The 144,179-nt window shown below is 34.2% G+C and overlaps 1 pseudogene; it reads right to left on the reverse strand.

Moving 5' to 3' along the window:
- Positions 1 to 35,207: 35,207 nt before the first annotated feature.
- On the reverse strand, positions 35,208 to 38,539 carry LOC120147296 (annotated as a pseudogene).
- Positions 38,540 to 144,179: the final 105,640 nt, after the last annotated feature.

Below are 144,179 nucleotides of genomic sequence, written 5' to 3' on the forward strand. Positions count from 1 at the left end.
CAATCTATAGGTATTGGGGTTACAATAAGGCTAATATTATCATATTGGACCAAAATTAGATATGCCAAAATCATGTGAAAGATGTATGAAACCACCGAAGAATAAAATAAATATGTAAAAGGACTAAAATGAGAATTAGAAAATCACTACGTCAAATATAGAAGCCACATAATTTAAATAAGCTAACGTTTGGGACCGAAATAAAACGTGCTTAAACTTTAGAGACAAAATCAGAAACATAAAAAACCTTGATTTGAGGACTGAGATGCAATGCAATGAAATTGGGCGGAGCCCTTACAGAAAATAACTCATTCACCCTTAAAAGCACGTGGACCTCCATTAGCATAATCTGATCCATTTGTGCGTGAACCTAACCCCACTTGACTCCAAAACGTAGGTAACTTAAGCTTTTGGTAGTTTAGTGGGTGATTTATAAACTAAATTAGTGTTTAATAAAGAAAGGATCCATCTTTTATGCTATCTTCCTTCGCCGCTCCTCTCTCTCTCACTTGACAAAACCAGGGGCCAAAGCCATGGCCATCATACTTTCCAACTTCGATGAAGAGCCAACTAGATCCCAAACACAACTATTTCCTAAACGTGAAGAAATCCCCATGAAACCACCTCTTGAACCCTTTTCTTAAAGAACCCCATATATACCGAACCCCAAACACAAAAGAAAAAGTGAAGGCTTACCTTCGGCGTTCAACGATTCCACTTCCCTGCATAAAGAAGATGAAGAATCTCTCCCTTCTGAATCATGTATCTTCTCTCTTTGTATTTCGAATGGCTCTCTCCCTTTTTTGGATTTTATTCGAAAAATCGCTCATTCTCAGTTTTTTTCCCGAATGGTTTCTGATTATCACTTTTTTAGTTTCGAGAATGTTTTTTTTGTGGGTTTGGTTACCTTTCTCTCTGGGTTTTTCCCCTTGAAATCTCTTTGGTTTTTTCTTTGGTTGTTCGATCTCTTTTTTTCCTCGAGTTGTTGCTTGTTTGCTGTAAAAGTGGGGAAAATGTTCGACGGGTTCCCCTCCCTTTTTTCTCGGCCTCGATATATATCTGTTGCTCGATGAGAATGGTCCCCTATTTTTTATTTTTTTCTTATATGTTTTTGTTTCCATGCGTCGAGGAGGTTCTACCATTGTCGAGGGATTTTTGCTCCTTGACAGACTGCTCCTAGCAGGGGTATTTGGACTGTTACAGCATGAACGACGTCAGCTATCCGAATAAGACCCACGGGTGCGTGAAGCATTCGGGAATACGAGTGTATCATACGCACCAATGGATTTGACGGTTGCACTTCATTTGCGACATTGGGGCTCTCTTCCAAAACCCTAGCTCCATTGGGTTCCAATACGTGGGCTCATCACTGATTGGACTATTTCAGTTGGGCCATTTGCTTCGGCTTTGTAAAATGTGGACCTTATGTTGGACCTAAAAAAAATTTATAATAAAAGTTAGAATATTATTTTAACCCATATATGTATTTATATGAATAAAGCTCAAACAAAAACTCCAGACGAAAATACGTATCTATAATCATGTTTTCGGTTTATGCTCATTTACCTTCAATTGCTTAATATATTTTCTAATTCTTCATTAATTAATCATTAATCCTTGTACTGCTATGATATGAAGAGATATTGTCATCTTCAATTATGGGTATAGCTTAAATATATATTGCTTAGGTGATTAAAATTTATTTTAATATAGATTGTTGAAAACATGATTCAATATAACCTATTCATGATTAACTCCTTTTTTTATATTACACCATTTTATTCTTTATATATAGATCAAACACAAGCCATAGAACAATCACACTTGTATAGTTCATCTACTGTTTATTAATATTTAGAAAAAATTATTACAAACAAATAACCTATGATATCTCATATCAAATTATTTGAGCATGTTCATGCATTTATAGTCTCGTTCAATCAATTGTCCTGTTATACAACTCCTATTATGTATGAGGGATAAATCACTAGTTGATCAACCATATCTCACTATATAAATTGTGACATTTCTAATATCAGTCTTTATAGTGTAACCTGTAACACCCCAAACAACGGGCTAGTGACTAAAGTGTAAGATTTTATAACTTAGTGATTAATTTTGATAAATTGAAAAGTTCAAGGATTTCATTGGAAATTATTGGTGTAGGTTTGAATAGAAAAGATTGAAAGATGGAAGGGCATAATGGTCTTTAGACAAGAAATGGATTTAAAATTCATTAGTGGTGTATTATATACACGTGATGGAAGAAGAAAAGAAAATCTAGAACTCTTTTCATCATTTCTTCCTTCTCTCCACCATGAGTTCATAACTAAGGTAAAAAATATTTCAATTAGTTATTTCTTGTAATTATTGATTGGTTTTGATTCTTGGGGTATTAGGGAAGCTTGAGAAAGCTTAAAGAGAAGTAGAAACTAAAATATGGATAACTTATTGGTGATTTAGTAAAAAGGGTTTTTGAGAGAATTTATTAGAAATGATGCGTAAATGGATTTTGAAGCTATATTTGACTTATCATAAGTTAGAATAAGAAGTTTAAGGTGTTGGAAATAAATTTGGGATATGTTGATTACTTGGGAAGATTCTTAGTTTCAAGGGATTTAGGAGGATTTTGGATGTTAAGGAATGTTAAATTGATATAAGTTGGTTTTAATAAGCGTAGTTGAGTTTAAAGGCCTGCAAGAAGTTAAAAGTGGGAGATTTAAGTAAGTTTTGGTAAATTTTTGAGTTGAAATAAGTAAATTATGGGTAAAGGTATCGGTACTGGATGAACAATACCGATACTTCAAAGCAAAAATAGGTGAAATTTGGGTTTAAGTATCGATACTGGAAGAACAATATCGATACCATAAGGTGAAATGGTATGAATCAGTAGAGCAGTATCGATATTGAATGAGTAGCATCGATACTGAGGGTATCGATACTAACGGAAAGACATCGATACCTTTTTTAGAAATGAATTCCAGAATGTAGATAGGTATCAATACTGAAGTATAGTATCAACACCATAGTAAGGAAGTATCGGTACTGGGCATAGGGTACCAATACTATTCAAATTGAAATTTTGAATAAGGTGTTTCGTTTAACTTAAGTTATTGATGATTGATTAATAGTAATATGCACTTCGATATTCATCTCAATCGTATTATTTGTGTAGATATTGAACGAATGCAAGTTCCGAACGATTCAACATTATAAGATCGACCAAGAGTGATAAGGGTTTTGTTTTGACAAAGTAAGGCAAGGTGAGTGCATACTACTAGAATATATTATTATATGGAAAGATGACTTGTGATGAGTCTATTTCCAATGTTTTGAATAAAACAATATTTTGAAAGTTTATTGAATAATATGATTACATGTTTACATGATTATAAGAATAATTTTGATTTTTTGTTGTTACTTGTACATGCACTGTTTATATTTCATACTATGTGTTATTGATCTATGTGTTTATATGAATATGTGAAATAAGCTATGTGAAATATATAAATGGTAAAGCCCAAAAGTATGTAATATGAGAGCTAAAGGTATAATTGTCATGCCAAGAGTCGAGGGTTCCATGCGGTCCTTCGGGATAATTCTATGTGGTCCTCCGAACATTTCTATGTGGTCCTTCGGGACATTTCTATGTGGCACTTCAGTGCATATTCTATGTGACACTTCGGTGTAATTCTATGTTGTAGTTTCGACTGCAAACCAGTGCACAACCTCAACTTACTCACATACCTTGAGTTCTCAGTGATGTACTATAGGCTATTAAAATGAATGACATGAATGAACAGTGCATGATAATATATGTTTTTGTCTTGTGAAATGTACTATGGTTTCTTTATTCTATGATTCCTTATAAAAGTTAAGTATAATATTAAATGTTTTAAATGTTTTATTTGCATTTTATGCCTCACTAAGTCAAAGACTTAGTGTGTGAGTGTTTCACTCGTAGGTTCCAAGAAGTCGAAAGAGCAAAGGTAAGACAAGTTAAGACAACATATCTCTATTGAAGATCATATCATAAGCGATTTGAATAGTATGTTATTTTTTTTAATGAATTTTGTTGGCATGTAGTTAGATGTTTAAATCACATATGCTCTGATTGGTTTTTGTAAACTTATTTGTTTCATTTATGTAAATTATTAAGTATTTATTTCCAATTTAAGTTTAAGTTTTTAATATTTACTTTAATTGAAGGGTTTCATCACTAATATATTAATGGAGGTTTAAATTTTCAACAGGTTTTCAAAGAGTCAAAGTTTTGAAAAGTTAATGTGACACCTCGGATTCATATCCAGGTCAAATACGGGTTGGGTCATACATTTAATAATATCAGAGCCAAGGTTTAACCGATTCTAGGCTTAAATCGAAGTCAATTGTGTTTTAAAAAGCTTACATGCCAACAAAAAGTGAAAAAAGATTTATATTATGATAGCGAGAGAAAAAGGACATGAAGGTAGTAGCAATTCACCTGCCCTGGCCAGGCAAGGTGAGGAATAGGTGCCTCAAGGAGTGCCTGTACAAGATCAGGGAGTGTTTTTCAGGACGTTGGATGCTATTCTGACGTGTTTCCAACTGTTTGATCCCTTAACTCCTAGGATGAATGTAGAGAAAGAGTTGAAAGGGTTAGGAGCACCTGAGTTCAAGGGTAAAGTTGAGAAAGGTCCTGTTGCTGTGGACTTTTGGTTGAATGACGTTAAGATCATGTTGGAGGGTTTCCATAATTTGAAAGTAGAGAAGTTAGATGGAGCAGTCTCGTTGCTACAAGGGCAAGCTCGGGTATGGTGGACTAATGTCACCATGAGAATGTCAAGTGACCAAGTGACGTGGTAGTTGTTTCTAGAAGAGTTCAAGAACAAGTACGTTGGTGATCAGTTTATTAGGCAAATGAAGTAAGAATTTATGAGTCTGAAGCAATGGAATCGCACCCTGTATGAGTACGAGTGCGAGTTTAATAAGCTAAGTAGATTTACTGCTGAGCTAGTTTCGAGTGAAAATGATACATGTGATTGATTTGTAGAGGGCTTATATTTCAGATTAAAAGAGTTATTAATAGTTTTGAATATGTCCTCGTTTGAAAAAGTAGTCAATCATGCTAAAGCTCTAGAAAGAGCTCAGAATGAGAGGTTTGGAGAGTAAAAATCTCAGATGACTAAGAGAGCTGGTGTTTCATTGAGTTAAGCACCATCAAAGAGAGGTAGAGATTCTAATTTTCGATCTCATACTAGATCCGAAACAATTGAATCCTCTGTTAGAGGATCAAATCTGATGAGAGTGAGATAGACTTAATATATAGGGTCTAGAACTGGAATATCAAATTAAGGTCAATCGAAGCAGTGTCAACATTATAGGAAGAATCATACCGGAGTATGTCAAGTGGTCTCCGGAGCATGCTTTAGATGTGGGGACACTGGACATTTTATTCAGGACTATCCTTTGATGACCGAAGAAACTGCACAGTCTGAGCAATCAACTACAATATCTTAGAGAGGTAAAGAAAGTGATAGAGGAAGAAATCATTATGAGTTAGCTACTCAACCTGAAATGCGTTCAATAGCTCGAGTATAAAATATTAAGACTAATGAAGATCGCGATGATCCAGAGATCATTGCAGGTACTTTTCAGTTATTTGATAAATTTATTTTGGTTTTGATTGATCCAGGATCAACTTATTCTTATAGTAGTAGTAAATTGGTGAGATAATTAAAAATCCAATTAAAAGCTATAAGTAACTATATGATAATGACTAACTCATTAGGGCATAGTGCTCAGGTGAATCAGTTGTGTCGAGGGTGTCTCATAAGGATTCATGGAATTGAATTCCCTGCTAATATGATGAAATTACCCTTTGATGAGTTTGAAGTCATTTTGGGAATGGATTGGTTTTATCATTATCATGCCAATGTAGACTGTAGATTGAACAGAGTAACTTTGATAAGTCCTGATGGATTAGAAGTGATTGTTATCAGTGAAAGATTTAATCTATTAGTTAACATTATATCGGTGATGTCGGCTAAGAAGTTAATGTTACAAGGATGCCTAGCTTTTGTTGCCAATGTGATTGACACTCGAGTCAAGGAGAGAGGACTATAGGACATTCTGACGGTAAAAGAATTTTCATATAAATTTCCAGTTGAATTATCGGGATTACCTCCGAAAAGAAAGGTCAAGTTTCAAATTGAGGTAATTCCCAGAATGACACTGATTTCAATGGCTCCTTATCGAATGGCTCCAAAGGAATTGAGTGAGTTAAAGATTCAGTTCTAAGAGTTATTGGATAAAGGATTCATTAGACCTAGTGTGTCACCTTGGGGTGCCCCAGTGTTATTTGTAAATAAGAAAGATGGTTCAATGCGTCTCTGTATTGACTATCGACAACTTAACAAGGTGACAATAAAGAACAAGTATCTTCTTCCAAGAATCGGCGATTTGTTTGATCAACTTAAGAGAACTTCGGTGTTTTCCACGATTGATTTGTGCTTGGCTATCATCAGTTGAAGATTCAAGAAAGGGACATTCCAAAGACGTCTTTTAAGACTAGATATGGTCATTATGAATTCGTAGTTATGTCGTTTGGGTTAACTAATGCACTTGTTGCGTTTATGGACCTCATGAATAGAGTGTTTCAACCCTATCTTGATTAGTTCGTGGTCATCTTCATTGACGATATTTTGGTGTATTCGAAGTCGAATAAGAGCATTATGTGAACCTTAGAGTAGTTCTTTAAACTCTTCGACATAAGAAGCTTTATGCTAAAATGTCTAAGTGTGAATTTTGGTTAACTGAAGTGGCATTCTTGGGACATGTAGTATCGAAAGAGGGGATTCGTGTATACCCTCAAAAGATAAAAGTTATATTAGAATGAGAAATTCTAAAGAATGTGTAAGAAGTTTGGAGTTTCTTAGGTCTTGCAGGTTATTATCGAAGGTTCGTTAAGAACTTTTCGATGATATCTTTGCCTTTGACCAAGTTGTTACGGAAAAATGTGTTTTTTTGCTTGCACCACTGAATGTTAAAAGAGTTTTGAAGCGTTGAAACAAATTTTGATAGAAGCTCCGATATTGGTTCAACCAGAATTTGGCAAGGATTATGTCGTAACCGTTTTTCGGCGGGACAATCATTTATTGTTTAAAAAACAATTATGATTTTTAATTTTTGGAAAATGGGTGATTTTGGATTAATTAGAATTAAATTATAAAGGATTCGCCATCAACCTTTTGGTTAGGTAGGTTGAATACCTAAAAACGTCTTTTAAAAATAATTTTAAGAAAAATCATTTTTTAAACAAAAGTTGTTATGCGTTTACCAAGATTCGATTAAAATGAGTTCGGGAGTCGGTTACGCATAGGGAAAGATTAGCACCCCACAGTGCCCAAAATTTGTACTGTGTCACTTACATATCGTCATAAATAATGGAAAATATGAATCGAATATAAAGTTAAAATATGATCCTTTTATCGAAGTTTAATTTGTTTTGAATTATTAATTAAAAGAGAAAATTCTTTAATATGAAAAGAAATCTCGGCATTAGCAATCATTTGTCGGAAAAACTATTTCATTTATTTCTTATTCATAAAGAAAATTTCACTCTCATTAAAAAAATCCAAATCAAATATAAATTGACCATTGCACTTTACATAAAATAATAAAAATATATTGAATAATAAAATAATAAATATATTCACATGCACCAAAAAGATTACCAATCTTTATTAGAAAGATGAAAAATATTCAATTATGTGCTAGGAGTCAAGTTATGCTCGTGAAGTTCATACATTTCTTTCGAATTGAAAAGTATATATAAAAAATTAAGTCTACAGGTTCTTAATCAAATAAATTCACATGGACTTACAAATATTAAATTGGTAAATGTAATTACAAGATATAAACACATTGTACGAATGACTATTACTATTATATATATGGCATACGTATCTATAATTATACATTATATATATAATATAGAAAGATTTCCAAATGAAACGTAAATTTACACAATAATTAATAAGCACGAAATAAACTAATTGCACTATATGTTTGTAAATTGATCTTATAAACTTTTTAAGTTACATGAAAACTAAAAAAAAAATAAGTCATAACACAACAAAATGCAAAGGATTGCTCTGTAAAATGCTCCTAAATCGTGAGGACTAAACATAATTTACCCTTAAATTTTTATATATATTCTAATATAAAAAGCCTAACCCTAAACTTATTCTAAACCTAACATTTAGCCGTTTCTCATCTCCCTCTCTACTCTTCTTCTTCAATCAAAACCACCCTCAGAGCTTCCATCTCCGCCTTGATTTTTATTTGTTTACCTCTCAAGATCTCTCTCCTAGGCCTACAAACGGTTGCCATGCTTGAAGGAGATCATTGTTTTCCAACACTCGGCGATACCCTTTACTCCGACTGCCACAGATCTCAAACAACCAAGGTAACAGAATCTCATCACTCTCCTTCTTTTCTTTATTTTGTTTCAAAATTTTTGGTTTTCCTGGAACTAATCTCAACCCACTATCTAGCCACCTAAAAGTTCAAAACTTCCTAACACCATTCATTAACGATCCGTTCTCTTTGGTCACCGTTCATGGTGGCCGATTGAACTTTAAGCCAGCCTAAAACATAAACACACCTTCCTCTCCATTCTACACCCAAAATACTCTATATAACGACCCTAAAAACTAACACCAGACAATATTATTTTCTCAATTTACAAATCTGGTGAAATGGGTAAACTACCAAGGTTAACCACTTAAGCTAATTTCTTTGGTTATTTAATAATTCAATAATGGTTGTTGGATGAATTCCTCTGCCTTTTTTATGATTTTAGCTTATTCGTGTATTTTGAAATGCATCACACACACACACTCAATGCACAAAAATATAAATGGAATACCTCATAAAATTATCAATATTGATTTTGAAAAACATAGGAAGACCCTGCTATACATCTCGACACTTGAACACAGGGTAAGGAAGAATCCTTTTTACACACTCTTTTTCGTATTTATTGCTCCTCTCTAAACAACAGTGAAGATTTTTCTATTTGAATCCGTTTTTTCTTATCGAGACCCCAAGCTGAATTTTTCACCCCGAATCTTGATGAAATTTCTGCTCCCCTTCCCCCTTTTTATTGATGAACACCCTATTTTATCTCCATTATCTTCACCCAATCTCCTTTTATCTTCTTGATTTTTCTTTGTTATTTGGTGAAATATTGACAGGATTAGGTATTGACTTTGGCTCAATTTTTTGCTGATTTTGCTTTTGTTTGTTGTTGGATTGATAACAAAAGCTTTGGTGGTTGCTTGATTAGCGGTGACTCATACGCGTGGAAGGGAACAACAGTGAAGCACACATGCATCTCTAGTGACTGGTGGGTCGGATCCGAACTTTGTTAGGGTCTGGGCCGATTCAAGTTGATTTTCTGGGCTCCGAGATTTGTTGTAATCTGAGTTTGTAAATTGGACCTGCAAATGTAAATTAATAAATAATAATAATAATATATTTTAATATTTATAATATTTTTTGAAGTCCGATCAAAAATGGGTGTCTACAGCTGCCCCTCTTTGCGCATTCTTATGTTAACAAGAATAGGAAAAAGATGAAAAAGACAACTAGTTTTTGTCCGGTCTCTTTTTTAGCAATTGATTTGGATATCCTTTGTTGTAAAGCATTAGATTGAACAAGTTCTTCTCATTATGAACTTCTTTTCTCTTGTTGGATGAGTTCTTCTCATTATGAACTTTCTCCTTTAGAACAAGTTATTCTCATTATGAACTCTCCTCTCTTACGAACGAGTTCTTCTCATTATGAACTCTTCACTGAAAATGTTGATCCCTCAAGCGAGGAATCACTGATTTGAAAAACCGTGAATCGAGTGATAGGTCAAACAAGCTCTTCTCATTATGAACTTCTTCTCCCTCTGTCGGATGAGTTCTTCTCATTATGAACTCTCAATTGGAAATGTCAATCCCTCAAGCGAGGTGTCACTGATTCAAAATGTCGTGAATGGAGTGATAGGTCAAACAAGTTCTTCTCCCTCTGTTAGATGAGTTCTTCTCATTATGAACTCTCCACTGGAAATGTTGATCTGATTATCTTTTCTTTGAAGATTTTCAAACCTGCAAAAGATTATCATGTGTCAGTAATAAATGTGTTTGAAGCACCTGAAGGTATTTACCTAAAGGTTCTCGAATCTTTGTTGAGATCCATTTCTTTCAATGGTGAAAAATATGGATTGATTCTTTGTTGAATTCGTGAAACGAAATCTTTGTTGGCTTTTTGAATTCCTGTCAGAAATTTAACACTTGATGAAAATTAATAAGAAACTTGTTTTAAGAGAAGCTCTCTCGAGTGAGATAAATTTTGTTTCGAATGAAAATTGTCTCAAGCAAGACGAAGTAAGTTTTAAGAAAAACCATATCAATTGAGATAAATTTTGTTTCAAATGAAAACTGTCTCAAGCCAGACGAAGTAGGTTTTAAGAAAAACCATTTTAAGGGAGACAAAACTTTGTTTCAAGAGAAATTGTCTCAAAAACTTGTTTCAAGAAAAACTGTCAAGGGAGACAAAATTTGTTTCAAGGGAAACGTTTTTAAAGTTCTGTGTTTCAAGATAAACTATCTCAAGGGACACAAAATTTGTTTCAAGGGAAACTGTCTCAAGAGAGACAAAATTTATTTTAAGGGAAACGTTTTCAAAGTTTATATCTCAAGAGAAACTATCTCAAGCGAAATAAAATCTTTTGTTTCAAGGAAAAACAATCTTAAGTGAGATAAAATCTTCTGTTTCAAGGAAAAACAATCTTGAATGAGATAAAATCTTCTGTTTCAAGGAAAAATAATCTTGAATGAGATAGAATCTTCTGTTTCAAGGAAAAACAATCTTGAGTGAGATAAAATCTTCTGTTTCAAGGAAAAACAATCTTGAGTGAGATAAAATATTCTGTTTCAAGGAAAAACAATCTTGAGTGAGATAAAATCTTCCGTTTCAAGGAAAAACAATCTTTAATGGGATAAAAGCTTTTGTTTCAAGGAAAAACAATCTTAAGTCAAATGAAATGTCTTCTTTCAAGTAAAACAGTCTCAAGTGAGACAAAGTATGTTTTAAGAAAAACAATCTCCAGTGATAAATCCTCCGTATTAAATGAGACTGTCTCAAGCGAGACAAAATTTGTCTGGAAATGTTGAATCTGAAGATGATTGTTCCCTCTTGCAGAAGATATCTTGTTGTCTTTTACTCTTCCTAAAAGATTTGCAAAAATGTAGCTGAATGCAACTATCATGAATGAATGTTTGATGCAAAGATGCAAATTTATGTAGGTGTAATGCATGACTTTTTTATATGCAAATGATGTTCTTATGAATGCAAACAAATGTTGATGCAATCTTCATTTAACTTTAAAGTGGTCATCTCAGTCTTCCTCTACTTGATCACTTCTTCCCAAAGTTTACTCAAATATTCATGTAGCAACTCATAATTTCCAACTTGCATTTTTGAAGAACCATCTAATCTTCTTCTCTCTTCTTGTCATCTTCGTTTTCTATCTTCATTTTGGAGAAAACATTTTCTTTCTCAACTTTTTGCTATGATCAGAAATATGACAGTGTTGCCCTATTTTCAGAGTCTATGCGTGTGACTATGCCAAACTCCATAAAGATCAAAGGGAGAGTTACATCAATTCTGATTTGACTCTTAAAACTCGACATCAGGAGGACCTATCCAAATTTTATGTCACCATATCTAGTCACACATCAAATGAGGCTCGTTTTTAACAACAACCCATCTTTCACCCTTAGTTGATACCAATAGTCTCTCGTTGTTAAGATTTTATCACCTCTTTCGTGGAAAGAAATCTTCATCATATCTTACTTCTAACCTTGGGGTTGAAGAAGACAAACTTCATAAATAGAAACACCATATGATCAAAATATTCGTTTAGCTCCATAATCACTGGTTCGTAAAGCATTTGACACACATTCATCATTTCCTGTAGCTTCTGCTCAGATTTCTCACTCAGTGATGCTCTTTGAATTGTGTTTGAAGCTTTTGTAGGACATCACTTAAGAACAAAGCTCAGTGAGACCACAAGTGGGACACTCTAACTGCCAACATCAAATCACCAGAATAATACAACTTCCTAATGAACAAAGCAATTATGTATAGTTAGTTCCACTGTTACTGATTTATCATTTTCATTCGTCATATCTTTTTATCTCATTGGAAATATTTGTTCAAATCAATGATCTTGACACATGATGATATGAGACTTCAGCATACCCAACCATTTGCTGATGCGTTCAACATGTATCATTTCTGTCTTTTTCATGCTGATGTGAACCTTCATGATGCCCCCACATGGATCATTTCTGTCTTTTTCATGCTGATGTGAACCTTCATGATGCCCCACATGGATCATATGAACCTCTAACCTTCAAGTCAACTTTGATAATGCCCCATTTGTGGATCATTGTGGCTTTATTCGTGCTCAAATGTGTTTATCTTGAATACTCTCATTACGATGTTACTAAACATCAGTGTTTTCAAGTAGCCTGAGGGAATGTCTTCAAGTGATCAATATTTCTTATAGAATGTCTGAGACATGTGCCTCTTCTGAATAAGGTGGTCATGTTCTACTTGACTGGTTGCATTCTTGCCTTTTTGTTATGCACTGAGATTTGTGACCTTTTTTCGAATGAGACAATCATCCTCTTCTTATCAAGTAGCTGATAATGTCACAAGAGAGTGTTACAAGTTCTCTCCTCCAGTCCTCCTGATCTTCCGAACCACTGGATTTTAAGAATATGAAGTGCTTCCTCATTTCGGCATCGCTCATTCTTTTTCTCAAATAGAGGCATAACAGTCCTCAACTTGCTTCAAGAACCTTTCTCATTTGAGACTATCCTGTTTGAAAATGTTTTCCTCCTTTCTTTATCAAAGAATAAAATAATTTTGTGAAGTATTGTTTCTTACAGGTTCACAATAGAATCAAATCATAAGCATGAGTTTAAAGAATATCAAAATAATCAACAACTCTTTAATGTTTTAAAGTTATAGTTCTTTGACAAGTATCAAGATTTATGGGTAAATTTCAGGTTGGCTTTCCTATTTTCTATGGTTACATCTTGAAGATGTTACTCCTCTCTCATTCTTTGTGAACATTGCCATATGCCTCACTTTTATGACTTGGTATTTTAACTGGATGTGGACAAAATGACGCAACTAGCATAGCCAATTACTAGACCATCTAAAATACCTCTATTTCACTTCTCTGAAATCTTCCCTTTAACCAAAGCAATGCGAAAATATCAATCTAAAAATGAAATTTCCGTGTGCTCGTGTGTAGTTGACTATAACAGGTGCTCCTTAACTCCCTTAATCCAACTTTACCGAAACTCTTTATTTATACAATTTACCATGGTCTGGCTAGCTGAGATCAGCTTTATTGTAATTTGCCTTTATCAGGCTAGCTAAAGAGTTCATCTCATCACAAAGTCTTCGACTTAACAATCGCAGTGGAGCATACACCGAATTTTTAAGTACCCGATCAAGGTCATGGTTTGAATATAATCTATTCATAAAGCCAGTGCTTTCGAGTTTCCTCTATAACCAATTGCCTTAGCGGAATAGCTCACCTTTATTGCATACATATAATATAATAAGCTAGCTGAATATTATCCATAAAGTCGGGCCTATTAACCAATTGCTCTAGAGGGACAACTCAAGCTTTATTGTATATATAGTAATATAACATGGATATATAACTCTTAAGAAAAACCTGTTATAGCCTAGGTGGTTTGGTGGAAATCAAAAAATCTTATTGTTAGAGTTCAATTCCCAAGCAACTGACTTTACCTAATTGTGAAGATTTCATCATCGAACGCCATCAATAGAAAGTAATCTAGACAATTTCTCAAAGTCACACAAAAGATGCCCCATATTGTACGCTCCTATATGTAAATACCAAACCTTTTATCTAATTCCTTGCACTGGAGAAGGCTATCTCATATTTGTAGAATGGTATAATGTTTGGGGATATTTCATCTGAATTTAGGTCAAGGTCCTTGTTTTACCAGTTTTCAATCTTGATAATTTGTCAAAGATGTGTAACTCTAATCATAAAGAGTTTTTAATCTTGTTGATATTCAAAGAACTGCAAGATTGAAAAATTGATTCAATGCTCATAACCTTAAAAGCATCAAAAATTTATTTATTACACAAAAGATAGAGAAGTGAACAAAAACAAGTTCAAACAAGATGATGAAAATAGAAAGTACTACAGTGGTAGATAACAACTTCCACTTATTTATCTATCATGCCCCATTACTCCTATAATGTTGGGTGTATAATCGGCCCAGGGTCTTTATCCTCATTTACCCCACATTTCTTGATCATTTCTCTAGTCAGGACTCCATGGTCAACGATCCTTTCTATCTCTTCCATCAATGGTATACACTTGTCAGTATGATGGCCCAATGCCCGTAGATCAAAATCGCAAGCACTATTCGGATCATAGCCATAAGCAGATGGACTAGTCTTCACTCTTAAAGGCCTCAAAGTGAGGTACTGATTCTTGATTAAAGGGGATAGCAAGTTGGAAATGGGCACTTGAAAAACCTTGAGGGTCATATTTTCCCAAGACATCTTTTGCAGCCAGTCTCGGATTACCTCTCCTTTAGCTTTTTTCTTGTCATTTCCCACACTTATCTCATTTTTCAGTGTCAGAGAGGTCTCAAAAGTTGGATCATTTATCTCTGCCTCACATATCTTGCTTTCCTTGATTTTGCTCATTCCTCTTTTTACACCCTCTTCCGTTTGTACTTCATTTCTTACCTCATCAACACCATTCGGGGAGCTAAATCCCAATTGTCTGACCAAAACAGAATGATTATTAACATCCTCCTCTATAACTCCATGAGTTACAATTCTTGATAAAGTGTCATCGGGCTCCGACATGATATTCAAAAAAAAACTTTCTCCTTGCCATTATTATGACTATATTGAAGGCCTTATGACTGATCATTGAGATGTTTATTTTGAAGGTTCAACATTTGACCAATGTCTTGGGAGAGACATTGGTTTGCAGATATCCCTTCATCGAAAAGTTTTGAGCTTCCCTGGAGCTTAGGTTTTCCATTTTCAAAGAATAACAATCCTTTCGTGATGAGGTTTTGAACTTTTAATCTCAGTGTTGCATAATTTTCCGTGGAGTGGCTAAACTCTCCAGAATGATAGCCGCATGAATTTTTGACACCTTGCCAATCTGGACGTAAATAAGTATTAGGCCTGGAGGAATATACATTAGGAGCCCACTTTCAAAGAGAAAGGGTAACAAGTCTGAATATGAGATCAGAATCGGAATCAGAGGTATCATCATCTTCTTCTTTCTATTCTTTTTGTCATTCTTTACTGGAATTTGAACCTCCTCTATACCTCTATTCTTTGAGTTCGGCTTCACTTTCGTATTAGATGTTTCACCCTTAACTTCTGCTATTCCCAATATGATATCTGTAGCATTTTTTGGAATCATACTTGATTTTTGGAGTTGATTTGAATTACCTATCCCCTAACAGGTTCTTGATCATTTTCTGCCATCGTATTCGTTGCACCAGTATCATTAAGATTATCATTCAAAGTCTTCATCTTTTCTTACATAATAGGATCCTCTGATGATTTATCCCCATATATTACAGTAACCATCATGCTCATCAACTTGGATATTTGTTCCCTAGATTCAACTTGGAATTTCCTTGCTTCATCAATCATTTCTTGTTGAATCTTGATAAGTTTCTCTTGGTGTTTTTCGATTCCACCAACCCTTGCTACAATCTCATTCATGGTTCTTATTTTTCTCTAGGAAGACCAAGTTAACCCCAATTTGATTTCAAAAATTCTATCATAGAATCCTCCATGAATTATTCTCATATTTTCATGATTTAATGCATGTAAAATAGTTTGAAACAAAATGCAAATGCATGATGTAAGATGTAAGATTGAAACTATAAATATAATTGTGCAAAGATGCAAATGCAAAAATGAAAATGTAAATACAAACGTACAAATGCAAAGATGCAAATGCAAAAGGTATCGATTTTCAAAAGTAATCATTCTTAGAAAGAGTTCCATTCTTCCAAAAGAACTTTCATCTTTACAAGAAAGATCAATTCTACAAATATAGTTTAGCATTTTCATTTAACTTCATGATCTCAGTCATGATCACAATAACTTTCTCCTTTTTCCAGAAATGACTGAATCCAGACGGTGAGTATTTGAGTGCAATATCTGAATCTCCTTTCCTCCAATCTATGGAAATCATTTAGGGATAAAAAAGTCTCTACCAATATAGCCAGTGTAGGACTTATACCTTTCTCCAATCTGTCCAAGAAATCTGCAACATCAGCCTAACAATCTTTGGAAATATCACTAGACAATTCATGGCAAGAGAAAATATGTCCAATCTCTTATCTTCATCTATATGTTCGAGTATCACCTTCTTGAGACAATGCCATGGAAAACATTTATTTTCTACCATTTGATGGATGTGTTCTACTATCAGTAATCTTGTAATCTTCACAAGCTTGTTTTTGAAGGATTGGACTTTCAGAAGTCTATAATGAATTTTATCCACCTAAAGACTTTCAAAGTTAAATAGAGTAGTACTCTTCTATTGTTGGTGTCAAATCTTATCTTTTGAAAGTGAAGCATTTGTATGTGGAATTCTGGCATCAGACCATAGCTTTAAGCAACGACTCATCTATCTTTACGCAGAGGAAATAGACCATGTCACCATATTTCTTGTGAAATTTCTTCTTGGTAACTATTCTCTAAATATCCCAAATCTCTATCAGCTCTTGTAGATAATTCATGCTAGAGATTGACATTGACATTTGTGATCATTTGTGATACGTAATCCCCAGACAAGCCCTTTTTGTTTCTTCAGACTAAGCTTGAACCGCTAGATTGAGTTCTTCCTTGTTATGAAAACTCTTTTCTATTTCAGTGATCGATCTTCTAATCTGATGAAAACTTGGTTAATCAACACCTTTCTTTTATTTATGATGATTATGCAAATATAGATGCAAAAGTGATGATACTTTGAAATGCAATGCAATGAGGATAAAAAATGACACAAACAAAATAAGTTACTATCACAAAAAAAAGAGAAAAACGAATTAGTACCAACAAGATAATCAATAGAGTTAAAAGATGCTATATACAGATAAATATAACACATACCCAATCATGATATCTACCTGAACATGCTTTTAAATAGATAACAATCCTACCCGAACATGCTTTCTACCCAAAAATGATTAATTTCAATGAAATGATCCTAACTGCATGGTATTTAGTTCGCATGATGTTATTCAACAGAAAATAAAAAAGGTTCAGAAACGCTCCTCCTTTGTGTACACTTAATTTGGGTACCTACTAACGGTCAGAGGTTCTGTATGTCTATACCTAGGGTGACCAATCTACAGTTCACTATATGCATGGTTTTGGTTCTAACGAGTAAATGTACTCGAATTGTCCTTAATGTTGGTAACCCCTTGGGCTACCAAACCCTCAATCCTGGCCCATTACAGGCTCGTACGGATCAAGTTCAATTCGAGAGGATTCATTCCCATATATCCTTGCGGAGAAACAATTTATCTCACGTAGACATAAGGTATATGAACCCCAAAGATTACTTGCTAAAACGCGTGCGGAGAAACAAATTATCTCACGCAGGTTAAGTTTTCATCTCAACTTAAAAGGGACAAAGCTCGTAAGTGAACTTATGGTATGCAAATGAACGTGATGTGTGTGAGGAGAAACATTAAACCCTTTAACTCAAAAGAAAAACAAAACCACTCGACAAAAATTTGATAGATCTGAAAGCAAAAAAATTCAAATGTTAGTATAACAATAATAAAAATAATGAAGCAATTAAAAACTTCAATAAAAGAATCATAAGTTAACTAAAACTTGAACTCATAATTTTCACCACAACAACAATGAGTAAGCGACTTACAGCCTGACTCTCTAAAAAAAAGTCACCAGCAGAGTTGCCAAGCTGTCGTAACCGTTTTTCGGCGGGACAATCGTTTATTGTTTTAAAAACAGTTATGATTTTTATTTTTGGAAAATGGGTGATTTTGGATTAATTAGAATTAAATTAAAAAGGAGTAGCCATCAACCTTTGGGTTAGGTAGGTTGAATACCTAAAAACGTCTTTTAAAAACAATTTTAAGAAAAATCATTTTTTTAAAAAAAAAAGTTGGTATGCGTTTACCAAGATTCGATTAAAATGGGTTCGGGAGTCGGTTACGCATGGGGAAGGGTTAGCACCCCCACAACGCCCAAAATTGGTACTGTGTCGCTTACATATCGTCATAAATAATGGAAAATATGAATCGAATATAAAGTTAAAATATGATCCTTTTATCGAAGTTTAATTTGTTTTGAATTATTAATTAAAAGAGAAAATTCTTTAATATGAAAAGAAATCTCGACATTAGTAATCCTTTGTCGGGAAAACTATTTCATCTATTTCTTATTCATAAAGAAAATTTCACTATCATTAAAAAAATCAAATCAAATATAAATTTACTATTGTACTTTACATAAAATAATAAAAATATATTGAATAATAAAATAATAAATAAATATATTCACATGCACCAAAATATTACCAATCTTTATTAGAAAGATGAAAAGTATTCAATTATGTGATAGGAGTTAAGTTACGCTCGTGAAGTTCATACATTTCTTTTGAATTGAAAAGTATATATAAAAAAATTAAGTCTACAGGTTCTTAATCAAATAAATTTACATGGACTTACACATATTAAATTGGTAAATGAAATTACAAGATATAAACACATTATACGAATGACTATTACTATTATATATATGGCATACGTATCTATAATTATACATTATATATATAATATAGAAAGATTTCCAAATGAAACGTAAATTTACACAATAATTAATAAGCACGAAATAAACTAATTGCACTATATGTTTGTAAATTGATCTTATAAACTTTTTAAGTTACATGAAAACTAAAAAAAATAAGTCCTAACACAACAAAATGCAAAGAGCTGCTCTGTAAAAATGCTCCTAAATCGTGAGGACTAAACATAATTTACCCCAAAACTTTTTTTATATATTCTAATGTAAAAAGCCTAACCCTAAACTTATTCTACACCTAACATTCAACCGTTTCTCATCTCCCTCTCTACTCTTCTTTTTCAATCAAAACCACCCTCATAGCTTCCATCTCTGCCTTGATTTTTATTTGTTTACCTCTCAAGATCTCTCTCCTAGGCCTACAAACGGTTGTCATGCTTGAAGGAGACCATTGTTTACCGACACTCGGCAATACCCTTTACTCCGACTGCCACAGAACTCAAACAACCAAGGTAATAGAATCTCATCACTCTCCTTACTTCTTTTCTTTATTTTGTTTCGAATTTTTTGGTTTTCCTGGAACTAATCTCAACCCCCTAACTATCTAGCCACCTAAACATTCAAAACTCCCTAACACCATTCATTAACGATCCCTTCTCTTTGGTCACCGTTCATGGTGGCTGATTGAACTTTAAGCTAACCTAAAACATAAACACACCTTCCTCTCTACTCTACACCCAAAATACTCTATTTAACGACCCTAAAAACTAACACCTGTCAATGCTATTTTCTCAATTTACAAATCTGGTGAAATGGGTAAACTACTAAGGTTAACCACTTAAGCTAATTTCTTTGGTTATTTAATAATTCAATAATGGTTGGTGGGTGAATTCCTTTGCCTTTTTTATGATTTTCTCTTATTCGTGTATTTTTGAAATGCATCACACACACACACACTCAATGCACAAAAATATAAATGGAATACCTCATAAAATTATCAATATTGATTTCGAAAAAGATGGGAAGACCCTGCTACACATCTCGACACTTGAACACGGGGTAAGGGAGAATTCTTTTTACATACTCTTTTTCGTATGTATTGCTCCTCTCTAAACAACAGTGAAGATTTTTCTCTTTGAATCCGTTTTTCTTGTAGAGACCCCAAGCTGAATTTTTCGCCCCGAATCTTGATGAAATTTCTGCTCCCCTTCCCCCTATTTATTGATGAACACCCCATTTTATCTCCATTGTCTTCACCCAATCTCCTTGTCATCTTCTTGATTTTTCTTTGTTATTTGGTGAAATATTGACAAGTTTAGGTATTGAATTTGGCTCAATTTTCTGCTAATTTTGCTTTTGTTTGTTGTTGGATTGATAACAAAAGCTTTGGTGGTTGCTTGATTAGCGGCGACTCATACGCGCGGAAGGGAACAACAGTGAAGCACACATGCATCTCTAGTGACTGGTGGGTCGGATCCGGACTTGGTTAGGGTCTGGGCCGATTCAAGTTGATTTTCTAGGCTTCTAGATTTGTTGTAATCTGAGTTTGTAAATTAGACCTGCAAATGTAAATTAATAAATATTAATAATATATTTTAATATTTATAATATTTTTTTAAGTACGGTCAAAAACAGGTGTCTATAGATTATTTGGTTTACAGTGATGCATCCCATAATGGCTTGTGATGTATATTGATGCAAGAAGGTAATGTGGTGGCATATGTATCGGGGTAATTGAAACCGCCAGAGAAGAACTATTCGATGCATGATTTGGAGTTGACTGCAGTAGTGTTCGCTCTAAAGATATGACATCACTACTTATATGGTGAGCGTTGCTACATCTTCACGGATCACAAGAGTTCTGAAGTATCTGAGATTCAGAAAGAGTTAACTTTGAGACAATGAAGATGGATTGAGCTTCTCAAAGATTATGATGTGGTAATCGATTTTCATCCCAGGAAAGCAAATGTGGTACCTGATCCTCTGAGTCGGAAGAAATTCTCAGCTTTGCAAGCCTTAGATGCGAGATTGTCATTAAGTAAAGATGGTGCATTACTTGTGGAGTTAAAGCTTAAGCCAATGTTATTGGATCGAATTAAAGATTTACAAAGTAAAGATGATAAATATTTAAAAGGAATAGAGTAAGAGAAAAATGAAGGGAATAAGGATTTTGAAATTAAGCTCGATGGCAATCTGTATTATCGTGTGAGGCTTGTTATTCCAGATAATGAGGAATTGAAGAAGACTTGTTGTCGGAAGCTCATTATAGTCTGTTGACTATGCACCCATGAGGAAACAATATGTATATGGATCTTAAAAGTTGTTATTGGTGATCAGGAATGAAAAGAAGGATTACGTAATTTGTGTCCAAATGTTTGATGTGTCAACAAGTAAAAAATGAACATCAGGCTCCTTCAGGACTGCTGCAACTAATCTCCATTCCTCAGTGGAAATGGGAGAATGTTACAAAGGATTTCGTAACGTGGTTACCTTTGACTCCGAATAAAAGATACTCAATTTGGGTGATAGTTAACCAATTGACCATGACATCACATTTCATTCCCGTTCGAGCTGATTTCTCTATGGACAAGTATGTGAATTGTATGTCAAAGAAGATGAACATATGTAAGAGTTAAACTCCTCTTAAATAAACAAGAACACCGTAAAAAGTTTGAGACCTTTGTAGGGAATATATATGGGCTTTAGGATAACATTGTCCAAGTAAATTCCATTAAAACAAAATATACAAGAAAAAGAATTGAGTATACTCTACAACAAACATATGATAGAGTTTAAACCCTCGTAAAAAGATTTGTGTGAACCTATAGATGCTTCCAAGATTAAGGGTGAATATTCGATTGAGTCAAGTTGAGTAAAAAAAATTAAGTTATTCGAGTTGACAAGTTGTATTTTACAACTCAAACTTAACTTGAAATTTTTTCGAGTCGAATTTAAGAAATTCGAGTTGAGTTATTCAAATTTCTATACTAATTTTATTATAATTATTTAGTTTATTATTTTAATAATTTGTTCTAATTTTTTGACTTTCTCTAATCATATATATATATATATATATTATTTTCACATTATAATGTTATTTAATGTATCAAATACAATTTAAAATTATGGCATATATTCATAATATTATATTCTAAAGAAATTATTTTGAGGGTAAAATATTGACGAGAGTATAAAGGAGTCAAGGAATTGATGGGAAGAAAGAATTTGCAAATAATTGTAGTTTAAAGACCAAATTAAGTAAAATGCAAAGTTAATGGACTAAATAAAAAAGAGAGTGCATTTTAATAAAAAATAAGTAAGAACTGGAGTCACATGGATATTCTATTATGGTATATGAGAATGTGGTTCAAATTTGATAAAAAAAATACTTAAAGTAAAAGATGAATTGAAGAAATAAGGAAAATATGAAAAAATTAGGGACTAAATAAAAAAATAAAAAGTGTTATCAAAAATAGGAATTAAAAGTACATATGTATTCTATGATTTTTAGGAGCATGTAATTCAAATTTGATAAAAACAAATGGACTTAAAATGAAGGAGGACTTGAAGGAATAATGTAATCAGGGACTAAATCGTAAAATTATCAAAATACTTATTCAAATTTTTAGTTTTTATAGCAACTCGAAATTTCAAAATTTTAACTTGACTCAAGCTCGAAAACCAAATTTATAATTCAAGTTAACTCGAATAATTCGACTTGAATAACTCGAAATTAAAAAAATATTGATTTTTCGAGTCGAGTTTTGGTCACTCTTATCCAAGATAACTCCAGAAAATATATAAATTCACATTTAAACAAATAATATGCTCAAACTAGAAATTTGTAAATGATATCAAGCTTCTCCAGCACACGGCCAATGATTTAAACACCCTAAGAGAGTTGACCATCCTCTGTAGATAAGGCACGAAAGATTTGGTTCAATTTTATCCAAAATAATTTCATTAACTCTCAATGCATTGAACTTAAAAAAAAAAACTCTAAATGCACTAACTAAATCACATTCGTGCCTATCACCCTCATCCTCCAAATTGTAAGATATTATCAAGGTCTCAACATACGATCCTCTGAAACCAATTTAGCAATAAGATTGCCTTAGAAATATTTGTCAAACGCTAGTCATACATGAATCTCACATCGAGCCACTTTATAAGACTCTCTCAATTGCGGAGCAGGGATAATTTGCTATACCTTCGAAAATATTATTTCTCTGTCAAATTACTAAATAATGATAAAAAATCAACAACAAAACCTTTGATAAATATATGAGATTTGTCAGAACCAAATCAATACAGCTACATTTGGTCTATACGTGCAATTCTAGACCTCATACCAACATGTAATAAGAGACCATATATAAAATTCAATTACAAAAAGAGGACACTTCTTAAACTTTAAGTTTTCTGATACCAATAAATGTAACACCCATAACCCGTATAATTATACCTATGCAGACTATAGGTGTCAACTGAATTTTTAAAACCATTTTTTTCAATTAATAATCGATTTAAAATTTATTTTCTTAAAATGGTAAATGATATTATACAAATATCATATCATATAAATCATGTTTTGTGAACAGTAACATGAACAATGTACCGATGCGCTACAGTAACATGAACAGTGCACCGATGCATAAAACATCGAATTATAATTGTGTATCGATGCACTGCTACAGTAACTGCTACAGTAATTTCAGCATTATACAAAACTCATAAAATTATTATTTAGTTTCCAAATTTATTCAACAAAACAAATAAAACATTAATAATTACATGCCACTAATTAAGTCTACATTACATCTTAGGATGTCTTACTGATATTGAAAATATACACCTCGATGCTTGATGTCGCTTTAAACTCTTTATTCCACTGCTGGCTTTTTACTTACGCGTGAAAATCATCACACGCTAAGTATATACTTAGTGAGGCAATTAAAACAATAAACAGTGCAATACAATTCATGCATGTTTTTCAAAGTAAAAAACAAATCCCATTAGATCATGTTACAAACATATCTAATATTTTTCCTTTATCAAAATAAGATAAAATCTCTTACCATTTATCCCATAAGCTCGTAAGCTTATTTTACCAATATACTTGCCATTATTCCATAAGCTCGTAAGCTTATTTGCCAGTTTATCATTTATTAACCAATAAACCATAAATCATAATCATAAATCTTAGCCCATAGTATAACTGTATGAGAAACCCGGTATAGGAGTCAATTATTGCACCGAAGTGTTGAGGTCGAGCATTACTCACCTAATAATTCACCATAGTGCTGAGGTCGGGTTTTACCCACCTAACTTGTACTATGTATCTTCTTTGACACTATAGTACAACTTAATTCTGCAGCTGCTAGACTCTATGGCATGTCATTAATACCACTGATCCTCAATAACATACTTGGGCATATAGTCAATTTTATTTGATCCATTCATGGCAAAGTATATTATCATAATTTAACAATGGGCAGTTCATACCCGAAATAACATTCATGATCAATGCATTAAAATTTCATACTATGACATATCAATGTCATATCAAAGTTATAAAAATTACATATTATCATGCTCATATAAATAAGGTCGACTTATCGCAAGTCTTCCTGATGATGTATAAAACATCCATGTATAGTTTCATGCATGTATTGCACTCACCTTGACACTTTATAATTTTCCAAATATATGTGTCTCACTATTGTCCACAATAAGCCCTTTTTACACTTGACTTGCTTCACTTGCAAATCAATCATAATCTGTATAATTCACAAATTTCATAACGATATATATGTTAGTATTTTACTAACATAAACATATCCCAAAATAACTCCATAATATATTTGATACTCATCATCTATCAAATACTTAACTCTTAATAATTCCTTTTAACATTGGAACCAACCTTTCCAATTTACACAAAATGGTCATTCACCATTTTATCACATAAATTCTTAATACCAAAATTCCAACATTGTAATTACTATCATACAAATGCTTTACAAAGGCATAATTATATTTAAGAACTCCAACTATGCAATTGTTGTACTTAAATCACTAATCTTTTCAAACTTCCAAAATAGTCATTTTTCACATATAACACTCATTTAAATTTCCAAACACAATTTCCAGTGTAGTACATCAACTATACAACACTTATATAACAACCCATCAATTTTCCAGAATTTATGAATTTATCCTCAACTTTTCAAAAACTTACGAAATGGTCCCCATTTTTCCTAAAGCTTGTAGAATACTTCCTTCATCATTTCCAACCAATATATAATTTTCCATAATTTTTCTCACTCAAACCATTCATGGCCAAAATTTAAAGAACAAGTTCTAAAAAGATTAAACATGTTCTAATCATCTTTCATGTTTGAATATTAATCTACAACTTCAAAAACATCAAGATTCATCATCAATTTCATGAATCATATCATGAACATAAACCCTTAGATTTGGGATCTTTTAAATCCAGCAAAATTGGAAAACAATATTGGTACCAAATGATAGCGTTTCTCGCTTAGATCACTTTCCTATCTCACGACATAACTCCAATTCCAAAGGAATTAGCTCAAAATTTTAAAATAAAATATTTTTCTTACCTTGAGAGCTTTCTCACGTCCATGGAGAAGAGAAGAACATTTTGGCATGATATGTTTGATTGATATCATGCTTATCATCCTTTAAAAAGAATTATTTAAATCATTAACTTGAAAAATACCAAATTACCTTAATAAAACTTTATAATCACCATTAAACGAAGATACACATCCTTATCATCTTCAAAATCAATTAAATATCAGCCTTATCATCTTTTAATAGTCAAAGATGAACAAATTAGTTTTTCACTTTACCATTTTACCCTTGTAATTTCCAAAAATTGCAATTCAGTCACTTTAATCAAACAATTCAAATTAAACATGAAATTAAACTATTAAATATTATTTTCCAATATTTTAAAAATGTGAAAATAATATTTTTATTTCTTATTTTCGTGACCCGTTTTTAATTTTTCCAAAATTACATTTTGGTTCCTAAACTTTCCAAAGTTTATATTTTGCTCACCAAACTTTACCAAATTTATAATTTGGTCATTAAATAAATCCATTTATGGAATAAAATTATTTTTGGGAAAATTACCACTTAATTCCTTAAATGTTTCCCAAATTTCCTACTTTGACCATCAAACTTTCAAAATTTGCATTTTGGTCATTATTTGAATTTTGGGGTATTACAATTTTTCCATCCATATTCATATCTTAAACACTATTGACCGAACATCAACTGTGATTTTCCGTCTAAATCAAAAGAGATGAATCACATATAATTAATATAATTGTTTCATCAATAGCTTTGATATTTTCTTGTCTCATTTTATTTAGATCTTAAAGTTTATTATTTATCATTTTAATTATTTGTTACTTTTATTAATATCTTTCTCTCTTTTCTAGTTTTTCGTTAGTCGCCTCTTCAAAAAATAGTTTTATTTGAGTTCTACCTTTCTTATTTAGATGTATGAATCTATATGTTAATCTAGGAGTGACGTCTATTATACGATTACACGCTAAAACTACTTCTAAATAATGATTTACCACGGCACAATAATATTTTTGTTATTCACTTTTATTTATTTTAATAATAATTCCTTAACAAATCTATTTTGCAACATCATTATTCCTAACACTTTGTCGTTATGTATTTGTCGGAACCGTCTTTCGGGTGGGCTCGGAATTGGGCTTCGATTTGAATAATTGGGTTAGAGTCGTCATCGATCATTTATTTTAAAACAAATGGATAGATCGGATACCTTATTATTTCTTTGTTTTCGAACGCTTACAAGCCTTGTTCTTCGTATTTGTTTTTCTGTTTTCTTGTGTATTTATATGTAAATCGTGTGTAAAAAAAACGGTGGTGATTACATCCTTTTATAGCTTTGACATTAGCTATTTTTAGAGTCCGATTTGGACTCAACTACTACGATTTTCAGTGTTTCATTCACACTAGAACACTTCTTGATGACTTGTTTGTTGGTGATGGTCTAACGAGCGCCGGACGGGTTAGGATTGGTGGCGTGTGCCGCAAAACTCGGACACGGGTTGTTAACTCCATGCGACGCTGAGAGATGGGCAAACTAGGGTTCGAAAACCCTAGCTGATTCGGGCTGCTTGGAGGCTGGTCTAGGTTCGTAGTCGGTTCGAGTGCTCCAGGCATGTTCGGGTCGCGTGTTTGGACTGTTGCACTGGATCCGAGTTGTTGCAGCTGGAATGCGCGTTGGGTTTTGGTCTTGGGCTGCTGTTGTAATGTTTTATTGTATTGGGTCATGTTGTTTTGGGCATGAAAATGTATAACATAAATAATGTATATATATATATATATTATATAATATAATTTGAAATAACGTAACTATATTATATAATATAATAATTTTAATCGAATGGAAAGAGACGAAATTATGTGTCTTCAGTATATATATATATATATATATTATATAATTTGAAATAACGTAACTATATTATATAATATAATAATTTTAATCGAATGGAAAGGGACGAAATTAGGTGTCTTCAGTATGTAACAAATATTTTCCAAAAATTATAATTGAATGATTAGATTATTATAATTGATAAATAAAATAATTTAATTATTATAATTGATTAATAGAGCATCTTGATTTTAACTAAAAGTTTAAAGCCTATTATTGGCTTAAAATAGAGTGATATATTTATTATAATTGTTAAATAAAGTGATTTATATTTATTATAATTTAGATGAGTTTGTCACGTTCTACGAGTACTGTTAAGCATCATTAACGATGAGTATTATTGAGCACTATTAATTTAATTTATAAAAAAATTAAAATTTTAAAGTACTCAACATATAATTATAAATTAGTTAAAAATTTAAAAATAAATTATTTAAAATAAAATATTAATTACATTATTTTCTATAATTTTTTAATAATAAAAAAATTATAATTTACTTTTTAAAAATTATTAAAAAATTATGAAAATAATGTAATTAATTTACCTTTAAAATTTTAATTAATTTATAATTATATATTAAACCTTTTAAAATACTAAAATTTTATAAATTAAATTAATGATATTCAGCGATGCTCATCATTAATAATGCTTAACGATATTCATCGAATGTTGTAAATTTTTTTATTATTAATGTGCTTAACGGTTATAGTCGAACGTTGTAAAATTTTCCTTATAATTTTATGACTTGCCCGTATAAAATCCCTTAAAAGACAATCTTCTAAGTCTGGTAAGCCCTTATCAATGGATGTTTGACAAAAGAATTGTCGCCTTGATTTTTTAAGGTGTAATTAATTACTATGAAACACAAACCAATATATTAATAATTAAACTATTTTATTTTAAATTAAATTATTTTTAAATAGAATATATATATAATAGAAAATAATAAAATAAATTTATATTCATAACGCACAGTAATACATATGATGAATTTATTTGATATAATATTAAATTATATTTACTTGAATAACTCATTTAATTTCGTTCAAGTTTTCTTTAAAAAACTAATAAACTTTTTTTTTTTGATAAATGTTGTGCAATCTACCAATAACTAACCGAAGAACGAACACGGAATGAGAATCCAGAAAACAAACCAAAAAATCAGAAAATCAAGAACACCAAAGTTTTACGTGGTTCAGTCAAAGTGACTACATCCACGGGGAGGGAAAGAATTTATTAAAGCAATCAACAGAGTTACACAGCTTCAAAGCAAGAGATAAACTGAGTTAAACCTCTCTCAGGAATAACCTAAACAATATGTTATTTTTCTCTCTATGAACCCTCTCAACTCACATCATTATTTATAACTAATGATTCTTCCCCAAGTTGACTAACAAACTAGGCTTTCCTCTCTTTTCACCAACTGTCAAAGCCAATAGTTTTAACCAAGTTAGTTACGATAGTTTTGGCCCCTAACTGTCATAGCCATTCTGACTCAAGGCATTGGCTTGGATCAATAATTGCGAGGCATTACAACAATTCTCCACCTTGACTCTCAATTACAAACCTTTTAAAAAAATTCCCTCCACTCAGCTCCAAAGGCTTTTATTTTTCAATTGAGTTCACTAAGTCCAGACAGTGTCTGAACTTAGCTGTGGGTAGTGCCTTAGTGAGCATGTCAACTGGATTTTCTTCAGTGGATATCTTCTCTACTATTATCGAACCCTTAGCAACCACATCCATCACAAAATAAAGTTTCACGTCTATATGCTTAGATCTCTCGTGAAAGACCTGGTTCTTTGTCAAGTGGATTGTGCTTTGATTATCACAAAACACGGTTACAACCTTCTGCTGTATACCAAGTTCTTCAACCATGCCCTTTAGCCACATAGCCTCCTTAATTGCTTCTGTCACAGCAATATATTCAGCCTCAGTTGTTGAAAGAGCTGCAACAGATTAGAGATTGGATTTCCAGCTTACTGCAGTACCAAAGACTGTGAAAACGATTCCGGTTAGTGACTTCATAATGTCAATGCTCCCTGCATAATCAGAGTCCACATAGCCAACCACTTTCTCCCTTTCATTTTTTTGTTTCTTAAACAATAGTCCTAACTCAATAGAATCCCTTAAGTATCTCAGGGTCTACTTCAAAGCTTCCCAGTGAGCTTGTCCAGGATTTGCCATAAATCTGTTTATGACACTGACAACGTAAGCCAAGTCTAGTATGCAACAAACCATTCCATACATAATGCGACCAAACCCACTAGCATAAGGGACACTCTCCATGTATTTTTTCTCATCTTCACTCTCAGGTGCTTGAGAGTTTGACAATCTAAAGTGTTGGCCAATTGGTGTTGTAACCTGCTTGGCCTTATTCATATTGAACCTTATTAATACTTTCTGAATATATGACTTCTGGGACAAGAACAAGCTGCTTTTCTTTCTATCTCTTGTGATTTTCATCCCTAAGATATTCGTACCAGGCCCTAAATCCTTCATACCAAAATTTTGAATTGAGCATATCTTTAATTTCCTGGACTTCCTCGTTGCTCTTGCTTGCTACTAGCATATCATCCACATATAGGAGCAAATTAGTACTTTTTTTTCATCTTGCTTCCTCATGTATACACAACTCTCGTAGCTGCTTCTAGCAAAACCAATCCTTAATATAAATTCATCAAATCTTTTATACCATTGTCTTGGGCTTTGTTTAAGTCCATACAGTGATTTCTTTAGCAAGCAGGCTTTGTCCTTGGTTTCAAGAGTGCAATACCCATCTGGCTGGTCCATATAGATAGTTTCTTCCAACTCTCCATGTAAGAAGGCAGTTTAAACATCTAATTGCTCCAGTTCCAAGTCATATTGAGCAACTAGTGCTAAAATCAACCTGATTAAGCAATGTTTTACAACCGGTGAAAAAATTTCACTAAAGTCAATTCCTTCGACCTGTGTAAATCCCTTTGCAACAAGCCTGGCTTTATACCTATCCTTTTCAACACTTGGTATGCCCTCATTCTTTTTGAATATCCATTTGCAACCTACTACTCGTTGGTTCTTTGGTCTATCCACAAGCTCCTAGGTTTTATTTTTCATCAGAGAAGCTATTTCCTCATCCATTGCTTCAATCCACTTATGCCTATCCTTACTTTTCAGTGCTTCTTTGAAGTAGTTTGGTTCAGCCTCTTCAATCTCTTCTGCAACGTTCAATGCGTAAGAGATCAGGTCTGCTTGGCCATATCTGTCTGGTGGTCTGATGGTTCTTCTTTGTCTATCTCTAACCAGATTGTAGTCATCTAATCTAGTTTCCGGTTCAGCTTCTTGTTAGTTTTCTCCATCTTAATCATGCACTTCAGTTCTTTGATCAACCATTGTTTGTTGTTGATGCAACTCCACCTCAATTGGAATGCCCTCCTTAGTAACACTATTCTTAGTAACATAACTTTACAGGTTCGCCATTTTGGACTTATCAAATATCACATCTCTACTAACGATACATTTCTGTTGGCCAGGCTTCATACACCACAGTTTATAACCCTTGGTTCCGAGAGGATAGCCAATGAAAATACACTTCAAAGCTCTTACCTCCAATTTATCTTGTTGGATGTGAGCATATGCTAAACATCCAAAGACTTTGAGGTTGTTGTAGTTAACTGGTTTCCCATACCACATTTCCAAAGGGGTCTTTATTCCAATAGCTGTCGATGGGCATCTATTAATAAGATAACAAGCTGTTGACACTGCTTCACCCCAAAAACTTTTGGGTAAACCAACATTCAGTAGCATGCATCTCACTCTCTCTAGGAGAGTTATATTCATCCTCTCGGCTAATCCATTCTGCTGAGGGGTATTTCAAACTGTCTTGTGCCTTGTAATACCATTTTTTCTGCACAACTCATTAATCTGCTCTGAAAAATATTCCAGGCCATTGTCAGTTCTCAAATGCTTCAATTTTGTTTCCATCTTGTTTTCAGTGAGAGTTAACCAGTCCTTGAACCGTTCAAAAGCTTTATCTTTTGTTTTTAGAATGAAAACCCATACTCTCCTAGTGTAATCATCTATAATAGACAAAAAATACCTCCCGCCTCCATGTGTTTGAGTTATAGCAGGACCCCATAGATCACTGTGTACATAGTCTAATGCTTTCTTTGTTGTATGAATTCCAATGGAGAACTTTACTCTAGTTGCCTTCCCCAACACACATTGTTCACGAAACTCCAATTTATTAATTTTGTCATCACCAAACAAGTTCTGTTTAGATAGTTCTTGTAGGCCCCTCTCGCTTACATGTCCCAATCTCATATGCCATAGTCTAGCTTTGTCAGTTTCAGATTGAACTACATTTGACGAGTTACCAATCACAGTTCTTCCAATTAGTGAATATAGACCATTACTTCTAACTCCTTTCATGGCAATTAAAGAGCCTTTAGTTACTCTTATACAACCATTTTCTGCCTTAAAAGAATAGCCACTTGATTCTAACATTCCTAAGGAAATCAAATTCCTTTTAAGTTCTGGTATGTACCTGACATGTTGCAGTATTCTTTCAGCTCCATCAAACATCCTTATCCTGATTGTCCCACTACCAACCACCTTGCATGCTTTATTGTCTCCAAGCAGTACAGTTCCACCATTTACCAGTTGGAGTGTCTCAAACCAATCTTTATGAGGACACATATGGAAGGAGTAACCTGAGTCAAGAATCCATTATTTGCTTGGTTCTGATTCAGTAATTGCCAAAGCTTCAGCCGAATCATAGCCATCAGAGACTACACTTACTTCTCCTGAATCTTTTGGCTTTTCTTGATAATTTTTCTTTCTGTCAGGACAATTCCTTTTGAAGTGGCCTTCTTTATGGTAGTGGTAACACTTGAACGGTCCCTTTGATGGTTGATTTTCATTTTTCTTTCCTTTTCTCGATCTTGATATGTTCTGATTGTTCCTCGAGTCTCTTCTATCTGATCTTCCTCTAACAGTAAGACCATCTCCACTGTTCTCCTCATTCATATCATGTTTCTTTTGAAGCTCTTTAGCTCTAATCAGCGATTGAACCTCATCTAGTGAAATTGTCTGCACTCTTCCATAAAGCATTGCATCTTTGAAATGCTCATAACTCTTGGATATAGAGTTTAACAACAGTAAAGCCTTATCCTCGTCCTCCATCTTGACATCAATGTTTTCAAGATCATCTATGATCTTAGTAAACTCATCAATCTGCTCTAAGATTGATTTCTCTTCATGCATCTTGAAGGAGTACATGCGTTGTTTTAAGAAGAGTTTGTTGGTTAGAGATTTAGTCATATAGAGCAATTCAAGTTTAGCCCAGAGTTCCTGAGCCGTTGTCTCTCTTGACACTTCCCTCAGAGCTTTATCACCTAGGCTCAGAATTATCGCGCTGTGAACCTTTTCCAAGATACTGTTTCTTTCTTTTTCGGGCATCTCAGTAGGCAACGTTGTTGGTCCTTGCAGTGCTTCCACAATTCCCTGTTGTACTAGAAGGGCTCTCATCTTCACTCTCCATAGGCCAAAGTCATTCTTTCCGGTGAATTTCTTGATATCAAACTTGGCAGATCCCATCATCGTTGATTTGTTCCCACAGACGGCGCCACTTGTTGTGCAATCTACCAATAACTAACCGAAGAACGAGCACATAACAAGAATCCAGAAAACAAACCAGAAAATCAAGAACACCAAAGTTTTATGTGCTTCAGTCAAAGTGACCTACATCCACGGGGAGGGAAAGAATTTATGAAAGCAATCAACAGAGTTACACAGCTTCAAAGCAAGAGATAAACTGAGTTAAACCTCTCTTAGGAATAACCTAAACAATTTGTTATTTTTCCCTCTATGAACCCTCTCAACTCACATCATTATTTATAACTAATGATTCTTCCCCAAGTTGACTGGTACATCAATAACAAACTAGGCTTTCCTCTCTTTTCACCAACTGTCAAAGCCAAGAGTTTTAACCAAGTTAGCTACGATAGTTTTAGCCCCTAACTGTCATAACCACTTTCTGACTCAAGGCATTGGCTTGGATAGTAATTGCGAGGCATTACAACAATAAAAAAGTAATAAAAACTTTAAAAATTTGAACGACCTTAACAACTTTATTTTTATTATAGGCACAATCAGAAGCTATGATGATTAAGAAAGTTGTGTACCACTTACCCATGATAAAACACCGTACAGTTGCTCAAATTTTACTGTCTTCGTACTTTATGACTCAATTTGTTTGCAAAAGAAATCAACACAACAGTTAAACCTAACATCGTTAAAGATATCAAAATGATGTAAATTTATAATTTAAATTAAATATTATTATTTTTTATTTTAAATGAAACCAATAGTTCTACGTGTCTCAGATTTCAACCATTATATTTAAATCAAAGTCTCACTATTTTTAATCGTATTATCATTATTTTCGGTACAGTTCTGAAGACAAGGGGACAATGGAAAACCATGATCTTGACCTCCGGTATTCTATTAAATAGTCATATTTTTCATTAAAATAATCTAAATTTAATTAAAATTTATAATCAATATTTTTTTTTCGCAGTAAAATAAAATTTTTTCTGCTTAAAATAAAACTCATATTTTTCATTGTTTCTCTTTTTCATTTCTCAATGAGCATAATCAATTTAAGTTTATGTTAAAATACATATTTAAATTATTCAAAAATTTTCATTTAAATTTTTTAAAGTTGATTTTGGGATTGATCGATGAAGCTTGATTGACAACCAAATGATTTGTCAATAGGAGTCGAAGTGGATTTGAGTTTAGGGAGTAAGGAGATTAAAAAGATAGACAATTGATACAAGGATTTATAGTAGTTCGATTTCTCAACAAAGTCTGTATTCACTACCTTAGCTCCTCACTAAAGATTTCTCTAACAAATTCACTAATTTGTTCTTTCTTTTTGGAGAGAAAAAAATAATATTTCGTCAGCCAGACGAAAAACGGTGTCGACACAGGGCAACATCATCAAAAGACGGATAAAAATATATTCCACAGTATGAGTGTCGGGTTAAGCAAAACGTACCTATGAACAATGGCTATGTCCCCATGCCTGGTGTATACTATAAATAGAGTTAGCGGGTAATGTAGTGTGAAGATTACGAACCATAGCATCAATGCGAGTTAAAATTTCCTTGAGCTCAGTTGAAATATTGTATTTGACTCCTTTTTGTTTGGCTGGTTTCTTATCACATGTAACGAATGATATCATCTCCGCAAGCTTCCCATTCAAATTTACTTCGTCTTCGGTTTGTTTTCTGAAATAGGAGTTGAGTTCAGAAAACTGTGTACAGACGAAGTGTAAACGATCGTTCTTGACCAAGCAGAATGCATAATTTAAGAAGTTGATAAGCCAGCTGGAACAGATGAAGGTATACCAGAAAAGCAACAACAAAGCCTTACCTCTTTTCTAGCCTTTAAAAGAGTCTCATCTTCAGAGCAAACCGGGATCGCATGGGATGACTCAGAAGCATATCGCTTGACTATGGAAATATCATCAATGAAAGAGGAGGTCTTGCCACACTCACCCAAAAGGGTAAGGAACTTTCTGCGCATAAAGGATGGCGGCGAACCAAAATCAGGTCCCAACACAAGAAGAAAAGACATTGTAAGAAGTTACATACATATAAGTATATACATCAAGAAACAAAAGTAATTGTATTATAACCCTTCAGCTACAAGCTATATTCTAGTTCTTGATGTAAAAGGATGTAAACTGTGCAAATTTCTATCATGTGATGTCGAAATGTGCGAATGCATAGAAAAGAATTACTTGCCATTTCTAATCTTTAACAGAACCAAATCCATAGCAGCTTTTGCATCTTCGATGCTATCATGTCCGGTCCCAGACTTCTGTATTTCCCTATAAAGAAATCTCTTGGCAAGAACTCGAAGAGCGCTTTTGTAAGATCCACCACGAGGGTGTTTGTATAATACAGAGGTATCAATTATCAAATCATGAGAAATCTTCGAAGCTAATAAGTCACTCTTCAAGGAATGTCCAACTAAGACGGTATCTTTGTGAACCAGCTTTAGAAAATCTTCCAGAAGACGCGAAGCAACTATCAATAATTTACGTATGAAATATCTTTTAATGGAACATTGATTTAACAATATTGCAGTAAAATTATTGATTGGTGATGATTAACGAAGGGAATGAACCTGAACATCTTGAAGAGTCGTAGTAACTCCACTCAACATCTGTATGTAGTTCCACTAAACCTGCTGAAGCAATAAAGAAAATCATGAATTGGCTTAAAGAGAGGAGATAATAACTTGGGTATGTGTATAGGGAGAGGGAGAAAGATCTCCGAGTTGGATGACCAAAGATATCAAATCTGTCAATCCAAATTCGGATAAAAAAATTGAAACATGGGAAAATTTTAAACAAAAGATAACCTGCATAGTCTCGACCAATGCTTTTCTATAAAAACCACATGGCACTAAGAGATCATAGACAAAAGAAACATAATTTTCATGTATCTGGAAAGTAAAATGTGTAAAATAAAATGCCTTTGTCAGGATCCAACTAAAGCTTCTCATCAAGTCTGCAGTTGAAGAACAAAATCTATTAAGAGCTAACTTCAACGTTTCAATTAACATTTACCTTGTATTGTTGTAATCAGTGATAGGATTTGATGGTTTAACCAATTTATCCAGTACAACCTGTCAACAAAACAGTCATTGCAGCTTTAGCCATTTTATCTAGTAAATGAGTTGTAACATTTACATGCTGCGGCAATAAAAAGATGGGTTGCTTCTTTTTTTTCAGTCTCTTTAACGGGAATGTGTAACATGTTCTGGAAAAAAAGTCGATAAAAAGTGATATGATGGATGATCTGTATTTGATACAATAAATGCCAATCATAGGTCACAAGCAAAATTATCTAAAAGAAATAAACGTAAATTAAATCCACAAACACAACATGCACATAATACAAGAAAATAGTTGACTACAAAATGTACGTGAAATCATAAAAATGAAAGAAAAGAGGAGAAACTCTGTACAACATGCCTGTCCTTCAATATCAACCAAGGTCACTCTTGTAAGATCGAAACCGTCACTTGTTATACACTACATGAACATAAGAAGACAAAAATATGAGAAATAAATGAAGTCCGTCACGATGAGCACATAAGATCAACTACACAAATACAAGTAAAATCAATAGCCACATCCAAAGGTAAGAAGCACAGTCATTCAAGATTATATAAAAGTTATTTTCAACTTAAGAAAACAATAACATAAATTCACACCAGATATGAACATTTGTAAGTTTAGTATAAGATTAGTGATACAAGATAACAAGACTATCAATCAAATAGACTACTTCCAAACCACTGGTGGGAACAGAGACAAATTAGCCAGCCAAAGCAATTCTAGGAAAAGATCTCGAGCTCTTGTAGGATTTTAGCTAATTTCTTCTTAAGAAAGAAACGTTACCTTGTCACTGTACATTCTCTAACAGTTTACATGATTTTATCTCATTCCACAAATAAGTAAAACGTCATTATGATTAAGTCATAAACTGACACAGGAATTTACCATTTCACAGTCAAGTGCCAGTATTTCGTAAGGAGAAGATCCATCAGGAGCAGGAATAGTAGAAAGAAAACCTGTGTTGAGCAAATACAATAATGAACCTGAGACATTTGAACAATGAAACAGCAAGATCAACATGGTAAGAAAAGGATGTCCATAAATTCATTTTTAAGGATTCGAGAGTCAATTATAGGTGGAGAAAGGTAAGCACCCCACAACACCCAAAATTAGTACCTCCTGCTCCTGATTATATGTTGCCTAAAATAATGGAATTTTACATATTTGAGTCCAAAATTTAAATTAAGGGTGAATTTCCTTGTAAAAATAATTGACCTTAGAAATCATTTAATTCACTCGATTTTATTTGAAAAGGATATCCCTTTACCTAAAAAATTAACATAGATTGTGATCCATTTATGTTGGACATTATTCCATTAACCCTTGATATAAAGTAACATTGCTTCATTTTACCAAAACCACAATCAAATGCATGGATGTAAAGATAATAAATGATAAATTAATGAATGATACGTTAGAAATATACAAATTTATAGACATTTACACACAAATTATTTATATTCATTAAGTTTGGATTTTTTTTTGAAATCTGGTAAAAAAAAAACCTCCCTAGAACCTAATTTGGAGGAAAAAGAGTATACCTTGAAGCGGTGGCAGTCCGAGGACGATAAAAGGAATAGTAAAATATATACAACACTGATACAAGCTTCCTCAAAGCAATCACAAAATCTGCTTAAAAACAACCACTACTGGAAAGCAAATTCCAGTACGTAAAACCAGAAAGGAGCTGCTATTCAACCGATCCTCCACCATAAGCTGGAGAAGAAGAAGACCGAATCAGGGTAGCCAACAACAATGATCTGTAACAAATATTAAGTAACCATTCAACAACAACCAAGCACAAAGGATTCGGGGCATCGGACAAAATCTTGAACACTCGGGATCAACATAAGCCAATTCGATTTAGCCCAAATACCTATTTGAACAATAGCTTGATGAAACATCTGATCCACCGAGAAAGGACTACCCTCAAACCTGATTTTGTTTCTAAACAACCAAATTTGCCAGATAAATCCAAAGAACCCGATGTACCATAATGCACGTAATTTCTTTTTGATTTTATGTGAAACCCATAGCTATAGTAATACTTTAACATTAAAAGGGAAAACAATACTAATGTTCCACACAGAACACCATCTTTGCCAAACCTGCCAGACCCATTTGCAATGACACAGTACATGGTTGATAGTTTCAGGATTATAATTGCAGAAAGAACAAAGAATATTCTCGGAACAACAAACACCTCTATTTTCTAGCTCTGAGGTAACCGACAATCTTTGGTGCACAACTTTCCAAACAAAAACAGAAACTTTAGGAGGGACAAAATTACACCATACAACTTTCCAGATAGAATCTTCCACTTTGCCGACTGCAGCGAGCTTTGAACAAAACGACTTAGGTGTGTACCACCATTAGGGGCATCACCCCAATATAATCTGTCAGGAGCAGGAGCTGAGCTAACAGCCCTTCTAAGAACCATTAAGAAATCCGCCCAAAGAGAAGTCTCCCAAGCAAAACAATTTCTCCTCAACTCTATCCTCCAAACCCATGCCCCATTCTCCCAAGACCCAAACTCAATAATCTTCCCAGATTATTTCAAAGCCAAGCTAAAAATCTAGGGAAATAAGCTTTAAGAAAAAACATTTCAGTCCAATGATCATTCCAAAAATCTATTTTAGCACCATTACCCATAATGCACCTAATATCAGGAAACAAATTACCTTCATTGGAAAGTATCGAGTTGACGATAGAACGCCAAACCCAAGATGATTTTCTCAGGTTAACCACTCCTGGGAAAACATAATCTAGAACATAATTATACTTAGCCTAAACAATTCTTTTCCAAAGACTTTCATTCTCCTCACCGAAACGCCAAAACCACTTGTTAAGCAATGTTCTGTTCCTAGTTTTGACATCGAATAAACCTAAATACCCAAAGGACTTTGGCCCACAAATAGTCTCCCACTTTACCCAATGTATTCCCCTATCTAAATTACCCTTCCATAGAAATGAAGCTATACATTTGTTTAAAGAATCTGCTACAGTCTTTGGAATAGGGAATAATGACATAAAGTAAACGGGTAAATTGTTTAATACTAATTTAATCAGAGTAAGCCTGACCGCGAATGATAAACATTTACCTTTCCAGCTCTGCAAACGAGCCTTAACCTTGTCCATCACTGGTTACCACAAAGCTTTGGAATTTTTATTATGGCCTAAAGGAAGACCTAGATAAGTCGTAGGCAGGGAAGCACTTCCACAATTCAATGATTCCGCCCAATTACTAAGTCTATTTTCTTCAACATTAATGCAAAATATCTTGGACTTCTGCATGTTTAATTTCAAGCCTGCTGCCAACTCAAATATTTTAAGAACACGATTAAAGTTCTTCAAACTCCTTTCATTAGATGCTGAAAACAACAGGAGATCATCTGCATATTGGATATGCGAAATTTCTAACCTTCCAGCCCCAACTACTCCACCACATAACCCAATTGCAGTAGCTTTCTTTAACAAACCACTAAGAGCCTCCCCAACTACATTAAAAAGCAGAGGCGATAACGGGCAGCCCTGCCTGAGGCCCCTCTTAATTGAAAAACTGTTTGAAGGGCAGCCATTAACAAGAACAGTAATGGATGGAGTCTAGATACAAAAATGGACCCATTTTCTCCATCTTTTTCCAAAACCCATCTTCTTAAGAATCAGATTGAGAAAGTGCCAATCAACAGTATCATACGCTTTACTAAAATCTGCCTTAAAAATTACTGCTTCTTTCTTTCTTTTGGAAATATCATCAATGACTTCATTAGCAATCATGATGCAGTCCGCAATCTGCTTACCCGAAATAAAGGCAAACTGATTCTCCCCCAATACTTCTTTAAGACAGCTAGCCATTCTCTTAGTCGAAACCCAAGACACAATTTTGTATAAACTTCCCACCAGTGAAATTGGTCTATAGTCCTCTAGATAGGAAGAATCTCTTTTTTTTGAGATTAGGGCGATAAAAGATTTATTAAAAGAGATATCCTCAATCCTTCCCCAGAAAAAATCGGTCATGAACTGCATGACATCAAACTTTATAACCATCCAATTTTTTTTGAGATAATCCATGCTGAAACCATCCGGACCTGGCACTCTCGAATCATCGGACGAATTAATTACGAACCATACTTCTTCGAAAAATGGCCTCTCAATAAACCTTCTAGTGGCAACACCCAATCTCTTGAGCGGAATATCCATGTTTTTTACTGGAATAGAACTCGCGTCATTATAAATAGCTCGAAAGGGGCTTACAAAGGCTTGTTGAATCCTTGCTTGGTGCTTCAATACCGAATTATGAACCTTCAGCTTGGAAATTTGATTTAATTTTGCTCTTTTGGAAGCAATTAAATGAAAAAACCTCGTGTTTATATCCCCTTCTTTAAACCACCTAAGTCTGGACTTTTGGAGCCACTATCTTCCTTCCTTCCTTAGTACTTCCCACAACCGTGCTTTCAATTTCACAAGTTCAGATTGAGCAGCAACTGAACTAGGATTAGATATACACTTTTTTTTCCAAATCATCAATTAATTTCCAAATTATTTCAGCAGATTCTGGGTTGGATTCTCGAATCGATATTTCCCTTTCTTTTGTCATACCCTTAGTAAGCAACAACGACTGCATAATGCTATTACCTCTATTCGACACCCACACATGCTTAATTCGATCAAACAGAATTGGGTCGTCAGCCCAATGGTTAAACCATTTGAAAGGCCTTATGAGTTTCCTTTGCTTCTTTGCTTTCAACACCATCGGGTTGTGATCCGATAATCTTCTTGGTAGAGTAAACTGCATCAGCCCAGGAAATACACAAGCAATGTCCGTAGAGATCAAAATCCTATCCAATCTACTAGCCGCCATATTTGGCCGACCAATAAACCAAGTGAATATACTACCCAAGATAGTAGGCCTGTAAACGAACCGAACGCACACGAACGGAGGTATGTTCATGTTCGTTCATTTAATAAATAGACGAACATAAACGAACACGAACATAAACGAACAAAATTTTTTTTGTTCATGTTTGTTTATTAAGGAATATAATATGTTCATGTTCGTTCATTTAATAAATAAACGAACATAAACGAACACGAACATAAACGAACACGAACATAAATGAACACGAACATAAACGAACATAAACGTTGGAGACCCTACCTTCCATTGTTCTTTCATGAAAAATAGTCGACAATGCAAATCAACCAAATCTACAGTGATAAATAGCGTAAGAGTTTTATTAGCAGTGATGAAATGTTTGAAGATATCAAATATTTTGATCGATCTTTTAAAGATATTAAATGATTCACACAACTTTAATTTAACGCTATAACATTTATCTTAGTGGTCCATGATTACATATAAACAATCATTTTTCGCTATTACACTCTTTTCAGAAATTGCATAGAAACCTTTGTTTTGTTTTCTGGCAAATTCTATATATTTTTCTCTTTATTGATGCTCATATACTTCCGATTGTTACCTTTATCTTCCCATCTATTTCTAGAAAGAAGTATGATGTTTTCTTGAGTTTTAGATGTGAAGATACCTGCAATAACTTTACATATCAACTATTAAGCCAAATAAAATAGAGAAAGAGATGAAAACAGACCTGTAAAACTTCATATTGCACTATAATATAACTTGTTTTGAAGCTTTCAGCGATCGTCTCCACTCTCTAGTGGACACTAGGGTTTGGGAAAAAAGGGGGAAATGAATATAGGTGCGATGTGCCTCACAGGTTAACATATTGGATTTAATCTCCAAATAAAATTGGGTTAATTATGGAGTTGGTCATCAGAATATCAGATTAATTAATATTTTTAAGATACTTACAAATTGGTCACCAAAATTGATTTAAGAAGATTGAGTTAAACATAAATGAATGAACATAAACGAACATAATCGAACGAACATAAACAAACATAACCGAACAAACATAATCGAACGTAAATGAACGAACGAGACCTATGTTCATGTTCGTTCATTTAATTAAACGAACAAAAAATATTGTTCATGTTCGTTCATTTAATAAATAAACGCACATAAACGAACTTCCCGCCGCACGGTTCACGAACGGTTCGCTGAACGTTCAGTTCATTTACAGGCCTACAAGATAGGAACTTCAAACAACTCCCATTTTGAAATGAAATCTTCAAACAAATTACTCCCTGTAGTCTGCTCAGAGGTCTCAATTCTTTCTGCAACAGACCTTACTACATTAAAATCCCCTCATACTATCACTGGACAGTTAAGATTAGCAATGACATTACTTAGAAGATCGAAGAACTCAGTTCTTTCGCTTTGATGATTTGGCCCATAAACTCTAACCAACCCTATCTCAGAATTATTCAAAGTCATTCTGCCTTTTTGATCTACAATTCTCCTTAAAATCACATAACTATTCATTTCAAAAACAGTAGGATCCCATAATGTGATTAGTCCACCAGAAGCTCCTTTTGCCGGAGCAAAAATCAGTTCACTACAGACTACTTTCAACTTTTACTCAACAAAAATCGAAACAACATCCACTTTTGATTCTTGTAAGAACACTACACTTGGCTTATTTGACTCTAAAACCCGACTAATCCCTCTTAATTTAAAACTTTTTCCAAGCCCTCTAACATTCCAACTGAAAATCGAAAAACCCAAATCCATAACAAAACATGCTCACAATAGAAAGTAATCTAACAAGCCACGAACCATGATCATCATTTACCCGAGAGTTCATTCTGCTCCACTCTTTGAATCACCACCTCTCTCGATGATGCAAAAACTACACCCAGTGCCTCGCCAACTTCGAATGTTGCCACTGCTTCCTTTCATTGCCCTAATAGATCAACCATGCTCTCCCCCTCAGAAATTGCTCGATTAACCACACCTTTATTGATATTTTTAAGAAGCCATTGCCTTCTTGAAGTCTTTTTTTTTCTCTTTACTACTTTGCTCTTCAGAACTTTTCTACTCTCTCCCCCCATCGCCTCTTTTCCAGTTCTAGGAGAAAAACATTATTTTGAGGTGTGGCGATTTCCTGGGAAGGCTTTTGGGATTGCAAAAAATCTCTCACTTAAGAATTGACTAAATTATCCTCGTCCAAAACTCTAAAAGAAGACACCTCATCTATGGAAATATCCACTAGCTTTGAGCTGTTGGATAAGTCCTGGGTCTGCCTGATATGATCCGCTTCTCTATCCATTACCATAAGCCCAACGCTATCATCCATCAGCTGGTTCATTGGCCCATCTTTAAAATAAGTTGGGACCTCGTGCAAAATTCCATCACCTGCGTCACTCCTTTCCACCTTAATATCCACATGCCCCATAGTAATTCCCACTGCTCCATTAACGGTATGGCTCCTCTGACAGGGATATGCATGTGTGTCTGCCACTTTACAATCTGCTACGGGGAATCCCTCCGAATATTCATCTTCGATCAATAACGCTTTACCCGCCTCCTCAGCGTCTGAGCACCACGCTACACCACCGGCCAGCGAGCCATCTAAGAACACTCGGGTTTCTTTATGTTCTTCAACTGAAATTTTAATGGCATATATTCTTCCATTAAAGACAATGGAAGCTTTTTCTGGAATGTCCGAAGCATATTGAACTTCCATCAAGATCCTTGCTACATCAAGACATGATCGATTACAGGTATTCTCATCAACCTGTAACACTTTACCCCAATGACTACCCAAATCCGAGAAACATATCTCGCTCCATACTGCTAGAGGAACATCCTTCAAAAGCATCCAGACTTTAAATCTCACTTTATTCTCATAGCCCTCCAGCATCTCAAGCTCATCAAACCAACGAAGAATCCATTTAGCTCTGTTAGACCAGCACCCCTGCTGGGCAGCTCCATTTTCAAATTGGATAACAACCAAGAACTCATGCCAAGTGCTAATATTCACATCAAACCCTTCTGCAGTAAATGCTGTTTTGATAATGTCTTCATTATACATATTTTTTATCTTCCCAACCAGACAGCTATTAATCCACGATACCTCCTTCTCCGAAATGAGAATAGGGCTATTATTCTCATCGGATATAGGCTGATACCTTGAACCTTTTTCTTTCTCAACCATAACATGAATCACATTATCCCGACCTGGTAAATAAGATTGTTGAAACTTATCAGCATGTACTGCATTCCTACGATCAACATTCTGAAATCCTCCCAGTGCTTCCTTAAAAGACCTAGAATCCCTTAACGTTGACTTCCAAACTTTTTTGACAGATCTTCCTGCCTCAGCCCTCTTGTACACTCCAACTCCCTTATTGTCGTGGAAAACCCTAATCTTAAACCCATCCATAACCCTACCATCAGCTCTATGAACCGCTGTATCTGCTTCCGACTTACTTATGAATCTTACAAAGGCAAAAGTAGAGCCACCAGTTTGTCTACTTCTATTGTATACGCAATAAAAACATTAGCCACCTTTCCATAATTCTGGAACGATTTCTTAAGGGTTTCAGGATGAATCCTTTTGCTCACATTGTTGACAAAAACAAAATACCATTTTGACACCCGATGGCGCTACTCTTCTGCTGTAGCAATCCTCATTTCTTGAATGAAGTTTCCGTTGTAGCCCATATTTTAGTAGAGTGAAAATACCTGGTTTCTATGTATAAGAGGACTTGCTCCCGCTCCTACAGTAGAAACTCCGTATTGTTCCTTCAACTTTTTTAAATATCCATCAAGCTCAGTACGAACACTATCTCTTGGTGAGCCGTTTTCAAAAGAAAAAAGTTGCTCTTCACCTGAGCCCCGATAGGGATATTCCTTCAGTCGCACGCCTAAAAGAATCGAACATTAGATATTTTGGAGGTTTCCTCATAAATCATCCCTTGTTCAAGATTTCTCTTGAAAAATAAATATAATTCAATTTCTTTATTAAAAATAATTTATTTTATTTAGTCAAAGATACAATGGATACCCTCTTGATAAATGTTTAATATTGTATATATTTTTTGTTATTTACTCTTCATTTGTCATTTGAATATTACTAATTTATTTCCTTTTGGATTTATTTTGGATAGAAGTTTCATTGGATTAATTAACCAAAAAATCAACATATTTCGATGGTCCAGTCAACATCTTCTAGAAGATGGACATAATTATCTTAAATATTTAATTTAGGATTTACTTGACGCAAGGTTATCCACAAGATAAAGCATAATTAAACTAGGGCTATAAGACTTAAATATTTATTTTTATCTTTTTGATAAACTTTTTAAATTTAGGATTTTTAGTTTGATTATTTTATTATTATTATTATTTATTTAAGAATTAGTTATTTACTTAGAACTCTCGGTAGAATTTTTAGTTTGATTATATTATTATCTTTTATTTAGGAAATAATTATTTTATTTACTTAGAACTGTATGGTTATAAATACCCCTTAGATTCAACAGTTGAAAAAAATTTTGAAATTTATTTTTCTTTGGTTTATCATTGAAGTTCTATTTTTATTTCTTTATTTTCTTTCATTATTTTCTTTTCACAATGCTAAGCATGATCCAATCCATGCTTAGCTAAACTTCCACTTAGCCAACGGTTTTTGCGAAACTCAATTCTAATAATGAGAATTGAGTTTTGATCTTCATACCTTAAGTTTGTATTATTTGATTCTCTGAAAACTAGGAGTGGCAATCGACCATTCCCTTAAAATTTATTACATCTTCAATTCAAAAGGTGGGTGTTGATTTGAAGATTGTTTTGCTTGGGATCAGTTGGTTGTAATTCGGCTTCCTGTGAAAAAAATTAGCAGCGGTCTGTCAAGGGAATAAAGATCGAGTTTGATTTTCAGTGAGACACTCTAACTCGAGTCGAGCTTTTCCAGAACTTATAGATATTTTGGATCTAATTACGATAGACGTGACTAGACCAAGAAGGACCGAATTTCAGAGATAGACTTGGAAATTTTGGTTAACCGAAGAGAAGCATTAGTTGCATGGGTTGTACCCTATTGACTGTAACCAGCATACATCACAGAGGGAGAATTTTATTTCGATCATTGATCAAAATTGAGGCTAAACAAAACCTACGGCTATATCATCTCTATTGAATTCTCATACTTTATTTATTTTCTCAATATTTTTTATTCAGTATTTATTTTTTATTATTCACTTTCATTATATTTAAATTTCTTTTTTTTCCACTTGATTCAATCCGATAAACGAAATTATCAAACTTCCTTAGTATATGTGGATCGACCCTACTTCTCTATACTACTTTATTTATTTATTTAAGAATTAGGAATTATTTTTATTTGACAAATTCGACGCTTGTCACCTCTTACTTGAGTTACCATCGGAATGACACTCCTGATATTTGGAGACGTTTCATGGGTTAATCTTACTATAAAAAAGGGTAGTGTTTTAATTTAAACAAAATAAAATATATTTATAATTAAAATATAAAAATATATAGTGAAGATTAATGAAAATGTTAACTTTTATAAAATGTGTATAGTACTGTAATATATATTTAATATATATTATTTATATAAAAGTTGAAATATGTTTAAAAAATAAAACATTAACATTTATAAAAAAATATAGGGACCAAAATGATTAGATAATAAATAGAAGGGATAAAGATATAAATAGACCATAAAAATCTGTATTAACTAAAAAAGTAACTAGAATGAACAAGGATCTAAATCTAAGGCCTAAAGTGTAACCGAAATTAGGGGAGCAAAAATAATAATAATATTATTAATAATAATAGCATAGCAAAGAACAATGATAAAAATGTAAATATAAAATAAAGGCAAATACATATATACAAGGGATTGAAATGAAATGGAATGAAATGAAAAAGGAAGAGAGTACATAAATAAATAAAAATATAAAAACTTAAAGGACTGATGTGTAAAGACTGAAAAATTAAAGAACTAAAATTGAAACATTGAAAAATTAAAAGATAGGAATTAAAATATCAGAAATTTAAATGGGCGGAAAAGTAAAAGCAGAAATTAGAATCGAATAAAAATAAAGCTTACTAGTCAATTTTAATTTTTACCAGGACAGTAGTAACGCGAGTTATATTCTGGGATGGGTCATCGTGAGGTCGTAAAATTAATTCGGAATATTTTTTAAAGGTTAGTAGTTAGTAATTAGAGGTTTAATAATTAAATTTTACCTGAACTATAATAATACGAATCATACCCTGAGATAGATCATTACAAGGTCGTAAAATTAATTTGGAATATTTTTTTATTAAAAAGTTAAGGTTAGTGATTAAAAATTAAATATTTACCCGAACAATAATAGTACAGATTGTATACCGAAACGAGTCATTGCAAGATCGAATCGAGCGTTGATACAAAATAAATTAAACAAACAACGATCAAAATAAAAATAATTGTAAAATCAATATCAGATTCGGAATAATATGAAAAAAGAAATCAGTGACCATACTATGAAAACACACTAATAATAGGATGACCTTAGAGCGATTTACCCATTAAACCGATATACACTGCCTAACTTTTACCAATTCAAGTAAATTCCAAACCCTAGCCTAGAAAGCATTACTCTATGCTTTCCGCTTCTGTCAAAAACTATTCCCCCACACGCGACCGAGCTTCCCACAAGGAATTCATAGCCACTTGTCACGAAATTGAGCTTTTCCCCATACCTTGGGCTATTTTGGGCCACATTTAGTCTTGGAGGTTTAATAAAATAATGTAGATTACTCTAGAACCTTCAAGGCTTGTGCATATACAGAGTATTCTAGAACATACTTGTACATATTGGAGCATGTAGGAGTATTCTAGAGATTATCTAGAGTATTCCGTTGTAGGTAGAGAATTGTGGAGAATTCTAGAGAATCTCTCCCAATCGTAGGATCAAGTCAATCACCACCGTCCATTGAGGAGGTGGGATAGTATAAATAGGTGTAGGTTCCTCATTTGCAAATCATCCAAGAACTTTGTAAGCCTTCAAGCATAAACAAGCTTTCCCACAAAGTGTCTTTACTTGTCTTATTCGTTTCCTTGCTAATCCTTTCACTCTCTAGCACGAGTTTGAGTGAGGCTGACTTAGCTATCGCGAGGGGAGAAAAGGAGCTAAGGCCGCACGAGGCTTATTAAGAGATTAAGTCCGTGACACACCGCTCATCTCTGCCACATATTAGTTCTGTTTTTCACTCCGACGGTCGTCATACGAAGCAAATCGCTTCGACTTCCTCTCCTTAACCCCTTTTTACCCTTTGGCTAAAGCTCTCAAAAACCCCTCTTCCACTATTTTTATTCGAACGTTGGCATCGCTCCCTATCCGGACAACCACCAGTGGTGGTCGGACAACATAACTCTAGCAAAAATTAATGAAACCCTTTCATTTCCCATAAAATCCTTTACAACTAAAATGATACAACACCTCTAAACCTCTTAAAACTAATGATGACTCCTAGACTTCCAACTCTAAAGACTCTAGGCCTGCTCTGACGACGATCTCCAAAAAAATGGTAAGATGAACCAAATTTCCCTTTATATTGTGTTTCAAAAACCAGAAAAAAAAAAAGGCTATTGGAGTAATTAGTGGTTGAATTCCTTTGGAAATGGAAATGTTTGTTTATATTTTTCGATTGCATAGAATTTTCTTGAGGGAATGCTCTATTTTTTTGCTTTGGAAATTATTTTGGTTTCTTGTTTATTGTTTGATTCAAAAAACGGGGAAGAAGAACCCTTTGGATGAAAACTCTTTTGGGGTTTTATAATACCATTGTTACATTTAGAAAAATCTAAAAAGAATAATTACAATTCCTTTATCTTTTGTTTGCATGTGATTTTCATGAAGAGGTTATTTGGACGTCACTGTTATTGTTGTTTTCATTGAGTGTTCGGTTGACGGAGGGGACCATGATTAGGCGCATCTGGAGCTGGTGACTCGGTTGCTGGTGTGGACGGCTGGAGAATACAAAGGGCCACTGTTTGAGGCAGCGGCTGTAGTAAGGTGACCCTAGGGTTTCTCCAAAATTGTGAATGTTTGGGCTCGTTGGGCTCCGATTTAGGGATTTTAGTAGTAAATGGGTTAAGTTAGTTTTGGTCAGTTGGTATTTTGGATTTTAGGTAATGTTTGGGTTATTTGGTTTTGTTTTATTTTTTGTGTAGTGGACAATAAGTTATGAATTTGGATTTATTTTTGGGTATTTAATTCTTCCTTTTTTGTTTCTTTTGAATGATAATGAAAAATAAAAAGGTTAATCAAATGGGTTATATCAAGAACATGTACCAAAAAATGGGATTCCCAAACGTCGTAGGTCCAATTAATACCCAACCATAAAACCCTTGGGATTCGAATGAGGTTCAGTTCGAAATCCATTAATCTTGAATAATTATGAGTCCCCAAAAAATCACCTGCCAATATCTCAAGCAATATGAATGCCCCCAACCCGATTCTCAATTTTCCACATTCAATTCAAAATGATTAGATAAAAGGAATTATAGCTGTACTCTTTGCTTCTTGTTGTGAAACAATAATGGATCACAATAACAATGAAGTTAAGATGAAAGATAACCTAATTTTTTATGGTTATTCTCAACAACACTGAAGCTAAAAATGAAAGATAACCTAATTTTGTATGGTTCGATTGCAACTTCATACTACTAAAAATTTCTTCTTCAGTATTTTGTTTATTAGTTCATCGACTTTCAAAGACTTATCAACCCAGTTGTATTTTGAAATCTTCTCACTTGGTTTTGCCCTAATCTCATAAATGTTGCACCTACAAAAGACACAATTTCCATTGATTAGCACATTTGCGAATGCATTTTCTTTTTTCATCTCTTTATTCATTTGTTCTCTTTAGAAACGATGTTTTATCACGTGAGACTAAAAAAATCTATATTTTTTTTATCTCAAAGGGGATGGAATTCAATTTTTTTTTAAAAGGAAGTGATTTCAAGAAAAAAAACTCAGAAGAATTGTTATGAGTAAGGCAAATATCTTGTTTCAAGAGAAATAATCTTCAAGTTTATGTTTCAAGCAAAACTATCTTAAGTAAGACTTAATTTATTTCAAGAGGTATAATTTCAAGGTTTGTTTTTTGAGCTCAAATGAGATGAAATTTTATTTCAATGGAAATAATCTCAAATGAGATATTTATTTTAGGAAAAACAATCTCAAAGTTTGTGTTTCAAGGGAAATAATGCAAGTGAGACAAAATTTGTAAAAAAAATATCAATTGAGATAAGGTTTCTTTTGAGTGATATGCTCTTAAAGTTTATGTTTCAAGGAAATCTGTCTCAAATGATATGAAATTTGTTTTCAAGGAAAACAATCTCATGTGAGATAAAATTTTGTTTCGAGTGGAAATATTAAAGTTTGTATTTCAAGACAAAATGAGATTTCCAAACATCGTAGGTCTAGTTAATACCCAACCAAAAACCCTTGGGATTTGAATGAGGTTCAATTCACAATTGCCCATATTCGATTCAGAATGATTAGAAAAAAATAAGATATTACAGCTGCCCCTCTTTGCTCGTTGTTGTGAAAGAATAATGAAACTTCACAACAACAATGGAACAAAGATGAAAGATAGTCTAATTTTTTTGGGTTCGATTGCAACTCCATATGATACCAACATCCTTCTTCAATATTCTTTTAGTTAGTTCCTCGACTTTGAAATGACTGATCAACCCAATTGTATTTGGATATCTTCTCACTTGGTTTTGCCCCAATCTCATAAATGTTGCACATGCAAAGACACAATTGCCATTGATTAACACGTTTGGGAATGCATTTTCTTTTTTCATCTTTTTCTTTATATTTTCTTTTTAGAAATGATGTTATCTCATGTGAGACTAAAAATGATCTATATATATTTTTATCTCAAAGGGATGTATTTCTATTTTTTTAAAAGGAAGTGATTTTAATAAAAACTCAAAAGAATTGTTCTGAGTGAGGAAAATATCTTGTTTCAAGAGAAACAATCTTCAAGTTTATGTTTCAAGGGAAATAGTCTCACATGATACGAAATTTGTTTCAAGAGGAATAATCTCAAGGTTTGTGTTTCAAGGAAAACTATCTCAAGCGAGATGAAATTTTATTCCAAGGGAAAAAATCTAAAGTGAGACGAGATTTATTTTAGGAAAAACAATCTTAAAATTTGTGTTTCAAGGGAAATAACCTTAAGTGAGACGAAATGTATTTTTAAGAAAAATATTTTCAAGTGACATAAGGTTTCTTTTGAGTGAAATGCTCTTATAGTTTATGTTTTAAGGGAAACTATCTCAAGTGAGATGAAAGTTGTTTTCAACAACAAAAATATCTAGTGAGATAAAATTTTATGTCAAGTGAAATATTAAAGTTTGTGTTTCAAGAGAAACTATCTCAAGTGAGACGAAATTTGTTTTTAAGAAAAATAATTTCAAGTGAGACGGGTTTTGTTTTTAAGAAAGACAATCTTAAGTGAGATACTTTTTTGAGTGAAATGATCTTAAAATTAGGTTTCAAGGGAAATTGTCTAAAGTGAGACGAATTTTTTTAAGAAAAAAAATCTCAAGTGAAACGAAATTTGTTTAAAAAAACAATCTTAAGGGAGATACAATTTTCCTTTCATTTTTTAAAATATTAAAATGAGAAACTTTGAAAAATCATTTTCTATTTTTTCAAAAATATCATATAAAAAATCTTGCTTGAACGTCTTATAAATGGCACGAAAGACTTAATCACCATGTTCAAAAGACTTACTGATGTTCCAAAGGATTTACTATTTCAGAAATAGTCTACTAGGTAAGGAACTTTGAAAATCACTTTCTTACTTTTCAAAAATTGTATTTTTTGGAAAAGATTAAATGTGAAACTTTAAAAATCACTTTCTTATTTTTCACAAATATCATATAAAAACATCTTGCCCGAAGATCTTATATATAGCCCGAATGACTTATCATCCTGCTCGAAAGACTGACAGATGACCCAAAAGATTTAATCATCATGATCAAAAGACTTATTGATGGCTTGAAGGACTTACTAAAGCAAGAAATCATTGGAAATCAATTTTTTGTTTCTTTAATTTTTTTAAAATATCACAATAGTCAGATAACATGCCCCATTTCATAGCAATAATTCTTTTATGGATCGCGTTCCTACATTCTTGAGGTAATGCTACCCTGAACATGATTTTCTCCATTTAAGTTGTGAACTCTAATTTTCTTTTCTTATGATCTTGACATCACAATTTCATTGGAAGATATATATAAAAATTATGCATTTTTGAATGCAATATTCTTGATTTTTTTTCGGGTGTCAAATTGAGGTTCATATGATATCTTTGATCCTTAATGAAAAATGAAATTTTGAATTTGTCTTCATGAGAGGAGAAAATGTTCTTAAGAAAGGTAGGATTTCAAGACAAATTCTTAAGGCATCCTTATGAGATGGGAATTCAAAGCTTTATATTTCATATGTTGATGGATGTTTGACGAAAAGATGCAAAATCATGTATGTGCATGTCGATGCATGTTTTCCTAAGTAATAACGGTGAAAAGATGCACAAGCAGTCTTGATTCTCATCCTGAATTATTTGTCTTTATTTTTTTCACACTAGAGTGTAGTCTTGTAATTCTCTGCGACAATATATTCTTGAGGTGTTGGCACTCTGAACATGATTTTCTACATTTAAGGTTTGAACTTTGATTTTCTCTTCTTCGAATCTTGACATCATAAATTTTATTCTTTATGTAGAAGATCTATAAAAATTACTCATTTATGAATATAATTTTCTTAAATGTTTTATGGGGTGTCAAACTGAAGTTCATATGATATCTGTGATCCTTAATAAAAATGAAATTTTGAATTTGTTCTCATGAGAAGAGAAAATGTTCTTAAGAAAGATAGGATTTCAAGAGAAATTCTAAAGGCATCCTAATGAGAGGGGAATTTAAAGCTTTTATGTTTCACATGATGACGTGTAACACCCTAAACTCGACTCGAAAATTTCATCAGAATCGACGATGTCACATTGGACAATCGAAGTGATCCTACAAATCAAGAATTAGAAAAAATAAATTTACTTACAAGTTAAAACCAATAATGTGAGTTTAAAAAGTAGACATTTAGAAAAGGCGAAGCTCCTTTATTTGAAAACCAAAATACGTAAATAAATAATTTACAACAAACTCAAATACAATTTTAATCACTAGATACCCACTCAAGTCCTCATCATTTTACTATGATACTCCCACAGAGACTTCTCTAAAGACATAATTGTCCCATCGTGATCCCCAAAACCTGAACCTAGAAAGGTAATAATGAAAAGGGTGAGCTATTAAGCCCAGTGAGTACATATCGACCCTGCTATATTTCACAAGTCTGATAAAGTCAACATGCTATCCATTTATGAACTTAAGCCATTAATCATTGATTCTCATTGTCTTATCATTTTAGTCAGGTTCATTATATTTACCCAAGGTTTAGATGATACCTTGTTTTCTCTCATCAAATTACCTTACTCATTATAATATATTCGTGATCTTAGTAACTCTAAGTTCATTATGTAGTGGAACTATAATTATCCAATCTAGGACATTCCTCTAATTCAATAAAGTGGTCCCATCATAATAGTCTAATCATTAACTATTTATCTGACAATTATCGTATTCAGAACAATGTATTTAATCCTATGATCAACATGAGTAAAAGATCCTGCATATAGCCACCAATAGCAAGCACATGTATATCATGCATATAATCATTAATATCAAGAACGTCTATATCATGTATATAATCATCGTTAGCAAACATATGCATACCATGCATATAATCATTAATAACAAGCACATGTATATCTTTCATATTATCATTAATATCAAGCATGTGTATATCATGTATATAATCATCGGTATTAAACACATGTATATCATGCGTATAATCATTAATAGTAAGCACATGTATATCCTGCATATTATCATCAGCAATAATCATATATATATCATGCATATTTCAACACCAGCAAGCGTATGTATATCAGGCATATAATCATCAATAGCAAGCACATGTATATCGTTCATAGGAACAATATTTATGATTCATCATGAAAATTATCAAAGACTCCCAAAGTAAAATCTAATAGGGGTCTATCTAGGTGATACGGGCCAAAGTGTTATAATGATGTAGAATTGCTCCGCTATAGTATATAAACCAAAAGGTCCAAATGCACCAAAGTGATATGAACTTTTAGGTTAAACACATCGAAGTGTCAATACCGTCACAAAGTTTCTCTGCTAAGGTCTATCTAGGTGATACGGGCCAAAGTGTTATAATGATGTAGAATTACTCCGCTATAGTATATCATGCACCACGACGCAGCTGCTCTACCCTAGGCATGCCATTGTACCAATGACATCTAAATAGTTTACTTAGGCAATACCAATATCAGAATGCATGCAACGCACTTACCTCGGTATAATCAACCATCAATTGAAATATTCAGGATAGCTTACCTCAAGCCACTATATCATCATGCATTATCGTAATAAGGATCGAGTCGACTTACCTTAAGCCTTCCCAACATCATACACTAAGTCATGCAACATTAATATCATTCATGCATTACATAATATGTATATATTTTAATTATTTATAAAGTCCATAAGACATTTGTTACCTATAGGGTATTTTAGTTATTTCACCTCTAAGTGCCTTTTTCTTTTATATGATTATTTCATGTAATTTACGACTTAAATCCTTTTGTTACATATTTACATAGGAAATACCATAAATCATATTTACATCAGTTAAATTTGTCACATAATTCCAACACAAAACTTAAATAGACTTACACCCGAAAATATGATTTCCAACCGGAAATCTGGTTTCCAACCAAAAATCTATTTCTAACCTTTGTTAACATAAAAATCTGGGTTGCAACCTAAAATCTTGTTTCCATCCTAAAAATCTGGGTTGCAACCTAAAATATGTCTTATAACCTAAAATCTGGATTGCAACCTAAAATCTAGGTTGCCACCTAAAATATGGATTCCATCATAAAAATCTGGGATGAGACCTTAAAATTTAGATTCTAACCTAAAAATATGGGTTGCAACATAAAATTATGGGTTGTAACCTAAAATATGGATTCCAACACTTAATTCAAGTAGTGAAATTATCATATAACAAGTAACTAAGCATGCACCTAATAGTTCCATTAATCAATTTATCATCAAAAGAAGGATCTTAAGAATTATTACACGAACCTTAAATCGAGTGTCCACGTATGACAAGCAAGGCATCAAGATTATGAAAATCATGAAACAATATGGAGTTCTAGGGTTACTCACCTTAAGCAAGCATCCAATACATTCATTAAAGATCTTACACTTTTCCCTTAAAAGAATCACCTTTCTCATTATCCTTTTTGATCTTCCACAAGACTCTTAGTACAAAATCAACCCAATTTCACTAAATATATTATACTATTATTAAAACGTAAGGATATAACATGAAAAAAAATTAGAGAAGCATAGAGACTCTTACCCATGGTTTCTAACCAACCTCTAAGAATCACTAATCCCATAACTTGATTTCTTCACTTATCTTAAGAAAATACAACCTTATAGGTGGAAGAAAATCGCTCATCACTCTTCATTCTATCGAAATATCTAAACCCATAAACTCTTTCACTAGAAATTTCATGGAAAAACTTAGGGTTTAAACATAACTCATTTAAAATCTCCATTATTGTACTCATCTTGAAGGAAATGAGGAGGTGAACATTTTTGTCTTTTACAAGCTAACCTCAAATCTAACAAGAAATAGAGAAAAGAGAGATAACTTATCTTACTTCTCTTCCTCACATTTACTTAAGGGAGAAGAAGAGGATAACACTTTATTCATCTCTTTAGTTCCATATATAAACTTATTTTCTAACAAAATGAAAACCACATAAACAATTTAGATCCAAGGGTCTAAATTGAAGATGGAAAACCCCATCCAATCTAATGGTCCATAATTATTCATGTAAAATATCTTATAACTTTTGAGGATAATTAATTCATTAAAGAGTCAAACTCTTCCCTTATTTTCACCTTAGAGATGTGTAATTCCTTTATTTTAATCTAGTCACTAATCTCTCACAAATTAAATTCTAAGATTTAATTTTCCATCTCATATTTCAATCCCACAACACATGGAAATTGTCTAACTAGTCCTCTAAATAATATTACTTATCAATTTAGTCCCTAATGAAATTTTGGGGCGTTATATGATGAATATTTGATGCAAAGATGCAAAATCATGTATGTGCATATCGATGCATGCTTTCCTATTGAATGAAGATGAAAAAATGCACATGCAGTCTTGATTCTCATCTTGATTTGTTTGTTTTTATTCTTTTTTCACACCATGGTGAACTCTTTTAATTCTTTGCAACAATATATTCTTTTTGCCCTAAAAAATTACCCCTAAAATTTAATTCCATTGCCCAATTTTTGATTCCGAGCTTCTAAGTGTAAGAGATATTTTTCAATTCCTAAGACATGTTTACATAGAAGATATGTTATTTTAAAATATTTTCCTTCCTCTTTCATTTTAAAAAATCGAAAAAGTTCAATGAAGAGACAAAATAATACCCCGTTACTTTAGGTTCCCAATTGAAGTAAATTATAGAGCACAAGTTCATTAGATAGAAACAAATAAATTTCTCTTTCAATTCTTCAAAAATTATATAATTTTGAAAAGTTTCAGGATTAATGCAAATTTTAGGTATATGTTGATTCAAGAAAGGTAAGGTGTTTCAGGTTGTCCTTTTTGATGTGATCCTACTTATTATCCTTCTACTTATTATCTTTCTTTTTTCAAGCATAGATTTCATCAAGGACAATATAGTTTCATTATCTTCTTTATAAATTTATGTACTAATTCTTACTCACACGACATAAACTTATACTATGATTTACATCCATGTCCTAGCATGATAAGCATGATGGTTAGATGCTTTAATATGTGTTTCATGTCTAGCATAATTTATTTATTTTATACTTAACCCATTTCATATCTATTGTGTTAAGCATACTTTTTATTTTGCTCATTATGAACCTATCATACTTAGCTTGACATTAGGCATCATATTCACATATTTACTTATCATATTTCATGATTATGCATTAATGTTTAGCTCATCTTAGGCTTATGATCATGTACCTAGCTCAAGTCATGCTGTTGATTAGTTTCCTAACTTATTCTTAACTTATACATAGGCGACATACTCCATGTGCATTGTTTCTCATTATTTTCTATCTTATACTTATGTTTTCTTATCACATATAGGTACACATGAAGCTAAGGAATTGTTAGAGTATGACCAAGACCAATCATATGATGATTATATTACCATAGATTATTTATCGTATTTATTGAATAAAGGCATTACCATTATTTTCTTTTATTATATTCCTTTGCATTAAATAAACTAAAAGATAATAATGTACATAAAATAATATGGTTATTATTAAAAGATCCTTAGTCAAGTATTATTATGGGCATGGATAATAATAATACACTTAAGACTAACATTTTATTGATTGATGACAATGAGTTGTCATTAACATAGAGATGTCAAAATTGATACATGAATATATTGTTAGAGAACAATGTATTGGATTGACTCGTCATGAGCATATGTCTTGGATTATTATTTGATGGTCACAATATTGCTCATGGTGACAACTATATGTATGATCCTTAGACTTGAGATCATTATTATCTCAACATATATTGTTTTATGTTTTGATACAGTTAAACATGCTCCGTAACTTGTTGCACTACAAAGACTGTTATTGAATATACCTTGATATATGTAGTTGGATGCAAATGACTAAGATAAGATCTATCATTCCTACATAATAGGAAATATATCACATGCCACTTGATTGAGTGGGACTAGAAATGCATGGCCATGCTCGAATAAGTTGATATAAGATATCACAAATTATTCATTAATTATAGTCTACTCTAGATATCAAGAAACAATAGATGGACTATACAAGTGTAACATTCCAAGACTTGTGCCTATTCTAGATATAAAGGACAAAAAGATGTAATACATAAAAGAGTTAATCATGAAAATGATATGTCGAATCATGATTTCTTCTAACTTAGGTGACAATGATATATTTTTAGATGTCACTCATTGTTTGCAATATTAAAATTGTTCTAATAATTACTATTAATGTTATAAGAACATACAGGGTCACCCCTAGGGTTGAAATGAGCAAATATGTAAAATTTGTTGTACGTTACTAAAATATATATATTTGTACGTTACTAAAATATATATATCTAGAGTTAATTATCCTGAAATAGTAAGTAAACATTAAAAAAATGTATTCTGATTACAACTCTTTTAATGGATATTTAATTCATAATAATTAAATAAGGATAAAAAAATAAACATAAAAATAATGTAATTCAGATTATAACTCTTTTAATGGATATTTAATTTAAATTAATTGATTAAGAATTTAATTCATTCGAAATAACTAAACCCTAAAGGTTAGGGTAACTCGAGTATATAAAGATAAGTAAGGTTTAGCAGCCAGCTTGATCTTCAACCGATTTTCTTAAAACCAATTTTGGGAAAAGTTAAAATTTTGCTCTCGACCGAGTGAAATGAGTGGACGCCGAGGAGTTTTCGAGGAGGCTTACGATTATAACCGTTCGTGATCACCATTAGTCGCCATTGTCTGTGATGTTTTTTCAAGGAACCAAATGTAAGTAATTACATCCATTCCTCCTGATTTCAGATAAACGTAAATGGATTGCTGGTGAGACATTCATGTTTTGTTTCCACTATGCGATGGGGTGCACTGACAATCCTAAAAGTGGTATCTGAACCACTTTTACGATCCAAATTTGGGTTAAAATTCTTGGTTGATGCCATATGCATGAGATGCATGTTTGTTTTATTGTTTTCAGTGAGTATGTGTTTTGATTGTGTTTGAATCAATGAGTGTCGTGATTAATATGTTAATCTATTTAAATAATCATAATAATTACAATCATTGATTAAATGTTAATCAAAAGTTTATTGCAATACAATTTTGATGTTCGTATGTTAGTTGTAAACATAATGAACAATTGGTATATGATAGCAGATCAAACTCGGCAAAGGAACAATGGTTGATCCAGTGTGAAAAATTACGGATTTTTAAAAATCCCAAAAAAACGATTTTGTTGATAAATGTTATCAAATCATGAGGTTTTCCATAGAAAATAAGTACTATTTGTTTTCAAATATTTCCCGCAGGGGGCTATTTCTATTGACCTCGCAAGCTTCGCCCCATTGACCCCTTGTAAGCAACAAGGATTGTATGCCCACATCGGTTATTAATAATAAACTTGTAATGACATGTGTATGATATGTTTGTTTTGAACGGTGTTTAACATGCATGATTTTGGCCCTTTATTTACAATGGTTGTAAATTTTTTAAATACGACCTGCGTGTCATGCCTCTTGTATTTCTCTTCTGATCTTACTCCCTCCTATTTAAACGAGTTTCTAAAATTGTAATCATATGAAGATTCAAAGGAGCAGAAGATTGGACCGACTAAAGGTGAGAAGATGCTTGAGAAATAGTTATAGTATTTAGTATTATTGGTTATCGCATTAGCTTGGGATGAGCCACCTTAGTTATTTCTTCCGGGCTATAACCATTGCATTTTATTTACTTCTTTACATTTATGTTGTATGTGATACAATGTTTGCTATGGTACATTGCTAAATCTATTGATGAAATCAATAAGGGCCTAATATTAAAATGAACATCAATGAGATAATTACGAAATCCCTCTAAATAATTTAAGTTAATTTTAACCTCCAATATTTTCCCTTGTTAAGGCTTCGATCAATATTATGTGGCTTTTCCAAAGTAATGTCACATAGTTCTATCTTAGTTAAATGCGAAGCATAAGCAAATGATATTCACCGGTTGAAAAATTAGTAATAACTTAGCTAGATTATTCTAATAGGATTAGAAACCTAGAGGTTAATTATTTAGATGAATCATGAATAACAGTTGTTCACCAAATGGAGGAGTTACATGGGATGTAATTAGTAAGGTGTTACTTACCTAAATAATCATTCTCCTAAAAGAAAAGCCAAAGCTGATTTATCAAGAGGGTGAAATATGAATCCTCACTCACTAGAAAAACTTTTGAGATGTTTTTATGAAATTAAAATATGAGGGTTTTTTTAATTACAAATAAAATAGTGGGAGTAATTTGTAAATAAAGACCTAATTATAAATTATAATTTTGGTAAATTACTTACTTTAAATATTTCCATTGTTGTAGATTTAATGGAAAACAACACATTATCATTCCGATCAATCCTTGAGAAGGAGAAACTGAATTGCAAAAATTTCCTTGGTTGGTTCCGTAATTTGAGAATTGTTCTCCATCAAGAAAGGAAATAATATGTCATGGATTTTATGTTCTCAAACTGAATTATTCCTGATGAACCAACAACTAATGTTTATAGAGCTGCGAAAGACAAGTTTAAGAAGAATATGGATGATAAGTTAGAAGTTGGATGCCTAATGCTTGTCACCATGACTCCTAAGCTACAGAAGTAAAATATGGACATGGTTGTATATGAGATAATTCAAAATCCCAAGGAAATATATGAAGGGCAAGCACATCAAGAGAGGTATGAGACCTCCAAAACTCCATTTCAATACAAAATGGCAGAGGGATCTCCTGTAGGAGCTCATGTCATCAATATGATGGGCTACATCCAAACGTTGGAAAAACTAGGATTTCTTCTTAATGATGAATTGACTACCGATGTTATCCTGCAATCATTTCTGGATAGCTTCAATCAATTTGTCCTTAATTTCAACATGAATGAAATTAACAAGATTATTTCATAATTACTTGGCATGTTACGAACTACTGAAAGTAACATGGAAAAGGTTGGACTTAAACCCAGTTTGAGGGTTCGCAAGGACAAAGGAAAGGGAAAGAAAAATATATTGGCAAAGTCTAAGGGTAATGGTAAGGCCAAGCCCAAAGGAAATGATGCATTGAAATCCAAAGGAGGAGTTAGCAAGGAAGGAAAATGTTTCTATTGCGACAAGACCGGACACTGGAAGAGAAACTGCCCTATTTACCTTGGAAAGGTCAAGAAGGCAAAAGTAAACGGAACGCTTGTTTCAGGTATTTATGTTATTGATGTTAATTTGTCAACATATACTTCTTGGGTATTAGATACCAATTATGGTTCTCATATTTTTACTTATGTACAGAGAATGCAAAAGAGAAGGAATCTAACTAAAGGAGACATAAACCTACAAGTGGGAAATAGAGCAAGAGTTGATGCAATAACTATAGGGACATATGTTTTATCTTTGCCTAGTGGACTTGATTAAAATTTAGAAGATTGTTATTTTATGCCTAGTTTGATTAAGAAAATCATTTATATTTCTTGTTTGAAAAAGATTGGCTTTGAGATTATTATTAAGAATAATTGTCGTTCTTTTTAGCTCAATAATGTTTTTTATGGTTTGGCACAATTGGTTAATGGTGTCTATATTTTGGATCAAGAAAAAACCATTTATAACATAAATACTAAAAGATAAAAAATAAATGACTCAAATAAAACTTGTTTTTGGTATAATCATTTAGGCCATATAAGTGAGAAATGTGTAACACCCATTTCTAATATACTTTTCCATACACAAGTCATAGGTGTCACATGAATTTTAAAAACATTTACCCATTTGTAAAACCCATAAAATTTTGTTTCAAAATTTTAAACCAAAACATTTTATTACAATAAGAAAACAATCGTTGAAACATATTACTAAAGCTACCGTGTTAAATACATTCCAAATCATTTTTCTTAATTTCGATTACATGCTACAAATTTTCAAAATAAACATGATTGTCCTACTGTTAGCGATGAGAGTCAATCTTAGATTGATGATAGTTATTGCTACATCTGCACTCCTTACTCGTCTAGTCTCTACTTTTTCCTATGCTTGAAATCAACACACGTTAAGTATTTACTTAGTGAGACATAATATTGTAAAGAAACGTTAGAATATACATAAGTATATCATGGTTATTTGGTTTCTAACTAAATCGTATACTCTATAAGGATCAGATAAATCCCTATCATTTAACCCAAATTTCTTCCATACAATCATCGTAATGATTCTTATTATGTCCTATATACCCATCTTTCTGTACATTTCCCCCCATTATTCTATAGTAATTATTCGTTATTTTCATTTATGGCATCTTTTAATTCATATAATACACCGTTATACATTTTATTTATGACATCTTTTCATGCTGGTAATGCACCATTATTCATCTAACTTGCATTAGTGGCTCATTTTTGCCAAAAATGCAACGTTAGGCATCTAACTTGCATTAATGACACCTTTCTGCCAAAAAGCGTAGTTAGGCATTTATTCTTTCATCCAAATGCATTTAATCTTTCATCTAACTTGCATTATTGCCACCTTTCTGTAAAATGCACAGCTAGACATTTAGTCTTTTATTTTAGAATAGTTCATACTCTAATAATTATTCATAATATCAATTAACTATTTAATTTCATTATAAATTCTTTTGTTTGCACCCGTAGTGCCAATACAATAATTCACCACCTCTTTAAGAATTTCGTGGGGATACACACCTAATGCCAATACGAAAATTCATAAACTCATTATGAATTTCTTAGGTTGCACACACAGTGCCAATACAAAAATTCATAAACTCATTATGAATTTCTTAGTTTTGCACACACAGTGCCCATACGGAAATTCATAAACTTATTATGAATTTCTTAGTGTTGCACATACAGTGCCCATACGGAAATTCATAAATTTATTATGAATTGCTTAGTTTTGCAAACATATAGTTCCATTCGGTAATCACCATACATACATTAAGCAACACGCATTTATGACTATCACAAATATAAGTACATAATAAATGCACTCACCTAGCTTGCCTCACTATTATATCCCAAAATGCAAATCTGATTACTCAGCTGCATTGCCTTCGCCTTTCGTTTTGCTTGACTCTGGAGCTTGATTTCGATCTACTGAAGCATCCATTAAAGACACGTACAATATCAAATGTTAGTATATTCCCTAGCATTTATACTTACACAATACTCAAATGTACTCTTATTAAATTTTCTATAACAATATGAGCCTATCTTAAAATTTCTCGCACAATAATATTGGTACCCCTACCACGGTATCGATACTTCTATACTATGGTACCGATACTCCCTTTCAGTATCAATACCAATTCTATATTCTAGATCCATGGTATCAATATCTATATCTTAGTACCGATACTTCTATTATGATATCAATACCATTTTTGCATTCTGTAATCAATGGTATCGATACCTTCCTCATATTATCGATACTCACCTTAGTATTGATACTAATTGCATCAGTATCAATACTTTTAAGCTGATTTCTTCCAATTTAAGCCTATAGTATCGATACTGTTCTTCCAGTACCGATACCCTTACACAAATTTTCCATTTTAGCCCAATTTTTACCCAATTTGGTCAATTTCCCTTTTTTTTACCTCCAACAACACTATCAAACTCTTATTTACTTGTCCCAACTAATTTTCCCTCATTTAACTTCTTATAACATCTACAATCTCTAAAGAGCACTTTAATCCAAGAATCATACCGCATTTTCTAACATGTTTTTAAACGTATCCAATGCTTCTAATCTCTTATTTAGTTTTTGACAAGTCAAATATACTAGTAAACATCAATAAAAACTCACATCTTAACATATCATTCAAAAACCCATTTTCATAAATCTCAAATATTTCATCCATCTTTTAGTTTTAATCTTAGTTGACCTTTCATTAAGCCTATATAATACTCAATGATTAAAAACCAACCAAAAACGAAAGGAAAAGCTAGCCAAATGAAACCTTACCTTTGGCTATGGAGGAGATCTCTTCCACTGGGAAGAAGAAGAAAATAGAGATGGTTTTTGTTAACTTACTTTCCCCTTTTCCCTTACTTTAATACCTTACTAAAAAATAAATTTTAAATTCATTTCCCTTTAAAGGACCAAAATTCTATCTTATTCATCTATTGTTACAAATTAGTCTAAAACATTATTCCAAATCATTTTCTCAACTTTTATCATTTATTCAAATAAATCCACAAATTTTTTAAATCTTTTCAATAAAGTCACTGACCTGATATTTGGGTATTACAATTCTCCCCCTTAAAAAAATTCGTCCTCGAATTTAAGGACTTTATGCTTTTACCACAACACTTCAATTAGAGGAATCATTTTGTTACGCGGTTTTCTTGATTTCTCGAGTCCAAATCATTTTGTTACGTGATTTTCTTGATTTCTCGAGTCCAAATTTAACAAGAAACAACACATGAAAACATTATAGGTCATGTTCGTTTCGGGAGGCAAAAGCTAGATGATAAAATCTCTTAAGGTTAAAAAATTCTTGGACTCATTCCAAACTACAATACTTCCTTCCAAGATGATAATTTCAGAAAAACTTTATCACCTTCTTGTTATTCAATCCCTTTTCTATTTAGATCAGAATAAGACTTTTGTCACTCGGAAGCGACATTAAAATTATCTTGGGTAACTTTCATTTTATATTCCATTTCTTTCATTAATTCAGGTCCAACTAGATTTCTATCTTTTAACACAAACCAATTTAAGGGCGTTTAACTTTTTCTCCCATATGAAGCATCGTATACAAGCATCTTGATGTTCGATTAATAACTATTATTGTTAGCAAATTCTTCTAAGAATGAATATTTTCCCATGATCCCTTTTGAATTCATGAATCAAGATTGATTGAAACAAACTAGAAGATACTCGATGTTTAACTTTTCCTCTAATAGTACATCAGACATTTTGCTAAAATTTTTGTGATGGCCCTTTTTCAAACCAGGTTACCCAACCGACTCTTTAAATCTTGGTACCTCTTAATCCACCTGAATGCATAGTCAACAGACTTAATATCTCAAAAAGAATGTCTTTTTAAATTCTTAATCATCGGGAATACAAAGTCTCCCACGATAATATGAACATCTATCTAACATGACCTCAAAAGTCCTTAATCTCTTCATTTTCTACTTATAAAATTCTTATCAAGAAAATTTTGTCTCTCTTTTATAATTTTCTTATAAGATCTAATAAAAACATCGACTTCATATTTAATTCATCCCACAATGTCATTTTCATTCAACCCTAATCGCACGTCCATAGCTCGCAAAACCGCAAAAGGTTTCTGACCAAGTACCTCTGCAACAACATTGGCCTTTCCTAGAAGATAATCAATAATCACTTCATAATCCATTAAAGGTTCTGTCCATCTTTTCTATGTCAGGTTCAACTCTCTTTAATTCTATAAGTACTTTAGGCTTTTGTAATTAGCACAACCATAGCACTGCTAACCATACAGATAATAACGTCAAATCTTTTAAGGCAAACTTGACTGTTGCTGACTGTAAATCATGCGCAGGGTAATTCCTCTTGTGTGTCTTTAACTTTATCGAGGCATATGCCACAACCTTAACTTTTTGCATAAGCACACTTCCTAAGCCATTGGGATATGCCTTAGTAAAACCCACATAATCCTTATCCTACTCAAGTTGTATAAACATTAGTGTCTCTATTAAAATCCTATTTATAATTTCAAACTCTTTTAACCCTAATCCATTCTACAAAAGACACATCTTTCTTTAAAAACTTGGTTAGCAACAAAGCTAACATCGAAAAGTTCTTTACTAACCTTCGATAGTAACCAGTAAGCCCCAAAGAAATCCAAACTTTAGGATCATTCTTTGGGAGTTTCCAATTTTCTACAACATGAGTTTCTCTTAGGATCTGCTCTTATACCTTATGCCAAAACAACCTGGCCAAAGAAAGCCATCTCTGCTAACTAGAATTTCACATTGAAATAGTTTGGCATACAAATTCTTCTCTCGAAGAATCATATTTAACTGTCAAAATCTATGCATAACCACATAGATTTATCTTTCTTTTCGCTACACAAATATTTCCCAAGATCAAATACTCGGACTGATAAAACTTTGATCAATTAACTCTTATAATTGGCCCCTAATTCTCTTGACTCACTTCAATCATTTGATACTAAATCATAGAAACATGTTCAATACCTTAATAACCATGAACCTTGAGTTCCACCTCTCAATATGGAGGTAAATCAATAACTTTAGCTGAAAAAACATCTATAAATTCCCAATTTTGTGAAATTATCAAACAATTCTACTTTTATTATTTGAGTATCTATCACATTAGCCATAAAAGTTATATATATATATATATATATATATATCTTTCTGACATCATTTTCTTCACAATCATTATCGATATCACCTTGAGTGATGATTTTACTTTCTCTCCAAAAACTATAATTTCCATACCCTCTACATCTTTCTGAACTAATTGTCTCTGGAGACAACCAACCTATACCCAATATGATCTTAACTCATTAATTGATAATTCCATTAGATTCATCAGGAACATAGCCCCTAAAATCTTTATTAAATGTTTACTACTTGTCTAACTCACAATTGTACTATGACCCACTAGGGTTTATCGCAATAATCTCATTCGAGATTAAGTTGAATAGAATACTTTTATTTTAAAATATTTCATTTCCTTCTTGAGGTAATCCGTGTAACTTTTCAGGATCCATTTAAAAAATTCTCAAGCAGTTGAAACATTTTCTATCTCAAATATGAAAGTCTAATTATCCAAATTATTTAATAAGAAGACTTGACAACTTTGTAGCAATAACCTCATAGCAGTTAATGATAAAATTACACTAGTAACCAAATTTTACTCTTTTTCCTATCGTTACGAACATGACACTTTTCCAAGTTCTTGAGAATTAATTTTGTTTTTTAAATAATAAATCATTGAAGTATAAAATGGGTTGAAAATCCATTTTCACAAATTACCTTCTAAAAGTAACTCTATTAGGTCCATAAAACTTAACATTTATTCTTAAACAAACTCATAATCAGTTAATCCACTAATAACTCATCTTTCAATAAGCTTTTAGCGGTCAATGCATTTACCGCTTACTCATTTCCTCTTACTCAAATTAACAATACTTTAAACAATTTAACGCTTCACTTAAATATTTCTCAATTATTTATTCTTGCTTGAAGAAACCTCAGAATCATCACTAAATTAAAAAATATCATCTGGATCCTTATCCGATTCAATTTCTCTTTGGTCGATTTTGATCTCGACCTTCTTTTCAATATTATCTATTGTCTTACCCTTGTCCTTAGTTTCCAACATCTATTAGGACATACATAATAATAACACTAAAGTTAATAAGGAGTGAGATCAACCACACTCTAATTGACACCATATCAACAACTTTGACAATCTTAATGGCATGTAATCATTTTTCTCAATCCAATTTAAACACGGGTTTGGCCGAGAATCGGCTAAACCTATAGTTCTGATACCAATAAATGTGACACCCATTTCCAGTATCCGTTTCCGTACATAAGTCATAGGTGTCACATGACTTTTAAAAATATTTTCCCATTTGTAAAACCCATAAAATTTTGTTTCAAAATTTAAAATTAAAACATTTTAGTACAACAATAAAATAGTGGTTGAAACATATTACCAAAACTATCGTTTAAAATATATTCTAAAGCATTTTTCTTAATTTCGATTATGTACCAGAAATGTTTAAATACACATGATTGTCCTACTGTTACTGATGAGAATCAATCTTAGATTGATGATAGTTACTGCTACTGTTGCACTCATTACTCGGTTAGTCTCTACTTTTACCTACGCGTGAAATCAACACACATTAAGTATTTACTTAGTGGGACATAATATTGTAAAGAAACGTTAGTATATACATAAGTATATCATGGTTATTTGGTTTCTAACTAAATCGTATACTATATAAGGATCAGATAAATCCCTATCATTTAACACAAATTTCTTCCATACAATCATTGTAATGATTCTTATTATGTCCTACATACCCATATTTCTATACATTTCCCCCCATTATTCTTTAGTAATTATTCATTCTTTTCATTTATGGAATCCTTTCAGGCCGATAATACACCGTTATGCATTTTATTTATGACATCCTTTCATGCTGGTAATGCACCGTTATTCATCTAACTTGCATTAGTGGCACCTTTCTGCCAAAAATGCATCGTTAGGCATCTAACTTGCATTAATGACACATTTCTTCCAAAAAGCACAGTTAGGCATTTATTCTTTCATCCAAATACATTTAACCTTTCGTCTAACTTGCATTATTGACACATTTCTGCCAAATGCATAATAATACATTTAGTCTTTTATTTAGAACATGTCTAACTCTAATAATTTTTCATAATATCAATTAACTATTTAATTTCATTATAAATTCTTTTGTTTGCACCCGTAGTGCCAATAAAATAATCCACCACCTCATTAAGAATTTCGTGGGGATGGACACCAAATGCCAATATGGAAATTCATAAACTTATTATGAATTTCCTAGGTTGCACACACAGTTCCAATACAAAAATTCATAAACTCATTATGAATTTCTTAGTTTTGCACACAGAGTGTCTATGAAAATTCATAGATTTATTATGAATTTCTTAGTTTTGCACACACAGTGCCCATACAAAAATTCATAAACTTATTATGAATTTCTTAGTTTTGCACACATAGTGCCTATACGAAAATTCATAAACTTATTATGAGCTTCTTAGTTTTTCACACACAGTGCCCATACGGAAATCCATAAACTTATTATGAATTTCTTAGTTTTGCAAACACTATGCCCATACGAAAATTCATAAATTTATTACGAATTTCGTAGTTTTGCACACACAGTGCCCATACAGAAATTCATAAACTTATTATGAATTTCCTAGTTTTACACACACATTTCCCATATGAAATTCATAAACTTATTATGAATTTCTTAGTTTTGCACACATAGTGCCTATACGGAAATTCATAAACTTATTATGAATTTCTTAGTTTTGCACACACAGTGCCTATATAGAAATTCATAAACTTATTATGTTCCTAGTTTTGCACACACAATGCCCATACAAAAATTCATAAACTTATTATGAATTTCTTAGTTTTGTACACACAGTGCCCATACGGAAATTCATAAACTTATTATGGATTTCTTAGTTTTGCACACAGTGCCCATACGGAAATTCATAAACTTATTATAAATTTCTTAGTTTTGCACACACGGTGCCCATACAGAAATTCATAAACTTATTATGAATTTCTTAGTTTTGGACACATATAGTGCCATTCGATAATTACTATACATACATTAAGCAACATGCATCTATGACTATCACAAATATAAGTACATAATAAATGCAGTCACATGGCTGGCCTCACTATTATATCCCAAAACGCAAATCTGATTATTCAACTACTTTCCCTTTGCCTTTCGTTTTGCTTGACTCTAGAGCTTGATTTTGATCTACTCAAGAATCCATTATATACACGTACAATATCCAATGTTAGTATATTCCCTAACATTTATACTTACACAATACTCTAAAGTACTATTATAAATTTTCTATAACAATCTCAGCCTCTCTTAAAATTTCTGGCTCAATAGTATCGGTACCCCTACCATGGTATCGATACTTCTATACTATGGTACCGATACTCCCTTTTAGTATCGATACCATTTCTACATTATGGATCCATGGTATCGATATCTGTCTCTTAGTACCAATACTTCTATTACGGTATCGATACCATTTCTTTATTCTGTAATCAATGATATCCATACCTTGCTCATAGTATCGATATTCACCTTAGCATCGATACTTATTGTATCAGTATTGATATTGTTCAGTTGATTTCTTCCAATTTAAGCCTTTAGTATCGGTAATGTTCTTCCAGTACCGATACCCTTATCTATATTTTCCATTTTCAGCTTGATTTTTACTCAAATTTGGCCAATTTCCCTTATTTTTACCTCCAACAACACTATCAAATTCTTCTTTACTTATCCCGACTAACTTTCCCTCATTTAACTTCTTATAACATCTACAATCTCTAAAGAACACTTCAATCAAAAAATCATATCACTTTTTCTAACATATTTTTAAACCCATCCAATGCTTCTAATCTCTCATTTACTTCTTTGTCAAGTCAAATATACTAGTAAACATCAATAAAAACTCATATCTTAACATATCATTCATAAACCCATTTTACTAAATCTCAAATATTTCATCCATATCTTAGTTTTAATCTTTTTGACCCTTTTTTAAGCCTCTATAATACTCAATGATTCAAAAACCAACCAAAAACGAAAGGGAAAGCTAGCCAAATGAAACCTTACCTTTGGCTATGGAGGATAACTCTTCCACGGGAAAGAAGAAGAAAAGAAAGATGGCTTTTGTTAACTTACTTTTCCCTTTTCCCTTGCTTTAATACCTTACTAAAAAATAAATTTTAAATTCATTTCCCTTTAAAAGACCAAAATGCCATCTTATTCATCTATTATTACAAATTAGTCGAAAACTTTTGTCAATTTTTATCATTTATTCAAATAAATCCTCAAATTTTAAATATTTTCAATAAAGTCACTGACCTGATATTTGGGGTATTACAAAACGTATATCAAAACTCCATAATGATGGATTCTTAGATTCATTTGTTTTCAAACAATATGATGTGTGTGAATCTTGCTTGTTTGGGAAAATGACCAAGGTTGGTTTTAATAGTAAATGTGAGTGAGCAAGTGATTTATTGGGGTTAATACATAGTGATGTATGTGGATAGATGAATACACAAGCCAGAGGTGGATTCCATTACTTCATTAGTTTCACTGATGACTTTAGCTGGTATGGGTATATTTATCTTATACGCCATAAATTTGAAGCCCTTGAAAAGTTTAAGGATTTTAAAAATGAAGTACAAAATCAACTAGGCAAGAGTATTAAAGAATTTTGATCAGATCAAGGTAGAGAATACTTAAGCATAGAGTTTGATGAACTTCTGAAAGAATGTGGGATTGTCTTACAGCTTACACCACAGTGGAATGAAGTTCTTGAAAGAAGGAATCAAGCGCTGTTAGACATGGTTCGATCGATGATGAGTCATAGTGATCTCCCGACTTTTTTTTGGGGACATACAATTGAAATAACCACTTTCATACTAAATCATGTTCCATCTAAATTGGTTCGAAAGACATAATATGAGATATGGATTGGGAAGCATCCTAGTATGTCTTTTATGAAGATTTGGGGTTAGGAACCTTATATAAAACATAAGATGTCTAAAAATCTTGAACCTAAATCTCATAAGTGTATATTTATTGGATATCCTAAAGAAACTAAGGGATATCCTAAACATAAGATGTCTTTCTCGAAAGAGAATTTCTCTCAAAGACAGGGAATGATAGAAATATTGATCTTGGAGTAGATCAAGAACAACATATCAATGTACTTGAAGCTGAGCTTGTTTAAGAAGTTATTGAGGAGCAATAAAAAAATTTAGAAACACAACCACTGCGACGATCCACAAGATATTGCCACTTACCTGAGAGATTTGGATTTCTCATTACCACATATGGAGACATTCTTCTTATGGATCAAGATGAGCCTAGAACTTATCAAGAGGAAGTGTCTAGCACAGACCATGAGAAATAGCTTGAAGCCATGAGATCTGATATAGATTCCATGTTAGTAAACTAAGTGTGGACTTTGTTTGAACCACCTGAAGGGGTTAAACCCATAGGGTGTAAATGGGTTTTCAAGAAGAAACTTACATGGATGGTAATGTACAAACATACAAGGGGTGATTAGTCGCTAAAGGTTTTCGACAAGTTCATGGTGTAGACTATAACGAAACTTTCTCCCTTATAGCTATGTTTAAGTCCATCTAGATCTTGCTTGCAATAACTACCTTCCATGATTATAAAATCTGGAAAATGGATGTCAAAACTTCTTTCCATAATGAAAAACTCAAAGAGGATGTGTATATGAAACAACCAAAAGGTTTTCTCGTGCCATGAAATACTACAAAGGCTGTAAGCTACAGAGATCTATTTATGGACTAAAGTAAGCTTCTCGAAGCTGGAATCTTTGTTTCAATGATGCAATCAAAGAATTTAGTTTTATAAGAAAATCAGAATCGAAGATGAACCTTGTGTTTATAAGAAGGCTAGTGGGAACATTGTTTATTTCCTAATATTTTATGTAGACGATATACTCATCGTAGGAAATAATATACATACTTTACAGTCTATCAAGACTTCGTTAGGTAGTTTTTTTTCTATGAAAGATTAGGGTGAGGTAGTGTATATCTTAGGTGTTAAGATCTATAGAGATAGATCAAGATGACTTCTAGGTCTGAGTTAAAGTACATATATAGACAAATTGCTAAAAAGGTTCAATATGGAAGAATCCAAGAAAGGATTTTTTCCTATGAGACATGACATTTCTCTTTTGAAGGAAATGTGTCCTTCAACTCCACAAGAAAGAGAATGAATGAATAAGATTCCATATGCTTTAGTTATTGGTTCTGTCATGTATGTCATGATATGTACTCAACTAGATGTATCGTATGCTTTAAGCATGACAAGTCAGTATTAGTCAAATCTTGGTCAAAATCACTAGTTTGCAGTTACAAATATCCTTAAGTACTTAAGAAGAACTAATGATACATTTCTTGCCTATGGTGGCGATGAATAACTTAGTGTAAAAGGTTATACTGATGCCAGCTTCCAAACTGACAAGGATGACTCAAGATCGCAATCAGGTTTTGTGTCTTGTCTTAACGGAGGTGTTGTGAGCTGGAAAAGTTCAAAGCAAGACACAATAACTGCTTCTACAATAGAGGCTGAGTATATTACAACCAGTAAAGCAAAAAAAAAGGTTATTTGGATCAAAAAGTTCATATATGAACTAGAGGTTGTGTCTAACATATAAGATGTTGTAGAAATCCATTGTGATAACAATGGATCCATTTCACAAGAAAAGGAACCCAAATCTCATCAATGGTCCAAACATATTCTTAGGCGCTTCCATCTCATTCAAGAGATCATAGATCAATGAGATGTGGAGATATGCAGAGTACACATGGATTACAACATTTTGAAGAAGCCTCTGGTACAATAGAAGCATAATTGTCACATTGAGTCACTCAATATGATATGTGAGTGATTGGTCTTAGTGCTAGCGGGAGATTGTTAGAGTATGCCCAAAGACTAATCATATGATGATAGTATTGTCATAGATTATTTATAGTATTTATTGAATAAAGGCATTACTGTTATTTTCTTTTATTATATTTTTATGCATTAAATAAGCTAAAAGATAATAATGTCCACATAATAATATGATTTATTATTAAAATATCCTTAGTCAAATACTATGGGCATGGACAATAATAATACGCTTAAGACTAACATGTTATTGATTGATGACAATGAGTTGTCATTGGCATAGAGATGTCATAATTGATCCATGAATATATTGTTAGAGAATAATGTATTGGATTAACTCACCATGAGCATATGTCTTGGATTATTATGTGATGGTCACGATATTGCTCGTGGTGGCAACTATATGTATGATCCTTAGACTTGAGATCATTACTATATCTACATATATTGTAGTATGTTTTGATATAGTTAAACATGCTCCGTAACCGGTTGCACTACAAAAACTGTTATTGAATATACTTTGATATATATAGTGGGATGTGAATGATTAAGATAAGATTTGTCATTCCTACATAATAGGAAATATATCACATGCCACTTGATTGAGTGGACTAGAAATGCATGGCCATGCTCAAATAAATTGATATGAGAAATCATAAATTATTCGTTAATTATAATATACTGTAGATATCAAGAAACAATAGATGCACTATACAAGGGTGACTATTCCAAGACTTGTGCCTACTCTAGATATAAATGAAAAAAGAATGTAATACATAAAGAATTAATCACGAAGATGATATGTTGAATCATGATTTCTTGTAACTTAGGTGACAATGATATATTGCTAGATGTCACTCATTGTTTGCAATATTAGAATGGTTCTAATAATTAGTACTAATGTTACAAGAACCTACAGGGTTACACCCTAAGGTTGAAATGAGAAAATATGTATAATTTTTTATACGTTATTAAAATATATATCTAGAGTTAATATATGTACATTTGATATACATATGATTTTAATAATCAATATAGTAAGTCAACATTAAAAGCATGTAATTTTGAATACAACTCTTTTAATGGATATTTAATTCAGAATAATTAAATAAGGATAAAATAAACATTAAAAGAATGTAATTTGGATTATAACTCTTTTAATGGATAGTTAATTTGAATTAATTGATTAAGAATTTAATTCGTTCGAAATAACTAAACCCTAAAGGTTAGTATAACTCCAGTATATAAAGATAAGTAAGGTCTAGCAGCCAACTTTATCTTTAGCCGATTTTCTCAAAACCATTTTTGGGAAAAATTAAAGTTTTACTCTCAACCGGGTGAACCGAGTAGAGGTCGAGGTATTTTCGTGAAGGCTTATGATTCGAATCATTCGTGGTCACCATTAATCGCTGTTGTCTTTGTTGTTTTTTCAAGGGACCCAATGTAAGTAATTGAATCATTTTCTCCCAAATTCGGATAAACATACATGGATTGCTGATGAGATTGTCATGTTTTGTTTTCTCTATGCCATAGGGTGCGCTGACATTCCCAACAGGAAGGATTTTCCAGCTCAAGGATAACTCATTCAATATTTTGTGGTTGTACCAGCTTAAATACATCAAAGGAAAGCTCACTTGAGCTCGGGACAACTCAAAGCACAAGGAAACTAGCACGAGAGTAGCTGAATAGAAACTAACACTAGTTGAACAGTAGCTGAGGACTCATGGCTGTTGAAGGTAGCTAGAGTGATACTAGATACCTAGCTAAGCTACTCATACTCTTTGCTAGCTTCCTAAGCTACTAGCTATCTTACTAGCTTCACTATAAACCCATCTCACCACCTAGTATCCACACGCACCTTGTGAGTATCATGTGGCTGAGAGCAAACATTACCATGGCATAGAGAAGCACATACTATCAAAGGAGTCTTGTGCATTGGTTTTTCTACCATGTGCTTCGTTAACATGGCATGTGCATTCATTAAAACTCACGTGCCCTCCGTTTTAATTCAAACAAGGTGCCAACTCCAAAGGACTTCTCACCATTGTATCATGCATCATAATCTAAATATTTGGACCCTAAACATGAAAATCTACAAGACCATTCGGCCTATACTTCTTATACCATTCATTTAAATAATTCAAGGGTCGAATCATTGTCACCATTCGACCTAAACAAGAAGTAAACGAACCAAAGTAAAACCATCACTCTTCATCATCAAATGTTATAGTTTTTTCATTCAAACAATCATGCTTGTTCATGTAAGTTCCTTTAGCCAAACTTTTACCTTGTTATTCGACTTAATCCCTTCACTTCCTTAAGCCAATGCCTTGGCATTTTTATGGCATCTCTTTTTTCACATTCAATATAATTGTGAGGTTATCTTCTTTGTTTAAGTTCTTTTGAACATTTATCGACTTATCAAGTACTTAGGTGCTTGTGGCATAAACCCCTTCATTCCATTTGATCTTGTGTTTCTTAGTTTTGTTATAACTAGTGGGGTTAAGTCCTTTACTACCACCACTTTGATAACTTATAAAGAAAGGTGTTGGACTCTTTTCATAGTCTAGTTTCTTTTTTGTTATCAAAGATACTGACCACCCTAACTGCATTTTTTATTGAGCCCATTACCATGACCAAAGACTTTCGCAGCCATTCTGTTTGTCATTCATCAATTTCAACCCACAATTTCACATTTACATCAACTACCGAACCTTCTATTTGTATCTATCTTCTTGTAGGTACTTGCTCATTTACTAGATACATAATAAGAAGCATAAGAGAAAAGCCTATAAAAGAAGAAAAAGAAAAGAGCAACGTGCATAAGAGAAGCCCTATAAAAGAAGAAAAAGAAAATAAAATAAAAGAAGATTCAAAGAGGTGAATTTGACCAAGTGAAGAAAACATCAAAAATAAGACTCCAAAGGAGTTCAAACTACAAATTTAATGCAAAAAAAAAAAAAAAAGTAAACACCAAAGGAAAAGAAAAACAAGGGTTAACACTTCAACATGAACAAAGGTTCAACATTACAAGGTAAGTTATCAAGACCTTTGACTATGGTGAAAGTGAAGTTGTGAGTGCTTACTTGTAAGTAACATTTTTCTTCCTTTTTTTCTTTCTTCTAGCCACTTATTTCATTATATTTGTTTTATCCTAACCCTTAACCTTTGTAGTCGATGCTAACATCTACCAAGACTTGAGAAAATTTTGAGTAAAGTTTATTTTAGGACTTTTGCACAGGAGGAAGAGTGGAAAAAGACAATTGAGTGTGAGAGATCAGAAGGGGACAAAGAAAAATCCAATTTTGTCCTGAGTGCAAACATGATAGCTTGAGTGTCTTTCTTCTTTCTTTTAGTGCAAACTTAGGTTCTTTTTGAGAGCATATTGGTAAGGTCATTGTTCGTATTTCATTCTTTTTATTTCTAACTATATTTCAAGTTTCAGGTCAAGGAGAAGTTCCAAACTTACAAAACCGAGCACTCATCCAAGAAATGATGAGGATGATGAGATTAGAACTGTAACCCTTCATGAAAGGTTGGATCAAATTAAAGAATCCACTGGCCATGTTTTGAGAAGAACACAAAGGTATGAAGAACAAGGAGAATTTGAAGTTGAAGAAGTCGAGATTGTTTCTTAAGGATCAAGAAGGAATGTTCAAAGAGTCAATGAAGGGTATATGTTCTTTGATGAAAATTTGAATAACATTCGTGTTTCCATTCTAATATTTCAAGGCAAGAATGACCCATAAGAATATTTGGATTGGTAATCCAAAGTATACAATGTGTTTGAGTGTCAAAACTACTAGAGCAAAATAAGGTTAGATTGGCAACAAAGGAGTTTGTTGATTACACCCTTATTTGGTGGCATCAATTGACTTCAACAAGATGATGAAATGGAGATAGACCTATCAACAATGGGTAAGATAAGAAGGCTATAATGAGAACAAGGTTCATTCCTATTCATTACCACCGAGACTTGTTCTAAAAGTTACAAAACCTTAAGCAAGGTAATAGAAGCATGGAAGACTATTTCAAAGAGATGAAAGTTGCTATGATCCTTGCAAATATTGAAGAAAATCGGGAGAGAACCATGGCAAGGTTTCTAGAAGGTTTGAATACTAAAATTTCTAACATTTTGGAGTTGCAACACTATGTAGAGCTAGAAAAAATGGTTCAAATGGCCATGAAGAAGAAATGCAACTCAGAAGAAAAGGTTTGCCTCGAGGCATTACTTATTCTTCAAGTTGATGGAATCAAGGTGAGAATGCATGCAATAAACAATATCCTTTTCAAATCAAGGAAATTGTGGATACTTTGAAGTTAAAGCAAACCACAATGGAAGAGAGAGGCAAACGCAAGAGAAAAAATAAGCGCAGAGTGGTCCTGAGACATTAAATGCTTGAAATGCTTAGGGAGAGGTAAATGTCATAGCCGTAACACCATGCTTCTACTTGAAAATCAGAGATGTTGTATCCGACCAAGAATATGTAGGAAGAGAATAAATAGTTGAAGAGGAGGAAGAGGAAATTGAGAATGTTGTTGAGAATAACTCTTAGTGGTAAAGAGGCCTCTTAAACACTCAAATGGAAAACAATGAGCAACGACGCGAGAAAATATTTCACACTAGTTTCAACGTGGAAAGAAAGGTATGTTTCATGATTATTGATAGTGGTAGTTGTACTAACATTTCTAGTATTATCATGATTGAGAAACTATGATTGAAGACTTTGAAGCATCCATGACCTTATAAGTTGCAATGGTTGGAAGATGGAAATGAGCTTAATTTCACAAAGAAAGTGCTTGTCCCTTTCTCAATTGGAAAATACTAGGATGGAGTTCTTTGTGATGTGGTCCCAATGCATGCTATCCATATCTTACTAGGGAGGCCATGGAAATAATGCAAGAAAACTATGCACAATTGTTATACTAATCAGTATACATTCAACCATGAAGGAAAAAAAATCACACTTGTGCAAATGTCACCAAAACAAGTTATTAATGATCAAAATCACATGAAGGAAAGCGTGGAAGCATTCAAGAAGGCCTCAACTACATCCAAGAAAGAGGAAAACACAGGAAATTCAAGTCTTTTCACACACAAGGAAAGTGAACCAGGGTAGCAATTTGAAAAGACATACTTCTTCACCAAGAAGCATGATGATTCAGTTCCAAGAGTAAGTATTTTTCTTAAGGATCACAAGGTTACAAGTGAAAGATCATCTTTGCTCGTGAATAAACATGCCTATGCCATTGAAAAGGTGTGTGATGGTTCAAAGGAGAAGATAAAATAGATGTGTTCTTTCACCAAAGGAAACATTGATTCCAATGAGACTTTACAAGGAGTTTGAACCTATCCATGCAAAAACGATGATCCACCAAAGGAGTTGTGCACTTATTTACTTAAAGGAACCCGTGCGACATGTCTCTTAGCTTCAAAGGTCATTACGTCATATGAACAAGAAGAGAACAAGGTACAAACCTTTTGTTTACAGGTTAGTGAAAAATATCCTACACTGGAATGTTTGGAAGAGAACTCTTGTATAAGGTACCTTTTGGTAACATTGATTCTAAAGAAAGGCCTTTAAAGAAGATAATCTTTTTAAACAATCCTTTAGAGGATATCGTGCATGAAGAAAAATGACTTGTATGTTGAAAAGACTGCATATTTGACCCCTTTTATGAAGAACAAGTTCAAGATGTCCAAGGATTTTAATTTGAGGACAAATCACATTAAATAAGGAGGGGATTATGGGATGCTACTTTTACACTGTATACTTTTCATCTTTCTTTCTTCAAGTATGAATTTCATCAAGGACCAGGGAGTTTTCATTATCTTCTTCTTACTTTCCTTTACGTATTCTAATTCACATGTCATAAACATATACTATGATTTACATCCATGTCCTAGCATGATAAGAATGATGGATAGATGATTTAATATGTTCTTCATGTCTAGCATAGTTTATTTCATTTTATACTTAACCTATTTCATGTCCACTATGTTAAGCATACCTTGTATTTTACTCATTATGAACCTATCACACTTAGCTTGATATTATGCATTATATTCACATCTTTACTTAATATATTTCATGATTATGCACTCATATTTAATTCATATTAGGCTTATGATCATGTACCTAGCTCAAGCCATACATTTGATTAGTTTCATATCTCATTTTTAGCTTATACATAGGATACATAATGCATGTACATTGTTTATCATTGTTTTCTATCTTATACTTGTTCTTTTTTATCACATATAAGTGTAAATGAAGCTAAGAAAGGATATGTCAGCTCAAGAATAGCTCATTCAATATATGGTAGCTTGTACCAACTCAACTATATCAAAGAGAAGCTCACTTTAGCTCGAGATAACTCACGGCAAGAGGAAACTAACTTGAGAGTAGTTGAGGTAGCTGAATGGGAGCTGACACTAGTTGGAGATAGTAAATGAAGGTAGCTTGAGTGAAACTAGGTGACCAGCTAACCGACTCATACTCTTAGCTATTTCCTAAGCTACTAGCTAGCTTACTAGCTTCACTAGCCACCCATGTCACCACCTAGCATCCACACACACCACGTGACCATCATACGGTTGAGAGAACACCTTACCATGTCATGGAGAATAACACAACATCAAAGGAGTTATGTGTATTGTGTTTGATGCCATGTTCTTCATTAACATGTCATGTGCATTCACTATAACTCAGGTGCCCTCCTTTTTAATTCAAACAATGTGCCAAATCCAAAGGACTTCTCACCGTTCAACAATACATCCTATACCACACATTTGGGTGCCAAACATGAAGAGTTACAATACTATTCGACCTATGCTTCTTTAACCACTCATTTAAATAATTTAAGGGCCAACCATCATCATTATTCGGCTTAAATAGAAAGCAAGCAAACTGAAGCAGCATAATCACTCTTTATCATAAAATGTTATAGTTTTTTATTCCAACAATCATGTATTTTCAATTAAGTTGCTTTGGCTAAACCTTTACCTTGTTATTTAACCTAATCCTTTCACTTCCTATATAAAGGCAATGTATTGGCATTTTTATGGCATCATTTTTTGTACATTCAATATAATTGTGAGGCTATTCTCTTTGCATAAGTTCTTTTGAACTTTTATCCACTTCTCAAGTACTTAGGTGATTATAGCATCAACCCCTTCATTCCACTTGATACTTGTGTTTCTTAGTTCTGTTATAACTAGTGAGGCTAAGTCATTTTCTACCACCCCTTTGATATCTTATAAGGAAAGTTGTTGGACTCTTTTTATAGTCTAGTTTCTTCCTTGTTATCAAGGATATTATTCAGCCTAACTTTATTATTTTCACCAAGACCAAAAGACTTTCACAACTATTATCTTTATCATTCATCAGTTTCATCCCACATTTCACCTTTACATCAACTACCAAACCTTCCATTTGAGTTTGTCTTCTTGCAGGTACTTGCTCATTCATTAGATCCACAATCAAAGGCATAAGTGCCTTACATCATTTTTTGTCAAAAATTAATAATTTCACTTCTTTGATGTTCATTGACTTGATGAAGTAATTACTACGTTTGCATTTTGGAAAAGCACACTTGTTTGAAGCTCTTTTAAGCACTTTCAAGTTTCGTGACTCCTTATCAAGAGATTTATAAAACTACCTCTTATGTAGTAATTGTACAATTCTCATATTTGAGCTGCCTTGCAGGTTTTCAATTTAAAGCCTCCTTTAATTTCAAGACATGATTCAAAGCTTTTCGTCTTGAACCCATTTTTTAATTTTTATATCAAGCATTAAAGATTTTATAACTCTTTTTGTAAATAAAAATATTAACCATGAGAGTCGGAATGAAATTTGAAAATAGTCTATTCCACTTAGAAATCTATGTACGATTAGAAAGGACTTTTTAGGTATGTAATGTAGGTCATGGTTCACAGTTATGAAATAAATGGAAAATAGGCCCAAGAAAGTGTTTAAGGTTGATCAAACAAGGATCAATTTGTTCCGATGCCTTCAACCATACCTTGCTCATTTTGAATATGCTTTTAATATGACTTTTATTGTTCTTTTTTTGGTTTCCTCTAGACTGCCCATTTATGGGTTTTCACCCTAGAGTTTATCTCGTTTTTTCTATACATTTGGTATTAATGACTTTCTCACTGAATTTGGATCTTTGGACCAGTTGTACTTGATCAATTTTGGGATTCCAATGAACCTTTTTATATGAGGAACTCTTTATATGAACTTTTTGTCCTCTTTATTTGATGAATTTAGGACTTCAATTTATTTGAACACATTTTTGTTCTCTTTATTTATAGAATTCATTACTTCTATATGAGCGTAAATTATTTCATGAATTTATAACATCTTTGTTGTTTTCATTGGATTTGATCTTCAAATACACTCTATTTGGCCAACCTTGAGGTACGTTGTTATTGTTACCTTATTTTATAAAGAATTTTCCTTGTAATAAAATCAGAGTTGATGGTCTTCACTCATTTGAGCATATTTTCCTACGCCTTACCCGCGGTGTTGAGGGTGATCCTTGGTTAAGATTGAATCTGAAGAAAATAATTTAGACTCAAATGTGGACAACAATAAATATATTTTCTCCATTTGTGAAAGGATAGTGAAAGAAGGATGTTAACCATTTCATACATAGAAGTCATTGCAAACCACATATCCCTAGGGGATATATATTCATGATTAACTTTTATTCACATGAAAATAATCTAATAATGCATGATAGAACTATTTCAATCATTTTAATTTTTTCTTCTTGTCCTTGTTCCTAGTATGCACTAGTTATTTAGTCTTATCTTCGAAAAGTTGATCCAATATGCCTATGGAAAATTCACGTACAAATGGAAATCTAAAACTCGATGTCTGTAGGATTTATTGTGGTAGAAAAATGTGGGTTTTGAGTCTGATAAGATAACAATGTGACTTTGAAGTCATATATTTAGGGATAGGTAGTACAAGAAAAAGTTAATTGTACCTGAGAAGGTAAACGTATGAATTTGAGGTCTCAAAGAGAGGAAATATCAAGATTTGGCTTTTTAGTAGTGATCATAAATTATTTTGGGTAGAGATTCGAGTAATTGTATTTTTGGTTTTAAACAAGATACGAAAGGTCTAATCTTGCCACATGTTAATGATCTAGAACCTTGATCCTCAAAATAATCTATATTTCATTTGATATTCTGATAGAGACACGACAACGGATGAATGCATTTTTTTCTTCTTGATGATTCAAACCTAGAAAGCTCTAGACTTGATCAAAGAACGAGAGGGAAAGAATATAAATGTGTGCGGTGATAAAGGTGGATGATGCATGAATTAGGGTTGTTGGAAATTAAGAAAACAAAGATTAAGAAAATGAAAAGATAAGGATAATGTAAAGACAATGAAGAATAAGGATAATGAATGTAATATGATAGAAAAAATTAATCAAATTAAGGTTTTCGGCAAAATCGATTCTAACACGGAATGAGACAAGTATATATGTGTTAGAAAGGTAATTAAATAAGGATCATGAATATGTAAACGAAATTGAAAAGGATAAATAGATTAAGAGAAAACTGAGTTTGAAATTTTCCCCATGGTATATATGTATTAAAGCAAACTTTTGGATAAGGTGGAGATGGGTGTGTAGTAGTTGTTGTTGATGATAGATATGATGGAAATCAATATATAAGTGTCCAACGATCCCTCCTAGTTGTAATTAACTTGGAAAACTCTATAATTGACTCTAACCAGCCCTCCTAATTGAATTGAAGAGGAAAACCGAAGTTTGAAGATCCGTATCCTAAAGAACTTGAAAAGAACTTAATTAAAAGAAGCTTCAAAGGAATAAGTAATCAACACTTGCAAAAATAAACTCTCAATGTATTGTATTCAAGAAAAGATTTCTTTACAACAATGGGAGGAACATTCTTTATATAGAGTGAATGAGTCCTTGTTGTAAAATGACTAATGCTTGAAAATAATAATAAAAATAACAATAAAATAATGTCCAAATTCATAGTAATAATAAACAAAAGATAATTGTTTTAACTATATCTTAATTCCTAATAAAATAATTAAAATAATTCTAAAATATAATGCATCATCCTACATTAAATTATATTACAAATAATCAGTAATAATATTAAAAATTCGTAATATTTACAAAATCTCGTATTAATCCTGTATAGGAATTTTTACATTCACTTTTTCACTAAAATGAGTGTAACTCAAGTTTTGGATATCAGATTGATACGATTTAAGAACAGTTGGAAAGATAAGAGATAGTCGGTCATAAATTTCAGAAGACATGTCGACCAAATAACATCAGGATCCCATTCAAAAAGTAGTCGCAAGTATATTTTTATTCTACTATTATTTTCCAAGGCTTGTTCGTGTGGATTAATTGGAATCGTTAGTTCATCTTCCTTTGATGTGAGCCTTGTGATGAATTTATCATACTCCTCTTAAAAATGATATGACCTCAAATCTAAAACATCAAAGGGAGAAACGTTAGAGCCTTTTAATGGTTCACTCACATTATACTTATCGAATAGATGTGGTTTGAATATTCGAGACTTTGTTCTTCTAATAGGTTTGAGTAGGAAACATGTGTTGTCATCATTATGAACTCTGGTCTATGTATCATTCCCTCTCCTCTAAAATGAATTCATCCACAAATATGAAAATTCAAGAGAAAGAGAAGTAAATGTGTTGAAATGGAAAATTGTAAATCACTTACCTAGATCAATGTGATATGTCTTTATGCTCTTTAGTAGAGTTTTCTTCCTTGTTGAAACTAATTTCTTGTTGTCTTGAAATCCTCTTTTGTACACTAGTTTTGTAACTTGGTGTTTCTGTTGAAACTCAACATGGAGCTGGCTACTATTGTCCTTGTGTGTGACTGATTCATATGTTTTCTTTATGGTTTCACTCATGTGTGGTGAGAAGGAGTATTTAAAAACCATGTCAACTGGTTCATGAAAGTAATCTATGAAGTCTTTTAAGTATGGTTCAAGAACTAATAGTTCTCGTGAGGAGCTTTATTGAATACAAAACTTGTTTAGTTGAAAAGAAAAACCATCTACAAAATAGAACTCATTAAAAACACTTTTAAAAGAATGGGTATATTTATAAAAAATCTCTAAGTCATCATGGTATACATCTTTTATGTGTTCAATTTTCAGAATTCATGGTTATTATGGATGATAACCTTTGTCGAAGTATGTATTGTTGCCAAAATTCAAGTATTTGAACATGGTCAACATAGATAACAACATGCTTACATGTGGACTGGTTTAATTCATGTTTCATTATTGAGTTGGTACAATGACTAATGCTTTCCTGGATGTAGCCTTTTCGTAAAAAATATTGCTCGTTTGTTTTTCTGAGATTGTTTGCTCGATGAGGTATGATGGGACATTGAAATAGTTATTTTGGTGTTATTTTCCTCTTTATCATGGTAATTTGTCAAGTCTATCACCTATCACTTCTCGAAAGTCCTGTAAAAGAGAAATAAAATCAATAGGAAAATTCTTGTTAATGTTAGAATTCGAAAAAATTGATTCCCTAAAGTGAACAAGGATGCAAGGATTTTTGTGAAAAATGTTCTCTCTCAATTCTTTTGTGCTCATACATAGATTTTGAGTCACTCTTTTCTTTTCACAATTAGGTTCACTCACCTGTCGTGGTCATGTTCTTGGCTTTTTATAGGTTGTGACTCTTTTGTTTTTGCCTCTTTTTTAGTTATTTTTTTGTATTTTCCCACCCTCCCCACAAAATGTCATCCCTTGATTTTTGAGAGCCTCTTTTGTTTCTAAGGACTGAATATTATATCTTCAATTACAATGCTACTAGCATTGTATTCATCAATGTCATTGACTGATTCATTATTCGTGGTAGAAGGTTGAGTAGAAGAAGAAGTGAAAGTAGATGAAGTACCTTGGTAAGTTTCTCTAAAATGATACTTCATTTGGATTTGTGATTCGATTGTCATTGTTTTCTTCAGTATATCTTTAAGGCTTTCAGAACCATGTAAGTCAAGGAGATCAACGATGTTCAGATGAAAACCAATGAAAATTTGTTCACTGTGTATCCTTTGGCTTTATGTATGTCTGGACGATTCATTCAGGATGTCATCTCCTTGTAGTAATCTTCCATAAAACTTTGACCTTGTCGTAGTCTTTGAAGTTTATTTTTAACTTCACAGATGCAGTGTGTCAAAAGAAAACCTTTTCTCATTGCTTGTTTTAGTACATACAATGAATTGATTGTTGGAATTCTTTGTTCTCATTCTTTTTGTTTTTTCCTCCACAATGTTAGAGAATAATATATAAAATTCTAAGGTAATGAATGGTACTTTTTCTTCCATGGGACAATCGCTGTGGGAGAGTATGATGTCGACTCTTCTTTACCAGTCACTATAGTCATTTGGGTTGTTGTTCCTTCAAATCTTGTGATTGTGATCTTTGTTTTTGCAAAATATATGACATTTGAAATTTTGGTTTTGCATGTCTATGTTGCATGATATTGTGTCAGTTGTCTTCATTTTATCTCTATTGATGATTATTGTTTTAATTTCCTTGTCATTGTTAAATTCCATTAAGTTTATTCGTTCGTTGTTGAAGTCCATTAAGTATGTTAGTTTGTTGAGAAACATCATCCATGAGGCCTTAAAATTCCTTGAGTAATTCTACATCTTCTTCCATCTTGAAAGTCAAACCACTCAAAAGAACAATGTCAAGTAAAAAGAAAAACCAAAGAAAAACAAGAAATCTCAGAAGTCTCTCCAAGGAAGTAAGACACCGAGAGGCAAGTAAGTAGATCGTGTACTATTTAAAACTCTCATACGAAAAATCTTTCAATGTTTGAATCCGAGTTCAATCGCTAACAAAAAGGAGAAGAATTACTTAAAGCTCTAAGAGGACAAACAAAGGTATGACTCCAAGAGAACGAGAATGGAAGGAAGAATAAGTATTCAAAAATCTTTTTATAATACTAATATAAGGATAAGGATGTTTTATATCATGTATAATAACAAAAAGTGTAAAGAAAAATGAACCTAAATCAATAAGAATAAAAAAATTGGAAAACCAAACCCAGAAGAACCTAAATGCTGGATCACCTTGAGCAACATTTTTAGGGGTTTTCTATCTCTAAAAAATTATGTTTTTTTAATTTTCCTTAATGGATCTATTTTCAATCTGAAACATTTTAGCGCAAAATCCCTTCCGTAGAATTCTCTAGAAATTCGTCAATGACAAGTTCTAAATCTGCTGATCAAATGAGGATCAACTTGAGCAATATTTTTTAGAAGTTTTTGATCTCTAACAATTCTGATTTTTTTAATGTTCCTCAGTGGATTTAGTTTCAATATGGAAATATTAAAAATGAAATTATTTTTGGAACATTCTCTGGAAATTCGTCAATGACAGGTCCTGAAATCTACCTACCAAAATTTAAAAATAGTTTTGAGGGGTTTGTTGAAGTTTGATTGACCTAAAATTTGGATTAGAGATTGATCTTAGGATGAAGAATGTCTCTGTAAAAAATCAGCCTCAAATTTCCTCATTTGCAATTTGTGATTTTTTTTTATCTTTTTTGCTTTTTTGTCTTTTTTTTATCTTTTGAAGAAATAAGAAAAACAATAAGAAGGAATTGAAACTAAATTAAAATAATTGAAAAAAAACTAAAAATGATGAACTTGTACGAACTAGATTCGTTAGGGTACTTTGGCGGTGTATTCTTGAAACAACACTTAAAATTTCTTGAATCTCTACGAATCATCCCAAATTTGATACCAATTGATAAAGATGTTACATTGGATGAATGAATGTTTCTCTTGTTGAATAATCAAACCTAGAAAGCTCTAATCAAAGAACGAGAGGGAAATAATAGATGTGGGTGCCAAAAAAGGTGGATGATGTATGAATTAGGGTTATTGAAAATTAAGAAAAAATAATAGAAAAAGGAAAAAAATAAGGATAATGTAAATATGATGGAAAATACAGACAATGAATGTAAACGGATAGGAAAAACTTAGCCAACTTAGGGTTTTCGATAAAATTGATTCTGTCATGGAATAGGACAAGTAGATAGACATTAGAAAGGTAATTAAAATAAAGGAATATGATTATGTAAAAAAAATTGAAAAAAATGATAAAAAGATTAAAAGAAAAGTGAGTTTGAAATTTTCCCCGCGGTATATATGTGTTAACCTAAACTTGTGGATAAGGTGGATATAGGCGTGTAGTTGTTGTTGATGATGATATATATGATGAAAATTTATGAATAAGTGTCCTACAAACCATCCTAGTTGCAATTAACTAGGGAAACTCGGTAATCAACTCTAAACATCCTCCTAATCGTAATTAACATGCAAACTGGAGTGTGAAGATCTGTTTCACAAAGAACTCAATGAAAAGAAGCTTCGAAGGCACAAGTAATAAGCTTTTGCAAAAGTAAACTCTCAATGTATTTTATTCAATAAAAATATCTTTAAAATGGTGGGAGGAGCATCCTTTATATAGGGTGAAGGAGTCCTTGTTGTAGTATGACTAATGCTTGAAAATAAAAATAAAAATAAAAATAAAATACTATCCTAATTCCAATAACAATAAACTAAAGATAATTGTTTTAACTATATCTTAATTCTTAATAAAATAATAAATATAATCCTAGAAGATAATGCACCATCCTATATTAAATTTTATTACAAATAATGAATAAAAATATTGAAAATTCGTAATATTTACAAAATCTTATATTAATCCCTTTTAGTAATTTTTGCATGCATTTTCTTCACTAAAATGAGTGTATATTGAGTTTCCAATATCATATTAACGTGATTCAAGAACCATTGGAAAGTTAAAATACAAATGATCATAATTCCAGAAGACACGTTGACCAAATAATATCAGGATACCAATCAAAAAGCATTTGCAGGTATGCTACTATTTTGCTCTTCTTTTCCAAGGCTTGTTCGTGTGGATCAATTGGAAGTGTTAGTCCATTTTGCTTTGACGTGAGCCTTGTGATGCATGTATCATATTAAAAGAACTAAAAGATTAAAATTTGATTCATTGCTCATAATCATAGAAGGTAGAAAAAGTTTAATCATCAAACGACTTACAAAATATTTAAGCAAATAATGAAGAAATGTTTAAAGAAGAAAATGCAAGTGCAACAAGGCTTCACGGTGAATGGAATGACTTCTTCTTGATTCTTATAAGAATAACTCATTATTCATTAAAGGTTCATTCCCCTGAATAAATCAAATTCTAGACTTTACGCTTTAATTCCCCACAGTTCTTAGTAGTATGCCTCGAGCTTCCTATATGGTAGCAAGATAGGGCATTAACATCATACCCTTTAAGAAATGAGGGATCTTTTAGCTTGGATTGAACTGGAGTTACTAAGCTTTGCTCAACCAGTGTTGGGAGAAATTCTTCAAACATAATTGGAATTAGAGCAATGTGAGTCTTTTCTCATATCACCTTATCAGGTTTGGTTCCACGATTAATTGAATAAGATCACACCGTGCTGACCTCAACTCTTTTCTTAACATTATTACTGCTAGTTCTCCTATCTTATCTTTCTTGATAGCTCTTTCAATCATTTCTCCACACATGATGATACAAAGAAACTCTTTTCTTAACATTATTACTTCTAGTTCACCTATCTTATCTTATCTAGGTACGTAGTATGGATACTGTTCTTATAGTATCGATACTGTATGAACAATATTGATACTGTTCTGTGGTACCAATACCAAATATAAGAGAAGTATCGATACTCTCAAGGTAGTATTGATACTACCAGTTGTTTTCCAAATATCTCAAATTTCAAAATGCAAAATAGGTATTGATACTCCAAGGGGTATCGATACTACTTTACATTGTAGTATCGATATCATGAGAATAGTATCGATATTGCTCAAGCCCAATAACTAGTAACAACTAGTTGATTTAAAAATTATAAAGTAACTATCGATACTCATTAAAGGAGTATCGATACTCCCTATTCAGAGCAGTTTTATTTTGCAGAAAAATATTTCCCGATGGCTCTAAATCATCCCCAATGGCTAGAAACTACCACAAACTCATTCCAACATATAAAAAAAGTTGAGGAAACTTGAAGAAGGGTTATACACCTATCAAGCAAACAACCACAAGAGAATATTTTTTCATTCTTATTTTTCTTTCTCTTGTAAATATTTTTGTTATTGTGAGCTTAATTCTTTGCAAACACCTACCTTGTGAGGTTTTCTTGTTTACATCTTTTAACCTTTTGTAAAAGGGGAGTGGTTCTATCTTAGCCATTGAAAAGATATGGATTTGTAAAGGTCATCTATTTTTCCTTGAAAAAGAAAGAACAAATTAGTGAATTTGTTAGAAAATCCTTCGTGATGAGCTACGATAGTGGATGTAAACTTTGGTTGACAAAGTCGAACCACTATAAATCTTTATTCATCAATTTTCTCTTCCTTAGATCTGCTTAATCCCTAAATGTTTCTCAAATCCACTTCACCCCTCTTGGAAAAATATTCGGTTGATCATTGAGCTTCATCGAAAATCCCAACAAAAAGTTTAGTCTTTGAAAGTTCTAGGTGCAAATCTAAATCAAGTTTAGAAATATTTTCTAACTCTATTGACACTTCATCTTCATTATTCAAGTTCATGCACAATTCGTAAAAAAAAAATATGCTCAATAATTGATTCAATAAAATATCTAAAATTTGTTATAGAATTAGGATATTTCATGGCCTTGTAAACATCAAACTTTATTACTTCACCGTCAAACTCCATAGTAAGTATTTTGCTTTGAACATCGATATTTGTTTGTGTCATACTCAAGAATGGTCTTATAAGCAGAATTTTAGAAGAATTTTTGGATCAATCACCCTACAACATTCACATGTTTTACCGTTGCATAATTTTACCTACATCGGATGACAATCCGTTTGATGATCTAGCATTGTGTAAATTCCACACAATCGACCCGGACTTGTTTTACATGCAAGAAAATTTTGAACAATATTATTAAGATCATCAATTTTATCTTCAATGGAATGAGTACTTATCTCGTGACCCATCAAGTGGGTTTATTAGTGGGATGAAATTACTAAGCGTTGGCAGCCATAGTCGAAATTAAATCCCTAGCCGCATGAAGGGTCATGTTTACTAGAGTTCCTCCTCTTTCCTCATCGATCATTCTCATCTTCATGGGAATTAGTCCTTCTTATAAATATTTTAGGAGAGTTTGTTCTGATAAGTCATGTTGTGGACAACTTGAACACCGCTTCTTGAAGCGTTCCAGCAAACGTATAATGATTCGTTGCCTTTCTGTGGAATCCCGACAATATTTATCATTTGATCGCTCGCTCAAACTGTAAGGAAAAACATGTTAAGGAATAAACGAGACATATCAGCCCATGTATTAATTGAACCATGCGGTAAATAAAATAATCAATCTTTCGCTGAATCGTCTATAGAAAAAGAAAAACCACTGATTTATTTGGTATTCGGATACTTCCTGTGGTTTCCTACTCAGACAAACCATATGAAACTCTTTCATATGTTTATGTGGGTTCTCGTTTAGCGAACCGTGAAAGGTAGACAAAACATGGATCAAACCCATATTTAATTCAAACGACGTTTCTTCATTCGGGAGCATGATGCAAAGTGGTTGTTGTTCATTAGATGTCGCAAATAGCCCTTAGATCATTGGATCACACATATGTTTTGATTATACTTCGTCAAATGTGAATAAAGCTTCGGTGTAAGAGATTTATCCTGATTTTGGATTGGGTTTTGATTGACATTGTTGTAGTTGTTGTGTTTTTTGAAGAGTTTCTCCATGTAATCTCTGGGTAAATGTTTTAATTCCAGGTTCATAATTTATTAATTCTCTCGATTACGACATAGTCATAGATCAAAACAATAAATATTTAGTAACTTTGCCGAAATCCCCATCAACAGTTCCAATTTAGGAAGCTTTGAATTTTAAAATAAAAATAAATACTCTAATCTCAAAATAAATAATTAAAGTAGTATAGAGAAATTGAGGTCAATCCACAGGGACTCAAAAAGTTTGAATAATTTGCATGTTTCTATCTTTGGGTTTTAACTGCAAACGTAAAAAAAGGGGTATAAAAATAATAAAACTAATATAATAATAAAATAAATAATAAATAGAAAATTATGTGAAAGTAAAAAAAAGTAAATAACATAAAATAATTTAATAGAGATAATATATCATTAGTCTTTTCTTATCCTCAAATTCGATTGATCATCGAAAATAGATTTTATCTCCTTGATGCACGTTGATTACTATCAATGAAGCCCAACCTCCACGGCTAAGTCTTCTCTCAGTTTAATCAAAATTTCCAAACCCATCTCTGAAATTTGGTCTTTATTAGACTAACCACGTCTATAGCCGTTAGCACCAAGATAAATTTGAGTGCTGAAAGAGACCGACATTAGGTTATAGAGTTTCTCTAAGATCAAACTATATATTGATTCCTCTTAGTGGACTGCATCTAAGTTTTTCTAATCGTATTCTATAAGATGTTGACTAGACTGTCGAAATCTAGTAGTTTTTGGGCTAAGTATTCCAATGAATTTCATGTCCAAAATAAACCCAAAATAAAGACAAATAAGAATATGCGATCGAGAAAAGGACTGAATAATAAAAACATATGCAATATTAAACACTTATTGAACTTCCCCTCACTTATTCAATGTTTGTCCTCAAGCATACTTTACTTCAACATATTGACTTTTCCGTTTACCTTCCATCATCTCGTTTCACATCTCAAAAGACCAACAAAGTCAAGTCCATGTAAAATATTCAAACCAAAATAACAATCAAGTAAAAGAGCAGTAATAGGATAAATTTATGCCAAAATCAGAACATCTCATTAATCTATTAATTTCAAACGCAATAAGACTTAACACTCTCGCATGGATTCCCAAATACTCTCAAAGTGTTTAGGGCGTAATCAACTCTCAAAGGTAGTACATAACACAACATTACCATAGGCTTGCAATTGAATCAAATCTCCACCATTTTATATGAATATAATGTTAAAATTAAAGGGTCTTTCAAGGGTTGTAACGGGGCTTAGGTAAGTGTATGGTAAATATAGGCTATACAATCGATATAAGAGATGCTTATAGGATCAGATCCACAAACTAATATCAAACAAATCTCAATCAATAAAAAGAATTTCAACATCCAAACTTCAAAGCATTTTTTCTTTTTGTTTCATATTTTCTCCTTTTTTTCATTTCTCTATTTCGAATGTTTTTCTCTTTTTTTAGCATCTTTTTTTTTATTTCGTGGAATAACTTGTTTTCTTATCTCGAAAAAGGTTGAAAAAGCAAGATAAAATAAAATGGATTTGGGTTTAAAGTGTACTAAAAAAAGGAAAATGACTCAAAGCGACTAATTAAGGAAAATAAACGGGTACGCATTTTTTGAAGGTATGAGAAATGAGCTAATCCTAATTGTCACTATTATTTTAAGCATCAAAAAAAAATTTTAGTCTTAACATGTATTCACAAGAAATTTATAGAATATAAATGTTAAGCTAGATACACTCAAGATAAGACAAATGAGCAAAAATATAAGGAATTGCTCTATGGTCTCAAATCTTACCAAACTGTGTAACTGACATCAAGTCAAGTGCATTTTCAACCAATGAACTTATGAGGTGTAATCATACTATTTCTTAAACAATAATCACAATATTCACTTTCATGTATCTCAGTCCAAACAAAAAATACATTCAAAACTTTCATGACATTTTAAGATGTTTAACAAAAACTCAAGATATTCAACAACAAAATAAGCATATTCGAATTGAAGTATATCAAAATTCATGCATATGAACAATAAGGGAAAAAATTGATTTGATTCAATCTCCTCACTTAAAGAGTATTGTCTCAATACGAAATAAATTAAATGATGACGTTGGGGGTTGTTTGAAAAAGAAGTCATTGGAGGATGTACCAATACTGAAATTCTCTACAAAACCAAAGTCGTAATGATACATTGGTGATGAAGGGGGATCCGAGAAAGATGATGCTGATCTGTCAGATTGGATCTTGATGGCGCTGAGATACCATGAGTTGGCAGATCAGCGCAAATGCGGGAGTTGATTGTGATATGTTCCTCATTGGGGCCGTTTTGAGTGCGTTTCAGTCTTTTGGCCATAACTTTGGCTACGGGTGTCGGAATCGCGCAAAAGACCCCAATTCAAAAAGCCCCTTTCAATGCACACACTCTCCATATCGAGCGTGGCTCCATGTGGCCTTTGTTTGACCTCAAATTCTACTATTTTCTCCTCCAAATCACTAGTTTTATTTATTTTTTTACTATTTGTAGTAATATTTCCCTTGTCAGTTCGGAAGTCATTTTAAATCTAATTTGGGCCAGATTTTTTACAGATTGCTTAAATTATTTCGAATTTCAATTTAGAGTGATTTATGAGATTTTGCAATTTTTGGCAAAATTCGGATAAAGACGATTTTTGGCTATAACAGTCTGGCTTGTGGACTGGTTTTCGCATTGTTTGAGTTTATAATATTCCATTAAACCTTAGAGACTTTTTTTCTCTGGCATTGGGTAAATTTTCTCTTGTGAATCATTTGTTGGAACTAGCTTGCAGGATAATCGCTACCCTGTCCGGAAGAATTAGAAATTTCAGTAGTCTGATTACCCCTATCACAGAGTGCCTCAAGAGGTGTGATTTCCAGTGGTCTGAGGAGGCAGAGGCCAATTTTCAACTGGTCAAGCAGAATATGACCGAGGCACCAGTTTTGGCACTTCCTGATTTTGACAAAGTGATCGAGGTAAATTGTGATGAACTAGCTTGCAGTATGATCGTAGTGTCATTCATGATGGACGAAAGAATACATATTACCTTAGCATCAAGGGAAAAAAATTGTGTTGGCACCCCGACAGGAATGACTCACTCCTACCCCGGTAACCCATAATACTAACCTGCTTTCAATGTCCAGTTTTTTAGAAGAGATTGAACATAGAGGCATGGTCTATGCCTTACTACCTTGCGAGAATAGTGCAGTAGACGTGGATATAGATTTACCAGTAGAGGTACAGAGGCTGCTAATAGAATTCTCTAACTTGATGCCAGAAGATCTTCCTCCTAAACTATCGCCTCTGAGGGATATTTAGCATCGAATTGACCTTGTTACTGGGTCAAGTTCTCCAAATCGACCAGCATATCGTCTCAGTCCCAAGAAGGCTGAAGAGTTACAGCGACAGGTGGAAGAGTTTCTGGAGAGGGGCTATATCCAATAGAGTATGAGCCCATGTGTAGTCTCTGCTCTGTTAGTGCCAAAGAATGATGGTTATTGGCATATGTGTGTTGACAGCCGAGCGATCAACAGAATTACAATGAAGTACCGGTTTCCAATTCCCCGCCTAGATTATATGTTGGATCACCTATCCGGCTCTAAGGTCTTCTTAAAAATTGACCTTAAAAGTGGATACCACCAAATCAGAATAAGACCTGAAGATGAGTGGAAGACGATGTTTAAAATGCCACAAGGGTTGTATGAGTGGATGGTCATGCCTTTTGTGCTATCCAATGCACCCAGTATGTTCATTAGATTTATGCATCATGTCTTACGGCCTTTTATGGGGAAATTTATTGTAGTTTACTTTTATTATATCCTCGTTTATAGTCCGACATGGGCTTCACACTTCGATCACCTCCGTGTTGTTTTTTAGATTCTAAAAACAGAGTGTTTGTTTGTCAATCAGAAGAAGTGTTATTTCTTCACTACTTCTGTGACTTTTCTTGGTTTTGTTGTGTTTACTGATGGTGTTCATGCAGATCAATCAAAGATAGATGCAGACTTGGAGTGGCCCAGACCAAGGACCTTACATGACATCCGAAGTTTCCATGGATTGGCATCTTTCTACCGCCGGTTCATTAGAAATTTCAGAACTCTGATCACCCCTATCACAGAGTGCCACAAGGGGAGTGATTTTCAGTGGTTTGAGGAGGCAGAGGCCAGTTTTCAACTGGTCAAGCAGAAGATGATCGAGGCACCAATTTTGGCACTTCCTGATTTTGACAAAGTGTTCGAGGTAAATTGTGATGCATCTGGCGTTGGCATTGGTGGTGTTATGAGTCAGGCAACTCGTTCGGTTGCTTTTTTTCAGTGAGAAGCTATCGAGATCAAAAAAAAAAATTATTCCACTTATGATCTGAAGTTCTATACCATAGTTCAGTCCCTGAAGCATTGGCGTCACTACCTAGTACAAAAGGAGTTTCTTCTATTTACCGATCATGAGGCCTTGAAGTACATCATTGGCCAACAAAAGCTGAGTAGACGTCATGCTAAGTGGGTGGCATACTTGCAAGAATTCACTTTTACGCTGAGCCACCAAGTAGGGAGTTTGAACCGTGTCGCAGATGCCATGAGCTATCGTACCTTACTTCTTACCACCATTAGTACCAAAGTTGCTGGCTTTGAGACGTTCACAGATATGTATGTAGCTTATCCTTCATTTGGAAGGATATTTCACGAGGTAACAGAGGGTTATCGTCATGATTTTTTCATAATGGGTATCTGTTTCGTGGATTACAATAGTGCATTCCAGATTGTTCATTGAGGCATCAAATTATAAGTGGACTTCATATTGAGGGACACTTTGACCGAGATAAGACCTTGGCCCTTATTTCTTCTGAATTTTATTAGCCCAAGTTGACTAGTGATGTGGCCCATTATGTGGGCCGTTGTTATGTGTGCCAGCGGTCTAAGGGAGTTCTCACCAATGCGGGCTTATACACTCCCTTACCTGTTCCTGAAGCTCCTTGGTTCGATGTCAGCATGGATTTTGTATTGGGCTTACCCCGCACCCAAAGGGCCTCGGATTCTATCTTTGTTGTGGTTGACAGGTTTTCCAAGATGGCCCATTTTGTAGCTTGAAGAAAGACTATGGATGCTATCCGGATTGCCCATCTTTATTTAAGAGAGATTGTGCGTTTACATGGTGTTCCTCGATCTATCACTTCAGATCCTGATACCAAGTTCATCAGTCAATTCTGAAAGAACCTGTGGGGGAAACTAGGAACGCAGTTGAATTTTAGTAGCTCCTACCACCCCAGACGGATGGCCAGACCGAGGTGGTGAACCGGAGTTTGGGTAACCTTTTGAGTTGTTTTGCAGGAATGAAGCTGAAGCAGTGGGATTTGGCATTGCCTTAAGCAGAATTTACCTACAACAGATCGGCAAGAGGTTGTGGTCGTGGTCGTCGTAAACAGGTTCCGAATGAGGAAGCCCAACGCCTTGATCGCAGCATTAAGGATGCGATGATTGAGGATTTGCAGAGGCAAGTCACATAATTAACCCAGCGCCTAGCGGCGCAGGATTTCGAGAATCGTGAGGCCTTTGATCACGATACTAATTCCACTTTCGAAAACCCATATCACAATCATGCTCTATTCCGAGAGCACCATGGTCGGGATGAGCATTATGGGGATCTCAGTTTTCGGGTTGATCTCCCAGAGTTTTCTGGTACGTTACAGGACGAGGGATTCATGGATTGGATTAATAAAGTGGAGCGTATTTTTTATTATAAGGAAGTCTACTATCGTGTGAAAGTGAAACTGATCGCCATCAAACTCTAGGGCAGAGCAGCTGCATGGTGGGAGCAGTTACGACGTTCACGAGACAGGCAGGGCAAGGCCAAGATCACTGATTGGGAGAAGATAATGAAGAATATGAAGGGTCACTTCCTTCCCTTCGGTTACACGTAAACCTTGTTTCAATGACTTTATGCGTTGAGGTAGGGCGCACGATCAGTCGATGATTGCACGGAGGAATTTTACCAATTGGTTGCCCAGAATAATTTATCTGAGACGGAGGAGTAGATTGTGGCACGGTATTTGGGGGTTTACTACTACCCTTGTAAGATTCCCTCAACCTTCATTCATTTTGGAGTGTTTCAGAAGCTTACCAGTGTGCAGTTGCTGTTGAAAAATAGTAAAATAGGAGACTAGTGATCAGGAGCGATCATAATAGTCGGCCAGTTCACCCTCAGGATTCCCGTCCTTCTCAGTAGCCACCACAGGATAATTCTAACCCTACTATTAGATGTTATCGTTGTGGTGAACAAGGGCATAGGGCTACTGATTGTAGGAAGCCTGCTAGTCAAAAGGGCAAAAAATTGTTGATTGGGGAAAACACGGGAGACGAGACTGAGTAGATTGGAGAACCCGTGTATGATGATGATGAGACTGATGATGTGTTGTATGGAGATGGTCATGAGACTCAGGTCATTTGTAAGAGTCTACTGACTCCCAAGGGCGATTCAGGGGACGATTGGTTGAGAACTAATATTTTCCATATGACCTGCACAGTTACCGATAAAGCTTGCAAAATGATCATTTACAGTGGTAGTTGTGAGAATGTAGTGTCCAAGGAGGTTGTCTAGAAGTTGCAGTTGAAGAAGGACCGCCATCATAAGCCATACAAGTTGTCATGGCTAAATAAAGAAAGTGAGGTAACAATTGATAGGCGATGCCTCGTGTCTCTTTCAATTGGTATAAAATATTTTGATAATGCCTGGTGTGATGTTATGTCTATGGATATGTATCATATATTACTGGGTTGACCTTGGCAGTATGATCGTAGTGTCATTCATGATGGATGGAAGAATACATATTCCCTTAGCATCAAGGGAAAAAAGATTGTGTTGGCACCCCGGCGGGAAGGACTCACTCCTACCCCGGTAACCCATAATACTAACTTGTTTTGTATGTCCAGGTTTTTAGATGAGATTGAGCGTGGAGGCGTGGTCTATGCCTTACTACCTTATGAGAATAGTGCAGTAGATGTGGATACATATTTACCAGTAGAGGTGTAGAGGCTGCTAGCAGAATTCTCTAACTTGTTGCCAGAGGATCTTCCTCCTGGACTACCTCCTATGAGGGATATTCAGCATCATATTGACCTTGTTCCAGGGTCAAGTTTTCCAAATCGACCAGCATATCGCCTCAGTCTCAAGGAGGTTGAAGTGTTTCAATAACAGGTGGAGGAGTTTTTGGAGAGGGGCTATATCTGAGAGAGTATGAGCCCATGTACAGTCTCTACTCTGTTAGTGCCAAAGAAAGATGGTTCTTGGCGTATGTGTGTTGACAGTCGAGCGATCAACAGAATTACAGTTAAGTACAAATTTCCAATTCCCCATCTAGATGATATATTGGATCATCTATCCGGCTATAAGGTCTTCTCAAAAATTAACCTTAAAAGTGGATACCACCAAATCAGAATAAGACCTGAAGATGAGTAGAAGACGGTGTTTAAAATGCCACAAGGGTTGTATGAGTGGATGGCCATGCCTTTTGGGATGTCCAATGCGCCAAGTACGTTCATGAGATTTATGCATTAGGTCTCGCGGCCTTCTATGGGGAAATTTGTTGTATTTTACTTTGCTGATATCCTCGTTTATAGTCCAACAAGGGCTTCACACTTTGATCACCTCCGTGCTGTTTTTGAGATGCTGAAAACAGAGTGCTTGTTTGTTAATCAGAAGAAGTGTTCTTTCTTCACTACTTGTGTGACTTTTTGGTTTTGTTGTGTCTACTGATGGTGTTCATGCAGATCAGTCAAAGATAGATGCAGTCTTGGAGTAGCCCAGACCAAGGACCTTACATGACATCCGAAGTTTCCATGGATTGGCATCTTTCTACCGTTGGTTCATTAGATATTTCAAAACTCTAATCACCCCTATCACAGAGTGCTTCAAGGGGCGTGATTTCCAGTGGTCTGAGGAGGCAGAGGCCAGTTTTCAACTGGTCAAGCAGAAGATGACTGAGGCAGCAGTTTTGGCACTTCCTGATTTTGACAAAGTGTTCGAGGTAAATTATGATGCATCTGGCATTGGCGTTGGTGGTGTTCTGAGTCAGACAGGTCGTCCGGTTGCTTTTTTCAGTGAGAAGCTATCGGGATCAAAGAAAAATTATTCCACTTATGATCTGGAGTTCTATGCCATAATTCAGTCCCTGAAGCATTGGCGTCACTACCTAGTACGGAAGCAGTTTATTCTATTTACCGATAATGAGGCCTTGAAGTACATCAATGGCCAACATAAGTTGAGTAGACGTCATGCCAAGTGGGTGGCATACTTGCAAGAATTCACTTTTATGCTGAGGCACCAAGCAGGGAGTTTGAACCGCGTCGCAGATGTCGCGAGTCATCGTACCCTACTACTCACCACTATGAGTACCAAAGTTGCAGGGTTTGAGACGTTCACATATATGTATGTAGCTTATTCTTTATTAGGAAGGATATTTCAGGAGGTAACTGAGGGTCACCATCATGATTTTGTTTTTCATAATGGGTATATGTTTCATGGATTATAGTTGTGTATTCCAGATTGTTCATTGAGGCAGCAAATTATAAGTGAACTTTATAATGAGGGATACTTTGGCCGAGATAAGACCTTGGCCCTTATCTCTTCTGACTTTTTTTGGCCCAAGTTGACTAGTGATGTGGCCCATTATGGACCGTTGTTATGTGTGCCAGCGGTCTAAGGGAGTTCTCACCAATGCGGGCTTGTACACTCCCTTTTCTGTTCTTGAAGCTCCTTGGTTCTATGTCAGCATGGATTTTGTATTGGGCTTACCCCGCACCCAAAGGGCCTAGAATTCTATATTTGTTGTGATTCACAGGTTTTCCAAGATGGCCCATTTTGTAGCTTGCAGAAAGACTTTGGATGTTTTCGGGATTTCCCATCTTTATTTCAGGGAGATTGTGCGTTTACATGGTGTTCCTCGATCCATCACTTCATATCGTGATACCAAGTTCATCAGTCAATTCTGGAAGTGCCTGTGGAGGAAATTAGGAACGTAGTTGAATTTTAGTAGCTTCTACCACCCCCAGACGGATGGACAGACCGAGGTGGTGAACCGAAGTTTGGGTAAGCTTTGGAGGTGTTTGGTAGGAACGAAGCCGAAGCAGTGGAATTTGGCATTGCCACAAGCAGAATTTGCCTACAACATATAAAAAAACATAACCATTGTTTAAGCCTATTTGAGATTGTCTATGGTCAGAACCCATACGGGGTAGTGGACTTAGCCCCTATTCCACGTATAGGACATTTCAGTCCTAAAGCAGATGAGATGGAAAAGTATCTTCGAGGTATCCATGAGGAGGTGAAACAGACCATTCATGATAGCAATACCAAGTACAAGACTCGGGTTGACAGTCATCGTCGTCATGTACTTTTTACTGTTGGTGATTTTGTTTGGGCTATATTAACTCGTGATCATTTTCCTGTTGGCGAGTATAATAAGCTCAAGGATCGGAAGATTAGACCTTGTGAGGTCGTGTAGAAGATCAATGATAATGCTTACAGGTTGTGCCTTCCCAGTCACCTGAAGAGTTCTAATGTCTTTAATGTGAAGCACCTAAGTCCTTGTTCTGTGGATTCTGATGACACTACTCTGAACTCAAGGACAAGTTCTTTCCAACCCGGGGTGATTGATGTAGGGGGATCTGAGATAGATGATGCTGAAGTGTCAGAGAGCACCTTGATGGCACTGAGATACCATGAGTTGGCAGATCAGCGTAAAGGCGGGAGTTTATTATGATATGTTCCTCATTGGGGCCGTTTTGAGTGTGTTTCAGTCTTTTGGCCATACCTTTGGCTACGGGTGTCAGAATCGCGCATAAGACCCCAATTCAGAAAGCCCCTTTGACCCGCACGCTATTAACATCGAGAATGGCTCCATGGAGCCTTTTTTCGACCTCAAGTTCTACCATTTTCCCCTCTGAATCACTAGTTTATTTATTTTTTACTATTTATGGTAATATTTTTCTTGTCAGTTGGAAGTCATTTTAAATCTGATTTGGACCGTCTTTTATGCAGATTGCTTAATTTTTTTTCGAATTTCAATTTAGAGTGACTTCTGCGATTTTGCTATTTTTGGAAAAATTCTGATAAAGACGATTTTTGGCTAAAACAGTCCGGCTTGTGGACTGATTTTTGCATTGTTTGATTTTATAATATTTCGTTAAATCCTAGAGACTTTTTTTCACTAGCTTTAGGTGAATTTTCTCTTATGAATCATCTGTTGGAACTAGCCTGTAGGATAATCGCTACCTTGTTCGGTGTGAGTTAGCATCAGAACTTCAACATCTTCCTGGGAAATTTCACCAGTTTTAATGGCTGGAGGTCATGGTCATCTTGAGAAGGTTTCGAATAAAGAAGCCCAACGCCGTGATCGCAACATTTCAGTTATGATGATTGAGGATTTGCAGAGGGAAGTCGCAGAATTAACCTAGCGCCTGGCGACGCAAGATTTCAAGAATCATGAGGCCTCTGATCACGATACTAATTCCACTTTCGAAAAACCATATCACAATCGTGCTCTATTTTGGGAGCACCGTGGTCGTGAGGACCGTCATGGAGACCTCAGTTTTCGAGTCAATCTCCTTGAGTTTTTTGGTACGTTATAGGCCGAGGGATTCATGGATTAGATTAATGAAGTGGAGCATATTTTTTATTATAAGGAAGTCCTCGATAGTGCGAAAGTGAAATTGATTGCCATCAAACTCAAGGGTAGAGCATCTGCGTGGTGGGAGCAGTTGCGACGTTCATGAGACAAGTAGGGCAATGCCAATATCACTGATTGGGAGAAAATAAAGAAGAAGATGAAGGGTCACTTCCTTCGCTCCGGCTACAAGCAAACCTTGTTTCAGTGACTCCATGTGTTAAGGCAGGGCGCGCGATCAGTCGATGATTACACGGAGGAGTTTTACCAATTGGTGGCCCAGAATGATTTATCTGAGATGAATGAGCAAATGGTGGTGCAGTATTTGTGGGGTTTACGCCAACCCTTGCAATATGTCTTCAGCCTTCATTCACTATGGAGTATTTATGCTTACCAACGTGCACTTGCTGTTGAAAAATAGTAAAATAGGAGACCAATGATTATAAGCGATCACAATAGTCGGCCAGTTTTCTCCTGGGATTCTCGTCCTGCTCAGCAACCACCGTAGGGTAATTCTTACCCTACTATTATATGTTTTTGTTGTGGTGAACAAGGGCATATGGCTACTGATTACAGGAAGCCTGCTAGTTAAAAGAGCAAAAATATGTTGATTGAGGAAAACGTGGAGGACGAGACTGAGGAGATTTGAGAACCCATATATGACGATGATGAGACTGATAATGTTTTATATGGAGATGTTCATGAGACTCTGGTCGTTCGCAAGAGTCTATTGAATCTCAAGGGCGATTCAGGGGACGATTGGTTGAGAACCAATATTTTTCACATGACCTGCACAGTTACAGATAAAGTCTGCAAAATGATCATTGACATCGGCAGTTGTGAGAATGTAGTGTATGAGGAGGTTGTCTAGAAATTACAGTTGAAGATGGACAATCATCCTAAGCCATACAAGTTGTCATGGCTAAACAAAGGAAGTGAGGTAACAATTGATAGGCGATGCCTCGAGTCTTTTTCAATTGGTAGAAAATATTTTGATAATACCTGGTGTAATGTTTTGTCTATGGATACGTGTCATATATTGTTGGGTCGACCTTGGCAGTATGATCACAGTGTCATTCATGATGGACGAAAGAATACATATTCCCTTAGCATCAAGGGAAAAAAGATTGTGTTGGTACCCCAGCGGGAATGACTCATTCCTACCCCGGTAACCCATAATACTAACCTTCTTTCTATGTCTAGGTTTATAGATGAGATTGAGCATGGAGGCATGGTTTACGCCTTACTACCTTGCGAGAATAATGCAGTAGACGTGGATACATTTTTACCAGTAGAGGTGCAGAGGCTGCTAGCAGAATTCTCTAACTTGATGCCAAAGAATATTCATCCTGGACTACTGCCTATGAGGGATATTAAGCATCATATTGACCTTGTTCCAGGGTCAAGTTTGCCAAATCAACCAGCATATCGCCTCAGTCCCAAGGAGGCTGAAGTGTTACAACAATAGGTGAAAGAGTTTTTTGAGAGGGGCTATATCCGAGAGAGTATGAGCCCATGTGTAGTCCCTGCTCTGTTAGTGCCAAAGAAATATGGTTCTTGGCGTATGTGTGTTGACAGCCGAGCGATCAATAGAATTACAGTGAAGTACCGGTTTCCAATTCCCCGTCTAGATGATATATTGGATCAGTTATCCGGCTATAAGGTCTTCTAAAAAATTGACCTTAAAAGTGGATACCACCAAATCAGAATAAGACCTGAAGATGAGTGGAAGACGGTGTTTAAAATGCCACAAGGGTTGTATGAGTGGATGGTCATGCCTTTTGGGATATCCAATGCGCCCAGTACGTTCATGAGATTTATGCATCAGGTCTTGCGGCCTTTTATGGGGAAATTTGTTGTAGTTTACTTAGATGATATCCTTGTTTATAGTCCGACAAGGGCTTCACACTTTGATCACCTCTGTGCTGTTTTTGAGATACTGAAAACGGAGTGCTTGTTTGTCAATCATAAGAAGTGTTCTTTCTTCACTACTTTTATGACTTTGCTTGGTTTTGTTGGGTCTACTGATGGTGTTCATGCATATCAGTCAAAGGTAGATGCAGTCTTAGAGTGGACCAGACCAAGGACCTTACATGATGTCTGAAGTTTCCATGGATTGGCATCTCTCTACTTCTGGTTCATTAGAAATTTCAAGACTCTGAACACCCCTAACACGGAGTCCCTCAAGGGGCGTTATTTCCAGTGGTCTGAAGAGGCAGAGGCCAGTTTTCAACTGGTCAAGAAGAAGATGATCGAGGCACCAGATTTGGTACTTCTTGATTTTTACAAAGTGTTCGAGGTAAATTTTGATGCATCTAGCATTGGTATTCGTGGTGTTCTGAGTTAGGCAAGTCGTCCGGTTACTTTTTTCAGTGAGAATCTATCGGGATCAAAGAAAACTTATTCCACTTATGATATGGAGTTCTATACCATAGTTCAGTCCCTGAAGTATTGGCGTCACTACCTAGTACAGACAGAGTTTATTCTATTTACCGATCATGAGGCCTTGAAGTACATCAATGGACAACACAAGCTGAGTAGACACCATTCCAAGTGGGTGGCATACTTGTAAGAATTCACTTTTACGCTGAGGCACCAAGCAGGGAGTTTGAACCGCGTCGCAGATGCCCTGAGCTGTCGTACCTTACTTCTCACCACCATGAGTACCAAAGTTGTAGGCTTTGAGACGTTCACAGATATGTATGCAGTTGATCCTTTAATTGGAAGGATATTTCAGGAGGTAACTGAGGGTCACCGTTATGATTTTATTTTGTATAATGGGTATTTGTTTCCTGGGTTACAGTTATGCATTCCAGATTGTTCATTGAGGCAATAAATTTTAAGTGAACTTCATAATGAGGGACACTTTGGCCGAGATAAGACCTTGGCCCTTATCACTTCTTACTTTTATTGGCCCAAGTTGACTAGTGATGTGGCCCATTATGGGGACTGTTATTTTGTGTGCCAACGGTCTAAGGGAGTTCTCACCAATGTAGGCTTGTACACTCCCTTACCTGTTCCTAAAGCTCATTGGTTTGATGTCAGCATGGATTTGTATTGGGCTTACCCTACACCCAAAGGGCCTCGGATTCTATCTTTGTTGTAGTTGATGGGTTTTCCAAGATGGCCAATTTTGTAGCTTGCAGAAAGACTATGGATGTTGTTTAGATTGCTCATCTTTTTTTCAGGAAGATTATGCGTTTAAATGGTGTTCCTAATCGATCACTTCAGATCGTGATATCAAGTTCATCAGTCAATTCTGGAAGAACCTGTAGTAGAAACATGGAACGCAGTTTAATTCTAGTAGCTCCTACCACCCCAGACGGATGGCCATACCAAGGTAGTGAACCAGAGTTTGGGTAACATTTTGATGTGTTTGGTAGGAACGAAGAAGAAGCAGTGGGATTTGGCATTACCTCAAGCAAAAGTTGCCTATAATAGATCAGCTAGAGGTCGTGGTCGTGGTCGTCGTGAGCATGTTTCTAATGATTAAGCCCAATGCCATGATCACAACGTTCAAGATGCGATGATTGAGGATTTGAAGAGACAAGTCGTAGAATTAACCCAGCGCCTGGAAGCGCAGGATTTCGAGAATCGTGAGACCTCAGATCACGACACTAATTTCACTTTTAAAAACCCATATCACAAGCGTGCTCTATTCTGAGAGCATCGTGGTCTGTAGGAGCTTCTTGGAGACCTCAGTTTTTGAGTCAATCTCCCCGAGTTTTCTGGTATGTTACAGGATGAGGTATTCGTGGATTGGATTAATGAAGTGGAGCATATTTTTTATTATAAGGAAGTCCCCGATCATGTGAAAGTGAAACTGATCGCCATCAAACTTAAGGGCAAGGCATCTGTGTGGTGGGAGCAGTTGCAACGTTATCGAGAGAAGCAGGGCAAGGCCAAGATCACTGATTGGGAGAAGATGAAGAAGAAGTTGAAGGGTCACTTCCATCCCTTCGGCTATACGTAAACCCTATTTCAGCAACTTCATGCGTTGAGGCAGGGCGCATGATCAGTCAATGATTACACGGAGGAGTTTTACCAATTGGTCGCTCTGAACTATTTATCTTAGATATTGGAGCAGATGGTGGTGCAGTATTTAGGGGTTTATGCCAACCCTTGCATGATGTCATCAACCTTCATTCACTATGGAGTGTCTCGAAAGCTTACCAGCGTGCACTTGCTGTTGAAAAATAGCAAAATAGTAGACCAGTGATCATGAGAGATCACAATAGTCGGCCAGTTCACCCTTAGGATTCTCTTCCTACTCAGTAGCCACAGTAGGGTAACTATAACCCTACTATTAGATTTTTTCATTGTGGTGAACAAGGGCATAGAGATACTGATTGCATGAAGCCTGCTAGTCAAAAGGGAAAAAATTTGTTGATTGGGGAAAACACTGAAGACGAGACTGAGGAGATTGGCGAACCTGTGTATGACAATGATGAGACTGATGATGTGTTGTATAGAGATGATCATGAGACTCTGGTCGTTCGCAAGAATCTACTAACTCCTGAGGTCAATTAAGGGGACGATTGGTTGAGAACCAATATTTTCACATGACCTGCACAGTTGCAGATAAAGTTGAAGACAGACCGTCATTCTAAGCCATATAAGTTGTCATGGCTAAATAAAGGAAGTAAGGTAACAGTTGATTGGCGATGCCTCGTGTCTTTTTCAATTGGTATAAAATATTTTGATAATGCCTGGTGTGATGTTGTGTCTCTGGATGCGTGTCATATATTGTTGGGTCGACCTTGACAGTATGATCGTAGTGTCATTCAAGATGGACGGAAGAATAAATATTCCCTTAGTATCATGGGAAAAAAGATTGTGTTGGCACCCCGGCGGGAAGGACTCACTCCTACCCCGGTAACCACCAAATCAGAATAAAACATGGAAATGAGTGGAAGACGGCGTTTAAAACACCACAAGGGTTATATGAGTGGATGGTCATGCCTTTTGGGCTATCCAATGCGCCCAGTACGTTCATGAGATTTATGCATCAGGTCTTGCAATATTTTATGGGGAAATTTATTGTAGTTTATTTCGATGATATCCTCATTTATAGTCCGAAATGGGCTTCACACTTCGATCACCTCCGTGCTGTTTTTGAGATGCTAAAAATAGAGTGCTTGTTTTTCAATTAGAAAAAGTGTTATTTCTTCACTACTTCTGTGACTTTTCTTGGTTTTGTTGTGTCTACTGATGGTGTTCATGCAGATCAGTTAAAGATAGATGCAGTCTTGGAGTGGCCCAGACTAAGGACCTTACATGACCTCTGAAGTTTTAATAGATTGATATATTTCTACCGCTGGTTTATTAGAAATTTTATTACTTTCATTGCCCTATCACATTGTGACTCAAGGGGCGTGATTTCTAGTGGTCTGAGGAGGCAAAGGCTAGTTTTCAACTGGTCAAGTAGAAGATGACTGAGGCACCAATTTTGGCAGTTCCTGATTTTGACAAAGTGTTCGAGGTAAATTGTGATGCATCTGGCATTGGCATTGGTGGTGTTCTAAGTCAGGTAGGTCATCCAGTTTCTTTTTTCAGTGAGAAGTTATCGGGATCAAAGAAAAATTATTCCACTTATGATCTGGAGTTCTATGTCGTAGTTCAGTCCCTGAAGCATTGGCGTCACTACCTAGAACAAAAGGAGTTTATTCTATTTACCGATCATGAGGCCTTGAAGTATATCAATGGCCAACAAAAGCTGAGTAGACGTCATGCCAAGTGGTTGGCATACTTGCAAGAATTCACTTTTACGCTGAGGCACCAAGTAGGGAGTTTGAACCGCGTCGCAGATGCCCTGAGCCACCATACCTTACTTCTCACCACCATGAGTACCAAAGTTGCATACTTTTAGACGTTCACAGATATGTATGCAACTGATCCTTCATTTGGAAGGATATTTCAAGAGGTAAATGAGGGTCACTGTTATGATTTTGTTTTGCATAATAGGTATCTGTTTCATGTATTATAGTTGTACATTGCAAATTGTTCATTGAGGCAGCAAATTATAAGTGAATTTCATAATGAGGGACACTTTGGCCGAGATAAAACCTTGGCCTTTATCTCTTCTGACATTTATTGGCCCAAGTTGACTAGTGATGTGGCCCATTATGTGGACTGTTGTTATGTGTGCCAGTGGTCTAAGGGAGTTCTCACTAATGCGAGCTTGCACACTCCCTTACCTGTTCCTGAAGCTCCTTGGTTCGATGTCAGCATGTATTTTGTATTGGGATTACCCCGCAAGGGCCTCAGATTCTATCTTTGTTGTGGTTGCCAGGTTTTCCAAGATGGCCCATTTTGTAGCGTGCAAAAAGACTATGGATGTTGTCCGGATTGCCCATATTTTTTTCAGGGAGATTGTGCGTTTACATGGTGTTCCCAGATCCATCACTTTAGATCGTGATAGTAAGTTCCTCAGTCAATTCTGGAAGAGCCTATGGGGGAAACTGTAACGTAGTTGAATTTTAGTAGCTCCTACCACCCCTAGACGAATGATCAGATCGAGGTGGTGAACTAGAGTTTGGGTAACCTTTTGAGATGTTTGGTAGGAATGAAGCCAAAGTAGTGAGATTTGGCATTGCCTCAAGCATAATTTGCCTATAACAGATCGGCTGGATGTCTTGGTCGTGGTCATCGTGAGTAGTTTCCGAATGAGGATGCCAAATCTCGTGATTGTTGCGTTCAGAATACGATGATTGAGGATTTGCAGAGGCAAGTCACATAATTAACCCAGCGCCTAGCGGCAGGATTTCGAGAATTTTGAGGCCTCTAATCACGATACTAATTCCACTTTCGAAAACCAATATAACAATTGTGCTCTATTCGAGGAGTGTCGTGGTCGGGAGGAGCATCATGGAGACCTCAGTTTTTGGTCGATCTGCTCGAGTTTTATGGTACGTTACAGGGTGAGGGATTCGTGGATTTGATTAATGAAGTGGAACATATTTTTTATTATAAGAAAGTCCCTGATCATGTGAAAGTAAAACTGATCGCCATTAAACTCAAGGGCAGAGCATCTGCGTGGTGAGAGCAATTGCGACGTTCACGAGACAAGAAGGGCAAGGACAAGATCACTGATTGGGAGAAGATGAAGGGTCACTTCCTTCCCTTCGGCTACATGCAAACCTTGTTTCAGCAACTTCATATGTTGAGGCAGGGCGCATGATCAGTCGTTGATTACACGGAGGAGTTTTACTAATTGGTCGCCCGGAAAGATTTATCTGAGACGGAGGAGCAGATGGTGGCGCGGTATTTGGGGGCTTTATTCCAGCCCTTGCAAGATGTCCTCAGCCTTTATTCACTATGGAATGTCTTGAAAGCTTACCAGCGTGCACTTGCTATTGAAAAACAAAAGAATAGGAGACCAGTGATTAGGAGAGATCACAATAGTAGGCCAGTTCGCCCTTAGTATTCCCGTCCAGCTCAGCAGCCATCGCAGGGTAATTATAACCATACTATTAGATGTTTTCGTTGTGGTGAACAAGGGTATAGGGCTACTGATTGCAGGAAGCCTGAGATTGGCGAACCCGTGTATGACAATGATGAGACTGATGATGTGTTGTATATAGATGGTCATGAGACTCTAGTCGTTCGCAAGAATCTACTAACTCCCGAGGGCGATTAAGGGGACAATTGGTTGAGAACCAATATTTTCCACACGACCTGCACAATTGCATATAAAGTCTGCAAAATGATCATTGACAGGGGCAGTTGTGAGAATATAGTGTCCGATGAGGTTGTCTATAAATTCCAATTGAAGATGGAACGTCATCCTAAGCCATACAAGTTGTCGTGGCTAAATAAAGGATGTCAGGTAATAGTTGATAGGCGATGCCTCGTGTCTTTCTCAATTGGTAGAAAATATTTTGATAATGTCTGGTATGATGTTGTGTCTATGGATGCGTATCTATGGATGTGTGTCATATATTACTGGGTCGACCTTGGCAGTATGATCGTAGTGTCATTAATGATGGACGGAAGAATACATATTCCCTTAGCATCAAGGGAAAAAAGATTGAGTTGGCATCCCGGTGGGAAGGACTCACTCCTACCCCGGTAACCCATAATACTAACATGCTTTCTATGTCCAGGTTTTTAGATGAGATTGAGCATTGAGGAGTGGTCTATGCTTTAGTACCTTGCGAGAATAGTGTAGTAGATGTGGATACAGATTTACCAGTAGAGGTGTAGAGGCTACGAACATAATTCTATAACTTGATACTAGAGGATATTCCTCATGTACTACCGCCTATGAGGTATATTCAACATCAAATTGACCTTGTTCCTGGGTCAAGTTTTCCAAATTGACTAGCATATCGCCTCAATCCCAATGAGGCTGAAGAGTTATAGCGATAGGTGGAATAGTTGTTAGAGAGGGGCTATATCCGAGAGAGTTTGAGCCCATGTGCAGTCCCTGCTCTATTAGTGACAAAGAAATATGGTTCTTGGCGTATGTGTGTTGACACCTGAGCGATCAACAGAATTACAGTGAAGTACCGGTTTCTAATTCCCCGTCAAAATGATATGTTGGATCAGCTATCCGGTTCTAAGGTCTTCTCAAAAATTGACCTTAAAAGAGGATACCATCAAATAAGACTAAGACCTGGAGATGAGTAGAAGACGGCGTTTAAAACACCACAAGGGTTGTATGAGTTGATTGTCATGCCTTTTGGGCTATCCAATGCGCCCAGTACGTTCATGAGATTTATGCATCAGGTCTTGCGGCCTTTTATGTGGAAATTTTTTGTAGTTTACTTCGATGATATCCTAGTTTATAGTACGACATGGGTTTCACACTTCGATCAACTCCGTACTATTTTTGAGATGCTAAAAACAGAGTACTTGTTTGTCAATCAGAATAAGTGTTCTTTCTTTACTACTTCTGTTACTTTTCTTGGTTTTGTTGTGTCTACTGATGGTGTTCATGCATATTAATCAAAGATAGATGCAGTATTGGAGTTGCCCAGACAAAGGACATTACATGACATCCAAAGATTCCATGGATTGGCATATTTCTACCGCCGATTCATTAGAAATTTCAGTACACTGATCGCCCCTATCACAGAGTGCCTTAAGTGGTGCGACTTCTAGTGGTCTGAGGAGGCAGAGGCCAGTTTTCAACTGGTCAAGCAGAAGATGACCGAGGCACCAGTTTTGGCACTTCCTGATTTTGACAAAGTGTTTGAAGTAAATTGTTACGCATCTGGCGTTGGCATTGGTGGTGATCTGAGTCAGGCAGGTCATCCGATTGCTTTTTTGAGGAGGTAACTGAGGGTCACCGCCATGATTTTGTTTTGTATAATGGGTATCTGTTTCGTGGATTACAGTTGTGCATTCTAGATTGTTCATTGAGGTAGCAAATTATATGTGAACTTTATAATGAGGGACACTTTGGCTGAGATAAGACCTTGGCTCTTATCTCTTCTGACTTTTATTCGCCCAAGTTTACTAGTGATGTGGCCCATTATGTGGACCGTTGTTATGTGTGCTAGCAGTCTAAGGGAGTTCTCACCAATGCGGGCTTGTACACTCCCTTACTTGTTCCTGAAGCTCCTTGGTTCGATGTGAGCACGCATTTTGTATTGGGCTTACCCCACACCCAAAGGGCCTCAGATTCTATCTTTGTTGTGGTTGACAAGTTTTCCAAGATGGCCTATTTTGTAGCTTGCATAAAGACTATAGATGCTGTCCAGATTATCTATCTTTATTTCAGGGAGATTATTCGTTTACATGGTGTTTCTTGATTCATCAATTCAGATCGTGATACCAAGTTCATCTGTCAATTCTGGAAGATCCTGTGGGGGAAACTGGAAACGCAGTTGAATTTTAGTAGCTCCTACCACCCCTAGATGGATGGCCAGACCGAGGTGGTAAACCAGAGTTTGGGTAACCTTTTGAGGTGTTTAGCAGGAACGAAACCGAAGAAGTTGGATTTGGCATTGCCTCATGCATAATTTACCTACAACAGATCAGCTGGAGGTTGTGGTCTTGGTCATCGCAGGTTCCAAATGAGGAAGCACAACGCCGTGATCGTAGCGTTCAGGATGCGATGATTGAGGATTTGTAGAGGCAAGTCGCAGAATTAACCCAGCGCATGGCGTCGCAGGATTTCGAGAATCATGAGGCCTCAGATCATGATACTAATTCCACTTTGGAAAACCCATATCATAAACGTGCTCAATTTTGGGAGCACCGTGGTCGGGAGAAGCGTCATAAAGACCTCAATTTTCGGCTCGATTTCCTCGAATTTTTTGGTACGCTACAGGCTGAGGGATTCGTGGATTGGATTAATGAAGTGGAGCCTATTTTTGATTATAAGGAAGTCCCGGATTGTGTGAATGTGAAACTGATCATAATCAAAGTCAAGGGTAGAGCATCTGCATGGTGGGAGCAGTTGCGACGTTCTTGAGACAAGCAGAGCAAGACCATGATCACTGATTGGGAGAAGATGAAGAAGAAGATTAAGGGTCACTTTCTTCCCTTCGGCTACACGCAAAACTTATTTCAATGACTTCATGCGTTAAGGCAGGGCGCACGATCATTCGATGATTACACGGAGGAGTTTTACCAATTGGTTGCCCGAAAAGATTTATCTAAGACGGAGGAGAAGATGGTGGTGCAGTATTTGGGGGGTTTATGCCAGCCCTTGCAAGATGTCCTCATCCTTCATTCACTATGGAGTGTTTCAGAAGCTTACCAGCGTGCACTTGCTGTTGAAAAATAGCAAAATAGGAGACCAGTGATCAGGAGCGATCACAATAGTCGGCCAGTTCACCCTCAGGATTCCCGTCCTGCTCAGCAGCCACTGTAGACTAATTCTAATCATACTATGATGGATGCCTCATGTCTTTTTCAATTGGTAAAAAATATTTTGATAATGCCTGGTGTGATGTAGTGTCTATGGATGCGTGTCATATATTGATGGGTTGACCATGACAGTATGATCGTAGAGTCATTCATGATGGACGGAAGAATACACATTCCCTTAGCATCAAGGGAAAATGATTGTGTTGGCACATCGGCTGGAAGGATTCACTCCTACCCCGTTAACCCATAATACTAACCTACTTTCTATGTCCGGGTTTTTAGATGAGATTAAGCATGGAGGCATGGTCTATGCCTTACTACCTTGCGAGAATAGTGCAATAGATGTGGATATAGATTTACTAGTAGAGGTGCAGAGGCTACTAGCAGAATTCTCTAACTTGATGCCAGAGGATCTTCCTCCTGGATTACCGCCTATGAGGGATATTCAACATCAAATTGACCTTTTTCCTGGGTAAAATTTACCAAATCGACCAGTATATCGCCTCAGTCCCAAGGAGGCTGAAGAGTTGCAGCGACAGGTGGAAGAGTTATTGGAGAGGGGATATATCCGAGAGAGTATGAGCCCATGTGTAGTCCTTGTTATGTTAGTGCCAAAGAAAGATGGTTCTTGGCGTATGTGTGTTGACAGCCAAGCAATCAAAAGAATTACAGTGAAGTATCAGTTTCCAATTCCCCATCTAGATGATATATTGGATCAGCTATCAGGCTCTAAGGTCTTCTCAAAAATTGACCTTAAAAGTTGATACCACCAAATCAGAATAAGACTTGTAGATGAGTGGTAGACGACGTTTAAAACTCCACAAGGGTTGTATGAGTGGATGATCATGCCTTTTTGGCTATCCAATGTGACCAGTATGTTCATGAGATTTATGCATAAGGTCTTGCGATCTTTTACGGGGAAATTTGTTGTAGTTTTCTTCGATGATATCCTCGTTTATAGTCCGACATGGGCTTCACAATTCGATAATCTTCGTGCTATTTTTAAGATGCTGAAAACGGAGTGCTTGTTTGTTAATCAGAAGAAGTGTTCTTTCTTCACTACTTCTGAGACTTTTCTTGGTTTTGTTGTGTCTACTGATGGTTTTCATGCAGATCAGTCAAAGATAGATGCAGTCTTGGACTGGCCAGACCGAGGACCTTACATGATATCCGAAGTTTCCATGGATTGGCATCTTTCTACCGCCGGTTCTTTAGAAATTTAAATACTCTGGTCGCCCCTATCACAGAGTGCCTCAAAGGGTGTGATTTCCACGGTCTGAGGAGGCAGAGGCCAGTTTTCAACTGGTCAAGCAGAAGATGACCGAGGCACCAATTTTGGCACTTCCTGATTTTGACAAAGTGTTTGAAGTAAATTGTTATGCATCTGGCGTTGGCATTGGTGGTGATTTGTGTCAGGCAGGTCGTCCGGTTGCTTTTTTCAGGAGTTAACTGAGGGTCACCGCCATGATTTTGTTTTACATAATAGGTATCTGTTTCGTGGATTACAGTTGTGCATTCTAGATTGTTCATTGAGGTAGCAAATTATATGTGAACTTTATAATGAGGGACACTTTAGCTGAGATAAGACCTTGGCCCTTATCTTTTCTGACTTTTATTCGCCCAAGTTTACTAGTGATGTGGCCCATTATGTGGACCGTTGTTATGTGTGCCAGCAGTATAAGGGAGTTCTCACCAATTCGGGCTTGTACACTCCCTTACCTGTTCTTGAAGCTCCTTGGTTCGATGTAAGCATGCGTTTTGTATTGGGCTTACCCCGCACCCAAAGGGCCACGGATTCTATCTTTGTTGTGGTTGACAGGTTTTCCAAGATGGCCCATTTTGTAGCTTGCATAAAGACTATAGATGTTGTTCGGATTATCCATCTTTATTTCAGGGAGATTATTCGTTTACATGGTGTTCCTCGATCCATAACTTCATATCGTGATATAAAGTTCATTTGTCAATTTTGGAAGAGCCTATGCGGGAAACTGGAAACGCAGTAAATTTTAGTAGCTCCTACCACCCCCAGATGGATGGCTAGATTGAGGTGGTGAACCAGAGTTTGGGTAACCTTTTGAGGTGTTTAGCAAGAACGAAACCAAAGCAGTGGGATTTGGCATTGCCTCATGTATAATTTACCTATAACAGATCAACTTGAGGTTGTGGTCTAGGTCATCGTGAGCAGGTTCCAAATGAGGAAGCCCAACGCCGTGATCGTAGCGTTTAGGATGTGATGATTGAGAATTTATAGAGGCAAGTTGCAGAATTAACCCAGCGCATGGCGACGCAGGATTTCGAGAATCGTGAGGCCTCAGATCACGATACTAATTCCACTTTGGAAAACCCATATCACAAACGTGCTCAATTCTGGGAGCACCGTGGTCGGGAGGAGCGTCATGGAGACCTCAGTTTTCGGCTCGATCTCCCTGAGTTTTTTTGTACGTTACAGGCTGAGGGATTCGTGGATTGGATTAATGAAGTGGAGCCTATTTTGATTATAAGGAAGTCCCGGATCGTGTGAAAGTGAAACTGATCGTCATCAAAGTCAAGGGTATAGCATCTGCATGGTGGGAGCAGTTGCAATGTCCATGAGCATGTAGTGGTCTGAGGAGGCAGAGGCTAGTTTTCAACTAGTCAAGCAGAAAATGACTGAGGCACCAATTTTGGCACTTTCTGATTTTGACAAAGTGTTCGAGGTAAATTGTGATACATCTGGCGTTGGCATTGGAGGTGTTCTGAGTCAGGCAGGTCGTCCGGTTACTTTTTCAGTGAGAAGCTATTAGGATCAAATAAAAATTATTCCACTTATGATCTGGAGTTCTATGCCATAGTTCTTTCCCTGAAGCATTGACGTCACTACCTAGTACAGAAGGAGTTTATTTTATTTACCGATCATGAGGCCTTGAAGTACATCAATGGCCAACACAAGCTTAGTAGACGTCATGCCAAGTGAGTGTCATACTTGTAAGAATTCACTTTTATGTTGAGGCACCAAGCAGGGAGTTTTAACTGTGACGCAGATGACCTGAGTCGTCGTACCTTACTTCTCACCACCATGAGTACCAAAGTTGTAGGCTTTGAGACGTTCACAGATAAGTATACAACTGATCCTTCATTTGGAAGGATATTTCAGGTGGCAACTGAGGGCCACCGTTATGATTTTGCTTTGTATAATGGGTATCTGTTTCATGGATTACAGTTGTGCATTCCAGATTATTCATTGAGTTAGTAAATTATAAGTGAACTTCATAATGAGGGAAACTTTGGCCGTGATAAGACCTTGGCCCTTATCTCTTCTGACTTTTATTGGCCCAAGTTGACTAGAGATGTGGCCCATTATGTGGACTGTTGTTATGTGTGCAGTGGTCTAAGGGAGTTCTCACCAATGCAGACTTGTACACACCCTTACATGTTCCTGAAGCTCCTTGGTTCGATGTCTGCATGGATTTTGTATTGGGCTTACCCTGCACCTAAAGGGCCTCAAATTCTATCTTTGTTGTGGTTGACAGGGTTTCTAAGATTGTCCATTTTGTAGCTTGTAGAAAGACTATGGATGTTGTCCAAATTGCCCATCTTTATTTTAGGGAGATTGTTTGTTTACATAGTGTTCCTCGATCCATCACTTCAGATCATGATACCAAGTTCATCAGTCAATTCTGGAAGAGCCTGTGGGGGAAACTGGGAACGCAGTTGAATTTTAGTAGCTCCTACCACCCCCAGACGGATGGCCAGACCGAGGTGGTGAACTGGAGTTTGGGTAACCTTTTGAGGTGTTTTACAGGAACGAAGCTGAAGCAGTGGGATTTGGCATTGCCTCAAGCAAAATTTGCCTACAAGAGATCAAAAAACAGAACCACAGATTTAAGCCCATTTGAGATTGTCTATGGTCAGAAGCCATACGGGGTGCTGGACTTATCCTTTTTCCACGTATAGGACATTTCAGTCCTAAAACATATGAGATGGCCTAGTATCTTCGGGGTATCCATGAGGAGGTGAAATAGATCATTCGTGATATCAATACCAAGTACAAGAGTCGGGTTGACAGTCATCGTCGTCACATACTTTTTGATGTTGGTGATTTTGTTTGGGTTGTATTAACTCGTGATCGTTTTCCTGTTGGCGAGTATAATAAGCTTAAGGATCGGAAGATTGGATCTTATGAGGTCGTGCCGAAGATCAATGATAATGCTTACAGGTTGCGCCTTCCCAGTCACTTGAAGACTTCTGATGTCTTTAATGTGAAGCGTCTAAGTCCTTGTTTTGTGGATTCTGATGACACTACTCTGAACTTGAGAACGAGTTCTTTCCAACCCGGGGTGAATGATGCAGGGGGATCCGAGACAGATGATGTTGAGCTGTCAGATTGCACCTTGATGGCCCTGAGATACCATGAGTTGGCAGATCAGCGCAAAGGCGGGAGTTGATTGTGATATGTTCCTCGTTGGGGCCGTTTTGAGTGTGTTTTAGTCTTTTGGCCATTACTTTGGCTACGGGTGTCGGAATCGCACATATTACCCTAATTTAGAAAGCCCATTTCGACGCGCACGCTGTCCACATCGAGGATGGCTCCATATGGCCTTTTTCTCGACCTCAAATTCTACCGTTTTCCCCTCTGAATCACTAGTTTTATTTATTTGTTTTACTATTTATGGTAATATTTCACTTGTAAGTTAGGAAGTCATTTTAAATTCGATTTGGGCCTGATTTTTTGCAGATTGCTTAATTTATTTCGAATTTCAATTTAGAGTGATTTCTGATATTTTGCTATTTCTGACAAAATTCGAATAAAGACAATTTTTTGCTATAACAGTCTGGCTTGTGGAATGATTTTCACATTGTTTGATTTTATAATATTTCGTTAAACCCTAGAGACTTTTTTTATCTGGCTTTGGGCGAATTTTCTCTTGTAAATCATCTGTTGGAAATAGCCTGCAGGATAATCGCTACCCTGTCCGGCGTCAATTGATAATGGGGTAATAAAACAAGCTTGTTATTTACCTCCTAAAACTGTTACTGTTCAGTAGTGAACATCAACTACGGCGAAGTGACAGTTTCAGTTTATGAATAATGGGTGGTGGAGCGGTGAAGACCACGGTTAACTGGCTATATAGTCATTGGCTCCTTGATTTCTCGTCCAAACCATGGCTGTTGTGTTGAAATAAAGCTGATCGATGATGAAAAAATGCGTTCAATCTTGAGGGTGACAACGAGAAATGAAGGTGATAATTAAGGTCGTGTCGCGGTGGTGGTTTAAAAGAGAAAAATATACGATTGACAGGGTTGTTTTTAAAACAAATAAAATGTAAGTAGCTTATTAAAAATGCGCGTGGGGTGGGATTTGTTTTAACTTTCAAATGAAATAGTGCACATAAGAAAATAAGGGGTTTGCTATCATGCAAATAGGAGGGAAATGGTTTAAGGGTTTTGCTAATGTGTACCTTTAGGAATTCAAATGAAACAATGAGTATAATAAAAAAAGAAAAAGGTTTAGTTGGCGGGGGCTTTTGAAAAGCACGAAAAATCCCAATCTGCTTGCGATTAAATAATGCCATGGTTGTAACTTCGAGCTCGATTAAATTACCTGGTATATCTAAAAATGATCAAAATAAATAAATAATGCAAAATAATAATAAAAATAAATAATTAAAAAATAAAATAGGTTACCTCTCATTAGAGCCCTTTTGTTTTATTTTGTTAGCTCGATCACATGGTTTAGACTACATGTTCCGTGAGGGATAGTTCCTCCACTTCATTCACCTTTTTCCAACTGAGAATTTCCTTATGAGAATTTCTATGATTCTCGTAGGCATTTTTTAAAATCTTTTCAAACTTATTTGAGATAACAACCGACAATTTATCTCCTTTGTCCAAAAACATGTCCTTCAAGTGATCCGATACCGATTTCAACTCAATCTCTGATTCCTGCAAAATTGAAAGTAAAAGTTTAGTCTTTGAAGGTTCTAGGTGCAAATCTAAAACAACTTTATAAATATTTTCTAACTCTATTGATAAATCAACTTTATTATTCAATTTCATGCACAATTCATTAGAAAAATTATGCTCAATAAATGGTTCAATAACATTGATAAAGCGAACATTCAACATAAAATTTGGTTATTTCATGACCTTGTAAACATCAAACTTTACTATTTCATCGTCGAACTCTATAGAAAGTATTATGCTTTGAACGCCAATTTTTATTTGTGTCGTACTCAGGAATAGTATTCCGAGCAGAATTTTAGAAGAATTGTTGGATCGATCATCCTCCATATCAATGACATACGACTGAAAACAATAATTCATTTAACTTTACCAAAACATTTCCAACACTTCTTCTGGATACACCATCAACCTATCAGCAAGTTGAATCGTCACTGTTATCTCTTTCAAAGGACTTGTATTAAGCAACTTAAAAATAGATAAATTCATAACGTTAATTGAATCTCTTAAATCACACGTGGCCTTTTTAATGCCAAACTTACCGATTTTGTAGGGAATTACGAATGTACATAGGTCCTTGTATTTAGGTGGTATTTTTGGTTAAAAAATAGCATAAACATTCTCACTTAAATTTACATTTTTGTTCCCAGTGAGCTCCCTCTTGTTAGTAGAAAGATCATTCAGAAATCTCGCATATCTTGGAACTTTTTTAATTATGTTGAGGATAGGAATGTTGATTTTAACTTTTTCAAACAAAATATTGAGAATCTCTTTTTCTTTAGCCTCTTTATTATGTTTGACGAGTCTTCCTAGAAATATGGGAGGTACGACATATGGAGATGGAACAGGTGGTTTCACTGGTAGTTTCAATTTTTTCTTTTCCTTTTTGGGTTTTGTCCCAATATATTATTGGGATTCAAATTCAATGACAGGTTCGCTTAGTAGGGTAATTTCATATGCACTTTGTCTCAGATTTGGTTCTATTTGAGACGAAAGTTTTCCCTCCTAAGTTTGTAGATGACTCACAACTAATGTAAATTGACTAATTTGTTTATCTATTTCTTGAAAATGTGCCATGGTCTTTTTTTTTTTGGAATTTCTCCCAGGAAAGTGCAAGTATTTCCATTATTGACTCTAAAGATGAATTAAACGATTTATATTGTTTAAGCATAAGTTGTCGCTAATGCTAATGTTGATTGTATCTAGGATTTGAACTATAGCTAATATTTGTATGGTCCTTCCAACCAGTATTGTATGTATTTGAATGAGTATCATAACTCCTTTGAGGAGGTCCCAAAAAGTTTCCTACAACATTCATATGTGTTGTATTATTTTCCTAAAGCATCGAACAACAATTTTTTGGATGATGTAGCATTGTACAAATTTCACATAAGCGAGTCAAACTTTTTTTACCTGCACCTGCAAGCAAGGTTAGAACAATATTAGTAGGCTTATCAATTTTATCTTCAATGGAAAGAGTGCTTATCTCGTGAACTCATCGAGTGGGTTCATTAGTGGGACGAAATTGCTGAGCATTGGCAACCATAGTCAAAATTAAATCCCTTACCGCATGAGGATTCATGTTTACAAGGACTCCTTCTCTTATCTCATCGATCATTTTCATCTCCATGGGAAGTAGTCATTTGTAGAAATATTATAGGAGAGTTTGTTTCGAAGAGCCGTGTTGTGGACAACTTGCACGCAACTTCTTGAAGCGCTCCCATTAATCATATAATGATTCACTGTCTTTTTTTCCAAATCCCTACAATATTTCTCCTTATTAAGCTCGCTTTAGTTGTAGGGAAAATTTTTTCAAAGTATAAATGAGATATATCAGCCCATGTATCAATTAAACTAGGAAGTAAATAAAATAACCAGTCTTTCATTAAATCGGCTATGAATAAATGAAAACCATAGAGTTTTATTTGGTATTCAGATACTCCATGTGTTTTCATACTCAAACTAACCATATAAAATTCTTTCAGATGTTTATGCGGGTTCCCATTTTATAAACCGTGAAAGGTAGGCAGAAAATAGATCAAACTCGGTTTTAATTTGAATAGTATTTTTTCCATTCAGGTACATGATGCAAAGTGACTGTTGTTTATTAGGTATCGTAGCTAACTCTCTAATCGTTGGTTCATCCATATGTTTTGATTATTTTCCGTCGAATGTGAGTAAAGCTTCGATGTAAGAGATTTCTATTGAGTTTGGATAGGGTTTCGGTTGTTGTTGTTATCTCTTTTATCGAAGAGTTTCTCCATGTGATATTCGGGCAAGTGCTTCGATTTTAGGTTCATAATTTATTAATTCTCCCAGATGTGACCAGGTCATATATTGAAACAAGAAAGGATTAATAACTTTGTTGAAATCCCCGACATAGGTGCCAATTTGACAATCGTTGAATTGTCAAATGAAAATGAAAACTCTAATATCAAAATAAATAATTAAAGTAGTATAGAGAAATAGAGGTTAATATAAAGGGACTAAGAAAGTGTGTATAATGTGCTTGTTTCGATCCTTGAGCTTTAACTGCATAGGTAAAAAATGGGGGGTCAAAAATAGTAAAAATAATAAAATAATAAAAACAAATAATAAATGGAAAATGATGTGAAAATAAATAAATTAAATAACATAGAAGAATTTAATAGAGACGGTATATCCTTAGGCTTTGTTTTTCCTCAATTTTGATCGATCATCGAAAATAGATTTTTTCTCCTTGATGCATGTCAATTACAGTCAATGAAGCCCAACCTCTATAGCTAACTTTTCAGTCAGGTTAATTGAAATTTCCATGTTTATCTTCAAAATTTGGTTTTTTTTTAACTTACCACATCTATCTTCATTAGCACCAAGACAATTTTGAGTGTTGGAAGAGCCTGAATCGGGTTGTAGCATCTCTTGTAGAATCGAATACGATCTTGATTCCCCTTATTGGACTACTGCTAAGTGTGTTCATAGGAAGTCGAATTAGGACCAATCAATATGTCTTCCCAACCGTAAGCCAAAACAACCATCAAGCCAACAACGTCCTTTTGGATTGAAGATGTAGTAACTCTAAAGGAATGTTCAATTTCCACTCCTAGTTTCTAGAGAACCGAAGCATGCTATCCGAAGTTATGAAGAACAAGAATCAATTATCACGATTCAGAATTGAGCATCGAAAAGCTTTAGGCTAAGTGGAAGTTTAGCTAAGCATGGATTGAATTATAAGCCAAGAGTTCTTCGTAAAGATAACTAATTCCTAAATAAAATAATCAAACTAAAAATCCTAATAAGATTTCTAAGTAAATAAAATAATGATAATAATCAAACTAAATCCTAAATTTACAAGGTTTATCAAAAAAGATAAAAATAAATATTTAAGTCATGTAGTAGTGATTGAATTATTTTTCATCTTCAGGATAACCTTTCCCCATGTAAATTCTAAATTAAATATTCAAGATGATTTTACTCATCTTCTAGAAGATGCTGACTATACTGTCGAAATCTACTAGTTTTTGGGATAATTAATCCAATGAAGCTCTTGTCCAAAATAAACTCAAAATTAAAAGGATCATAACTCAAATAAAGGTTCAAATTTATTAAATTCCAACTACTCAGACAACGTATAATCAATCAAGGCTTGACTTTCTAGTGATCCCAGTGGAGTCACCAACGCCTCTCAACTTATTTTGGGAAAATATTCAAGTTTTATGATTTTTGAGTCGAAATTGACCTTTGAGTTAGGTAGGTCGAATACCTAAAAAATGTCTCTTCAACAATTTTTAGAAAATTCATTTAAAAGACATAAATTGATATACGTGTTACTAGAAATTCATTTCTAAGGATTTAGGAGTCAAACACGCTTAGGGAATGGTAAGCATCCCACAACGTCCTAAATTGGTACCTCTCGATTATATTTTGTCCAAAATAATGAAATTTTACAGATTTGAGTCCAAAATTTAAATTAAGATCCATTTATTTCGATGAATGAATTTAAAAAAAGTGAATTTTCTTGTAAAAACATTTGACCTTTGAAATCATTTAATTCACTAGATTTGAAAAAGATGTCCTTTTACCTAAAAATTTTAATAGGGATTGTGATCCAGCTATGTGGGACACTATTCCATTAACTCTTAATATAAAGTAACATTGCCTTCATTTTACCAAAGCCACAATCAAAGGCATGGATTTAACGATAATAAATAACATGAAAATAATGAATGAAATGTCTGAAATATACAAATAGATATTCCTTCACTCATATGCACGAAAGGATTGAACTCCAAATATTTTGGATGTTTCCTCATAGGCCGTCATATGTTTGAGATACCCTCTTGCTTGAGTAACCATTGGAATGACACTCCAAGTATTTTGAGGCGTTTAATAGGTTAATCTTACACAAAATGTAGTTCTTTAATTTAAATCAAATAAAATATATTTATAATTAAAATATAAAATATACATCGAAGCATAATAAATTTTATGAAATGTATGTAGTATTGTAATATATATTCAATATAGTATTTATAAAAAGTTAAAATATCTTTAAAAAAATAAAACATGCACATTTATTTTAAAAATTATAGGGACCAAAATGATTAAATAAAAATACAAGGGATAAAGATATAAATAGAACATAAAAATCTTATATTAAAGTGAAAAAGTAATAGAATGAATAAGGATATACATTTAAGGCTTAAATATACAAAAGGTGCATAACTTATGGTTATTTTTTTTAGTTTAGGGTCCGTTTGGAACGGGGAAAATATTTTACGGAAAATATTTTCCCCTTTTTCGGGTGTTTGGTTCGTGTAAAACTCCCAGTCAACGTAAAACCTTCTACGGTCAAGGGAAAACTGAGGCAAATCCATCATATTTTGACTTACCGTTTCTAAAAGGGTAAGTTGTTTTCCAAGCGGCCATTGCCCCACACAGAGAAGACCAAGATTGATTTCTCTCGTCCCTTGCTCCACACTAGAGACTGTTTGGAATCCTTCTCACCAGAGAGGCGGGCGATACGATTTCTCAGGTATGTCTCATTTTTTTTGCTCTCTTTTCTTTTTCCTTATTTCACGAGTTTCTCTTTTTTTCTCTCCCCAATTTCCACATTTTGTAGGATTCTCTTCTTATAGTCTCTCCTCTTTCTTCTTATTTTTTCTCAATCTTTCTTTACAAATTGTATTCATATGAGTATTGATCAGAGCAAGTGAGAAATAGGAAATTATTTAATCAAATTCAAAGCAAAGAAATGGAGAAAAATCTGCCTCTTTTTGATTTTCCTCTTTCCGCCAATGTTAATTTTGAAGTGTTGAATGATGGGTATTTGTTTCTTGTTTTTGTTGTTTGATTTTACTTGACTATCAAGGATAAAGTGCATGTTTGGTTTCCAGGAAATTTTAGATAAATGCAAAGAAAAACATTTTTTTTCTATAGTTTATTTATTGTAGCTATCATATACTCATGGAAAGCAGACTGCTAATTCTCTTGGGTTAATTTAATTTTGTTGAAACTCTCAACCATTTTCATGAATTCAACTACTTTATTCTTGGTGTTTGAAATTTAGAATCTTGAAATACTTTAGTTTATTGAAATTTGAATGAATTGTACTTGTAATTGGTATATTCACACTAAAAGTTGAATCTTATCTATTGCTTATTAACTTTACTCTTGTGTTTCTATTGATATGAACTTGGAATTAACTGTTATAATTTCAAGAATTTTAGAACTTTATTTCAAGGCTCATTTGATATTTAATGGATTGAATTTGGTATTGTAGGTAGGTTATAGGTTGTACATTAAAAAAATTGTATGTGATTTCTGATTTTGTTTATTGTTTCCGTGAAATTCAATATGGGTTTGTTTTATTTATATGGGTTATGAAACTTTAGCTAATCCCATTTTCATGAGTTTTAATCTCAACTGTATATTTAGAAATCATCATTTATCTTTACTTTTTGGTACTTAGAGGCTCTTTGATTACGAAAGACACAATTTTGTGCTAAAAAACAATTGAGTGGTTGTGATTCTTAATTCTAATGCAATAAGGAGTTCCTAGTTTTCTAGCTAAGAGGTTGAGGTTTTATAGATATTGCAGTGTAATAAAACATACTTTATAAGCTTTGACAGCTGAAAACATGAGTATAAGGTTTTACGATAGGGATAAGTAATCCTCTGTTGTCGAGTTTTGTCATAACTTCTTGTAGTGTTCATACCATGCATAAAATCAGCTGTAATTTTTGTTTTATAAATGCATAAGTAAGAATTTTCTTAGCAACCTAACACAACATTTTGTTTTTTTATTTTGATATTTTCTACCTTTTTTATGTCCATTGTTTTGATATCCATTTTCAGCTATTTTTATCCATTTCTCATGTTATAGTTTTGCTTTGGTCCAAGATTTTGACATGTTTCTGTGTAATATCTATGTGCATCAAACTCTAATGTTAATAAAAGGTTTACTATCTCATTGATAAATTGTTTGCCTATGTTTTAGCAACAATGTTTGGTAAATAGTTAGGTAATTCTGCTTACGCTGAGCTTATAAAATTGCAGGCAATGAATCCATCTCTGGAAAATTACATGTTAAAGCAAACTGATATTACTCCTCATACGAGAGGCATATTGATCAACTGGCTAATTGAGGTATAATTTACCACATGGTTCTAATTATCTTTTTGTTCATTATGTTGTACCTTAGTTATTTTAGTTGCTCTGTACTACATTACTCTCAGAACAGGTGCACCTCAAATTTGATTTAATGAGAAACACATTTTCTCATGGTCAATTAGTTGGATCGATATCTCTCGAAGGTCTTGATGTGATCGTAACTACACAAATTAATCCTGAAGGCATGCCTAAAGGACCTATCACTCGTGCCAGGGAAAAACAATTTACGGAAGTACTTTCTCATAAGTGCATTCATGCTTTTAAATCTTTTAATGAGAGAGAACCATTAGACAATAGGTTGTTTAATATATTACATATTGAATATTAAATAACCTATAGTCCACATTTTTATCATATACACATTATATAGTTTATACACTTAACTTAATTCTTTATGTTATGTGTGAAGGTATATTCGGCCACAACTTGGGAGCTATATTGGAGCTAAATGAAGAAAACAATGGAAAGGAAACTTACAAGGGGATGTTTAAGAGAGCACATGGAACAATTGGTGAAAAGTTATCCGGAGACCCGTGAGCTCGTAGCTGGATTGAGATGAATATTTGAGGTACAAGATGACTTCAATTCAGCTGGGGAGCTGCACTATCAGCACCACATTAGGACACTTCAAATATGTCCTAAGTCAAATTTTGTGAAATCGTATCTTTTCATGAATAGTTGCTACCTCAAGAGGTACCTTTTCATAAGGAGCTTCCATAATGTTCACCATGCTACAACTCACCTATGGCCAGATGACATCCAGCTCATTCACCTCAGAACTAGCTCAAACATGAAAGGTTACCTTTCCAAACATTGTGACCTTTCATGAATGATGTTACCCATGAAGATGTCCTTTCATCAAGGAGCACGTTGGTAAAGAGATTTCATCCATTGGAAGCCTAAATCACCAAGGGACATGAGACAAAGCTCTATGCCTATTCGGCCACACCCACATGCCTTGCACATGAGAGCGTTGGCTTCAATTTGAGGAGGCACATCATCATTCGACCAAGGGAGATGTCTTTGGCGCCAAGATGAACAAGCATGTACCCTTCGGCTAAGGGAGATGTTTTCTCATCCTTGCCGAACCAGCATGTCTCATTTGAAGAGGTAGCCGAACCATTACCAAGTCAAGGGACTCATCCTTTCATCTCAAACATTATGTACCTTCCTTAGAAACATGTATCTAGCCGAAACAATATGTAACCATTCGGCCAAGCCCTCTCATTTCCTATAAATTGAGAGGATTGTCATCATTTGTACTCATCTCATCTCATATTATAAACAAACCTTTGTATGTTAAATATCTGTTCAAAGTTCTTTGTGAACTTTATCGATTAAACAAGTATAATTTCTTATACTTGTGGTGTCATTCCTTCCCACCTTGATTCATAAATTCCTAGATTTGTATCTAGTGTGTTGAAGACACTTTAATCACCCCTCAAGAAAGTTTTTGAAGATTGGGATTATGTTTCCTAACATAGTTTCATCTTTGGCGTGTTTAAGATACAACATCATCACCATCTCCATTTTAACATCAACATCTTCCATCAAGGCCATCAACAACTTCATAATTTCGTAGCCAACTATATTCCTTTCTTTCATTTCATTACTTATCTTAATTATCCATTTATTATTCCCTTATTAATCATATTCCTTTCTTATCTTTGTCGCAGCCCAAACTTATAACTCAAGGACATCAATACTTGTCAATCCTAGAACGGGACACAATAAGGCTATCTACTTACTTCTATTGAAGAGTGTAGATTTTGCCTACATCAAGCGGTATTCAGAGCATAGTTGGATTGACAATAAAAGTGTCATTGGTGTGCAAATACGATAGCAAAAAGAAAAAGTAGTTCAAAAATAAAATCAAACTCCTACAACAAGCAGTGGAGTTCAAAGACAAAAGGGAAGAAATCAGAGAAAAAGAGGAAAAAGAATTTCAAACAAAAAGAGAAAAGCAAGTCCAAGGAAAGTGCTCTACCATTGCAATTACGTCAAGGAGGAAAATCTACACAAGATAATATAACCTTATTGTTTCTTGTGAAAGGGTGCAGTAAGTGTTGTTTCTTGGGTTGTAAGTCACCTCTTCCTTTTCTATACTTTCATTTTTCCTTGTCTTCAACCTTTTCTTTCTTTTCAATACATTTAATCCTTTCTTCTACCTTTTCCATTTCTTCTTTTTCCTTTCTACCCTAACCTATTTGCAGCCGACGCATACAAGAAAAGAAATAACTTGTTATAATCTTGAGTAAGTTCTTCAAAGGACTTAGCAAGAGAGATCGAGTGGAAAAGGCTAATTGAGTTAGTGAGATCAGAAGGGCAATTGCTAAAAGCCAATTTATATTCCTGAGAGTAAACACGAGTGTTGAGTAGAGTGATCCTATCTTTTCTTTGGAGTGAAACTTGTGAGGCTTTGTGAGTGTGCTGATAAGGTTTACTTTTGTTTTCTTTGTTTACTAACAATGTCTCAATTTCAGGACAAGTTTTGGTAGTAAAAAGAGCCTTGAATATTCAATCCATGGAAGATAATCAAAGAGAGAACATTTTTCACACTCGTTGTCATGTAAACAACAAAGTTTGTTTCATGATAATCGACGGAGGAAGTTGTACTAGTGTTGCAGTCACTTTAATGGTGGCTAAACTCAGACTCAAGATGATTAAACATCCTACACCATACAAGTTACAATGGATAAATGATAGAGGAGAAGTTAAGGTCACCAAACAAGTCAACATTTCCTTTTCGATTGGAAAATACCAAGACCAAGTCCTTTGTGATGTTGTTCCAATGAATGCGTGACATATACTCCACGGAAGGCCTTGGCAATTTGATAAGAAAGCTGTCCATGATGGTTTCACAAACTGGTATTCTTTCTATCATAATGAAAATAAGTTTATATTGACAACAGTTTCACCAAACCAAGTATCAGAAGATCAATTTTGAAAAAAAGCATTGAAGCATTCAAATCCATTAAAGAGGAGGAACCAATAAAGATGAATATATATGCTGGAGGAAAAGACATTAAGAAACATTTGTTATCGTACAAAGCTCTAATTATACTTAGGTACAATGAAAGCTTTCTTTTGACTAACATTCTTGAAGGCTTGCCTTCTTCTATTTCATTTTTATTGTAGGAATTTGAAGACTTGTTCCAAGAAGACATTTCTAGTGGGTTACCACCTATTAGAGGAATAGAGCATCAAATTGATTTCATTCCCGGTGCAACAATTCCAAATTGACCAGTATATAGAAGCAATCCTGAAGAGACTAAAGAGTTTCAAAGACAAGTTGAAGAAATGATGGACAAGGGATTCATACGAGAAAGTTTGAGTCCATGTCTTGTTCCGGTTATACTCGTACCCAAAAAGGATGGAGAATGTGTGTAGACTATCGTGCTATCAATAAAATTACCATCAAGTACCGACATTATATACCAAGACTTGATGATATGTTGGATGAATTGAGTGGAGCAACTATGTTCTCCAAAATTGATCTAAAGAGTGGATACCATCAAATCAGAATGCAAGAAGGAGATGAATGGAAGACCGCATTCAAAACAAAGCAAGGCTTGTATGAATGGATGGTGATGCCTTTCGGTTTAACCAATACTCCAAGCACCTTCATGAGATTAATGAATAATGTACTCCGGCCATTCATCGGTAAGTTTTGTGTTGTTTATTTTGATGATATTATGATTTATATCCATGACTTGGAAACACATGTGCAATATTTGAGGTATGTTCTTGAAACCCTTCAAAAGGAAAAACTTTATGATAATATGAAGAAATTTGCCTTTTGTACTAACATTTTATCTTTCTTAGGCTTTATTGTAAGTTCACAAGGACTTAAAGTTAACCCTGAAAAGATTAAATCCATTCAAGAGTGGCCAACGCCCACTTTAATCAGTCAAGTTAGAAGTTTTCATGGTCTTGCAAGTTTTTACAAAAGGTTTGTGCCTAATTTTAGTTCTATTGCCACCCCCTTAACAGGGATCATTAAAAAGAATTCTATATTTTCATGGGGCAAAGAACAAGAAGATGCCTTCAATGAAATGAAGGGATGTTTAACAAAGGCACCTTTACTTGCATTACCTAACTTTGATAAGACTTTTTAAGTGGAATGTGATGCTTTTGCAATCCGAATTGGGGCTGTTTTGACTCAAGAAGGACGACTCATTGCATACTTTAGTGAAAATTTGAATGGTGCTTTGCTAAACTATCCAAATTATGACAAAGAGATGTATTCTCTCATAAGGGCTCTTGAAGTTTGGAAGCATTATCTCTTACCAAAGGAATTCGTCATATATACTGATCATGAAGCCTTAAAGCATATCAAAGGCCAACACAAGTTGAAAAAGCGTCATGCCAAATGGGTAGAGTTTTTGGAGTCATTTCCCTACGTTATTCATTACAAGAAAGGTAAAGACAACATTATAGTCGATGCTCTCTCCAGAAGGTATGCACTCCTTAGCACTTTTGATTCAAAGTTAATTGGTTTTTCATATATTAAAGATTGCTTGCTACAGACCATGACTTTGAAGAAAAGTATAAGGCTTGTGAAAAAGGTGCACTTGAAAAGTTTTATAGGAACGAAGGGTATCTATTCAAAGAAGGGCGTCTATGCATTCCTCAAGGGTCCCTTCGAGAAGTACTTGTTCAAGAAGCACATTAAGGAGGTCTCATGGGTCACTTTGGAGTAAAGAAAACCTTGGAAATTTTGAAACAACACCTCTATTGGCCTAAAATGAAGAGAGACGTTGAAAGGGTATGTGAAAGATGTGTCACTTGCAAAAAGGAAAAATTAAAAGTTATGCCTCATGGACTTTACATTCCTTTACCTATTCCTCAAGCGCCACAGGTTGACATGGCATTCCAAGAACCATAGTCTCCGATAGAGATGCCAAATTTCTTAGCCATTTATGGAGGACATTATAGAGTAAGATTGGGACAAAATTGCTATTCTCCACAACATGTCACCCTCAAACAGATGGGTAAACCGAAGTAGTAAATTGAGTGTTATCAACCTTGTTGAGGTTTATCATCGAGAACAACATCAAAGCGTGGGAGGACTGTTTACCACACATTGAGTTTGCATACAATCGAACTATCCATTTAATGACCAAGATGTCACCATTTGAGGTAGTGTATGGATTTAATCCCTTAACACATTTAGATTTTCTTCCTTTGCCTCAGGAACACATAGTCAACAAAGATGGCAAGAACAAAGCTGAGTTCATTAAGAAGCTTCATCAGCAAGTTTGAGATAATATAGAAAAATGAACAAGGCAATTTGAACAACAAGAAAATAAGGGACGTAAACAACTAAATTTGGAGGAAGGTGTTTGGCTATGGGTGCATTTAAGGAAAGAACGTTTTCCTTCCCAAAGGAAATCCAAGTTGTTACCAAGAGGAGATGAACCGTTCCAAATCATCAAAAAGATCAATGATAATACATACAAATTGGATCTACCTGGTGAATACAATGTAAGTGCAACTTTTAATGTTACAAATCTTTCTCCATTTGAAGACAATGACGATTTGAGGAAAAATTGCACAAAAGAAGGGGAGGATGATGTTATTGTAACTACACAAATGGATCCTGAAGTCATGCCTAAAGGACCTATCACTCATGCCAAGGCAAAACAATTCAGGGAAATACTTTCTCATAAGTGCATTCATGCTTTAAAACTTTTAATGAGAAAGAACCATTAGACAATAGGTTGTTTAATATGTTACATATTGAATATTAAATAACCTATAGTCCACATTTTTATCTTATACACATTATATAGTTTATATACTTAACTTAATTCTTTATGTTATGTTTGAAGGTATATTCAGCCACAACTTGGGAGCTATATTGGAGCTAAATAATGAAAGCAATGGCAAGGAAAATTACATGTGGACGTTTAGGAGAGCACAATGAACAATTGGTGAAAAGTTATCCGAAGACCCGTGAGCTCATAGCTGGATTGAGTTGAAGATTTGAGCTACAAGATGACTTCAATTCAGCTGGGGAGCTGCACCATCATCATCACCACTTAGGACACTTCAAATATGTCCTAAGTCAAATTTTGTGAAATCGTACCTTTTCATGAATAGTTGCCACCTCAAGAGGTACCTTTTCACAAGGAGCTGCCATAATGTTCACCATGCTACAACTCACCTATGACCAGCTCACCTCCAGATCATTTGCCTCATAACTAGCTCAAACATGAAAGGTTACCTTTCCAAACATTGTGACCTTTCATGAAAGATGCTGCCCATGAAGATGTCCATTCATCAAGGAGCACGTTGGTGAAGAGATTGCATCCATTGGAGGCCTAAATCACCAAGGGACATGAGACAAAGCTCTATGCCTATTCGGTCACACCCACATGCCTTGCACATGAGAGCGTTGGCACCAATTTCAGGAGGCACATCATCATTCGGCCAAGGGAGATGTCTTTGGTGCAAAGATGAACAACCATGTACCATTCGGCCAAGGGAGATGTTTCCTCATCCTTACCGAACCAACATGTCCCCTTTGAAGAGGTAACCGAACCATCACCAAGTCAAGGGACTAATCCTTTCATCTCAAACATTATGTACCTTCCTTAGAAACATGTATCTAGTCGAAACAATATGTAACCATTCGACCAAGCCCTCTAATTTCCTATAAATTGAGAGCCTTGCCATCATTTGTACTCATCTCATCTCATATTATAAACAAACCTTTGTGAGTTAAATCTCTCTTCAAAGTTCTTTGTGAACTTTGTCGATTAAACAAGTATAATTGCTTATACTTGTGGCGTCATTCCTTTCCACCTTGATTCCTACTTTCCTAGATTTCTATATGTGGGTTGAAGACACTTTCATCACCCCTCAAGCAAGTTTGTGAAGATTGGGATTGTGCTTTCTAGCATAGTTTCATCTTTGGGGTATTTGAGATACAACATCACCACCATCTCCATTTCAACATCAAAACCATCAACATCTTCCATAAAGGCCATCAATAACTTCATAATTCCACAGCCAACTCTATTCCTTTCTTTCATTTCATTATTCATCTTAATTATCCATTTATTATTCCATTATTAATCATATTCCTTTCTTATCTTTGTTGCAGCCCAAACTTATAACTCAAGGACATCAGTACTTGTCAATCCTAGATCGGGACACAATAAGGCTATCTACTTACTTCCATTGAAGAGTGTAGTTTCTGCCTACATCAGGTCCAAATAAAGAAGATGAGATGCAGCTGGTTGGTCTCACTACTCTTTTGCTGGCATCAAAATACGAGGATTTTTTGGCATCCTATGGTAAATATTTGAACTGTCAAATTTGCATGGTATCTTGTATAATTCTTTTTCAATATTCTAAACTTGCAAAACCAATTGCTCATTTAATTGTAGCCCTTCACATGTGAAATATTTAATCAGTATATCGACTGAGGCTTACACTGGTGAACAAATGCTTAATATGGTATGCCTTTTCTGATGATGGAATGCAGTTTGAACTTCTGAGAAACTCTGGTGTAAGGAGGAAACTTGCCGTAAGACAAGTAACTCTTCACATATTCTAAAACCTCAATCATTCAATAGTTAAAGTTACATTGAAACTAAATCACATAAGCATTTATAGCTTAACCTAGAATCATAATAAATATAAAATAACAGTTATAACCTTAAAGCCTTAACCTGTAAAGTAAAGTAATTTAAATATAAAATAATCTAACATAGCCTAGATAATTATAAAGATTATAGTCAAACTTGTAAATATTTAGTCAAGCATCTTTGTTGATATGCAACCATCCATAGGTGTTTGCCCTTATTGCTCTTAATCATACAAAATAACTTGAATTTTCAGGAGAAGCTAGTCCTTAAAAACTTATAGGTTCGCCTAAATGTGACTATTCATTGTGTCTTCAAGTTAAGGTTTATCAAGGCTGCTCAATCATACACCAAGGTATATGGTAGCTGTTCGAATATGACCAATGAATCCAGATATTTTATAACACCTAAATTTCTCAATTTTTGCTCTCCATGCAACTGATGAGAAACACAATATTAAACTCATATGGTGTCAACAAAGTGTTCCTAAGTTCAATGGTTCATACCTCATTTTCTCTCCTATCAGTTATATAGTATTTCAAGCGGATTTACCAGAATTACAGCCTATGGCAGCATTGTTTAACACTGAAGTCATCGGTAATGTTCGATAATCGCTTACTCTAGGTGTTGCGGTGGTGAACGAGGTGCGAGGGAAGAGGCAACTTAAGCTCCTGAGTCGAGGAGAAACATACAAAATGAACTCCCTAGACCTCTTGATAAGATTCCTCCCGATTCCGGGTAATATTATTTATGTGAACTTTTAAATGCGGTGTATTATTATTTATGGCTTAGACAATATTTTAGTTCTAATGTGTTGTAGTATAGACTTCAGTATTTGTATTGATGGATTGATGTGTTGTAGCACTAATTATGAATTAGACTATGTATTATTAAGGTTTGATATTATTGCTGTTTTAATGTGAAAAACCCTTTAATTATATATTTTGACAATATTATTATTAGTACAATGTTATGTACTATTGTTGTTTTAATTTGGTGTAAACATTCTAAGGATTTATAAACTTTTATAATATATTTTTAATCAATTATTAATATTATCTAAAATACATATTTTTATAAAATATAGCTATATATAATAAAATGATCCTTTAAAAATAATAAATAATAAAACATATTCAATATGTACCATCCAAACACTGAAAAATGATTTACATTTCTATAAAACATTTTTCAGATTTCATTTTTCGTAAACTGTTTTCAGTGAAACAAACGGACCCTTAGTATCTAATATTTATTTCGTTATTTCGTTCTAGTTTGGTGCCTAATGCTTCATTCCGTGACTTAGGTCCAACCGTAATAGACTGTTAAGTTTAGCCGTTAAATCATTAAAAATGTCTTCTTCTTCCTCCACCTTCGACAACTGCTTCCTTTCCTTCACTGGAGATGGCGGGGATTCAAAGATAGAAATATCACATGCGGACCTCGTCACGCGGCCAAACCCCGATGTTTTGATCCTGTCCAACGCGATCGATATGGTTGAATCTTAACCTTTTACCTCTCAAAACAGCAAACTAAAAGAAATTATTAGAGAAAGAAAACCAAAAGAAAATGGCGAAGAACGATATCAACAGAAACAGAAAGGAAAAGACTTTCAACATCCTAACAACTTGCCATGAGAAGAAATAAGTAAGCTTACCGTGAGAAGATTCAACATCCAAAATCAAATCAAGTGCATAATCATATTAAGGAACTTGGATGCTTAGCCTACAATGGTTAAAATCATCTTGTATGTAGTCTTCATCAACTTCGCAAAAGAACTCGTTTCCACGTAGATTGCAAAACCAAGAGATTTAAGACGTGTCATCCCTATCAGAACCACTAACATCGGAATCTTCACTATAAGTTTCAGATTCATCTGCAGTAAATGCGATCCAAATTCGTATTAGTGCAAGGCATCTACAGTATATGCGATCCAAACTCGTTTGCATGACAAAGTATGTTTCTTCCAACTGTTTAAAGATAGAGAAGCACACCCAGCTGGTAAAGATATTTCTATCTTTCAATCCCTGCTGTCTCCAGTGAAGGAAAGGAAGCGGTTGTCGAAGGCTGACGAAGAAGAAGAAGAGAAAAATAAGACGGGTGACATTTTTATTGGGTTAACTGTAAAACTTAACCGTCCACCTTTTGTATATTTAAGCCTAAATCTAAGGCCTAAAGTGTAAATTACCGATATTAGGGGAGCAAAAAATAATAATAGCATGGCAACGAAAAAGGATAAAAATATAAATTTAAAATAAAGGCTAACACATAATTGAAATAAAACAGAAATTACAGTGAATAAATAAATAAATAAATACAAAAAATTAAATATTGGAAAATAAAGGAATAAAATGTAAATTATGAAAATTAAAGAATTGAAATTGAAATATTGAAAAATTAAAAGGCTGGAATTAAAATATTAAGAATTTAAAGAGTAGAAAAGTAAAAGCAACAATTTAAATGGAATAAAAATAAAGGTTATCAGTAAAGTTTAATTTTTACTCAAACCGTAATAATGCAAGTCGCACATCGGGACAAGTCATCACAAGGTCATAGAAATAATTAGAAATATTTTTAAAAGTTAGTAGGTAGTAATTAGTGGTTTAATAACTAAATTTTACTCGAACCATAATAATACAAATCATATCTCAGAACGGATCATCGCAAGGTTGTAAAATTATTTTGGAATATTTTTTTATTAAAAGTTAAAAGATAGAGATTTAAAATTAAAGATTTACCCATACTATAAGTTAATAAGTTATTACACAAGTTAATAAGTTCGAATGTTTCTCATAGGTAAATTCACTTTCGGTTCAGGATGAAGGGATCAAAGGGGCAGTTCAATTTCTTCAAAGATGGCAAGCATTCAAGGGCTTCATTATCAGCATTTAAAGGAGACTTTTCGAATTCTAAGGATGAAGAAAGCATTGAAGGACTTTTTATTCATCCATTAAGAAATTAAAGGAGACTGGATGTAAACAAACTAAGCTTGGAATCTCAAAGGTCACTCCTTTTTGGACGCACGGATGTCTACATTAATCTTAAGGATGCCCATATTCATCCTACAATTCATCTTATAGAATCAAGTCCTAGAAGCTCAAAGGTTTCTTCCATGTGGACAAATGAGTGTCCGCATTTATCCTATAGTTGTCCACATTCATCCTAAAGCTTCATCAAGCCTTTTCGACTACCATGGGAAAAGGAAGGACACAAGTCATTATGGAGTATTCATTACCATAAAGATGAAAACTTTTTGTTGCGACTTTTCAATTCTAGGCTTAAACACTATAAATAGTCATCCTTTCTCCATTATGACCACAACTTTGATTTTATAAAACTTAGTTTGAAAGTGTTCTCTTTCTAGTTCATCAAGAACTTTATCGGCTTTCAAGCTTAGTCTTGTGCCATTCTATCCATTTCATTTGACATATCACTGGCTCATAGTTCTTTATAACTAGAGGGTCAACATCCATGTACTTCTGAAATAGGTTCAAGAACTTATAAGGTTTGGGTCTTCACTCTTCAGAGTGTTGGTTTTTCCTTGTTTCCACGTCAACCTTAACCTACACATCCTTTTTCCATATCCAGTATTTCCATCCTCTACCACACAACCCATTCTTTCTATAACATTTAATTAGATCTCCTTCCACTTATTTCCTATTCACAGTCAAACCATCACAAGCTGCATCACATCTTATCAACCTTTCATACCATTAGCCATAACAACTCAAAGTTCATCTTTGAACTTAGATCTATTTTTTTTCCAAATTCTTACTAGAATCATGGTTGGGTAAATTCATTTATAATTTGGTAAACATCATAATCGAAATCATATCATTTGGTATCATAGCCTCTACGATTTAGCAAGTTGTTAATCTTATTCTCACAACTTTAAAAAAAATATAATAAAAAGTCAAAAAAAGAAAAAAGATTATAGTTCTAAAGAGGGAGGGAACTCATCTAATCTTATATTCTAAAATGAAAGAGTCTACATAAAATAGGTTTGGTTGATACTATTGTTACACATTTTGAGTTTGGAATATATATTTCATCTTATCATATTGTTAACCCACCCTACTCCCTACATATATCTTTTCTTTCTTTCCTAACCATTTTGTTTTAGTCAAATTCCAAAAGATCTCTTATTAAGCCTAGAGGAAGTTCTTGTAGGACTTAAAAAGTGAGAAAGAGTGGTAAAAGGCCAAGAGCGTGTATAAGGGAAGAAAAGTTAAATCCCGAGTGAAACATGAATATAGTGAACATTTCTTGGAGTGGAATAGTGAGGTTTTGTGTTGGCGAGGCTTAATTTTTTTTCTTTTACTACTAATTATGTTTTAAAATTCTGGAGACAATTCCCAAGTTTCAGGGGAATGATGAGCACCTAACTTGTAATTGTAGAGATAACCACTTGTAATTGTAGAGATGACCAGCTTGTTAGAGCTAGAGGTGGCAAACGGGTCATTCGGATCGGATTTGGGTTAGGTCATTTCGGGTAGGGTAATTTTGGGTCTAGATTAAATTCAATTTAATTTTGTTTGGATCTAGTTCAAGTATATGGTGAATTAGATCAGGTTGAGTATTGAGTTGGGTCAATTTTTGGGTTGGGTGATTATTGGATCGGTTGTTTTCCGGTTCAGATCAATATCGGATCGATTGATTTTTGGATCAGGTCAGGTTAATACCGAATTAGTTAATTTTTGGTTCGGGTTAATTCTAAACCGGTTAGATTTTGAGTCGGGTCAATATCGGATCGATTAATTTTCGGTTTAGGTTAACCTTTAGATCAAATCAATTCACGTTAAATTGGTTATGAGTCTAATCAAAATCAAGTACATATACAATAATTGGTATATATATATATATACTTATAAAAATATGTCTTCTTATTTGTTAATTGTATCATTTAGGTTTAATTTTAATTATCAATCGTTTAATATTTTTGAATTAAACTATCATTTAGAGATGATAAATCGATAATTTAACACAAATACGATCCTATAATACGTGTTAGAATTTGTTATAAAAAATTTATATTAATATCGTATGAAAAATTTATAAAGAGAACTTTTTGATAAAGAAATATTTTTTTATTAAATTTTTTATTTCCAATTATAAATTTAATATTTTTATTAAAATTTTAAAAAATAATGCATAACTTTATTTGTTAAGTTTTAGTCCTAACATAAGTAAACTTTATATTATTTTTATTATAAATCTAATATTATTTCATTTATTTTAGTTGTTTTCTATTACTTTTATTATAAATATAATATTTTTATAACAAGTAAGATAAGTAAACTTTCTTTGTTACTGTTTTCAATCTTACAATTAGATTCTTACTTTTATATTTCTCTTAAACTTTCTATTACATTATTATAAATCTAATATTTTTAATAAATTATCAATTTTATTGAAATTAATTTATTAATGAAAAGAACTTTGATCATTTAATAACTTTTATCAATTTCAATCAGTTCGGGTTGCTTTCGGGCCGGGCTAAATTTAGTTTGGGTTGCTTTCGGATCGGATTAAATTTCAATTCAAGTTGCTTTTGGACCATGTTAAAATTCAGTTCGGGTTTCTTTCGATTCAGGTTAATTTCAGTTTGGGTTGCTTTGGTTCGGTTAATTTTAGTTTCAGACCAGGTTAATTTCAGTTCTAGTTGATTTTGATTTCGCTAAATTTTGGATCGGGTATGGTTCGGGTCAGATATGGGTCGGGTACATGATCAAATTTGATTATCATGTTCGGGTTAATATCTAGTATTGGGTCGGTTAAATCTATTCAGGTAATCGGGTTCAGGTTAACTTTCCTAGGTGTAGTTAGAGCCAATCCGAGAGAAGATGGCTTGGATTGAAGAAGCTCAAAGGAAACAAAATCAAGGAGATGAAACCTATGACGAGGAAGTCAAAGTCGAGATAGATGATGAACAAGTGTATGACCAAGTTCCCTAACAAGGCTTGGAAACTCAAGGCGTGAGAGACTAAAGATTTTATCCATAGTAGATGATAATCTCATTAACATCGAGATTTTTATTCCACCCTTTTAAGGAAAGACAAATCTCGAGGCTTACCATGTATAGGAAAAGAAAGTTGAGCACATATCTGAGTGCAACAAATTCTCTAAGCTTAAGAAGGTAAAATTAGTCGCCATTGATTTTATGGATTATACACTAATATGGTAGGATTAGTTGACTTTAACAGGAGACACAATGGTGAACAACTTATTCCAACTTGGAATGAGATGAAGGCGGTAATGCGTAGAAGATTCATCCTGACCCACTACCATCAAGATATAATCAAGAAACTTCAAAATCTTTTGGAAGGTAGCCAAAGCCTTGAAGATTATTACAAAGGGATGGAGATGTTCATGATTCGTGCAAACGTAGACGAGGATCAAGAAGCCACGATGACAAGGTTCCTAGCAGGCCTTGATCCTAACATTGCCAATATTGTGGAGTTATAACACTACATTGAGATAGATGGTATGGTTCATATGGCCATGAATGTGGAGAAGCAAATCAACGAAAAGATACTACTCGTACCTATATAAGCTCTACATCGTAGTGGTGACAAATCTCCTAAAAAAAGAGTTCTTCATTTTCTCCTAATGAAAGAAGCGGACCAGCAAAGATCAACAAACCCATTGCTGAAACCACCAAAGGGAAGAGTCCTTCCATGTCAGTTCGATCCTGAAACGTGTAATGTTTCAAGTGCCTAGGGCAAGGCCACATTACTAGCCAATTTCCAAATCGCAACACTATGTTCATATGAGATGATGGGAAAATTGAAATTGATCAAGAGGAGGAAGAAGAAGATGAAACTCGTATCAAAGAAGAGGAGGATTTGAAGCATGTCGTTGATGGAGAGGTCAATGTAGTTAAGAGGAGACTAAGCATTCAAGCAATAGAATGTAATCAACTATTGGAAAAAATGAAGTGAATTCATTATTGAAAATTTCTAAATTAAAAGAAATTTATTATCTCTTTACATTTGAAAATTAATAGGACAATTATATCCTTTTAAATATCTCAAAGTAAAATATATTAATTATCTTTTTAAATTTGAATGTTAAAACATATTAAAAGGATATCATATCTTTTAGAATATTTAAGTTAAAAGATATTTATTATCTTTTTAAATTTAAATATTAAAAACATATACAAATATATTAATATCTTTTTAAAATATTTTAAATTAAAAGATATTATCCTTTAAGAGTTTGAATATTAATGAATAAAACTATTTTTAGTAAATTATCCTTTGAGAATATCCTATAAATAGAGTGTTAACCTTCTAGGTTAATCACATTGGAGAATTCAAGAACTCCTAATTTCTTAAAAAATATTTTCTCTCATTCTCTAGTTTTTCGATGATAGGCAAATGTAAGAAATAGTTTGTGATCTCGAAAGTTTGTGCTATTGTTCGTTGATCATTGAGTTGTTGTATCTTGGGAGATAGTCGACCAAAAGATCTCAAGCACCTAATGAGTGCCAAAAATTTGTCTTAAGGAAACTGTATAGCGTCAAACCTCAATTGTTTCCGAGTAAAAGATCAAAATAAAAAAGAATTTTTCTTTCAACGTAATTTTTATTTATTTTTATGAAGTTTAACTTCTTTTATTTTATTTTCTCAAGTTCAATTTCATGTGGGACTTTTATTTTTTATAACAATCTTAAGACATATTATATCATTCTTCTACCTTTCTTAGTCCGAAATGATTCGAAATTGTGAGAAAACTAAGTAGCAAACAAATATATTTTGATATTTATCTTGTGATCTTAACGGGTTTTCTAAAATCTCAAAGTTAACAAATTTGTATAACAAAAATTGTCATCAAAGTAACTTCCGTTACTGATTTTGTTTTAGAATATTGATTCTGTCTGATAATAAAATAAAAATAAAGAATCACTGTGATTCTTTTGTTATACATTTTTTCATACATGATTGTTTCCTACAACTTTACTAATGTCGAACAGTTAAAGAATCAATGTGATCCTCTCTATGGTATGATATCATTTGGGAATATAATGAAGACAAGATATTGAACATAGAAAATGCATGTAAGCATTAATCATGGTCTTTTAATACATAATATTATATATGGCATGAATAAATAATATCTTTTGATATTTATAATTATTATTAAATATTATAATAATTATGGTTTATGTTTGAAAATATTGTGGATTTCATTCTCGTACTATTAATTTCTTTTGAGAAATTTTATAGATACAAACAGATTCAGAGTTTAATCAAAGACTCTTGAATATCGGGTTGCCAAAATTAAAGGATTCATTCTTTTTATTTCTGGTTGTTAAACAAAATTGGGCTGTCTTGATATATCTATTTCGGGGTTTAGTGCTACTAATTTCATCGTTTAGCAAAAAATATAACACTAGAAAAAGGAAAATAAATTATTGAGTTTATTTTACCTTAGAATCGTGTGTTGATTCTAACTCTTTAAACAAATAAATCATTGAATTTATTTTATTGTAAATTTTATATGATTTTGGTTTGTAAAATGAAATAAATCATCAAATTTTCTTGGAAATCATGGAGGATTCCATTTAGTAGAAGTAAATAAATTGTTGAATTTATTTATCTAGAAACTTGTATGATTCTTTTTTGTAAAAGAAATAAAATCGTTGAATTTATTTCTTGAGCACCAAGCATGATTCTATTTTGTAAAAAGAAATAAATCGTTGAATTTATTTCTTGAAAATTTTGATAGGTTTGTAAAGTGCGGTCTTGTAAATAAATCTGGTTTCGAAAATTTAATTCTAGTTGTTTTAAAGGGTTTAATTGATCTACTTTTTCCAAACAAGAAGCAATATGGGTAAATATGCTTTATTCAACTTCCTATGCACAAATTTATTCAACAATTTTTTTACTAGAAGTAATATTGGTTACTGATTATGTTCAACATAATTTAAAATGTTGGTTTTGACCAAGGGCTCGAATCAAAGCATAGAAAAACTATGTTTTATATTATGTAATAATATTCTCAAAGCCTTATGTGATGCTCATTATGAAGTGTATAGTGCTTAAAATGAATAAAAAAAATATAAATGGTATTGAACCATAAATATAAAACAAAAAATACTAACACTAAGGAAATTTTAGTGTCATAGTTATTAAATTCATAGTACAAATGAGATTAAGGAATAAATATTTTATTACCTTCATTGACGATAAATTTATACTCTATTAATTTTCTTAAGAGCAAAGATGAAGCTATAGAGAAATTTATACTCTATAAGAAGGAAATTGAAAACCAACTTAATAAAAAGATTACGGTGGTAAGAAGTGATCATGGTGGTGAGTATGTTTAAACATTCGGTGAATTTTTGTTCACAACATGGTATTATTCACAAAGTAACACCACTATATTCTCCTCAATCAAATAGAGTATCTAGGCGAAAAAATCAAACTCTAAAAGAAATGATGAATGTCTTGCTAGGTAGTTATAGTTTATCATAGAACATGTGGGGGAAGTTGTCCTTTCAGCTAATTACCTTTTAACTAAGGTACCCCAAAAGGGAAAAAAACAAGACACCATATGAATTATAGAAAGGTTAGAAACCTTCCTACAAAAATTTGAAAATGTGGAAGTGTCTCGCTATGTGTATCGATTTATTGTGTATGAACCAAAGAATCCTAAGATTCACAAGAATACGATAATGGAATTAAAGAATACATCATTATTTGAAAATATTTCCCTTATAAATCTAAGGAGGTTGATCAAAGTTCAATGAAACGAACTTTAGAGACTAGAGATCGCGTGTAAATGTATGTGTTGTGGCATGCAAATCTGTGTAAGTATACACAATCGATGAAAGTGATAAAGTAGTAAGTGAGTTATTATCTTCGCAGGGATTGGTGGGAATTTTTGTTGATTGCTACAACTAGAACTAGGTGTCTCTAACTAGTCCTAAGATTCTTGTCTAATGATATTAACAAAAGAAAAATGAGTAGTATCAAATGATATGAATAAATGGAAAAGTATTGCCGAGGGAAGAAAAATTGTAAAGTGAAATGAGTAGAAAAGTTTGGTCGAGGTAATAAAAATATGCAAAGGTAAACAAATAAAAGTTTTCAAGGTAAATAAAAACGTTACAGTTCAATAAAGTCTGAAACAAACCTTACAGAATCATATTTCTAATGTAGCAGTTGGGTTGGATTTTCTATGGCGAAAAATTATTCTATGTCTAGGATGATTTAGTATACTATGCCTACGCTACCTGACAGGATTTACTAGAGTGTTCCTAGAACTGTTGCTATGACAATACTACTTATAGTGAACTTCAACCCTTGGTTTGTCAAACTGTTGTTACGGTAATAACCCTTAACATAAACTGTAGCTCTAGTTTATCTACTCAAGCATTTACCCTTTTTAGTCGAATGAAACCCTCTCCTTATCTCTAAGGTGGATTAGAACCTCACCATCTCAGATTAGTCCCATTGTTCACGTGGATCTAACCTAACTATTTCGAATATTAAGTATCAACTCCTAGAAAAATGGCAATATCTCGAAAGCTCCTACAAAGACTAGGACTGTTTTGTCGTGGCACCAGAAAATCTCTCAAAAGTTCTTATAGTGTCAAGGCAAAAGATTAAAACAATGAACAAAACAAAATTCATAAAAAAACATACTTAATCAACATTTAACATCAAATAATGTATCATTCAAACATTTACAAAACCAACTAAAATAATTTATGGTGTGGTAAACATCATCCCAAAAATAATCTTTAAATACAATCCCTTAAATATAATGGAAATAAAGAATAATAGGAAGAAAAACTCCCAAACAGAGCTCTGCCGTGACATCATACCACTACCATGATTGCTCCAACATCCAGCCTCTCTCGAGGGCCTGACATCTGCTCTTGAGAAGCCTGGCTATGGAGGCCACCAAGGACGGTTGAGTGGGAGACGGTGGAAAATGATGTGTTACAGTCGCCTTTATCCAAGCCTTATTTTTAGGGTATATTCTCTCTCTCCACCTCCTTATCTTCTTCTTGAAGAGGTATAATGGGATATTTATAGTGGTAATTTTTAGGGTTTTGTACCCTTGGAAATTCCCTAAATACCCTCGGTTTCATACCCATTGTGTGAATAAAATGGCAGCTGGGAGTGATCACAAATTATTAGTAGAGGAAGAAGTTCACGTGAGGTGCATTGGACAGCTGACCATGTGACATCAACAATTTTTTCTTATACTGTGCCAGATTGGCGAGATAAAATTCACCTTGGCAATAAAATTTCTTCCTCACTGTTTTACTCTTCTATTCCCCTGGCCCTAGAAAATTAATTTGTCTCGACAAAT

This window comes from Hibiscus syriacus, unplaced genomic scaffold (genome assembly GCF_006381635.1).
Source record: "Hibiscus syriacus cultivar Baekdansim isolate YM2019G1 unplaced genomic scaffold, ASM638163v2 tig00002511_pilon, whole genome shotgun sequence".
Classification (NCBI taxonomy): Eukaryota; Viridiplantae; Streptophyta; class Magnoliopsida; order Malvales; family Malvaceae; genus Hibiscus; species Hibiscus syriacus.